Below are 140420 nucleotides of genomic sequence, written 5' to 3'. Positions count from 1 at the left end.
GCAATAAAATGAGACGATGATTTTAAACGCGACATGGAATGATTCTTACAAATATTTATTTGGATATTTCGTACTATTTAAACGATTTGGACAAAAGAAGCAACGTCCTTTTTTAAAGCATTAAAACTGTTTAGGCAATTTTGACCCATGAGCATAGGGTAAGGGTTAAGAAATTATAGTTTCTATCTTTTACAAGAAAATTTTCTCTCATAAACGATTTTTGGTATTTGTAGATTTTTTCGGATCAAAATATATGAATAACTCTGTTCGGAATTCCCGATAGAAAATATAAAATTATCCAATCTTTTTGGGATACTTTTTTAATATTTCCCGGGAATGAAAAAAGTCGTTGAAGTATGGATCCCTAGTACTACTGAAAAGTTACGCTCAGTGCAAAAATTTCGGAATTAAATGGTTTTTCAAGGCTTTGACATTTTCACAAATAAATATCGAGTATTTGTAATTCTCAGTCTCTTTAAAGATTTATTTGTATAATATCTTAAGCTTTCCTAATGCCTTTGGGTAAAGGGTTTGCTGATGATCTGGTACTATTTAAAAATAAACAAGTAAGAGAGCTATATTCGCCTGTGGCGACTCTTATATACCCTTCACCAAATTATACTTTAAAATTCAAATTTTAAATATTTTTTTTTCAAAATAATTTTTTAATTTTTTTATAGGTTGTCCTAGTTTTTTCCTTATATCTCAGCCATTTGTAGGTCGATTTTAAATAGCTACCGATCCGGAGCTATAGCGGATATATTGATGTATGAATGATAAGAATCATATATTTCAGTTATTTGGGGGCTACGGAAAGTTGATTTCAACATACAGACGGACATGGTCATATCGATTCCCGCTATCTATAACGATCCAGAATATATACACTTTGTGGAAGCGAAAAGAATTAGGTCAAATTCTATTGATGATGAAACTTATGTACTCGCAGACTGTTCTAAACTTCCCGGTCAATTTTTTTATTTGTATGTTCAAGAATAATACGGGACAAAAAACAAACAAAATTCCTCAAGAAGTTTGACCCCTTTCACACTAGGCAATTTCGTTGCGCAAGTCTCTTGTGTTTGTAGATACCAGAAAAAATGTCGGGTTAAGGAGAAGAAAATTTAGCATGCTGTTTTCTTGTTGGGCAAGAGACTTGCGCAACTAAATTGCCTAGTGTGAAAGGGGTCTTTCTTGTATGGCAAGCCATTTCAAGTTGTGGCAAAAGAAGCCAATCATTTGGACATCAGGCACGATAAACACAGAATATATAAGGCCATCAGCGCAAAAGTGGTGTAACCTCAATTTTTTTTGTTTGCTTTTCTGGTGGCACATACAGTCCTTATATTATCAATAGCAATACAAATGTGGGGTAAGCTACCTTTTGGTATTCAAAAGCAGATGGAACTGAAAAAAATCGTTTTTTTTTTCACAGAGCATATATAAGTAAAGTAAATTGAATATACCACTAAATAAAAATGTTGGGGGTTACACCACTTTCACACTGATAGCCTCATATATATAACGGAGTGTTTCCAAAAACTGCTTTTATCTTTGTTATTTCTGACACGATTTGGCATCATAGCACTGTGGAAAAAACGCCTTTCAGTGGTATTCAAACAATAATGTCAATTTTGAACCACGGGAAGCAAATCCACCTAACTATCCAGATTTTCGACCTAAGGAAAGGTATTGGGCTCTTGTAAAAAATAATTAAAGCACACATGAAAGGTAGCGCAGAACAAGGTAAGCGTAAGTGGACCACGTCGTCCGAAATGTAACGGAAGCAACTAAAACATATTTTCCGAAAACAAATATGCCAATATTTTAAAGTGTAATGAATTTGTACAATACTTGAATAAATTTACATATTTTTGAGAATTTATGTATATATTAAACGATTTAAATTTTATTTCACTTAATACAAGTATAAGTTTTTTTCACTCACTCTTTTTATTAAAAACTAGATGACCGCCCCGGCTTCGCCCGGTAGCTATTTATTAATGTTAGTTCTTAAAGTTTATCCAAAAAAATTCTCTTGTTAAGAAAAATGAGAAGTGAAAGAAATTCAGCCAAATCGCTCCAGCCGTTCTCACGTGATGCCATTACATACATGGAGCATTTAATTTGTATATATATAGATGAGACTGCAACGCTTCGAAATAAGAAAAATTTTAAAAAATATTGTTATGAAATTGTACTTGAATTCAAATATAACGATTTTAAGGGCTGATTTAAAAGTAGCACAATGCTTTCAAATAACAGTGCTGTAATAGCAAACTGTAACATATCTGTGGGCATAATTAAATAAAAGCTTTCAGTTGATTTGATCGTAAGTTGGCAACGCTGTATTCGAATTCGAATATTCAGTTAAAGAACATTGTAGAAAGTACACTACAGATAGCGTATGTATTAGTAAGATCTAGAATATTCGAAATTTGACAGTTAAAAAACAATCTAGAGTGCAGATGGCAGTGTTATAATTAGTGGCAGAGGTTGCAGTCGTGAGTGAGTTTTACCAGAGATGCTTTTCAAATAAACATCAACTGTGTGCCTTAAATTGTGTTGTGTTTTTCAAGTAAATTCGTGTACATTATAAATTGTGTCTGTATTTATGCGAATTTACAAACGTGTATAAAAAACATTGAGTGACTATTTAATTCTGTTGTTGTTCATTTGAATAAATAAAGAGTTGTTACCATTTTCAAACTACTAAACGGTTTTTATTTGCAATCAAAAGTATCCGGTTTATTTAAAGGAAATAAACCAGCGTTTTGAAAAGGTTAAAACGTAACAATATATAAAAAAATGATAATCAAACTTTGTTCGAAAAACAATTATGCTTATAAAAAATTACAAATTCATTAAGATTTCATAGATTTATTTCCATGTTAAAAATAATGTTCCCACTGTGCGCAGCTATCTCACAAATTGTAATTTGTACCGAAAGCTTTAATTTATTCAGTGAAATAATATTTAACTCGTCATATATTTCATTCAACTACTGTTACTGTTAAGCATTTTATTCAAGCCTAAAAGTATGCTAAATATTTTAGGGGTATTATTACAAAAGTATTTTTTCAACGTTATCACAGGGTGTAATAAAAAACGATCAACTTAAAATAAAAAAAATTAATCTGAATTATAAAAAAATCAGCTAGTTTATAATAAATTATTTATGTATATTAATAATTGCAATATTTAATAAGTAGACAATTTTCTTAGATAATAATGCTGTTATCCATTGCAATAATATCATGCAACACCTTACAAATTCATAGATGAAAACTAGAAAGACTTAGCTAATTATTGAAAAGTATGATCAGCAAACAAGTCATAATTAGGCTAATAATTAAAAAATAGGTATGTATTTTGTTTTTTAAATATAAAAAACCACCACAGACAAATCACACAAATTTATATGTTTATTCAAATTTAAATTGATACATAAAACTTTAGTAATTGGTAATAAACGAATTTAAAATACCATACAGAATGGGATGGATTATAATAATTTTAGGATACAAGGAACTAATGAAAAGAAGAATAAGGGAAATTTCGTGGAAATAGCAATCAGTATGGGACTTTCAACAATAAACAAATCTGTATATTCTAACGATTATTTAAACTAATGTAGCACTTAACATCTGCTTATTTCAAAGAAATCATAAAAAAATAAGTTTTTGAAATAAATAAAGTAATTTAAATTTATTTTGAGACTATTATATGAATTTCAAATCTATTTTCAATATACCGGAATTAAGCATTTCAATCGCTTTATTCTATACTCTTCCCAATTAACTGTAGGGCATTAAATACTCGTGTGTACTCAATAAAAATATAATGTTCCACTAATCTATTCCTGTCCATATTTTTGTTTTCTTTTTTTCAAAATTATTCTGGCGTTGTTATGGCATGGAATGGCAAACGTGAGAAATGAGACAAATTTGTTTCACAAAAACAATGTTGATTATAATTTTTTCTTTTTTTTATATATTTATAACTTTTGTATAGAATTTTGTCAACTCATAATGTAAATGAGACGGTATTTTTACTACCCGGCATGGAAAAAACAAAAAATAAAATACCTAAACTGATTAAACAAGTTAATCGCGTGTTAATCACGATTTTTGATTATAATTTTTATTTGAAAACCAAATGTTAGAGTAGCAACAATAATCACAGAATTATGCTACCGAAATAAAAATCAAATGTATTGAGTTTTGGTATTTTTATTAAAACAAATTAACAAATTAGTATGTTATAGATTAGGGATATAATAGATGTTTGTTTCGCAATCACATATGGGAATAATTCTTTATTTTCCTAGTCGTGAATAGGAACTAAAGCAGATTGTAAAAATACAAATTTAATAAATAAAGCCTATTAAGTACTACTTAATCTAGAAAGCCAATCGTTTATTTTAAGTTGAATAACCTGATTTGGATTTAAAAAAAATAAATATTTGTTTTTAATTTAGCTATTTAATATAATTTTTATGATAAGTCTATATATAACCATGCGAATATATGGTAAATTGACACAATATTGTCAAATTGCTTAGACCCTTAAAAACATTTAAAAATTGTCCATACTTTCCCTTCTGTTGGAAATGTCTAACAACTTATTGGTTGAATTTATACACAGAATTTTATCTATCAGCTTCAAAGGAAACCAACCCATAATCAGTCAAATGAGAAACCCAAAATGTCAAAATTTCTTTGGAAAACAAAATCATTAAACTTTCCTTATCTCTGTTATTTTTTTGGAATCGGATATGATGGAGACTCGAAGATCATCATAAATTTCCTATTTTTTGTTATATAAGTAAAATGAGAATTTTGCAACACTATAAATAGATAAGAGACTTGGTGACAACGTTTTGGCATTAAATAATAAAAAATTTTAAAATTCGATAGTGTTTGTCGTAAGTATTTCTTATATGGCAGCTATGACCAATTAAGGACCGATCTTTGTTGGGCGGTTTTATATATACAAGATTTATCAACATTATCTATATGATAACCCGAAGCGTAAGAGAACGGCTAACCAGCAGAATCGATACCAACGCACAGTGCGCAAAGATGAAGTGCTGTTGAGTTCAAATTTTTAATTTTGACCTCATGGGGCCATCAGTGGTATGGCCAGAGGTCCCCAAAGAAAACACTTTTAACATTTTTAACCACCCTACTCCAGTTTTTTGATAACAGCGGGACCAAATATTTTCCGATTTTCTTCATTTTTATTTTATGGGACCAAAAACAAATGTATATGTTAAACCAAAAAATAATTGTTTAAAAATCGTGACTGACTCCAAAGTTATTTGCATTTAAAATTTCAACATTTTGAAAAAAAAAAATTTTTCGCTAAATTTTTTTGGAAAAAAATACTTTTGTTCTTTTAAAGCTATTTAAAAAAATTCTAAGAAGATGTATTAGGAATTTATACGTTTTGAAAATTAAATATTTTAAATAAAAAAAAAATTGAAAATTATTGATACCGAGGGAACTAGGTTCATCCAAAAAAATGCTATTTTTCATGTAAAATTCAAATTTAGGGCGCAAATTCTCAAATCTAATAGTTGATATCAAAATATAGTAACCCATTTTAGATGGCCAACTAAAACGATAACCCCACTCCTGGTATGGGTTTCATAGCTAAAAAAACTAAAAAAATACCCTTTTTTGGATTTTTCAAAATTTTTTGGGAATTTTGGGATTCCTAAAATCAATTTTTTTTTATTTTTCCATTTGCAATAGATAAATCTATATGACTGTAAAATTTCATTAAAAAATCATCATAAATAATAATTTAATTTCAATTTAAAAAATTTTTATCTTTGCAAAAACTCAATAAAATGCATTTTTGTCATATTTTTCAAAAAAGTATTCCATGAATTTTATAATTGTCTAAAGTTATATATATTTTGTAAAAATAGACATAATCCCCTATCCATTGATATATATTATATTCTTTAAGGTGGCAAATCTATTAGGGAAAACTTAACATCTCACAGGGAATTTAGGGTGGGTAAAAATGTTTAAAATTTAGTTTTAAAATGCGAATATCTCCTAAGCTATAAGACTAATCGGAACACAAACGATGAAATAGGATATTTTTAAAAATTTAACATACTCGAGGTTTCCTTCTTTGGGGACCCCTGGCACGCCCCTGGTGGGTTTCCTCTTAAAGCATGTGAAATTTCATTCAAACCGGAGTAACTGTTTACAAGTTACAGATTTATTTCCCTCACCTTCGTGAAAAGGCTATATATAAGTTTGGCATTCCGTTTTAAATTTCCACAATATAATTTTCCGGCCCTTTAAAGTATATATGTATATTCTGGATCCTTATAGACAGAGGAGTCGATTAAGCCATGTCCGTTTGTCTGTCTGTCTGTCCGTCTGTTTGTTGAAATCAATTTTCTGAAGAACCCAGATATCTTCTGGATCCAAATCTTTAATAATTCTGTCAGACATGCTTTCCTATTTAAAATCGGTCCACAAATGGCTGAGATATGAGGAAAAAACCAGGACAACATCGATTTTTGACCTATATCTGGATTACTAAGTCATTAAAATAAACAATATGGGTATCTAATGATAGATAATTCAAAGACTTTTTCAACAACGTATATAAGACCATAGTAAGTTGGACCTACAATGGGTCAAAATCGGAAAAAATATTTTTTAGTCCGAATTTTTTTCTCACCAAAAAAAAAATAAAAAAAAAAAAATTTTTTTTTAAATTTAAAAAATAAATTATTAAATTTAAAAACAAAATTTTTTCTTTTAAAATTTAAAAACAAAAATTTTAAATTCGAAAAAAAAAATTTGCAATCAATTAAAAAAACAACTTTGGAAAAGAAAAATTAACTTTGTTTACCTAAAAATATTTAAAATTTGTATTTTGAAGTATAATTTGGTGAAGGCTATATAAAATTCGGCACAGCCGAATATAGCTCTCTTACTTGTTTTCTATACCAATGTGTGTTGTGCATTATATGGTAGAAAAGTTAATAGTTTTTTTAAGAATGGAAAGAGTTTTGAGTCAAAAAGTCTATGACTTCAGAAACTCTAGCAAATACGTAATAAATCTGACAAATTTCGTTAAAATCGGAGATGACAAATCCGATTGCTGTCCGCTTTGGGATGAATGATCTGGTTTAATCGGTTAATCTGAAATAATCTATTAAACGAATTTTTTTAATTTTAATAAAACTTGATTTAAAAAAATCCCTCACTGATTGTAGATGTTTGAGAAATCGAAAGTAAGGCATCATATAGAATATTCAATTTCTCAGTGCTTTTTTTTATTTTTTTCTAAGCTTATAAAATCCTCCATCCTACCATTGGAGTCCTTTTTGGATTATTTTGATTTTGAATACTTTAATAGTATCGTTAAAAAATCGTTTAAGTAATGTCTTCAGTTTCGTCTATTACCATGTTGTCCTCCGACTCATTTGGACAAAGTCCATTGTACAACATTCTCGAAAAATGGTAATTTCCAAATTCCTTAGTTTCAGTTTTCGTACTATACTTCAAAAAAAACATTGCTAGAAGTAAATGTTCACTACTTAAGTAATAAAATGTGTGTGTTTAAAACTATATTTCTATATAAAGTGCAAAAAAGAAATTTTGGTTAATTGATAAAAATTAATCGGTTTATTTGTTACTTGAGTTTTAAATTATTTCATTGAATACCCTACTGACAAAACATTATTGGTGAAACTATTTTCAAAATCAATAATTTTAATTGGTCTCAGAAATATCACGCTTCATTTAAGACAATGTGCCGAATGGGACGACATGTAGTTCACTAAATAAATTAGAGGTTTCTACGTTGCATAACAATTGCAATTGTTGTTTCGTTAATTTTCAGCATTGTTAGCCTCTTTCACTTAAGAAATTGGAGTTAAAATAGACACCTGCTCACACATAGGTAAACATTTAATTAAAATTAATTGACAATATTTTTAATATTTCCGGAACGTAAAATAAAGCTTATCGTTAAAACTAACATTTTTAAAAAAGTCTTTTTCAAAAAGGACCAAGTTCAAAGTTTATTATGTTTTATTAGACGTTTGTGCAAAATTATTTAAATCTCTTATTAAACGATTTTGATTTTTATTTTATATCACTGAACGTGGACTCTATTCGAGATAAATAATGGAAACGCACTACGTCTTTATGGTACGGATATTTTGATACGACTAGGGAATTTTCATTACATTCATATTTCTCATTATTACTTTCATCAAGGACATCCTACAAATGTTTCATTTCCATTATAGCAAATGCTCTAACTATTCTAGTTAATAAAACAAAATGACAACTACAATAAACAAAAATGTAAATGCAAAACTAAATAATTTATTATCCAACGAACTACCAAGTTAATTAAACAAATCTGCAGTATAATATAAACACAGACAAAGATGATGTCTGAGGTGTCAAACTGCTGCAGTTAAAATTAAATATTTAAGAAACTAAACCAAAATTTTTAATTATCTCTCATGTATATTTAATTTAAATTTAATCAACAGAAAATATTTACACACTACACCAAATATGATCTAAAAATACTAAAGCTGTTATTCATAAAGAAAGTTTTGTTTTAACTTTATGTATCGGATATATAAAAGTCAAAATGGAATTTGATATAGAGGAGAGTGAGTAATGTAGGAATCTGAATATTTCTTTTAAATTTTGAAAATATTCCAACAATTTTGGGTTTTGTATGCAAGTAATTCTAAAGGGACTTTGCGAACTTAACAAATCCCCATTTAGTAATTTCTTAATCGATTTTATGTTCTGAAAGCTTCTTCAGCTAAACATTTAAATTGAGGTTTATTTATATATGATTTCTTTAAGATTACATGTGTTGAGAAGCTTTATGAAATGGATTATAATTTTAAATGTAGAATTAAAGCAAAATATTATATCGTACATGACTTTCACTATTATTTTGAAATCTCTCAGATATTCTCTCAGTCTCATACCCACTAACTCTCTGTTAAACTCTCTGAACTTTATTAAAATATTATGTATTTTTTTTAAAACCAGAAAACAATCGACGTTTTTATAAACTGATAACCTTTTTTAACTGTGTGAGAGCTTATTGTTTCTTGTTTATAACTAATTAAATTATACAAAAAAATACAATTTATTTCCTTTTGCAAGATTTAAAATAAAAAAAACCTCTCTGAGAGTTTAAATTTTACAAAGAAACAATCAAATAATATAAATGATCTTTGATCACGTTTAATACACGTTCACATGAACAAATTCACGTGATAATCAAGTGGACAAATTTTGAATTGTTGTGGTGTGGTGCGGTTCTTGACAATTTTATTTATTGGGAGGGAGTGTTTCATTAAAATTCGCTCTTGCTAGATGTTTAACTAAATTATTCTCTTTTGAATTGCCTATTTATGCATATTTGTACAAATATATGTTTATATGTATGAGATGTCTATATATAGCAACCAGTTGATAATAAATTCAAATATTTATATTCCGTCTGAGTTTGTCAATATGTTTATAACAGTTGTATACTTTTTTTTTTTGAATTTTTCAGATAATCTGAGGGCCTGTTTTGCTAGACGCAGCACTCTACACTAGGTTAACATTTTACTGCTACTTCAAGTGGATATCATATACTTTTAGCATTAATAAAGAACATTTGTGGTACCGATGCGGATATCTCTTGTGGGGTTCAATAAAACGACTTTCGAATTCGTAATAAAAATGTTTGAAGAGTCGAATATCTCTAAAAAGCCGACTTTTTTGTAATAAAATAGAAAATGTAAATTTTTTAAACATTTTAATCACTAAAAATTTTGTAGAAACTATATAACCCTATTCTTACAGACCAATCTATCTGTAATCGCTTTTATTGAGTCACTTGGCAAAGTGTTTCTTCTCAACCTTAACTGAATCATGGAATGAATTTTGGTCATTAAAAATTTACATTGTATGGGAGGTACCACGCCCACTAATATTATACCCCCCCTATTTTCATCCAAACTATGTAAAATAATAATGGTGATATTCGTGCAAAATGTTAAAACTTCTACAATTATATTGGGTGTATACTTAAAAATGCGGGATTCACAACATATGTCGTATCTTTTGAGGTTCATGCTTATCTGTCATTTATTCTCGCTTAGTTATTGATCATTATAGTGTAAAAACAAAGTTTTTGAGTGCTTCGAAAATGTTGAATTCTGTTACAACAAAGTTATAAGTTATTATAAAAATTATACTTTAAAATAAAAATTTTAAATATTTTTAGGTAAACAAAATTAAAATTTGTTTTCCAGTTGTTTTTTCGAAATTGTTTTTTTTTTAAATTTTAAATTTTTTTTATTTTTTTTTTAGTTTTTAATTTTTGTTTTAATATTTAGTGAAAACAAATTTTGGTCAAAAAAAAAAAAATTCGGTTTAAAAAATATTTTTTCCGATTTTGACCCATTGTAGGTCCAACTTACTATGGTCTTATATACGTCGTTGCACAGGTCTTTGAAATATCTATCATTAGATATCCATATTGTTTATATTAATGATTTAGTAATCCAGATATGGGTCAAAAATCGAGGTTGTCCTGGTTTTTTCCTTATATCTCAGCCATTTGTGGACCGATTTTCTCGATTTTAAATAGCATCCGAGCCGGAAGAATTTCGGAGATATTGATGTATCATTCGTGTATGTAAGTTATTTGGGGGCTTCAGAAAGTTGATTTCAACACACAGACGGACATGGCTATATCGACTCCGCTATCTATAACGATTCAGAATATATATACTTTGTGGGGTCGCAAATGAAAAATGTAGAAATTACAAACGGAATGACAAACTTATATATACCCTTGCCACTCATGGTGAAGGGTATAAAAATTTATGACCAAAAAATATTGGTTGGTGAAAAAAATATTCGGGTTAAAAAATAATTTTTCCTTATATCTCAGTCGTTTGTGGGTCGATGTCCTTGATTTTAAATAGCAACCGTACCGAGTCTATAGCGGATATATTAATGTATGAATCATCTATGTATGTAAGTTATTTGGCGGCTACGGAAAGTTGATTTCAACATACAGACGAACAGGACTATATCGACTCTGCTATCTATAATGATCCAGAATATCTATAAGTACTTTATGGGGTCGCAAATGAAATTAAAAAGGGAATGACAAACTTATATATGCCCTTGCCACACATTTTGAAGAGTATAAAAAAGTGCTGCTGAAGCTCACCGAAGCTTATGATGAATGTATTCCATCGGCCAAAAAATTTCGAAGACTAATAACACTGTGCTAGTTGAAAAAACTGTCAAGCGGGGCACCCGGTGGGTTGAACTAATTCGGGTACGCTGAATTCAGTAGGTCTAACCGTTTTTTCGAAAATGGAGGAGGTTGCACAACATATATTCGCATAACTCAAAAACGGTTTAGTTTATTGAAAAAAATGGAAAAAGCGAAATTCCGCAATACCCTTCTTAACAGAAAAAAGTGTCAATTTCGAGAACAGTGTAATTGGAGGCATCACTTCATGAATATTGTTGTAAAACTCAACAAGAACTTGCAAAATCTTTGAGAGCTACTCAGCGGCCATTTCTAAGCACTTGCGAGCAGCAAGATTTATTCAAAAGCAAGGAAATTGGGTACCATACGAATTCAAGCCGAGAGACTTTGAAAGACGATGAGACAATATCAGAAATGCTGCTTGAACGCTATAAAAGAAAATTAGTTTTGCACCGAATTATTACTTGCTATGAATAATGAATCCAGTACGATAACCGAAAGCGTAAGAGATCGTACGTGAAGCCCGGCCAACCAGCCGAATCGACATCAAAGCCAAATATATATGGCGCTAAGGTAATGCACTGTGTGGAAGCAAAAGAGTCCTATCTATTATGAACTGCTGAAATGCAGCCAGACCATCACATGGAACCTGTACCGATCGCAAATGATTCGTTTGAAGGGAGCATTTGCCGAAATGCGGCCGGACATGAAACCGTAATATTCCATCATGACAACGCTCGGCCAGATGTTGCATTACCTGTTAAAAAGTATTTAGAATGAAGTGGTTGAGAAGTTCTGCCTCACCCGCTATATAGGCCAGATCGTGCACCGTCCGACTAATATTAGTTTCGATCGATGGAGAACGCTCTTTTTGGGATGCGCTTAACTTTGTAACAGAGAATCCGAAATTGATTTGATTCGTTCTTGGCCTCAACAGATGAGCAGTTCTTTTGGCGCTGAATCCATAGGTTGCCAGAAACAATTTCAACTTTGGTTGATCTTAATAATCTTTCAAAACATATTTTAATTAATTTTTAACAAATTATAGAAGGAGGCTATACGATTTTTAACCATCGACATGAGTGGCAAGTTTGTCATTCCGTTTGTAGTTTCTGCATTTTTCATTTGCGACCCCACAAAGTATATATATTCTGGATCGTTATAGATAAGTAAGTTGATATATCCATGTCCGTCTGTATGTTGAAATCAACTTTCCGAAACCCCCAAATAATTTACATACATAATTCGGGAATGCTTCCGGCTCGGTTTGAGATATTAGGAAAAAACTGGGAAAATCTCGATTTTTGGCCTATTTTTAATGTATCTGGATAACTAAGTCATTAATATAGACAATGTGGATATCTAATGATAGATATTTCAAAGTCCATTGCAACGATGTATATAAGGCTATAGTAAATTGGACCTACAATGGGTCAAAATCGGGAAACATTTTTTTAACCCGAATTTTTTTTCATACAATTTTTTTTTTTGTCATAATTACTTTTTTAAAAAATTTTTTTTTTTAAATTTAAAAAATTTTAAAAAAATTGGAAAAAACTTTTTAAAAAAAAATTTTAATAAAAAAAAACTTAATTTTCTTTAAATAAAAATATTTAAATATAAATATTTTTAAGTATAATTTGGTGAAGGGTATATAAGATTCGGCACAGCTTGTTTTTAATTTGTATTGTTGATTTTTTAGAAAAGTTTTAACTTTTTTAAAATTGGTGATTTTTTTAAAAAAAATTTAGATTTCCTTCATGACGATCTAGCTTTATCCATCTGTCTGTCTGTTTAAAACATGATAAGGCCCAAACGAAAGGAGCTAGCTGGCTGAAATGTTCCACAAACATTAAGTTTTGTTTGGTATTATAAATGAGCAATATCGGTTTCCCTACACACAGAAAACAGATTCGTGTTCACAACCGAATTTGGAGCCAATCGAATTTTGTCGGTTACGTGTACTATTGTTCTATTCGGTTGGAATTACTGAATATATTACTTGATTTCATTTCTGTTTATCTCAGCTACTAACCTAAAATGTTCTCTTATATATCAATCTCTCAGTAATATACAAACAAAAATCGATTTTTAGATAGTTAAGACTGTGTATTTGCAATTGAAATACAAGTGAATCCGTAATATTCGGCCCCTGATCTAAACAAATATATGAAGTTTTTTGGTTATTCATAGAAATATTTGGATATTCGAATTTTTACTAATGTTTATTACCTCGAAATCCCATGTCTGGTCCCATTCTGAATTTTTATGAGTTGTAGTAGATGTAGAAAGGGGGTGCGACTACGATGAAAACGAATGGGGATTCGACTACGATGAAAATGATAAGGGATTCGACTACGATAAAAATTAATGGGGATTTGACTACGATGAAAATGATAAGGGATTCGACTACGATAAAATTAAAAGAGGATTCAGTCTTTGGACAAACTAAATGTTTTTCAAGAGCTCTTGAAAGCTGTTCAACAGATCTCGAAATCTATTCAACAGCTCATGAAAGCTGTTCAACAACTCTTGGAAGCTCTTCAACAGCTCTTGAAAACTGTTCTACAGCTCTTGAAAACTATCTTGTTTGTTCAAAAACTGAATCCCCTTTTAATTTCATCGTATTCGACTCCCCATTCATTTTCATCGTAGTCGAATCCACATTCGTTTTCATCGTAGTCGCACCCCCTTTCTACATCTACTAGTTAGTTGTTAACAACACAATGGCTTATATATAAAATTTTAATTTTGAACCTCAATAAAAGACAAACTTAAGCAAATTTAAAATGTATTATGTCCATACAGGAAAACCTGTTGACAAAGTTTAAAAAAATTTAAAGGATAAGGTCCGATGCCTTGACGAATTGACTTTTATATAAGATTTTATTGCTAAGAGATTCATTAACATATTTGTATTTTGCAACAGACCAAATCATATGGGAAAATCATTTAAATTGATTAATAAAGTCCTCAAATAAACTCAAATTTAGATAAATTGTCATACATGCTAATCGATTTCAAATGATCATAATTTTGCAAACTACCATATAATTAAAGTATTCTGGTATTAAACGTCATTATTTAACATAGTTTATTAAATTGTTTGTCAATTATTATTATTAAAGTACGAATAAATGCCAGCTGATTAGGACAATAATTCGGTTCAATAATAATAGTATAAAAATTCCATTCACTTTAATCGAAAACAAAATCATGACTGTGGAAATGTAAGCTAACAGGTGGCTGAGGCACAAGATGTTGGTTTAACTAATTTAATATGATTTAATACAAAATGTCTGCTAATGATATCAAAAGTATTTTTGGTGAAGCAAATAAAATCGATAAAGATGTCTATATTAGGTATACAGATAAATAATTGAATTGATTTTATTGATTTAAACTTGGTAATGTCACCAGCTGCCACCGATCTTATAGATTATGAGTGTGAGAGAATTTCTATTAATGCAGCATAAATTTTAGATCGTGATCATTCACAAATTTGCTAATGAATTTTCTGTATTTGCTGTAGTTTTTGCGTTTTAATTAACACTGGAAAATAATTGAGTGTGAATGAATAGAATGAAGTTGGAAATGCTGTCATCTAATTGTCTATGCAGAAATTTAATAGTTCGTTTTGGGTACATCCGTGCTGTCTATCCGGGTGTTTAACTATAGTTTTCACATTAATGTGTTAATTAGATCAAAGGAAAATTATTGTGACGACGACTTAAATTGCGCAGGAATTAATGGTCATTGATTGATCTTTCTAATACAACTAATGATACGTATTTCAATTGTTATCCTTGAGTTTATATGAAATTCTTTCCATTTCCAGAAAGAAATATGGAAATTAGCTCCTGAAATTGACTAGTTTCCTTACTGAATTTCTTTAAGCTAGATATTGCGACAAGTATGACTTTATTCTCATAAGTATTTTGTTTGTTTGCAACTGTCCATCTCATATAATCGAATTATGCTTTCACTTCATGATGTACACTAGAAGATATCAGATAAGGGAGGTAAAATATCCAATTTCATAGCATCCTGGGTCAGGCTAACACCAAGCCTGGTAAGTTCCTCTGCTCTCTCGTTACCTAGAATATTGTTACGGTCAGGGACCCAGCAAAGATTAATATTATGCTGTTCACGAAAAGCTACATGTTCTTTATGAAAGCGGCTGACTACCTGGGACATTGATATTAGTCTTGCTGCCATAGCAATAGCATAGAATTCTGCCTGTAAGATACTGCAGTCGGTGTTCTAGCAATAGGATTTCTCCAATTTGAATTCATAGAAAAATACATCACATCCTGTGTATTCAAGCATTTGATAGATATTTCAATTGTTATCCTTGAGTTTATATGAAATTCTTTCCATTTCCAGGAGGACGTATTTGTGAATGTGAAGTGAATTTCTTTAAGCTAGATATTGCGACAAGTATGACTTTATTCTCATAAGTATTTTGTTTGTTTGCAACTGTCCATCTCATATCAACGAATTATGCTTTCACTTCATGATGCACACTAGAAGATATCGGACAAGGGAGGGAAAATATCCAATTTTGTAGCATCCAGGGTCAGGCTAACATCAAGCCTTGCAAGTTCATCTGCTCTCCCGTTACCTAGAATATTGTTACAGGCAGGGACCCAGCAAAGTTTAATATTATGCTGTTCACGAAAAGCTACATGTTCTTTATGAAAGCGGCTGACTACCTGGGACATTGATATTAGTCTTGCTGCCATAGCAATAGCATATAATTCTGCCTGTAAGATACTGCAGTCGGTGTTCTAGCAATAGGATTTCTCCAATTTGAATTCATAGAAAAAGACAGAATTTGCCAACCACTTTGATATTAATTTATCAAAGTAGACTGACATAAATCGGTCAACCCATTTTTTCCTTTTCGGGACACGAACATAGTTCGAATACCGATAATACATTTTACCAGCGACTTCGGCCCACTGTTCAATACAGTGACTTCGGTCGACTGTTCCATACAGAGGCTTGGGCAACTGTTCAATACAGAGACTCCGGTCGACTGTTCAATACAGAGACTTCGGTCGACTGTTCCATACAGAGGCTTGGGCAACTGTTCAATACAGAGACTTCGGCCAACTGTTCAATACAGAGACTTCGGTCGACTGTTCCATACAGAGGCTTGGGCAACTGTTCAATACAGAGACTTCGGTCGACTGTTCAATACAGAGACTTCGGTCGACTGTTCAATACAGTGACTTCGGTCAACTGTTCAATACAGAGGCTTCGGCCAACTGTTCAATACAGAGACTTCGGTCGACTGTTCCATACAGAGGCTTCGGCCAACTGTTCAATACAGAGACTTCGGTCGACTGTTCAATACAGAGACTTCGGTCGACTGTTCAATACAGGGGCTTCGGCCCACTGTTCAAAACAGAGGCTTCGGCCAACTGTTCAATACAGAGACTTCGGTCGACTATTCCATACAGAGACTTCGGTCGACTGTTCAATAAAGGGGCTTCGGCCCACTGTTCAAAACAGAGGCTTCGGCCAACTGTTCAATACAGAGACTTCGGTCGACTGTTCCGTACAGAGGCTTCGGCAAACTGTTCAATACAGAGACTTCGGTCGACTGTTCCATACAGGGGCTTCGGCAAACTGTTCAAGACAGAGGCTACGGCCATCTGTTCAATACAGAGACTATGGTCGACTGTTCCATACAGAGGCTTCGGCCAACTGTTCAATACAGAGACATCGGTCGACTGTTCCATACAGAGGCTTCGGCCAACTGTTCAATACAGAGACTTCGGTCGACTGTTCCAAACAGAGACTTCGGTCGACTGTTCCAAACAGGGGCTTCGACCAACTGTTCAATACAGAGACTATGGTCGACTGTTCAATACAGGAGCTTTGGCTAACTGTCCACCCTAGTTAAGTGCATTTACGTGTATTATAGACGAGGTATCTAAATAAACCGTCTACATCCGAAAGTAGAATCATCACCAGAAACCCGTAGTTACCGCTTGTGACAAACTGCCCAGGTAATGAGTCGTATCAATACATCGTACCGCCGACGATTACTGCAATCCCGAAGAATCCGAAATACACATTACCAGAACCGTCTACCAGAAATCCAACAACATCCGAATGTATTATCGAAGCTGTTCATAATTCGTTATATATAAACATTTATTATATATTAACTGTATTAAATATTAAACAATAAAGAAAGATATTATCGACCCCAGAAAGGGTAATTCAATTGTGTTATCACTTAAGGTTTGTGGATCCGTAAGTCTACCCTGGACTCGACTACCCCAGCCGACGACAAAACCACGTAATAGGCTTTACATTGATTCAGTTTGCCTTAATCTGCCTTGCGAATTGTTTGACATATATGTCTAGTGGAGATTAGCATATCAACAACTGCTATGTAATCGAACCCTCGGTTAAAACATATCCGTGGCTACCATGGAATTAAATTAATTTATTTCTTAGAAGCAGAAATTTCTACAGCAAAAAACAACTTCAGAAATATTTCTTAAAAAGCACAATTTTATCAACTGTCAAATTATCATATCACAGTTCTCTTTAAAATATATATTCTGTCTGGACATATTTATCAGAAAGTTTTCCACTTAAGCATCATTGCGCGTCATATGATTACAGAATGGATTGTATCTTTGCGCCTATCAAAACACGTAGATGCTGTGACAAGATGAAAGATAAATAAACCGATTATAAACTTTCCCTGAAATGACGTTTACAATCTTGCATACTAGTAGTCTCGAACTTCTTAACGTATGTTTGTTTAGCTGTCAGTTCAACTACGTTCTTACAAAAAAAAAAAGGAAAATATTTCTCTAAATACATATTTGCGTAATAAAATGTATAATAATAGAAATTTATGAAAAATCAAACACTGTTAAATAATGATAATTTATTAAAAGTTAGTTTTTTTCAGTTAATAAACAAAAATTATAAAACATTACGTATATAAACTACAGCAAATTCAAAACAAGTAAGAGTGTTATATTAGGCTGTGACGAATCCTGTATACCCATCATCATTATTTGACAATAATATATATTTTGGAAGTATTTTGGAACCTCACCAAAGTTAAAGGAAATATTTAGGTTCATATAAAACTTGTTTATGTCAATGTCATCACGATATTAATTAATATAAAACACTTATGAATGTTCAGATCATTTTCTGAGGTGGACCTTGTATGGGGACTAGAAAAAAATATTGGACGATTTACGCCATACTTTGCAGTAGATATCATTTCTGAGTAATTAGAACTAATTTTTGGAAAATTTTATTAGGATTGCCGCATAATCAACATATTAATGACTACTCCGACTGTATTCCGGGGGACCTTTGCATGGGGTCCAATATTAGTAATTTTCAAGACCAAACAAGCCTTATCAACAGAGAATATTTGTGGAATATTTCAGCCAGCTAACTCCCCTACGCCCTATCATCAACGGTCATACAGACGGACGTACATTATTAGATCGTCTTAGGATATTATGAGGACCCAGAATATATATAATAATGTGGGACTGCAACAAATATTGTGTTACAAACGGAATAACAAAATCATTCTAGTTTGATGATGGTTGGTATAAAAAAGAGAATGTTTATCTGTGATAATTTAAAATTTTAGTCAAAGATTGTAAAACTAAATAAATAAGTAAAATTGTCGTTATAAAAAGAAGAATCAGCGCGCGTGTTTTTATATTTCTTAATTTATTTTATTTACAAGTATTAAACCATAAATGTTGGCGAAAGAAACTGCAATACATACTTTAGTTTAAGTACATCGTAAAATAGTTGGCATATAAATGATAGATAAGCGTGTTCTAAACGTTTTAGTTACATGGCTGAAATAAAATGAGCAAATAAATAGTACTTAAATGGGTGAATCAACAATTGTGGTGTTGTATGAAAAGGTATTATCAACAGAACTTATAGTTGTTTTCCATTTATCCTCTAAAAACCTAGTTTATATAAAAATCTAAAAATTCACTTTTCTATGTAACCAAAACTTGAGCTGTATTGTTTCACAGCTGTATTGAATCCACCTTCCTAACATTTACTTTCGATAGATCCACTTGGAACTACATGAAAGGACTACCCATTGTCGTAGTCCGTGTCCCCGATAAATCAAGAAAATGACAGAGGAGATATTCAGTCGTTTCCTCCTCGTCATCATCATGACAACTTCTACAGAAGTTATTATAAGGAGTGTTCAGTCTACTAGAATGAGCACCAATTTGGCTATGACCTGTAAGCATGGCTATGAAAAATCGTAACCAAGACCGCGATAGCACCGGACATTGACCTATGATGGTCATAAATGGGCCAAGTAAGCCTCATAATCCAGCATTTTGTCAAACTAGACCATCTGAGATGAGCAGGCTCAAACAATTTAAGCTGTATGAGTGATTTACTGCAGGAGAGCGATAAACCGACCAAAAGATCGATCTCGTCCAGGTTAGAATGTCTCGCCATCGCGTTAAAAGATACCCGGCATTCATGTACCTATCTGGATGTCAAAGAAACACCAGAGATGGATTTGGTTTTCACACCAAATTTGGAATTCACACCAAATAACCTGTAGTACTTAATGCAGTGTACTGCCTATTTGACGGCTGAAATCTCAGATTGAATTACACTACATTGATCATGTAGCCTAAAACACATATCCTTATAAAAAAGGGGAATATAGAAGCCCCACATATCACATATCCTGGACCAATCTGTATAGATGAAAAACACGTCCTTAGAAGAAGGTAATCCGCCATCGAGTAATGGAGCGTAGAAGTCAATGTTTGAGAGATATTAGATAAATATCCCAGAACAGAAGCAAGGCCGGTATAACCAGACCTTCATGCTCCCACAGTGCTTAGTCTAACCGAATTTAGGGCCAATTGTTTGATTATGAGATTAGCCGGTATCCAGTGCAGAAAGAATAAAGCGCGAGATGGAGCGCTACGCTGCGCATCCATAATCATTTGTGCAGAAATTCGCAGGATTCTCTCAATCATCCAGCAGTAGGTGTATTTACTGAGATCCCTCAACCATACTAGTACTCCATACATTAGTATGGGCTTTACCACCATGCAAAATAGACATTCCTTGGGCTTATTCACCAGGTTTTCCCAATGCCCTTTTACAGATTTAAATAGCAATAGTTGCCTTAGACACTCTAGCTTGGATATTCAGGCTCCAGGATAGCTTGGAGTGTAGAATGATACCCAGGTACTTCACACTATCCGATAGCTTAAGATCCACCCCATTAATGGGAAGGCGCGGTAATGGGAAGGACAGTTTTGCACTTCATTTCATGCGCAGTAGATTAATGGCAAGATTCCGCACCGGGGGACACCCCAGAGAGGGGTTTCATCGCTCAGGTACGCTAATCTGAAAATAGTGGCCATAGAGTCCCCATGGAAGAAATAATGAATCTATTGGTCAGAAGTCTACATATGCAGCAGATAATCTATATCCAATCTGCCCGAAGCCTAAACATTGTTAAAGGCCCCTTCAATATCCAGAAAGGTCCTTGCAATATCCAGATTTTTCTTCAAATCCCACAAGCGAGTGTTAATCCGTCTCATAAGATATGCCCTTCATGTAAGAATGCTGAGACAAAGAAAGTCAGGTTGCATCAATCGATGAGTTAAGCCCTTGCTTAACTCCTGGCATTTTTTAAAGAATATTCTTTATTTGTAATACAAATTTGGTTCATAAGTCCTTTTACACCTCTATAGAATAACCTAAAGTATAATTTACATACTACTTACGTCAAAACTTGTCATTACATACTTACTCATGTACTTACAGTGTTAGTTTTTCCTATCACTTCCTTCAAATAGTTTACTGAAAAGAAACAAATTTTAACGAATAAGGTAAACATCATTATTATTATTTCTTTGTCACTTGTCGCTTTGACAGGAGTTTGTCAGATAAAACTGGATTTTTTACAATTTAGACAGAAATTTATTATCACAGATATGATAACAACACAATTATTTGCCAATTACATACCAAATATTAGCATTTCTTTTGAATATTTCTTCTCGCTTAAAGATTAAAAATTATGTTGGCATTAAATAGACTCTAACCGATTTTTGTGTTAAAAGGCGGGCAGCTGGCAAAAATAAAATTAAATTGAAAAAACATTGTACGAGGAATGTGTCGCAGTTTTGAGGGGAATAATTATACTTTTATAAATTTTTGTCATAGATAACTTCCATTGATTACAGATAAAGGTATTTATAGACGGCAATACTGAGTATTAACACTTTTCAAATTTAAAATATTATTGAAATCAGTCGGTATTTCAAAAAATCGTTTCGAAAAAACATTTATTGTTTACACGATAGTATTACAAATATTTTATTTCTTTGTTTATTGATATTTTTCTGAAAATTTTATTTTTATTTTATATTTTCTTGACATTTTTATTTGCCTTATTTGTTTTTATAAATACATACCCGATGTATATGAAAATAAAAAGTTTTTGAATTGTTTTAAACAAATTTTGAATACCGACCGTAAATCAAAAAAATTATTTGTATTTTTTGAAAATCTAATACAAATTTTGTTTAGACGATGAAATTGTATTATGATACTTGAGTTTTTGACAAATATTAATACTCAGTATTGCCGTCTATAAATACCTTAAGCAAACATTTTAATATGTATATTTTGTTAAACAATAGTAAGAACTACTCATGAGGATTTTATTAAGGGTCTTTCATTAAGCGTTTCTATATTTACAGTTTTTGTTCGATGTCATTATGTATGGAATATAACATCATTAAAATGTCCGCCGCGGCATCGCTGGGTGACGTGCATTCGAAATTTCCAATATTTCGTAACTCTGACCCATAAATCTGTCTGAATTTTACCAATAGCATGGGTTATGTTGTATTTATGGGCCGCTGTATTTTGTGGCTTATTCACGTAGACCTGCGACTTAAGAAACCCCCACAAGAAAAAGTGTAATTGGATCACATTCACACGATCTGAGCATGCCCTAAAATCGCTCGAGCAGAATGTCCAGTATGATATGAGCTGTCCTGTTGAAACCACATATCGTTGATATTCATATCATCCAATTCAGGTCAATTGGTAATCATAGACCTATAGCGCCTATGACGGCGTGTTCAAAGAAAAATGGACAAATGACACCGCTAGCCGAAAATCCACATCAAACATTGAATTTTTCGGGATGTATTGGAGACTCTTGGAACTCATGCGCATCAGAATCGTCCCAAATTCGATAATTTTGTTTGTTGACGTTCTCATTCTTTCAGAAATGAACCTCTCCGTAAAATGGGCGAAACGAACATAATACCCATTTAGATAAAACAATTTGATCCTTGTTCATGGTGATTTGTCAAAACAAACTGAATAAATGACAGTTAATTCGACAGATGTTGCATCAACAGTATGACAGTATCTAGAGTCAAAGTTTGGAAGTCTCTATTGGACGACTCTTTAATTAAATAATGTTGCTCAGTTGTTTTATTGGGTGTATGGCTTAAAAATACTTCTTCAATTTGAAAAAAGGTGTCGAATGGTGAATGTGTTTCATCGGTTTCAACGTACACGAGATGGTTTGTTCGGTTCATAATTTGTGAATTTGATACGGAAGACAAATATCGCTCAGGTCAGCCAAAAAATTTGAAGACCATGAATTGGAGGCATTACTCCATGAAGATTTTTGTCAAATTCAACAAGGGTTTGCAAAATCATTGGGAGCTACACAAGCAGCAATTTCAAAACGTTTGCTAGCAGCAGGATTTATCCAAAAGCAGGGAAATTGGGTGCATTCAAATTGAAGCTGAGCGACCTTGAAAAACGATTTTGCTTGTCCGAAAAATTTATCCATCCAAAGCGTAAGAGATCGCATGTGAAGTGGTTGGATGGGTTCGCCTCACCCACCTTATAGTCCAGATCATGACCCGTCCGACTACTATTTGTTTCGATCGATGCAGAACGCTCTCTCGGGCTACTCTTCTCTTTAGAACAGGCTATCCTGGTTTGATTCGTTCTTGGCCTCAAAAGATGAGCAGTTCTTTTGGCTCGGAAGACATATATTGTCAGAAAGATGGGAAAATGTCATAGCTAACAATGGCCAATACTTTGAATAAATTTATATTGTACAAAATAAAATCTAAAAATTCCGAAGGGCGTAGCACAGTGCTTTGTTCAATGGACAAAAATCAACAATAAGAACATGCCATTGATGTTAATGAAATTAATATTTTTGAATAGATAACTAAATAACTCAATCGTATAATAAAGATTTTTTTTATAAATATCTCTTTTTGTCGTCAGTAGAGGTCGCTAAAGTTGGTACATTTTTAAAATAAATTTTATTGAGAAAAATATATTTTTTTTTAAGGTTAACTAAAATAATTGTTAAAAGTTCGTTTTAATAGATATCAACTTACTATTGGCTGCAAATGAAAGAATATGAATGTGAAATTAAGGGACATTACCGCTCTTATCAAAAAAGGGATAACTGTTTAATCTAGACTTGCCAACCGTCCCGTTTTCGACGGGACTGACCAGTTTTAGAGTCGAATGTCCCGTGTGCCGGCGATACTCTGAACGGGACGCCATTTGTCCCGTTTTGAAAAAAAAAACATAACTTTTTCATTAATTACCACAAAAAATATAAAGAAATCAAAAATTGGAAATACCAATAGACAAGAATGCTTTAATTTCTGAAATATAGTATTTTCTCAAAAAATCACTATTTAACAACATATTCTTACTCCATATTCATATTTTAAATTTATAAAAGCTTTATAAAATAAAATTTTCATACAAAATATTTTTTTTTATAAACCTTTAGTGCATTAACTTCTATGAGTTCCGAAAAAACTCATTCAATTATATATTAAACTAGCTGTCCCGGCAAACGTTGTTCTGCCATAGCTCCCACAAAGTTTGAAGACTCCCACTATAATAGTACTCCAGATATGCATTAATAAATTTTTACTTTGTATCGGAGGTGCCATGCCCATTGTTACTATATAGGTCAATTGTGAATCTAAACCATCCAGGGACTTACTCAAACACACACAACAAATTTCATCGAAATCGGCCCAGCCTTTAAGGAGGAGTTCAGTAACTAACAGACGTACAGAAGAATTATATAAATAAAGAAGAAAATAATGTTTACAGTATACATTCATGAAACATAAATGGCACGATACTCGTTCTAGGATGCTTGTACCTTTAGTTAAAGCTGAGTTGTTGGTCCATTCCAATTTCAGAGCTAAGATGTGCTAAATTTGTTGAATTTATTACTTCAAATAAAGATTTAATAAAAGCTGATAAAATTTATTAAAAATATAAATTCAAAATTATAGACTGAAATAATTAAACTTTATCGTAGTAAAATAAAAAATGTGAAAGATTTTATAAACAATTTTTTGAAAAAAATTAGATAAAATTATAAAAAAATAAATTTTCAGACAAAGTTTGAAAATCTCGCAGTCTTAATTATCCAGATATTTAAAATTGACTATGAACTTTGTATGGAAAGTGCCACACCCACTGTTCCGATCCAGACCATTTTTAGCTAAACTCCGTTCAGTAATTAGAATTTGATTCATACTTAGTTTAAATACATTACAATTATAGTACTCCAGATATTCGAAGTAAATTCTGCGAAGTTTTGCGGCTTTCACAGTTATAGTTCATCAGATATTCCATAATAACTATTTACTTTGTATGGGAAGTGCGACGAACACTTGAATTTTTAAAATAGCCTATTGGTCCATTCAGGTATAGGAGAACATACATAACAAATTTCAAGACCATCGGTCCAGTGGTTTATTCTGCTATAAGTCACAAACAAATAAACATATTCCTATTTTATTTACGTTTATGTTTTTTTAAAGTCTAAAGTCTAGATTGCAGATCATTTAGTGGTGTCCCGTTTTGGAAATTTCAAAAGGTGGCAAGTCTAGTTTAATCTGCACAATTTTTAATAATTAACATTTTTTTATTGTAAGCCTGAAATTCCAAAACTTTGTTGGAATGTTAGTAAAATACGTGTTAATCGATTTTTATTATGTTTTACCTTAGAATAGCTTCAGGTATTATCTTTAAGAAAATCTAATCATTGGTTGTCCTTTCGTATGAAAACTATTAAAATTTAGTTTTTCTTTAAATGTCTAAATTCACATTTCCGAAATTTTCAATTTGATGGTTTGGGAAAATAGCTCCAGATTTTTTGTTTTTTATGAAATAATACCGTTTTTTCTTTTAAATAACTAAAAAATATTGCATTATTTGATAATAGTAGTTTTATGACATAAAGTGTATTAATAGTTCTTTATTTGGTTCTTGAAGTTGTACATTTTTTTAGGTGAAATCCAAAAAAATACAAAAGTTTGATTTAATTTTGCAAAAAAACGTGTTAATTAATTTTAATTTTTCATTAATTTTATCTAATGCCTATCTCTTATTTATTATAATGTGAAATCATTATTTGTCCGTTTTGACTAGAACTTTTAAAAAAAAATGGTTTTTGGTGGCACCCATAAATAATACATTTTTATAGTAAATGTAAGTAACTCAATAATTTTATATAACCTACACATCCTTAGGTTGAGATAGTAATATGAGCTTCTGCTGATATTATGAGCACATAAAGTATAATCCAGCATCCAGCTTCTAATATTACACCTGAACTATCATCTATGAACATTTCAAAATGTCCGTCCATCCGTCCTTCCGAATTTAGAAAATCGATACAATATTTCACTATTATATTATATTAGACACACACACTAGAAAAAACTCAAGAAAAAATAATAACCAGGACTTAATGAACTGTTTGCTATTATCGTCAGATCCAATTTTGTCATCAAGTAGACAAATAATCAGAAATAAAAATGCAAGAGCCTGTGAAGATATCGCAAAATATGTTCATATTTTTGATTCTGAAACCGAATATGATGGAGGTTTTCGTTCTGAAGTGACTGATGAATAAATTTATTTATTTATTCTTTGTGTTGTAATAATAATAATAATAATAATATTATTAATATTTGCTTATGTAAAGATTTTGCTATTTATAATTATAAACTTTTAATTTTTACACCTGAAACAATGGTAAAAACAAAATACTTACTATAATAAATAAGACAAAATTGTAATAAAAATCTTAATTAACATTGGTGGGTGTGTTTTAAAGGGTTTGTGGGATGCAATGCAAAAATTTATATGAAAGTTTCATTACTTCAAATGAAAAAGGGGGCATATTTCAATAGCCTAATTTTAAATAAATTGTGTAATTATTTATACAACTTTGTAGGGTATGATGTTAATTTGTTTAACTTGGTACAAATTTTGAAACAATTAGATGATTTTAAAAGCATTTATAGATTTTTTTAAAAAAAGGACATAAGCAGCTATGTAAATCCTTGCTAGAATTGAAATGATAATAACAAAATTAAAGCTTGGTTCCAAAATAGTAAACGATTTTTACGAATTTGTAAAAAAAAAATAGATGTTATACAGGATATTGAGATCTTGATGTATCGGAATTATGAATATCCTTCCGATGAAATTTTCATAATTTTACATCTAATATTATAAGAGAACAATAATTTCTGAAAATTAATGATTTTATTCAGGTTTCTAGGTTTTTTAAGGAAAACGATGTATGACAGCCACCCGAATCCTTGCTGCGATTATAATAAAAATTTTCAAAAACATCAATAACTTTATTAAAATGTGTATAACCAAATTTTGAAATGTTAGGAGTATAACTGTAAATTTTATTCAAAATTATATGTTCAGGATATATGGGAGGTACCCGTATCCTTGCACGGATTATTTTAAAAATTATATTTTTTCTTAATCTTATCAATAGGTAATATCCTACTAATTTTTATTCGTCTGCGTCTTTTTGTCCATTGTTTATATGAAAACAAAGCACTGTGCGTAGGGGCGATATAATCGAAAATTAGGACATGTTTTTTATATCAAAATGTCCTCCTTAAAGATACCTTACAGAAAAATATAAAATTGTTATATGTTTTTAAAGAAAGTTTATTTTTAATAAAAAAAGAGTTAAGTCACCTTTTCGCCTAAAAAACATCAAAAATCCACTATTTTTTTAATATTTAAATTGAAAATCGTTTATTTTTGGATCCGTAATTGATATTGCTCTGAAATGTCTTGCATTTATTTATAATTTTGTTGTCTAGCTACCAAAAGAAATTCGAGTCCATTCGGTCCAAAAGTACGACCTATAAATTAAAATTTAAATTTTGAAATGGCTATAACTCGGAAATTATAAGAGATAAATAGCACACGTAATCGGATGAGAAACAAAAAAATTCCACATGTTAAAAAATTTTAAATGTCGAAGGTACCCTACTTTGAGCCCTAATAGCGCCGCCCCTGCATCATTTGTAGGGCCCATTTTAATTACTTAAACTTATATAGTCCTTAGCCTGCGACAAATTTTATCACGATTTTATTTCCAAACATTTTAATTCTGCCCCACTGTGCAACAGGAAATGAATGCCGAAGATTTTACTGAAATCAGAAAACGTTGGGACTTTTGTTCGGTTATTTTAACCAAATAAAAAATTTATTTAATAAAGGAAAATTAATATTTCCTTTCCAAATTTAGATCTACTGAATATAAATAAAAATTTTAAGTTCTTAAAGGAATTGTTAATACATTTAGAGAAAATTATCATTTTAATTTCAAAAAGTTCTCCTTCGAAACGAATTAGGAATTTGTTCTAGATTTAAATTAGTCAAACCTCGTCAATCCTTTAATAAAATTATAAACATTATTGAATTTTGGACGATTATTTAAAACATTTTTTTTGGTTTTGGTTTAATATTGTATTACAAAATTCTCGGGAATCAACGGATCTTTATATCATTTCCAGGGAATAGAAAAAGTCCTGACAATTAGGAACTCTAGGATTGACTCAAATTATCAACGTTGCACACTAATCCAGTGCAAACTGTTCATAATTCGGAATAAAGTGTATAAAATCTAACCTTGTTCTCCAAATATTTATGTATCTTCATTACTGGCCCAACACCACAACCCTCGCATCCTACTTAGCACCATGATATGTCACATAATAAGATATTTAACAGTAACAACGCAATTAATCAACCAGATGTCTAAAATATTCAAAGATTAATGAATTAAACAAACCCCCCTACTCAAATATAAGTAAATATTTTTTCCATAAATATTTGTCAAATTCATTACAAAGCCAAAAATATTTTATTTGACCAAACACTTACGTGTGACTAAATTATCACAATCATTTTGAAGGTACCACCAACAATTGAAAAATTTCCATTCGCACGATTTAAGACTTTGATTAGTAATAATCAATAAACTTTATTTTTATTCAAATTATAATAATAAGTTCATAAATACATAAATAATCATTGGTTTATTTAAATAAATTAATTTCAATTATGATTAACATGCGCAGCTACGAAATTATTTAAATGTCACTAAAAATAAGAGACACAAAGAACAGCGAACAATGCAAATGTTATTTTGAACGATGACAATCAATGGGTTTGGGATGAATTGAAATGGAATGACTGATTAAATGGATCATGAATTGTATTGGAATAGAAACAATTCTAATTTTTTAAGTCAATAGAAAATAAAGAAAACATAATAATAATAATATTATCATTATTTGTGTTAAAGGAAATTATTTGGATCAATAATAAACAAACTGAACTTTATTTAATCTATTAGGATTAGTGTTTAAATTAATGTAGACACAATTTCAATAAAAACATGCATATTTTTAAATCAATTTCGGAGAATTGTAAATATTTCCATTGAATTGGCATAATTTGTTAAATGTTGCTGAAAAAAAAAATTGTGAAAATTTTCATTATATTTTGACAAATAAATGTTGAGGACTTTGAGACCTCAACCCATGATGGATTGTGCTAGATTAAGTGATGGGACCATTTTGAAATATGGAAATTTTTTTAATTTTGTTTTAAATATTTCTCGTAATAGTTTGACTAGGATGCTAATGAAGTAATCATTTTTCCAGCTGAACTGGCTACCAGTTGGTGCTAAACACCTGCTTCTTTTCACGAATGTGAAAGTTTTGCCAAACCTCTACGAGACTAATGATAATAATCATAAGCAACTTTGATCTTGACAACCCAAGACATGATTGGGCCGTCTCCCTTACCAGAGTTAATATTTCCCTCAGCTTATCAATTATCAGCCTGATCATGAATTGTTAGGCTATTAAAATGGTGGAATTATTATTATCTGGCACGGATATTTGGATTTATGTCGATAGTCAGGCTTCTACACGCAGAGAAAAAATATAGTTGGGTATGGTTACTGTAACCATTTCAATATTGTTACAAGTTTTTTAACTATATTATAGTCACAGTAACCATTTACATGATTGTGGTAACCATAATATGGCTAATTTACGATTCACATGATTGTAGCAACCATATATATGGTTACAGTAAACAAATATGTGTTTGTGACAACCATTTATATGATGAAGGACTTATCATATTATGATGCTCTCGGCTTAAGGCTTATCATAATCTGAGAACAACATATTATGATAAAATTATTCATCATAAACATGGTTGCCACAAACATATATTTGTTTACTGTAACCATATATATGGTTGATACAATCATGTGAATCATAAATTAACCATAGTATGGTTACCACAATCATGCAAATAGTTACTGTGACTATAATATTGTTAACAATCTTGTAACACTATTTAAATGGTTACAGTAACCATGCCCAATTATATTTTTTCTCTGCGTGTAGCTATCAAATCCCTAATTGGTGTATAGTTCGGAGATTATTGAATAAAATGAAAGTCACTCACATGCGTGCGTGAATACGGAAATATATATGATATCTTTAGGAAAGATGGCTGTATTTGCTCTTTAATGAAAGCAGTATATCCAATGCTGTACTAAGAGTGTATCACGTACCAAAATATTGTGCCAAAAATTATAGGTTCGCCTGGCATTCGGCGAAGGAAGCCTAAGGTCGGTTGCCATGATCGGTATGAAACGAAGTAATTAAATTATTAGGGAATAAAAGTGGTTAATTCCGGGATGTGATATGGCCTATTAATGACAGAATTCTTCTACGTATATACTTCTACTTTAGATTTGTTTGGTCATCTGTTCTCTTCACTAAATTCCGCTATAAATTATATTTTATTAGTTATACAAACTTTCCTATCCTCTAACACATTTGACCCACTCTTTACATTTAAGGAAGTGTGTACTTAGCACTAGATGATGCACAGTGTTTTAGAAACATTTTATTTTGAAAAATTAATCCGCAGTAGTATTAGGTAATGCGGGTTTTGCGATAAATCTTTTGAAAGCGGTTTTTTTGCGAAAAAAATGTTATGGCAAAAATTTATTTTTATTTGTGGAAAAAATTTTATAATAAACAACTTTAAATGTGAAAAAAAATCGGAGTAAAAAATATTTTTCTCGATTTTGACCCTAGTAGGTCCGATTTACTTTGGCCTTATGTAGGTCTTTGGCCGTTGCAAAGGTCTTTGAAATATCTATTATTGGATATGCGTATTGTCCCTATTAATGAATTAGTAATCCAGATATAGATCAAAAATAGGCCAAAAATCGAGGATGTCCAGGGTTTTTCCTTATATCTAAGCCAATTGTTGGCCGATTGTCCCAATAAAGAGCCAACTAGCCGGGAGAATTCCCGATATATTGATGTACGAATCATATATGAAAGTTATTTGGGGGCTACGGAAAGTTGATTTCAACATACAGACGGTCAGGCGGACATGGATACATCGACTCCGCTATCTATTGCGCTTCCGAATATATATACTTTGTGGGGTCGCAAATGAAAAATGTAGAAAATACAAACAGAATGACGGAATTATATATACCCTTGCTACTCATGGTGAAGGGTATAAAAAGTGCCGCTGAAGCACACCGATTGCCAACCAAAACTTATTGAGAATGTCTTCTTTCGGTGTCAACGTGTAGCGTTCGGAATTGGTGATTTTGAAACTAAGACAAAGACGCCCAGGAAAACCAAAAAAGTTTGAAGACCAAGAAATGGAGGCATTACTCCATGAAGATTGTTGTAAAACTCAACAAGAGCTTGCAAAATCATTGGGAGCAACTCAAGCAGCAATTTCAAAAGCAGGGAAATTGGGTACCATACGAATTGAAGCCGAGATACCTTGAAAGACGATTTTGTATGTTGTACATTACAAAAGAAAATAATTTTTTTCACCAGAGCATTACTTGCGATGACAAATGGATCTATTACAATAACCCAAGCTCTTAGGCTTGTATGTGAAGCCCAGTCAATTAGCCGAATCGACACGAAAGTCAAATATCCATGGAGCTAAGGTAATTCTCTGTATTTGGTGCGAAAAAAGGGTCCTATCTATTATGAGCCGCTGAAATCTGATCAGCCTATCAGAGGGCACCTGTATCGAATGCAACGTTTGAAGTGAACATTGACCAAGAATATGCGTCCAGTCATGAAAATAAAAGTTAAAAATGTGAAAAATTCCCGAGCAGCGAGCATTGACGAAAAACCGCCCAGAATATGCGGCCAGACATGAAACCGTAATATTTCATCAGGACAACGCTCAGTAACATACATTAGGGTGGGTCGATTTTTTTCACGAAAAATCATATAGCAGAAACGCATTATACGGAAAATTTTCAGAAATTTTCCCCAAAAAACCATAGGTCTAAAATCAAATCCTATCTTGCACATTTCGTCTGTTATTCAATGATATTTCAGTATATATTTATATCCTACACCACCATAGTGTGGAGGGTACAATGCATTTTTGCAGATGTTTGTAACGCCCAAAAATATTGGTCTAACACCAACCTTAAAGTATACCAATCGACTTAGAATCACTTTCTGAGTCGATTAAACGATGTCCGCCTGTCTGGCTGGTTGGCTGGCTGTCCATGTAAGCCTTGTGCGCAAAGTACAGGTCGCAATTTTGAAGATATTTCGATCAAATTTGGTACAAAGACCAAGCTTATTGAAACTGGCTGAAATCGGTCCATTATTTCACCTAGCTCCCATAAAAATGTCCTCTCGAAATTGGACTTTATCGGTAAATGTTTAATTTGTTTAATTGTATCTCCACAAATTTCGCTCCAAATAAGTTTTATATAAACGAAATTCATGTCATCAAATTTTGTTACGATCGCTCCATAATTAGTCATAGCTCCCATATAGACCCGCTTCCAAAAATCACTTTAACGTACATAAATTTCTTACAAATGTTGGTCTACACACAAAATTCACCATAAATAACATTCATATAGACAAAAATCACACGACCTAATTTTATGGTGATCGGTCCATAATTGGCCATAGCTCGCATATAAGGCCCACTTCCGAAAATCACTTACGAATATAAATTATTGATATTATAAAAGGTCGGGCTAGACTGACCATACTTTCTTACTTGTTTTTTTCTTAATAGTTTTTTATTGGATAAAAGTCTAAATGCGCAAGATAGGATTTGATTTTAGACCTATGATGTCTTGAGGAAAATTTCTTAGAATTTTCCGTAGATTGCGTTTCTGCTATACGATTTTTCACATTTTGATCGTCCATACAAATCAACTCAGCCTAATATCCATACATACCTATTAAAAAGTATTTGGAATTAAGTGGTTTGGTATGTTTTGCCTCACTCTCTTTATAGTCGTGACTGTGTCCCGTCCGACTGCTATTTGTTTCGATCGATGCTGAACATTCTATCTCGGTCTTGGCCTCAAAGGATGAGTAGTTCCTTTTGCTCGGAGTACATAAGTTGCCAGAAAGATTTGAAAAGGTCATAGCTTACAATGGACGATTCTGATCTCTAATTAAGGTTAAGTGACATCTATCCTAAAAAAAAAAAATTGATTGATGTTTGCTGGGTACTACTTTTTGAGAGAGTGGGTCCCACACATATTTCCAATTACAGGTGTATTTTTGACTTCAACCTAAATATAATCACGTATTTTAACAAATTCCTATTCAAATATTTTCCATTTAAACATATCTTTTAGAAATGCGTGTAAGAAAATCTTCTTTATTATCATTTTCTTTCGAGTGTATGGTATATTTACATTTCATTGTGTGGGTGTAAAAGTCACACACTATTTTTTTGCACTTTAAAATAAACAAAAACACAGATACTCCGACACACAGGCACACTCGCTCAAACACATACAAATAATATTTAAAACAAAAATGATGAAAATTTTCATTTTATTAAATTAGAAATAAAATCAACAAAACTTGTTATTTATTTAACATATAAAAATAAACAAAAGACAAAATCTTATGTGTGTTTTTATTTTCAGTTCTTTGTATTTAATAGGGGCTCTTAGAAAATATTAAGAAGATTTCAGATTTCTTAATCAAAATTCTGTAGTTTTTAAATGACACTTGTTTATTGTGGGGGAAAAAAATATTCAATTCCGTAATTTACTCAACACTTTGTAGCCAAAGTTTATTTAGTTGGAAGGAAATTATTGCAATAAATTAAGTGCTCATTAGATCTTTTGAATATCATCTGTTTATATGGAAAATAAATTCTAATACTTATAAATACTTGGCAAAACTAATTTTAAACCAAAATTGTTAGCTATTGTTCTAATTGTGTAGGGTATATAAAGACATTACAATAAATTTACTCTGCATTTATTTTTTATACAGCGATTAAATTCTTTACTGACGTAACTTAATACATATTTTCAAACTGATAACAGTCCAGTTAAAGCAACAAAAAAAATCTAAACAAAATGTCATAAAGACTAAATAAAAATGTGATTCTTTCCCGTCATTTGAATTTCTCTGAATTTCATATGTTTTTTTGCTCAATTTAAGAGAAAGCCAATATTTTGTTAAAGTATTTTCTTTTTCTTTTTTTTTAATACGAAAATTTTTAAATATAAAATAAAAAAACAACACAAAACATTAAAACAATGTATAAAATAATGTTTTTATTAAAACACCGCGTGTGACTTTGGTGACATTTTAAAATTATAAATACCTGTCAATTGAAACGTCATAATATGCAGACATACTTTTCTTGTCCGTACCCAGTAGTTTTACTAGTAGTCAATGTATCCCTTATAGATAGTAATTTTCACAAATATTCCCGGGACATTTTTCTCGGGAATATTTTTTTCTTCTTAAAATTAAAATATTCAGATTCGTTATGATGAACAAATATGTTGTTGAACGAATGAATTCGTTATTTTTAAATTAAAATTTGTTCTATACTTTTCTTTTTTTTTGAATTTTTTAATATGAAAACTTTTTTTTTGGGGGGGGGCTAATCCCTCTGGATCCGCGCCTTTTCTAAGGACATTCATATTTAATAATACATATAATAATGACAATATTAATAACAGGACTTCTTAAATATTTCAATAAAACAATCAATTACATTGATGAAAACTACGACCAATATAGGACGACCAAAAATATGTTATACTTCATTGAACCGTAGACAAATGTTTATGAATACTTTCGAAAAAACTTCCATAGTTTTTGGTTTAAATTGTTGTTACAAATTTCCCCTTAATGAAACAATTTTTTTATTACTTCCCGGAAATGAAAAAAGTCTTGGAAATTAGGAACCATTTCTGATATTTATGTACCCATTGCAGTGCGAATGGAAGATAATTAGATACATTATGCATGCCTAGTAATCAAGCGTGAACACAATTGTCACTTTAGAGTCTCTAAGTAATCTAGGGTGAAGCCACTTTAAAGTTTTATTTTGTACTGAACTTTAGAAAATAGTTATTTGTATGGAAATACCGAAAAAGCCAAAAAACATGTTATAACAAAAATTAGCATAATTCATTAATTATACCACCATTCTCCATGCAAGGGTATACTCTAATAAATTTTCATGTAACTTTACTCCATTTATAGTAGGTAACTTTTCTCCTACTATATTTAGAGTAAAAATACATGTTATGTCTAAACTCCAATATTTACACACATTGTATGTAAAATAATAGATACAAAAACTGTAAATTTACCTACATATATGTGTATAAATGTTTAGCAACATACCAATTTCATGTAAATTTAAATTTTTTGTATGTAAAAAACATTGATAATATGTAAAGTTACAGTTAAACTGCTTAAAGCTACATATAATACATGTATATATAATGTCAATATTCCCACCCCTTTCTATTCAAAAGACATAAAATTAATAAACTTATTTTTGAAGGATATTTTATTAAAAAGATTTTTATTATTAAGATTTAACACTGAATAAATATAAAAAAATTAAAAGAATATAGACAGAATACATTTAACACAAGTTTTTGGATTACGGAAAACATCAGCCAGACCAGATATTTGAAAAATATTGAACTCTTTTACGATGGCAGAATGTATCCGAATCTGCTTGATCTTACCACTATCGTTGGAAATCTCTTCAATTATTAATGCCATCATCTTGAAACAAATTCAAACCATAATTTCCTTTGGACACGGTACTTTTATACTTTTTGCTGCGATAACTGTAATTTTCGATTTGCATTTGTCCAATTTAAATTCACAACTTCAGCATAAATATTGCAGTAATTACTTGTTCTTTGTTATGGTATTTGCTTCCGATATATAGACACTCTCAGCAATATTTAAATAAATTTCTTAACAACTGAAAATTTTTCTTTGAAGAAATTTTTTAATAATAAATGTTTGACAATAAACGTTTTCAAACTTTTTATTATTTCAGGAAAATTTTTTTGACAATTCATATTTGTATATTACTCGTTTTGTGTTTAAGATACATATACATTTTACGCACAATATATGTAATTTCAAAGTAAATATGTTTATTTATTAAAAACATGTTTATCAACATTCAATATACTTAATTTTGAATGTATTTTTGCAGGTAAAAGTATGTAATTAATTTCAATAAACATATTATGTCTAAATTTACGCATTTTCTGTAATTTTACATTAAAAATTACTTACTTTACAGGAGTAATTTTACATGCATTTTTTAGAGTGTATATATAAGTTTGTCATTCCATTTGTAAATTCTACATTTTTCATTTGCGACCCCACAAAGTATTTATATTCTGGATCGTTCTAGATAGCGGAGTCGATATACTCATGTCCGTCTGTATGTTGAAATCAACTTTCCGTAGCCCCCAAATAATTTTCATGTAAATTTCCTACATTAACAGTAGGAAACTTTTCTCCTTCTATAATTAGGTTTTTTTTGATAAAAAATGGTTTTTGTTTTTTTTAGAAATAAAATGTTGACAATTTCTATATTAAACATTTAAATTAGTTTAGACACTTTATGTGTAAAACTTCAAATTTACGCATAATGTGTAATTTTACATGAAAACTTACTTTATAGTAGTAGATTTACATGCATTTTTTAGAGTGTACAAACATGATTGATACATCAATATATCAATATTACTATAAGGCTACAGTAATTTGAATCTAGAAAGGGTTAAAATCGGTTTAACTCGATTTTTTTATTTACCAAAAAATTTGTTTGTCATATCTTTTTTTGACTAGTAAATAAAAAAAACAATTTCGAAACAAAATTTTTTTTTTTAATTTTCAAAAACAATTTTGAAAAAAAAATTTTAATTTTGTTTACCTAAAAGTATTTAAAATTTTTATTTTAAAGTATAATTTGGTGAAGGTATATAATATTTGGTACAGCCGAATATAGGTCTTTTACTTGTTTTTAAATTGCGGACTTTAGTAAGCTTTTTCACTAAAATCAACTTAGAGCGTAAATAAACTGTATGAAATATTTGCGTTTTTGAATATATATTCGATTTTCAAATAGTATCTTCTATTTGAAAGGTAGTACATGTATTTTTGATTGTGTATGAGTTAGGGTACCCCGTAGACCAGTCGATAGTGTGGTGAACAATTAATCTGAGGATTGCAAGTTCGATTCCCGCCAGAGACTCTGGGAACATATAAACTAATAGAGGTTATGTCACATGTAATTACATATGTACGTTTGAAAGTGGAAATTATGGATCGTATGTATAACGTGAATTTTGACATATTAGACTAAAATTATTGAAATTTTATTAATTCGAATAATTCAAAAATTAAGTATAAAGCAATAACCACAGTAAGTAGTACCCAAAATAATATATCAAATCACTAGTTCTGGACAGTCACCCAGAACTACTGGGTCTTTATACACAAACATTTTAATAAGTAAGATTGAATTTAGTATCTCAGCAATTTTATGCGTACAGTGTGTTTCAACAGCGATGAAAAATTAAAACTGCAAATAGTACCAACAAAATACTAAATTGTGCTTTTTTTGTTGTGTGGTTTATTTTTAGTAGATCAGTCCAAATTCATTGCATTTCGATATGATCACTGAAGAAATCTTAAAACATTTTTATGCACCGATTTTGATGAAATATACACGTGATAGTTAGGGTTTTTAATTTCCCGACCTTTTTTGATTCCCGGGAATTTTTTCTACATTTTTTTCTACATTCCCGGGTACCTGGCTATTCCCGAAATATATAATGATCTAAATTAGGAATATTAAAGCCAAATTTCATATAAAAACTTAGTGTTATAATTATTAAATATCAGATCTTCGAATTAATTAATAAAAATTGAGCTTAATTTACTAAAATCTTAATCCGTAATTAAAGAATATCTGCCTTTCATTCCATAAATCCATTCCTAGTATTAAATTTTTTAGATTCATTCCAAAGTCTTTGTTTAAACGGAAAAAACTTTTCACTGTTTTTTGGTGAAAAAAAATAGAGTTCTAACTTGTTTTCTATGTATTTTCGTCAGTTTTTAATTCCCGGGATTCCCTACTAAAAATCCCGGGAATCGGGTAGTGAAATATTGGCAAAATTTCCGGGAAATTTGTACCGGGAATTCCCGGGATAAAAACCCTAGTGATAGTAGCAATTGCAGTAGCAAATTTGAAATGTTCCTAAACATTAGTTGTTAGAGTATCTTTGTACTTTTCATTTCCTAATTATACCAAAACAAGTGTACAAATTTCATCCCTGACATTTTGCAACTTTTTTTACTCTCACACATCGACTGAAAATGTAAAAATCTTTGTATCACTGCCAGACACATTATAACGGAGAAGTTCTTTATTTTAAAAATTAATTTTCTATTCAATTTTCAATAACAATAGAAAACACAAGAAGGCGTCTATAGTTTTTAAGTAAATTATGATTATATTCTGGCATTTAAAGAGCGACCACATGTTGCTGTGAGAGTCTGTCCGACCGACCGACTGTGTGTCTGTCTCTTTGTCCCTCTGTCAACAAGTTGTTTACAACATCACTTATACTCGTGTAAACGATAAGAAGAATTCTTTGTAAGAATAAAGGGAAAGTGAAATGTAATTTTATGTTAATCTTGCCAGGATTAAGAAAATTTTCCATTTCACACACTCACACACAATCTAATGGTGTGAGATTTGTGTGTATTTTAGCTAATTTGTGTTTTTAAAATTTAGCCCTGTTTATTTATGTCAATTATGAATTTATGTAAAACCCAACACATACATATACACAACTTTTGATAGTAAATAGGAAAATGTGTCATTTTCAACAGTATATAAATACAAACATTTAAAGTTTTATTTATGACATTTAGTGCCTAAAAATCACAGGTGTCAACAGGATTAAATTGCTGGCAAGAAAGTATACTACATATCTATTTATTAACATTGCAAAGCAAAAATGGATATAAAGATATTCTTGTATGTATCCATAGTTCAGAATGTTCCAATGAATCCTCTACTGCTTTGTATAAACAAATATTCAGTTACAAAGCATTGTGAGATCCAGAGGAGAGAGATTCATCTTTAATATTGCATTCAGATTATCTTGCACTTTTGCTCATATTCAAAACTCTGTTCAAATTTTATTTCTGGCTTATTTTAATATTAAGAGAATAGTACATAGTAGTATTAATGTAGGGCATTAATGCCAATAATGAAACTTCAATATAATAAAGAATTAACTAAAGTTTATTTAATCAAATATTCATAAATATGTATGTATGTAGGTACATACATATATAAATGCATCAACAAAATTAACAAATAATGAGATATTTATATATCGTATTAATTTGTATGGAAATTAATGTACATACTTACATTAGGATGGTACAACCAAATATTCTATGTGGTTTTTTAACAATTAGAAAGTTATCGTTTGTCTCCTTTTGATCCAGCTGGAAACAAAAATGTTGTGATAAAATATCTTAATTTGGATCGGGAAGAAAACGATCTATTTTAGCTCCATACAAAAGGGCCACCCTAGCGTTAGAGTGGATATTTATACCCTACACCAACATAATGGAAAGGGTATATTGGGTTAGTTGTAACGTGCAAAAATATTGTCACAACACTCACCTTAAAGTGTACCAATATGTATCACTTTCTGTCCGTGTCCATCTATGTAAACTTTGTAATCAAACTACAGATCGCAATTTCAAAGATAATGCGACAAAATTTGGCAAAAATTATTTATTGACGACGTCTATTGAATTTATTTAGAATCACTCCTAGCCCCCATACAACTGCCCTATCTGAAAATAGTTAAGCTCTCATAAATATCTTAGTTATATAGATACTCAAACAAAATTCAGAAGGAATAAGTTTTATGTAAGCAGAACTCGCAATACCAAATTGTGTGAATATCGGTCCATAATTAATCATTAGCTCCCATATAAGACCCACTGCCGAAATTCATTTTAACAGATATAGATTTCTTAAAAAGTATCCAAATAAAATTTAATACAAATACAATAGGTTTCATATATATAGAAGACATGTCATTTAAGGTACCGTGAAATAGCTCCCAAATGAAATATCTCCCAATGAAATAATTCCCATCAAAAATTAAATAATTCCCAAACTTGAAAAATTAAATAACTACCAAAGGGTAAAATGAAATTACTCCCAATAATCGGCGGTTTCATAATTTTAAAAATATTGGTCCCAAAAAAGCGAAATAACTCCCAATGAAATAAATCCCAATATAAATGAAATAATTCCCAATCTGCAAAAGTGAAATTATTCTTCGCTTACCAAACATTTTTTGCACTGCGGGCCTATAGCGTAGCGCAAAGTTTTAATCCTCTGGATGTGTCAAAAACTGGCATCTCTCACAAAATTTGTTTTGCCGCTAAGGTTTTCTCCTCTGGGGTGTAACAAAAACTGGCTTCGCTCAGAAAAGTTTTCTTTCATTCAGAAAGATTTTACAATATTTCAGAAAGCCGATTTTCATTTCGCACCAGATTAAGAAATCGTTACAACCTGACAAAGGCTGACGATGTAAAAAGAATCTTTTGTGAGCGAAGCCGGTTTTTGATAGACCTCAGAGGAGAAAACCTTTGCGCCCGGCCGAAAGCCGGCAATGCAAAAAAACTTTTATGAGTGAAGCCAGTTTTTGATATTTAGGGGTTCTGATTTTGCAAAGTAGAACCCAACAAAAATGAAATAACTCCTAATTCCCAAAATAAAATGAAATAAAACCCAACAAAAATTTCATTGGGAGTTGTTTCATTGGGCGTTATTGCATTATGAAATAACTCCCAACAAAAAATTATGAAATAACTCCTTATGCGTTAGGAGTAGTTTCATAATGAAATAAGTCCTAAGTTGTATGAAAAACGGTACCGTCATTTAATTTTATGGCGACCGGTCCATAATTAGTCATAGCTCTCATGTAAATTTTAAAAGAGAACTGTTTAGAATCATCTTCTCGGTGCATGGTATCGATCGGGCTTGACCGATGTTAGCTCTAAATCATTTTTTGCATTCCCGGGAAATATTAAACAAATCTGTTCATTCCCTTGATTTTTATACCCTTCTCCATGAGTGGCAAGTTTGTTATTCAGTTTGTAATTTTCATTCCTTCCCAAAAATAAGATTTTGTCGATGTCATTAAAATACTTATTTGTTTGTGAGATGAGTTCATCGTTGTTGTAAAATCAGTTTCCGCCGAGACATTTTCGTAGCCTAATTTCATGGATTTTTGTCATAGAAACTGCACATGTGTGAAACGGCAGCCATCTTGCGGTAAGCTTTCTCATACCCAAGTGATCATTCAAAAATTGACACAACAGTGCCATGTGTGATTCCCATGGCTTCCACAATCTCTTACACTATCAATCTCCGATCTGCCAACAACATATCGTTATTATACCCTTCACCATAATTTTGGGTATGTATAAGTTCGTATATTTATACCCTACACTGGTAGGGTGCAGATGTTTGTAACGCCCAAAAATATTGGTCTAACACCCACCTTAAAGTATACCGATCGACTTAGAATCACTTTCTGAGTCGATTAAGCGATGTCCGTCCATCTGGCAGGCCATGTAAACCTTGTACAGGTCGCAATTTTGAAGATGTTTCGATAACATTTGGTACATATAATTTGTTCGGTACAAGAATCATCCCCATTGAAACTGGCTGAAATCGGTCCATTACTTCACCTAGCCCCCATACAAATGTCCTCTCGAAATTGGACTTTATCGGTCATAAATGTTTAGTTTATTTTTATCTACTCAAATTTCGCTACAAATAAGTTTTATATATACAAAATTCATGTCACCAAATTTTGTTACGATCGGTCCATAATTAGTCATAGCTTCCATATAGACCCGCTTCCGAAAATCACTTTAACGTGCACAAATCTCTTAAAAATGTCGGTATATACACCAAATTCAACATAAATAACTTTCATACAGACATAAATCACACGACCTAATTTCATGGTGATCGGTCCATAATTGGTCATAGCTCCCATATAAGGCCCATTTCGAAAATCACTCACGAATATAAATTATTGATATTTTTAAAAAAATATCTTTGCTCATTTACTTGGTGTAGGGTAAAATTCAGTCGGGCTTGACCGACCATACTATCTTACTTGTTTTCATTTGCAACCCCTTGTGGATCATTATAGATAGCGAAGTCGATATAGCCATGACCATCTGTCTGTCTGTGTGTTGAAATCAACTTTCCGTAGCCCTCAAATAACATACAAACATCATTGATACATCAATATCTCGGGAATTCTCCCGGCTTGGTTGCTATTTAAAATCAAGAAAATCGGCCCACGGCTGAGATATAAGAAAAAAAACCTGGACAACCTCGTTTTTTGGCCTATTTTTGATCTATATCTGGATTACTAAATTTTCTAAATTTAGTAATTCAAAATTTTCTAAATTTTTACTTTTGAAACCGATGTTAAAATGGCATTTACTGATTTTATTATATTTTTTCTACATATATTTCAAACAAAAATTAAAAGACACCCTAAGGCATTTATATCAACTACATGTGTAATCATCCAGACCGCCAATGATCTGATCAACAACAAAATCAATACAACTTTCAGCCACACATAATGCATGGATGAGACATTATCAGTAACTAATAAAACCAAATAACAACAAATTATTACAATAATAAACAAATTATTTACATATATCGTATTTATAAACAAATCAACAATTAATGGGCGAATAAATCAAAACAAGTCAGCATATGCAAAATAAAAAGAAAACAAAAGTAAAAACTAAGAACGAAATACAATTTAATCAAATCAATTAAATATATTGCTTATAAGAATAAAGGATAATTTAAAGCAATAAATAAAAATTAAATAAAATTAAAATATTACATTTTTTAAGATTAAGTTTATATACAATGTATGTATAAATATTTCCACCAAAATAATATAATTCAATTTCGCTCTACCCGAGAGTTAAATGAAACGAAATATTCTCCATAAATTTTTCTTTTAAATAATATTGTATATTTTTTGGTTCAGAAATGAGTTTCTTTTGCCGGCATTTGTTGGAATCGAAGAGTCAATTGAATATCAGTGAGATGTAAATAATCCATTAATAATATTATGCTCTTTCAGAGCAGACTCTACTGATACTCTTTGTTTGTAAGTGAGAATTGGGTTGGCCAACCTGTGGTTCAGTAAATATTTTTGAGAAATTTGGAACACATACTATAATAAATACTCTTAGGTGGCTAACATAGAAAACCATAATGAATAATAGCACACATGTGAAAGTTTTCAATCAAAATATAATACAAACTTTGTTTGGAATTACAACTATGTCTACAAATTTTGTTCCCAATAACATTTAAATGCATGAATCTAGCAAGACGAAATTTACCACTAATAATTTCTAGTAATAGAAAATAGAAAAGACCAAAAATATAAAAATCTTTGAAATCGGATGGGAAATAAAAAAATCGCACCTGTTTAAAAATTGTATATATCGAAGGTACCCTACTTTGAGCCCCCAAAGCGCCGCCCCTGGAGTATTTGTAGCCCATTTTAATAACATAAATTCGAACATTCCTTGTCTATGCCAACGTCAATTTTAATCCCGATCGGACCAGCGGTTTAAAAATGACAGATTTATATCCAAAAAATGTTGGTTCTGTCTCACTGTGCCGCGACCATGCCCACAAATCGATCGTGCAAAATTTCCAATGTGATATGAGCTGTATAAATTGTTTCCAATTTAGGACAAATGTATATAACTTTTGACAATTAAAAAATACTTTTCTGAAAAATATGACAAAAATTGCTTGTTATTGAGTTTTTGCAAAGATACAAATTTTTCAAATGAATATTTTTTAATGAAATTTTACACTTATATAGACTTTTCCATTGGTAATTGAAAAATAAAAACAAATTTTGAAATTTACTTTTAAGAATCCGGCAATACCCAAAAAAGTGTTGAAAAATCCCAAAAAAATTTATTTTGTTTTTTAGCTTAATATCCATGCCAGTGGTAGGGTTATCGGAACCCTTTACAAGATAATTAAGAACATATTTGGCCATCTAGAATGGGTTACTATATTTTGACATCGACTATGCGATTTGAGAATTTTTGACGTAAATTTAAATTTTACATAAAAAATATGTGTTTTTCGGAGGGACCTGTTCCCATCGGTATCAAAAATTTAAAATTTTTTTTCATTGTAAATATTTTATGTAAAGTTAGCTTTTCAAAAAGTATAAATTCATAATACATCTTCTTATAAATTTTTTTAGATAAATTAAAAAGAAGAAAAGTACAAAATCTAGCAAAAAATAGCATTTTTAAAATTATTAAATTCAAATGCATATAACTTTGGAGTCAGTCACGATTTTTAAACAATTATTTTATTGTTAGATTATTGTTGTATTATGAAAATGAAAGAAAACTGGAGAAAATCGGAAAATATTTGGTCCCGCTGTTATAAAAAACTGGTGTGGGTAAAAATTTTTAAAATTTAGAAGTAAAATGCAAATATCTCCTAAGTTATAAGATATAATTGATAGCATTTTGTTGTGCTCGAGATTCTATATATGTAATTTTTCTGAAATCAGAACACAGACGGAGAAATAGAACCGTTTAAAAAATTCAACATACCCGAGGTGTTTTACTTTGGGGACCCCTGACCGTACCCCTGTTGGGCCCATGCTGTCAAAATACATAACTTAACACGAAAACACTTCTTCTTGGCGCATGGCGAATTTCATTGAAACTGGGCTAAGCGGCCAGAAGTTACAGATTTATTTCCTCTATTTTTTTTCTCAATACCACTGTACCTGGTTCTCAAAGAAATATTGACCGATCAAAATCCAAAATCCACACCAAACTGTAAATTTTTCGGGATGCATTGGATGCTCTTTGATCACAAGTGAATTATTATCTTCCCATTCATCGCTGGTGATGATTTTTTTGTGAAAATTAGGGACAGTTTCTAACTGTTCGGGGCCCCATTCAGCGAACACAGGTCGTGGTCTATGATCGTTTACCTTCAGCTTCTGGGTCAGCAAAATTCGCAATATTGCGTTCTGCGAAACGCCGAGTTCTTGTGAGAGATGCGAAATCATCATCCTCGGAATATCCAGCACACTCTCATGGACACCGGCGATGTTTTCGGCAGATCTTGCGTTTCGTCATCGTGAAACATTTGCTGAAAAACATTTGAGTTTGTTGATGAAAGGGGAAAGAGGAATGGAAAAGGGTACTCTGTTTCATGTATATGAAGTTTTTGTTGAGTATGTCATCCTCATTTCTTCGTTTATATTTGTTTTGTACAGAAATGTAAAAAAACTGAAAAGCAAAAACTTCACTGTGTGGACACGAATGCAATTTCAAAAGAGAATTTAAAAATGTTTTGCAGCTAATGTTTCACAGTGTGGACCGGAACTTACTGAACCTTTATACTCAAATTTTGCGTTTATTCATCGTATTCATTGATGATCATGTGGACTCAAATTTATCTGATCACTTCGAATAGACCTCTCGGTTGAATGACTTGGGAATATTAAATATCACAAAAGTACAAAATAAACCCCACAATAGTCTGCATATTATGGGTTAGGGTTGTGACCGATTTGAAATTTAATAATTTCGAGGAAACTTTTTTTGGTTACACATTTTTTAAAACTATTTCATAAAAGTCAATTTTCTAATATTTAATTTCAGATATGATATGGTCGTTCTTGCCTGTTTTACTTTCGTACTCGTTTCTCGTTTAATATTGAAATTTACGAACCAGTTCTCTTTGAAATTGTTTTCGTTTCACTTATTTCTAAAATACTAACTTCAATGGCCCGCTTTCGAGTTATGATTGCCCACTAATGCTTTAGAGTAAACGTAAATTTACTGATACCAATTCACGCGATAATTTCGTGTGTGAAAATACCAACAAATTGTTGAATAAAAAACGCACCAAAGACAGCACCAGAAGTATAAAGAAGAAAAAAGTCACTTGTTCACTCACTGACTCGCTCGCTCGCCAACCAACTCTTTTAAGCAGTGGCAGTAAAAACAACAATAACAACAGCATAAGGAGAATTTGTGTGAGTGTAGAGCGTGTGACAGCCATCCAGCTATCGAGTGCGAGTAGTAAACAGCAAGAAAACCGGTGGGAAACCCGTCAGTGGTGCGACGTAAACGGATCACAGATCAACGTTTATAAAAGCATTGTAGCCGCCTTCAGTACAAATCAGTCGGTCTAAGAACGTTTCTGCAACGAGAACTGTTGTAACGCATAGAGCAACTCAGTCATCGTCGTCTTCATTTTGTGTCTGTCTCTTGTTATTGTTGTTCTTTTGTTGCTTTTTTTTTTCTTATATTATTTACAATATAATTTGTTGTTGTTGTCATTGTCGTATCTGACGAAAAGTTGAAGGAAAAATAAAGTATTTTGTAGATGAAAATTTCATACAGTGCGTTCGTCGTGTTGATGTGTGTGAAAACAAAGTGTATTTTTATAATAAAAAAGAAAAACAAAAAATAAATATTGTATACTTTAGTTACAATTTATAAGTGTAGTCGATTGTTAGTTAGGATTGTTGTTATTTAGTAGATAAGCCTACCCAGAGATAGTTGGTTGCATCTTACTACCTCTCTACAAAAAAAAATAATACAAAATCATTAAAACAAAATCCAAAAACATTTTGTCGCTCTGGAATATAAAAATATAAATAAATATAAAAAAGAAACAAAATTTCTTGCAGTATAAAAAAAAGATTAAACAAAATAAGTCCAACTGTTGATATAGCTTGACGTGCGTGAATTTTTTTAACAAAATTTTATATTTGTTAAAGAAAAAATACAACAACAATTCACTTAATTTTATAAATAAATTACAAAAAAAAAATATAAAAAAGTATACACAAAAATATTGTATAAAGTGAATGTTTAAATTTATAAAAAAAACGAAATAAATTTCAAATATATTACAAATCTATACAAACTCATAAGAAACGTTGACAAAGTGCTGTGGGAGTTTAACACCTTTTTTTTAAAAAAGGAAAATTCCAAAAAGTATTGAAATCATAAATACTTCATAAAAGTACTTTAAAGTACTAGAAATTAATTAACTAAACTGGCTCAACCAAAGTCCACTATGGTGAAAAATCGCAGATATGATGAGGGTAAGTTGTATATAATATCTAGTTGTTATATATTATTAGTAATGTAAGATTTTCCAATTGGAGTTTTTAGTTTTTTTTTTGTTTCAAAACACGTGTTTTTTGTGTTTTTCTTGTTTAACATTTCTCGGTCTTTGTTATCGTTTGGAGTAGTAGTGCGTTTTATTAAAAAAACGAAAAAAGAAAACAAAATATAAATATTAAAAAATTCATATCAACATGTGGTTGTTAAATACTTGTTCATACACACAACAAGTACACATGTCTTTTTATTTTAAATAATATTAACATTTGCTTTGATACCCTACATTTTAGTATAGTTATGTTAATTGTTAAATAGTGTTTGGTCATTTTCTTTCTGTCTAATCAGAAGTTTTCCATTTAGTAAATGTCTCCCTTAATTTTTCAATCATATCTCATTATTTTATATTTTGGATCATTTGATATTAATGTGCTCTTTGTAGTGCAGAGAAGAGTCAATTGCTTACTTTAAACATTCCAAAGTAATCTAGAATGAAGACATTAGTCACCTAAGTATCTGTAAGTAACCTATTTTCTACTGTACTTTGGCAACGAATCAAGCCAATATCAGATACTCTGTTCCAATGTGAAGCATATCCCAGAGAAATCGTTCTGCATCGATCGAGGCAAATATTAGTCGGACGGGACAGAGTCTGGACTATAAGTCGAGTGAGGCAAAACTTGCCAACCATTTTTTTCTAAATAGTTTTTAACTAGACTTGCCAACCGTCCAGTTTTCGTCGGAACAGACCAGTTTTAGAGTCGAATGTACCGTGCCACGGCGATACTTTGAACGGGACGCCATTTGTCCCGTTTTGAAAAAAAAGCATAAGTTTTTCATTAATTACCACAAAAAATATAAAAAAAAATCAAAAATTGGAAATACCTATATACAAGGATGCTTTATTTTCTAAAAATTGAATATAACTATTTAACAATATATTTAGTGCATTAACTTCTGTGGGTTCCGAAAAAACTCATCAGTAGGGGGCGGATTTATATGCAAATGCATGTATTTTCTCGAACGTCCAAATACAATGTAGACTAATTATATATCCGAATCGCACATTTTGCTGCAAAATGGCATCGATTTGTTAGTGCATATTTTTGCATATTTTATTGATAATGCATATTTTGTTATATTTTACTTCAAAATGTATATTTATAGGCATATTATGCCAATTTTTAATAAAAATATAATTTTTTGTCGTTAATGGGCAATACATTGTTTCGACCAAAAATTTTTTGTCGAATTTGTTATAGAAATAGCAGTAAATGTTATCGACTAACTTCTTTCGACATCGAGAAACTGGCATTAAGTTCTTCATTTCTCTATCAGTAATTGAAAATTATCATTTCAAAACATTATTCTTCAAAAAAGTTTAGTTTTTTTTAAGTATCAAAAATTCATTAAATGTATCGAAAAACATTCATTGCAAATTCGATTTATTATAGATTTCGTTATCGAAAGATTTTGTAACTTCACATACACAGTTACCGCTCCTGACAGTCATTTCCAAGCAGTTCTACGAGACTGTCGTAAACAAGTGATTTTGGATAACTTAGAGACAAATGCGCTACACAATTAACCTTCGCTTTACCAATACCCACCCGGGTTTTTGTTTCGATTTAAATGAAATTTATATTCACTGAACAAATTTTAGAGTTCTATAGAATATAATAGAAACATTTTAAACTTTTTATAAGGTTTTTTTAATTTTTAAAAATTTTGTTCGTCGCATATATGTATAGAAGTGCAGGACCACCCGGGTGGGTATTGGTAAACCATGTACATAAAAAAACCTTTGGTAAAGCAAAGGTTAAAGTCCCTATACTATAGATTACATAGAGACACTTAAGTGGCAATCGTTTTTATGCTAGATTACATGAGATGTATACAGTAACCAATTGACTTCTCTCTGCATTACAAATAGCTCGCCAAATGACCCAAAATATATAAATTGGAATCAGCCAAGTGATCAGATATTATTAACATTTTCCGTCTATAAGGGATATATTTACTAATTGCTTAATTGCTGGGTTATTACGAGATAAAAATTAAGGTTGGATGCTACTTTACAGCACAATCAAAATATTGATGATTTTAAAAGGAAAGTTACAATATAGAAGCTCTAAAGATTATGGCTTTAAGCAAGTATTAATACCAAGATATTACAATTAATATATCCATCGTTTTTTCAGTAGAAAAATTATTTTAAAAATAGTTTTGGAACTTTAATTGTTTAATTCCTGGTATAATTTAAAGATTTCTAACTGTTGGAAACAGTGTTATGCATTTTTTGGACATTTCGAAATCCATACTTAATTATTTTATGTTTCTGCATAAAAATATAAGTGCATATTTTTTAAATTTTTAGGTCATATTTTGATTTTTTTGAAGCATATTTTAGGCGCATATTTTCCAATAATAAATGCATGAAAATCCGCCCCCTACTCATCAGTAAACATTTTTGAACATTCATGATAAATAAATGGCACGATACTCGCTCTAGCCTTTAGTTAAAGCTGAGTTGTTGGGCCATTGAAATGGACTGAGAGTTTGTTGAATTTATAACTTCAAACAATAATAAAAAAAGCTGATAAAAGCGATTAAAAAATAATTTTTAAATTAAGAACTGAAATAATTAAACTTTATTAATTACTAGCTTAACCCGTGCGTTTCGTAGTAAAATAAAATAATGTCAAAAAAAATTTATAAACTATTTTTTAAATGAGGTGAAACAAATTAGTTAAAATTATAAAAAATAAATTTTCAGACAATGTTTGAAAAATCTCTCAATTTTAGTTATCCAGATATTCAAAATTTACTATGTACTTTGTATGGAAGGTTCCACACCCACTGTTCTGATCCAGACAATTTGATTCATACAATGTTTAAATACATTACAATTATAGTACTCCAGATATTCGAAATGAACTATTTACTATGTATGGGAGGTGCCACGCCCACTAATCCAATCCCGACCATTTTCAGCCAAACTATGTAATGAGCTATTCGGACAAAGTTGTCCCATTTTGGAAATTTCAAAAGGTGGCAAGTCTATTTTTAACAGATATTATAACATGTAGGAGAGTTGTCATGATGGAATATTACGGTTTTATGTCCAGCGGCATATTCTGGGCATTTTTCGGCCAAGGCTGGCTTCAACCGAATCAGTTACGATCGGTATAGGCTTCCTGTGATGGTCTGGTCAGATTTGAGTATTTCACCCTTTTGCTCCCACCAAATACAGAGCATTACCTTAGTGCCATGGATATTTGGCTTTGGTGTCGATTCGACTGGTTGGCGATCTCTTATACTTCGGGTTATCGTAGTGGATATATTTTTCATCGCAAGTATTCATTCGGTACAAAATTGATTTTCTTTTATAGCGTTCAAGCATCATTATGGACATGGAAAATCGTGTTTCAATGTCTCTCGGCTTCAATTCGGATGGTACCCAATTTTTCAGCTTTTTAATGAATCCTACTGCTCGCATTTGTTTTGAAATTGCAGTTTGAGTAGCTCCCAATGATTTTGAAAGCTCTGGTTGAGTATTACAAAAATCTTCATGGAGTAATGCCTCCAATTCTCTGTGTTCAAACTTTTTTTTGCAGGCCTGTTTAAATTTTGTATTTTCATTCCATAATTCTACTTTCCCTTTTACACTAAAATTTTTATATTTCATATTATTTGACACGTATGTGCTCCCTGTAGTGCAGAGAGAAGTTAATTTCTTTATACATCCCAGATAATCTAGCGTGAAGACAATTGTCACTTAAGTGTCTCTAAGTAATCTAGAGTGTAGTCACTTTAAACTTATTTTTTTACTAAACTTTAGAAAATACACAGAGAAAACAGATTCGTGATAGTAATCAAATTTGTAGCCAATCGAATGATTCTATCTTAGTGACCGAATTTTACAGTTGTGGCTACACAATTTTAAAAGGTGTAACAAAAGTTTGGTTACTTTAACCGAAATTCTTCTTTGTCAACTGAGTTTCTGTTAATAGAACAGAAAAATTCTATGTGTGCAACCGAATCATTCGATTGCTATCACGAATCTGTTTTTTCTGTGTAGTCATTTGATCCACCAGAAGTGATCTATTGGAGAATCAGATGTCACTGAGTGTTCCATTATAATCTGAAGTGTAGTATGTTAAAATTTTATATATTCATTCCAGTTTAGGGATAAGTCATTTTACTCACTATAAAGTATATAATACTGGGTGTATTATCATTTTACTTGTTAGACCAATCAGTAGTAATTTCAATATTAATAGATATATTTGTATTAAACAAAGTCAATTTACATATTACTGTTCCTTAAAAGTGGCTTTGAAAATCATTTTATATTATACTTTTACTTAAGCCAAGTAATCTTACCTTAGTAGACAAAAGCGAAGTCGATTTTAAATCATTATATCGAACCCTTAGTGGCAAATTATCGTAAGCGATATTTTCTATTTTTTTTTTTTAATTCTGAAATTTAAATTTTATGGACCGACTGATATTGTAGAGTTCTCAGAATATCAAAATTATTAAAAACATTTTACAGTAAATGAATTTTATCGTAGGCGACACACAGTGGCTTAAAAAGGTAAAGAGAGAAATAAATCTGTAACTTCTAAACGGTTTGTCCGGAATGCGCAAAGAGTAAGTGTTGCCGAGTTTATGTTTTGAATATGGACCTCATCGGTCCACCAGGGTCGTGGACAGGGGTACCCAAAGTAGCATACCTCGGGTATGTTAAATTTTTAAAACGTTCCTATTTCTCCGGTTGTTCCGATTTTAAAATCTCTAATAGCTTATGAGATATTCGCATTTGAAAATAAAATTTTCAATATTTTTATCTAACCTACTCCAGTTTTTTTTAATAACAACGGGTCCTAATATTTCCAGATTTTCTCTAAATGCATGTGTCAAATAAAAAATAATTGTTTAAAAATACTCACCGAGTTCAAAGTTACATGCATTTTAATTTAAAAAATTAAAAAAATCGATTTTTCGCCAGTTTTTTGGAAAAATACTTTTTTTTAAGTTATCTAAAAAATTTCTAAGATGATTTATAAAGAGATTATACTTTTTGAGAAGCCATCTTTACATAAAATATTTAAATTTTAATGAAATTGGAATACTTTTGATACCGATTGGACCAGGTCTAACCAAATAATGCCAAAATTCTCGACTAGGATAGACAATATAAAACAAGTAAGAAAGTATGGTCGGTCAAGCCCGCCCATATAATACCCTACACAAAGTAAAAGAGAAAAACATTTTTCTTTTAAAATTTCAATAGTTTATATTTTTGAGTGATTTTCGGAAGTGGGCCTTATATGGGAGCTATGACCAATTGTGGACCGATCACCATGAAATTAGGTCGTGTGATTTATGTCTATATTAAAGTTAACTATGTTGAATTTTGTGCGTATACCAACATTTTTAAGCGATTTTCGGAAGCGGGTCTATATGGGAGCTATGACTAATTATGGACCGATCGTAACAAAATTTGGTGACATGAATTTTGTATATATAAAACTTATTCGGAGCGGAATTTGTGGAGATACATAGATAAATTAAACATTTATGACCGAAAAGTCCAATTTCGGAAGGACATTTGTATGGGGGCTAGGTGAAATAATGGACCGATTTCAGCCAGTTTCAATAGGCTTCGTTCTTGCGCCGAAAAAGTAATATGTACCAAATTTGATCGAAATAATTGTGACCTGTACTCTGCGCACAAAGTTTACATGGACAGCCAGACGGACGGACGGACGGACATCGCTTAATCGACTCAGAAAGTGATTCTAAGTCGATCGGTATACTTTAAGGTGGGTGTTAGACTAATATTTTTGGGCGTTACAAATATCTGCACAAACGCATTACACCCTCCTCACTATGGTGGTGTAGGGTATAAATATAGTAACCCATTTTAGATGACTCAATATGTTCTTAATTATTTCGTAAAGGGTTCCGATAAGCCCGACTCTGATATGGATATTAAGCCAAAAACTAAAAAAATCTCATTTTTGGGTTTTTTTTGGGAATTATGGGATTCCTGATTTGTTTACATTTTTCCATTTTCAAAAGAAAAATCTATATAACAGTAAAATTTCATTAAAAGCTATTCATAAATAAAAATTTAATTTCAATTTGAAAAATTTGTATCTTTGCAAAAACACAATAAGAAGCATTTTTTGTCATATTTTTAAAAAAAGGATTCCATGAATTTTTTAACTGACAAAATTTATAAATATTAGAAACTTATAAAGAAATTCACGAAATTTCCCGACTAAAATTTTTCGGGGACATTTTTCTCTATTAGAAACCATAATGTAAATAAAAATTCATATGAAAATTGTTTCTTACATTGTATAAATCTCATTTGTTCTGAATTTTATTTTTATAATGATATTTATGAGTTTGTTTAATAGAATTTCAGTATTTTTTACCGAGTGGGCCCTATATGAGAAAATTATGTACCGATCTTCTTGTTTGCCATACATACAGTTCCCGACTGGAATGCATTTTCTAGCACGCTACAGATTTGATTATTCTCTGTGTACAAAATTGGAACGATTAGTTAACAAATTATAACTCAATACTTTTCCAATAAACAAATTAATTTACATAATTCAAATATTTGGCATATGTAAGCGCATTTGATGATAAATTCATTGCCAATGATGTCATTTTTTTCACAACTTCCGAGTACTATTATTTTTACTTCTGTGGAAGTTCTTATTTCTCTGGGTTTTTCTAATTACATTTTTTAATTACAATTTTCAAAATATAGAAATAAAACTTTGAATAAATCTACATACTAAATGATTTCTAACACGTTTTTTGGCAACATTTATTTTTTATATAAAATTTCATTCAAATATTTCATTTGAATTTAAAATACATATAAGCAAAAATTATATTTGTTTATAAATATTGTATAAGTCGTATACATATATTAGTATATATCCAAATATTAGCAGACTAAATATTGTCATATGATTTGGAGACATTTATAACAAATGAAAATTTCCACAAAACAACTTGTGCTAGCAATGAAAATGCTTTCTCATAAATAAAATTGAAAATTATTTTTTAGATAAAAAGGAAATATTATTTGTTAAAACTAAATATTATTTTATTTCCAACCTGTTACCAACACCATCTGTAACATAAAGTTTCTAATTTGTCTACGATTTATCAACTATTATTTCACATATCATTATGCAAACTATTTAATCTTTTCTAAAGTTTTCCCTCAACTTTTATAGTTTATACATATATTGTATATATAAAGCGGAAATAAAATTTATATTTGGCCATAAAAAAAATAGTCGGTATAAAATAAAAACAAACAAATATTAGTTTGAAAATAGTCAATTTAATTTGTGTCTCTCAAATGTGCAAACATTTAAACAAATATTGTTGGCTGCAAACAAAATAATTTATCATAACTATTTAAGGCAATAGCGCAACAATTGTTTTGATATTAAAACAATTGTTGTGAATTTATATTTATAAGGAAAAGAAATGTTATAAAATACAATCGTAAGAATGATTTCAAATAAAATAAGTTTAGAAAGTATTCTTATGCACTTGAAAACAAAGTAATATTGGTATTTGCTTTAACACCCTTTACTCAATTTGGGAATTAAATGCTTATGAGGGATTTTAGTGGTGCCCTACGCCACCAATCGAGGTGAATATTTTTCATTTTGTGTACAACATTTAGAAATATTCATTAAAGTGAACAAAATCATATTTCTTGTTAAATTTTAAGCCAATTTGGCTAAATACATAAATCTGTGTGTGTAAATCACACTTACATCCAAACTACAAAACCGATGTTAATGAGATTAATACAGAATGTTCCTCATTGTCCTAGGTAATTCGGTATTGAAAACCAGCCAAATCTGTTGAATAGAAAAAATGTTATAAAACTGCGAACAAATTTTATATTGGTGTATGACTTAAAAAAGCGGGATTTACAAAAGATGGCGTATCTTTCGAACGCGGTTTTTGTTTGTAATAATTCATATGTCATTTTGAAGGGTACATATCTGTCATTTATACCCACTTAGTTATAGAACATTATAGTCTAAACAACAAGGTTTTTTATTGCTTCAAAAATATCGATTTTAGTCATATTTGGGAAGTTTTGCTTTACTTCTTTAATTTGAAATAAAGTGCCACTGAAGCACACTAATTGCTCTCAAAATTTTATAGTGACTGTGGTCCATTGGTTTCAACGTGAGAGATAAGGTTTGTTCGGTGCAGAAGTTGTGATTTTGACACGAACGACAAAGGTCGCCCAGACCAAGAATTGAAGGCATTACTTCATGAAAATTGTTATTATACTCAACATGAATTCGCAAAATCATTGGGAGTTACTCAAGCAGCAATTTCAAAACAAATGTGAGCAGCTGGATTCATCAAAAAACAGAGAAATTGTCTACCAAACGAATTGAATCTGAGAGAACTTGAAAAACGATTTTGCATGTCCGAAATGATGTTTGAACGCTATAAATAAAAGAAAATCTTTTTTGCACTAAATCATTACTTGCGATGAAAATTGGATATAGTACGATAAGCCGAAGCGTAAGAGATCGTATATGAAGCCCGACCAACCAGTCGCATCGACAATAAAGCCAAATATCCAGAGCAAAAGAGTCCTTGCTATTATGAGCTGCTGAACGGGGAACTTGTAGCGAACACAACTGATTCGTTTGTTTATTATTTTAATTTTTAATTTTTGTCACCCACTGTTAGAATTTAGATTTCTATCTTTACTACGTGACATTTGGACAGCTTTTTTTCTTTAATGTTGGAATATTTTTTATAAATAAAAAGACTTATTTAAAAAAAAAAATTCTTTAATATAAATTTTTATTTAAACTATAGGTAAAAATTCTGATTACAAAATTAGTTTACAAAAAAACTAAACTACACCAACGACCTTCTCTTGAATTAAATACTTGAATGAAATTTGTTTTCTTTTATAAAAGTATTTATTTATATTTTTTTTCTATTTCAATTGTCATTGTATAAACAAAATTATATGTAGTGTTTTTTTTATCTACTATTTGTTTAAAAGCAAAATAAAATAAATTTATACTATTTAAAAATAAAACACTGTCTTTATTTATAATAGCTCTTTTTTGATTTTTATAAGAAGGAAAGACAAAAATTATTATGTGTGAAACAAATTTAAGTTTTTTTTTTTTTTTGGAAAGAGAGCGATTTTTTGTATATATTTTGTTTTAAAGAAAAAAGCACGTGCATGCGTCATGTCCGCCTGCCTCATCGTCATGCACTGTTCAATATACTGTAGTAATAAATAAAGCTTAATGCTGTTTTGTTTCACAAAAAGTAACAAAAATTTAAAAAAATATATATATAATTTTTAAAATAAAATATTAGGGATAATCATGGCAAAGTGTTTTCATAACATATAAATATTTAAATTAAACAAATATTAATTTAAATAAAAATATTTTCCAGTCAAATTTGAAAATTTGTTCTAAAAATTTTAAAACTTTTAGTTAAAATACTCTGCTACAAACTGTGATTACCCTTATTGCGTATTAATAATTGTTTAAAATTAATTTATGAGAGCAAATTTGTATTTGTGAATTTATTTGATTTTGCCATTCAAAATTTGTGAAATGAAAAACATTAGTCACAAAAGAATAACTAAAAAAAAATTCAATAAATTACTTAATAAATACTATTAAAAATAAAAAAAAATTATAAAGAAAACTGCAGTAAATCGAAGTCATAGTAAAGAAAACTAATTATTTTTTAATATAAATTAAGAAAATTCACTACAACTTTTCTAAGAGTGTATGTAATGCCTGTAAGAGCTTTTAAGAAATGTGTGATATTTAAGAGAGAAATATATGCAGCTTGATAAGAGCAATAAAATCGAGTAATGGCAAACTCTTTTTCATGTTTGTATATAATTTGCGACTGCATAAACATTAGAGAATTATATATAGAGACGAGACATTCGTTTTGTCAAACAAAATAATATAAATTATCCCAGCAGTTAATATTTTGGATCATTTGACACGTATGTGCTCAATTGTCACTTAAGTGTCTCTATGTAATCTAGAGTGTAGTTACTTTAAATATTTATTTGGTATTGAACTATTTTGTGAGTAATTCGTATAAAATGGTTTAGTACAAATTGTGTTGATATAATTCTCATACAGTTTATATTCCTTTTACTTATGTAAACTGACATCCCATGTAAGAAGCGAGAAGTCAATTGTCACTTTAGTGTCTTTAAGTAACCTAGAGTGTAGTCACTTTGAATGTTTATTTTGTACTGCACTTTAAAAAGTAGTAATCTATTGGAGAGTTGTCGGAGGAAGGTTTGTTTAAAATTTTTTTAAGACATGTGAGGTGACGTGTTAAAATGACTAGTCACGTAGCTAGTTGTTACCATAAATGATAGGTAAAATCACTAGTTCGGGAAATCAGAGATATTTTTAATATAAATCCAATTAGATTTATTATTGGGTGTATGACTCAAAAATTTTTAGCTTTTATTTTGAAACATTTGTCCATGAGCCATGACCTTTTTCCATTTTTGTGGCAACATATGGATTCCGAGCCGAAAGAACTGCTCATATTTTGAGGCCAAGAACTAATCATGCCAATATCGGATATTCTGAGGATTCCAGAGAGAGCGTTCTGCATCGATTGAAACAAATAGTAGTCTGAATATAAGACGGGTGAGGCAAAACTTCTCCACCACTTCTTTCTAAATAGTTTTTAACAGATATTGCAACATGTGCCCGAGCGTTAACATGATGGAATATTATGGTTTCATGTCTGGTCGCATATTCTGGGCGTTTTTTGGTCAATGCTCTCTTCAAACAAATCAGTTGCTTTCAATAAAGGTTCTCTGTAATGGTCTGGTCAGATATTGGCATGATTAGTTCTTGGCCTCAAAATATGAGCAGTTGTCGATACAGCTGTCGATACAGCTGGTTGGTCGGGCTTCACAAATCGCTTCGGCATATTATAATGGATCCATTTTTCAACGCAGGTAATGATAATTCGGTATAAACATGATCTTCTTTTAAATCGTTCGAGCATAATTCCGTTCACCCAATTTTCTTGCTTTTGGATGAATCCTGCTGCTCGCAAACGTTTTGAAATTTCTGCTTGAGTAGCTCCTATTGATTTTGCAAGATCTTGTTGAGTTTTACACCAATCTTCGTGAAGTAATGCCTACAATTCTGTGTCTTCAAACTTTTTTGGCTGGCCTGGGCAATCTTTGTCTTCCGTATCAAAATTACCACTTTTAAACCTCACAAACCATCTCTCGCATGTTGAAAACCGATGGAACACGATCACCATAAGCTTCGATGAGCAATCGGTGTGCTTTGCGGCACTTGTTTTTTCAAATAAAAGATGTCAAGCAAAACTTCACGCATATGACGCTTTGTTAGCACAAAATTCGAAATTTTCTAAGCAAAATAAAAATGTTCTTTGCACTATAATGTTCAATAGCTGTGTGAGAATAAATGGCAGATACGTACCCATCAAAATGACATATATATTATTAAAAACATAAACCGCGTTCAAAAGAATGATTCTGCCTTAGTGGAATGGTTAACAAATGTTTGGTTGTTTCAATCGAAATTCGTCTTTATCAACTGACTTTCTGTTGACAGTACCAAAGAAGTCTATTTGTGCAATCGAATCATTCGATTGGCAACAAATTCGGTTGCTGCTATGAATTTATTTTCTCTGTGTATATTTTTAAGAATTTCAATACCGATAAGGAAATAAAAAGTTTGGGGATATTTTAAATAATTTTAGAAATAAGTCCTCCAAAATATAAACAGTTTCTACTGGTACATCTGTTTTTATAAATTCATTTAATAATTTTTAAAAATATATATTTGCAATTCATTCAATTTTAAAATCTTTGCATTCTTAGTGTTAAGTCCTAAAATAAGAAAATTTCACTGTCATTGCTAAAGATAAAAAAAAAATAAATAAACAAGCAAACAACTTTATCACGTGCCCATATTGCACTCAAAATTGTTCTTATTTAACCACAAAAAATATGTTAAAACCCACCCATAAAAGTTCATTCGCATTTATGACTAAAGCTTGTAAAAGAAATCGTTTCTTTTGCCAAAATAAACATAAATATTATACAAGTATAAGAAGTAAATAACGAAAACAGAGATATACAAAAGTAACAAAAAAAATCTAAAAACAAAAAAAAATAAATGATCATTAAAATGATTTAAATTATTTGGAATTGCTGCTATTATTGGAACCAAATTGGCGAATAAATTGAAACACATGTAGGGATAAAAAATTAAAAAAAAAAATTATCACAACTCAATTAATATTAATTAAAGATATTTTAGTTGAATTCATTTAGTGTGAAAACAAATAATTTAGCTTAATTTTGCAAATGTTTTCAGAGAATTTTTGTTTTTAATACAAAAAGAAAAAAATTTACATAATTCAATTTCAATTCTAACTAACAGGTTAATAAACTACCTTGTAAAATCTTAACTGCAGTGTTTTTTCTCTTGCAGTTTTTATAACTTGACCGTATTTATTTTTTTGTGGAGTTTTTCTTATTGTGTTGTTAAATTAAGATTGATTTTACTTAAAGCAATAACGATTATTAATCACGGGTTTTGTTTTCACATGTTTTGAAAAAAAATAAATCTAAAGAAATATTGCTTTAACAAAAACTGACCATTAAGCTTCAATGGCAAATTTGTTTTCCATTTGTTAATATAATTCTGAATGAAACTTATTTTGTGAATGAAATAATTTTTTTTTTAGAAATCTGATTAATTTTCTGTGCTTTAAAATGAATTTGAAGATTATACCCTTCAACGTGAAGGGCAAGGTTATATTTAAGTTTGTCATTGCGTTTGTAATTTCTAAATTTTTCATTTGCGAACCCATATAAATATATATTCTGGATCATTATATATAGCAGAGTCGATATAGCCATGTCCGTCTGTATGTTGAAATAAACATTCCGTAGCCCCCAAATAACTTTTATACATGATTCACACATCAATATATCCGCTATAAACCCGGTTCAGCTCCCGGTTCAGAAATAAACCACGACGACCTCGAATTTTTACCTATTTTTGATCTATAGCTGGATTACTAAGTCACTAATATAGACAATATGGATATGAAATGATAGCTATTTTGATATACAATCAGGAAAAAACCAAAAAAAACATTATGAATTTTTTTTCAATAAGAATTAAAAATAAGTAAGAAAGTATGGTCGGTCAAGCCCGACCATATAATACCCTAAACTAAGTAAAAGAGCAAAAACATTTTTCTTTTAAAATTTCAATAATTTATATTTTTGAGTGATTTTCGGAAGTGGGCCTTATATGGGGGCTATGACCAATTATGGACCGATCACCATGAAATTAGGTCGTGTGATTTATGTCTATATGGGAGTTTACTATGTTGAATTTTGTGAGTATACCAAAATTTTTAAGCGATTTATGCACTTTAAAGTGATTTTCGGAAGCGGGTCTATATGGGAGCTATGACTAATTATTTACCGATCGTAACAAAATTTGGTGACATGAATTTTGTATATATAAAACTTATTTGGAGCGCAATTTGTGGAGATACATTTATAAATTAAACATTTATGACCGATAAAGTCCAATTTCGGAAGGACATTTGTATGGGGACTAGGGGAAATAATGGACCGATTTCAGCCAGTTTCAATAGGCTTAGTCCTTGGGCCGAAAAAATAATATTTACCACATTTTATCGAAATATCTTCAAAATTGCGACCAGTACTTTGCGCACAAGGTTTATATGGACAGCCAGCCAACCAGACCTACAGACGACATCGTTTAATCGACTCTGAAAGTGATTCTAAGTCGATCGGTATACTTTAAGGTGGGTGTTTGGTTAGGGGTTTACAAACATCTGCATATACGCATAATACCCTCCCCACTATGGTGATGTAGGGTATAAAAATGGCTGAGTTATAAGAAAGAAACCACGACGACCTCAATTTTTTACCTATTTTTGATCTATAGCTGAATTACTAATATAGACAATATGGATATGAAATTATAGCTACAATGGGTCAAAATCGGGAGAAATATTTTTTAACCGAAATGTTTTTTCAATAAAAATTAAAAAACAAATTTTCCATCAAATTTGTTTTACTAATAAAATACAAAATTTTTAAAAAATTTTGAAGAAAAATAATTTAAAAAAAAGTAGAAAAAAAATTCGGGAATTTTATGTAATTTTCAATAATTATTTCCTCTTATTAAAAACGGTACATGAAACTTATGAATGACTTGTTTTTTATTAAATTATTCTTACAAAACAATTAATCAATTGCTTTTTTTATTAATGGATGTCAAAAATTAAGATGAATTTTGATGTTTCTTTGTTAAATTGCATTAAAAAGAAAAAGATCTTTGTTAATTTTAATTAACACAAAAAAAAATTATTTTAAATTCCAGCACATGTCAATTTTTTTCCAAAAAAAATATTTTTCCAGATTTTTATCATTTTTTGTCAGCGTTATATTGAAAACAACTTTTGTTGAAATTTCAGCAAAAATTTTTTTTGGTGAAATTTTTTTTTCCCAAAAAAATATTTTTCCCGATTTTTACCAATTATTGGCCCAAGTTTGTTTAGCGTTATATACGACATTGGAAAGGCCTTTGAAATATCTATCATTAGATACCCATATTGTCTATGTTAATTACTTACGAGTCGTTATCAACATATAGTTTAAAAATAGGTAAAAAACTTGAGGTACTCGTGGTTTTTTGCTTATATCTTAGCCATTTGGGGGCCGATTTGATCGATTTTTAAAATCCACCTATGTTAGACTATGGCGAATATACTGGTGTATCAATTATATCTATAAGTTATTTGAGGGCTTAGGAAAGTAGATTTCAACATACAGACGGGCAAATTTCGCAAATGAAAAATGTAGAAATTACCAGTCATGATGAAGAGCATAGGGTAGATCTAGAGCCGCAACTGAGAGTAAAAATAATTACTCTCTCCAAAATTTTATGGCTGACACAACAACAAAATTCATTGTTTTTGACAACAGACTTAGGTGATTTGTCTCTTAGTATCTCTTTTATGAATATTGTATTATATGGTGAAGGGTTAAAACAAAAACTTCATTCAAAATTTGTAAAATTTATAAATATTTAATATTGATAAGTTGAATAAATTCAATAAATTACTTAGTAAAAACCTCCTAAATATTATATATCTTTATGACTTTCTAAAAGTAACCAACAAATATTTCGATTTTAATATCGATCGATATCAATTCATAATTTATATCACAAATATTCTTATTAGATTATTTAAGCGGCTAAAAAATTAAGTTATGGAACAACATTTACTTATTGTTGGGATTTAATCTTATCTTTGGCAATTAAAATCAATAATTTTTTAATTGAGAATTATAAAAAATAAATGAAATAATCATAATTGGCAATCGTCTAATGATATGGCGAAAAAAAAATACATTGATTACAATAAAAACTCTACAAGTCTTCATCAATTATAATTATTATAATGAAGTGTTTTGGGGAAAATAAAAAAAAAAATAAAGACAAATAAAGAACAGGGACGGCTGCAAGGGGAAGAAATTTATAGAAATATGGAAAATCAGAAAACGCCGAAAATTATTTTAGAAAAAGTTGTTGAAATTGTAACTAACTCAAACTAATTAAATGTTAATTTCTTTGGCAAAATCATGTACTTTTAAGCCATATCTATACAATGTATCTTTATGCTTTCAAACAAATTCTAAGGCAACACCTGTTGCGTTTCCTTAAAATTATTGCAAACTGTAGTACACATTGTTTGTTATAAAAATATAAAATTTTCTTTGTTTTTTTTTTCTACTCAAAGAAAATTCCTTAATAATTGTTTAGCACCTTTTAAAAGAAAAATTCTAAAATAATAGTTTGTAATCACAATATCTATACACTATCGGTCTTCGTCTTCCAACTACCAAAACATAAAGCACATAATTGGCGCCTCAAGCAAAAATGGCAAGAAAATAACAATTCAGCCAGTTAAAAATAGACTCAATTGTCAATTTTTAGAAGTCATACATAAACAATGTGCAAAATAAATAACAATTTATGTATAAACAAAGCAAAAAAAAGACAGAGAATTATATTTGAGAATGTCTACGAATGAAGAAAAAAATCTCCACACGTGCATAGGAGCTAAACAAATTGTTGTTGGATGGATGGATAAATGGCTGGGCTGGTGGGTTTTTTTTGTTTAAATGCATTAAGACGCACACGACTTAACAGAAATAACAAATAAGTGCAGCAGAAGAGAAAAATAACAGGTAGAACAGGTAGTTAAAGTGACTGACAGACAGACATTTCGACATTTAAACAAAACGCCAGCAAGAAGAACGGACGGAGTCTGAGCGACTAGCATGTGATATACTTTGATGACACACCTTTAACAATTGGCAAAACAAGCCAGCAGTTAAGCAAGTACACAATCTACTAATTGATTATTAACGTCTGATCACTTGACTAACTCCAATTTATATATTTTGGATCATTTGACACTTATGTGCTTTGTAGTGCAGAGAAAAGTCAATTGATTACTTTATACATCCCAGGTAATCCAGCCTGAAGATAATTGTCACTTAAGTGTCTCTAAGTAATCTTAATCAGGACTACTTTTGCCCAAATTTGTAGAAATTTTGTTCAGTTTAGGTTCTTTAATTTTAATTTTTTTGAAAATTGTATACAAATCCATAAATATGGTGGCCACTAAGGCGATGCGTTACCAAATTAATGTTGAAATTAATATACCTCAAACTCTTGTTTAATGGGTGGTTAGAAAAATATAAAATCCTACATTTTTGCGGTGGGCTGGCTGGTTCTTTTTGCTTTAACTCTTTCAGAGAGAGTAAAATTCTTAACGAAAATTACATGTATGTATAAAATGTAAACAACAAATGAAAAATGTAGGGTTGTAGGTAGGGTGCTAAGACTAAGTAATACAAAATTTCGAATAACGAGAACCCGTGCCGTTAAAAAATATGTATCTGCACGCAGAGAAAAAATATAGTTGGACATGTTTACCATAACCATTTCAACATTTTTATAAGCTTTTTAACTATATTATTGTCACTGTAATTATGTATATGATTGTAGTAATCATAACATGATTGTAGAAAATAAATATATATTTTTATGCTGTAATACTTCACCATATTGTGTTGTTTTCGAATTATGGGTGTCATACTCTAAGAACAACATATGATTGCCATAAACATATATTTATTTACTACAATCATATATATGATTGCTACAATCATGTGAGTGGTAACTTAAACATATTAGTGTTTACCCGATGTTAAAACTTTTGATTTAACAAGAGTTCTAAAAACAGTAAATCTATTTTTTAAGGGCAGATCTAAGGAATATATATACATACTTTTTTTACATGTTATCAAATACATATACCTTTATTTATTAGTATTTGTTTGTGTATATGGATGTATTTGACACACTATGAGTTTAAAAATAGTTTATATATTATAGTCTGTCCTACAAGGCTGGTAATATTTACTTGGTTATTATCAGTGAAAAACAAATAACCAACAACTACAACAATAACAACAATAAAGTCAACATTCAACCAAAAACCATAAAGCCAAGAAAAATCAACATTAAACATGTTCAACATGGTTGTTTACAAACTCAGAGCTGCCAACTTTAATTACATATTATGTGTTAACAATACCCAGAAAATCCAATAAATCATGAACAAATTTACATTTCCTATGATTTAACATAAAACAAGTTAGAACGGTATTTTCGGCTTTGCCGAATCTTAAATACCCTCCACCTGCATACATATTTTTTAGGTTGATATATATGGTAGCTATAATCAATTATAGGCCGATCATCATAGAATTAGGTATAGCGATTTTGGTATATATGGGGATTATTTATGACGACTTTCAACTTAATAGCGATATTTATAAGTTATTTATGCTAATTTAAGTGATTTTCGGAAGTGAACTTTATGTGGTCAAATATGGGCCGATACACAAAAAAAATTAGTGTTGTGATTTCTTTTAGCTCGAAACTTATTTTTGCTGAATTTTGTATGGTACTGCACTTTTGTAGACACTTATAGACCATAGAACCCTATTTCGGGAAGAAATTTGTATGGGGGCTAGGAGAAATCATGAACCAATTCTTATAATTTTCACCAGAGGTAGTCCTTTTATTATAAAAATAACGTGTGTAAAGTTTTATGGTATTATCTGCAATATATTTACACAAATAACCAAAAATATGTGAAAATTGTAATTTTTTTTTTAGGTTGTCTCACATTTTGGTTCATAGCTCTGGTTCTACTGAACCGATTTTGCTTAATTTCAATACCAAACTGCTTAGCACAACAATAAACATATTTTTTGCAAGTCTACCAATTTTGTTTGCGTATTTTGGACGTGAGCGTGTTTTACACAGACGGACAGACATACGGACAGACAGACGGACATGGCTCAATCGACTTAGAATTTCATAAGGATCAAGAAAATATATACTTTGTTGGGTTTCAGATGAACATTTCTCAATGTTACACACGGAATGACAAACTTATATATATCCTCATTCACCACTTGTGGTGGTGGAGGGTATAAAAATTGGACTTTAATATGTATAAACACTAGGGTGGCCCTGATTTTGCACTGGAATTTCGATGCTAACAAGGTCTCCGTTACCTAAAAATCAAATTTTGAAAATTGTAGCTATGGTTTAAATATAAAATTTTCTGAAATCGATAAAAAAAATCGTAAAATTTTACCCATATTTTAAATACCAATTTTACATTTTCAAAATTTTTTTTAAACGAAATTTCAAAAAATTGGAAAAAAAAAATTTATTTTTTTTTAAAATTTTTTTGGTGAAAAAAAAAATTTGGGTTAAAAACTATTTTTACCTATTTTGACCCATTGTAGGTCCAACTTACCTTTTGAAATATCTATCATTAGATATCCATATTGTCTATATTAATGATATAGATAAAAAATAGGCCAAAAATCTTTTCGAATTTATTCACAATTAAGCGAATTCGTTCATTTTCACAAAGTTGTATGTGCTTACAAGCCTATACTTTGAGTGTAAATTTTACATGGTTTTTGTTATTGTAACAAAAAAATACATGTAAAATTTACACTCAAATTATACACCTATAAGCACATACAATTTTCTGAAAATAAGCGAATTCACTTAATTGTGAATAAATTCGAAAAAAATCAATCGATTTTTATGATCGATATTTCATTTTGTTGCTATTATATGTGGCTTTGCGAAAAAGTAATAAACATGAAAAATTTCTGGCGTTTTCTATTTTTCATGATTTTTTTAAAAGAAAAAAGTTTTATATTTTTATGTAAAAAATTAATTTTTTGCTTTAATTTGTTATTATAAATCCGAGACTACTAAGCCGATTCAAACGCAATATATATGTGAAAATTTGTAAATAGTATGGGGAAAATTTTTTCAAAATTCATTCATTCATAGGAAGAATATTAACTACACAATTTTATGTATATCAAACAAAAATAGTAAAATTTTGTGAAAATGAGCTAATTCACTTAATTGTGAATAAATTCGACCGATATCTCGTTTTGTTCCTATTACATGTGGCTTTGCGATGAAGTAATAAATCTGAACATTTTCTGCCGTTTTCGATTTTTTATGATTTTTTTAAAACAAAAAAACTTGCTATTTTCATGTAAAAAATATATTTTTTGCCTTAATTTGTTATTATAACTCCGAAACTACTGAGCCGATTGAAGCGCAATATATATGGGGAAATTTAAGCAAAATATGGGGAAAATGTTTTCAAAATTCACTCAATCGAAAGAAGAACATTAACTACTCAATTTTATGTAGATCAAACAAAAAACTAAAATTTTGTGAAAATGAGCGAATTCACTTAATTGTGAATAAATTTGAAAATAATCAATGGATTTTTATGTTAGGTACATATTTCATGTTGTTGTTATTATATGTGGCTTTGCGTTTAAGCAATAAATCTAAACAATTTCTGGAGTTTTCGATTTTTCATGATTTTTTTAAAACAAAAAAATTTAATATTTTCATGTAAAAAATATATTTTTTTTACTTCAACTTGTTATTATAATTCCGAAACTACTGAGCCGATCAAAATTAAATATATCTGTGAAAATTTGTACATAGTATGAGGAAAATGTTTTTAAAATTCAATCTTTCAAAAGAAGAACATTAACTACTTAATATTATGTATTTGAAACAAAATAGAAAAATTTTGTTAAAATGAGAGAATTCTCTTAATTGTGAATAAATTCGAAAAGAATAAATCGATATTTATGATCGTTATTTCATTTTGTTCCTACTACATGTGGCTTTGCGATAAAGCTATAAATCTTAACAATTTCTGCCGTTTTCGATTTTTCATGATTTTTTTTAAACAAAAAAGTTTATTGCTCCAATTTGTTATTATAACTCCGAAACTACTAAGACGATTAAAACGCAATATATAAGTGGATTAAAGGCTATGTAAATCTCAACTTTTCTATTTTTATTTTGATAACATTGGACTAACCGTTTTTGATTTATAATTAATTATGTGGAGTAACGTCTAAAAAAAATCAAAATTTTACTTAATTTTTTTTAAAAAACCACTCCATAGAATTTCAAATTTTGACCATATTTGTACCACTGGAACCAAAATAAATCAAAATTTTGTAGTGATTTAAAAAGCCTCTAAAATTGTTATGATTTTGTTGCCCTGTGTAATGTAAATTTTGGACTTTTGGATATTTTTAAAATTGTCAGCGTTTGGTTTGTAGATGACGAAGAAATATGTTTGAACGAAAAGTGCAAAATAAATGTAAATACACCCATTAGTGTGGCCGATTTTTGCAGCTGATATATCACAAAATTATTTGAATGTTTAAACTAATTTAGTAAAAAGAATAATTCCGTTCAACTGATTTATTATGAAGACTAATTCTTACTTTATCATTCCAGTATTCGGTTTATTAGTTTACTACAATACCACCAAGATATCTTTTAAGAAAATTAGTTTTCTGTCACATCCAAGAAAGGATATTTCAGATTTGTAAAACGCTTTCAGTTTTTGGATATCATTTGCAAAATAAACCTGGCAACCCTTCTGGCCCCACTTTATGCGTTTTTTGCTTTCCTTTTTTTTGTATTTTTGAAATTCATAAAATAAACGATAAAGTGGCATGCAGTGCACACGTTTTTGTTGTTCAAAAAAATAAATAAACGCGAGCCCCATCATGATTGTGGAGGTCTGAACAAAAAAATATAGAGAGCTTTATGTTCACAAATTAAGAGAGAGCTGAGAGAGCTTATAAAATAACACAAAGAAAAATGGGTGATCAAATAAATACACACATAGATACATACATATAAAAGTGTAAATGTTGTAGATACTCACACTCTAACAATGTGAATACGAACTGGTAGGTATTTGTAACATTTTAAACTCGCGCGATAAACTCGTGCAGTGATATCGAATACGATTTTGTTTGGTTGTTGTTGTTTGTGGTTGCAGCATACACATGATCTTGGTATGGGGAATTTTATGTATGATAAATGTATTACAGATACATTTAGACTGAAAGAAATAGAAATCACATGGTCATTTGGTTGGTTTAAAATGCATTTAAAAGTTTTATAGTTTTTTGGGTTTTATTAAATTTAGTTAGGGATTGTTTTTGTGAAAACACTAAATGAAATACAACTGAGTAATTTTGTTTAAATTTTACAAAAAACAGGCCTTCAAAGAAGGTGAAACTTTATACTAAAAGTTCAATAAACTTTTGGTTTGTTATTTTGAAAATTTCGAAAGTAGGTTTAAACAGATGTATGTAGGAAGGTATAAATATTTCACTGATTATTTGTTGGTAATTTTAAATTCTTTATGCTTGTTTGTATATAAACGAAATTTTCGTTTTTTCTCCCAAAAATTCTTTGTTTTCGCTAAACGCATTTATTGTGTTTCCAGCTACATATTAAATTTTAGCAAATATTAGTTTTATTAAAAGATAAAACAGTTTAATGTGTGTGTGTTTTTTTAGATAATTCGTGGTAATTGCTTATGGAATATTTCCCAAGTGAATATTTATTTGACAAAATTCTTGCGCCTTTGATAATAAATGAGCAAACATAGACCTAATACTCTTTTCTTAAAACTTATAATTACATTTTATTATCTCTGCATAATAAATATAAATAATTTTTGAAGAAATAAAACAAAATTATTATGTGTTCAGAACAAACAGTTGTCATCCTCACTTACGTGTGATACAAGTACGAATAAATAAATAAACAAACAAATAACGTTAATGTACTGCAGCAGAATAACTGTTAGACTGTTATAAATTATCGAGTGTTTGTTATACACTCGAATATTAAGCAATCATTACAATAACTGTAGTAGAAAATAAAGTACTTGCTGCATAACTACTGTAAATTGTGTGCACAAACAATGCAGTGTGATTAACAATGAAATACAAATAATGCTACGGGTAACAAATTTAAGGATTCTTTAAATTCTTAATATAAGTACTAAATATGTATGTAAACATAAAGTACCAAGAATTTTATTTTCTTGTCACGTTCTAAATATGTTACTTTTAGTTTTCTTTCATATATAAACTTCTCATGCACTGTGGTTCAAGTCTCAATAATAGGTAGACAAAATTATAAAAAAATGTGTTCGCAGAATAAAGTGAAATATGTTTTTTATTATAGCAAACAACTTGCTCTCTTACAATGTATTAAACATAAAGTACCAGGAATTAATTTGTCTAGTTACGTACTAAATATGTAACTTTAAATTGTCTTTCAAGCATAAGGAGTTATTAGGCACTGTGATTCAAATCCCAAATCTAGGTAGACAAAATTATAAAAAATTGTGATTAAATTTTTATATTAGCTAACAACTTGCTCTCTTATGCATTAAACACATTCACGGCAGCAGCCTGTCAAAAATATAATACACACATGTGTATATATGAAAATTGTTATTTTCACGACAACACGGCTACAAGGCTACACGACCACCATTAATGCTGCACAGTGGTATGAGAATAAAAAAAGAGGGAAATAAATCTGTAACTTCTAAACCCTTTTTGAATGAAATTTCACATGCCCAAAGAGGAAGTGTAGTCGAGTTTAAGTTTTGAATTTGGACCTCATGAGCCCACCAGGAGCGGGACCAGTGGTTCCCAAAGTAGGATTCCTCGGGTATGTTCAATTTTTAAAATGATCCTATTTCTTCGTTTGTGTTACGATTTAAAAAAAAGTACACATATAGAATCTCTACATAAAAGCACTACATAAAACTTCCTCGCAGCTATCAATTATCTCTTATAGCTTAGGAGATATTCGCATTTGAAAATTTAATTTTCAACATTTTTACCCACCCTACTCCAGTTTTTTTGGTGACCGCGGTTCCAAATATTCCCCGATTTTATCCGTTTTTCTTTTATAGGATTAACAAAAGATCTATATATCAAATAAAGAAAGAAATGTTTAAAAATCATGGCTGAGTCCAAAGTTATATTCATTTTAATTTAAAAAAATTAAAAAAGGCGATTTTTCGCAATTTTTTTGGGAAAAAATTACTTTTATTCTTTTTAAGTTATCTAAAAAATTTCTAACAGGATGTATAATGAATTTGTACTTTTTGAAAATCTAACTTTACGCCAATTATTCTAAATGAAAAAAACATTTATAATTTTTGATACCGACGGGAGCAGGTCCATTCAAAAAATGCCTACTTTTTATGTAAAATTCAACATTAAGGCAAAAATTCTCAAATGGCATATTCGATATAAAAATATAGTAACCTATTTTAGATGGCCCAATAAGTTCTTAATTATTTTGTAAAGGGTTCCGATAACCCCGCCCCTGGTATGGATATTATAGCCAAAAAACGAAAAAATCCCATTTTTGGGATTTTTCAAGATTTTTTAGGAATTGCGGGATACTTGATAACAAATTTCAAAATTTGTTTTTATTTTTCCATTTTAAATAGAAAAATCTACATAACTGTGAAATTTCATTAAAAAATATTCATAAATAAAAATTTTATTTCAATTTGAAAAATTTGTATCAATGCAAAATTCAATAAAAAGCTTTTTTTGTCATATTTTTCAAAAAAGTATTCCATGAATTTTTTAATTGTCAAAAGTTATATACATTTTTGAAAAATAGACAAAATCCTCTATCCATTGATATATAACATGTCTACCTTATGTTTTTTACGTGTCAAATAAATTAGGGAAAACTAAACAACTCGCTGAGAATTTACCTAGAACTGTTATTTACATTCATAAAAATGTTATGTAGGCAACATGCTTTTTTATGAATTTCTATGTTAGATGTTACGATAGGTCAAAATCGCGAAAAATATTTTTTAACCCGAGTTTTTTTTCATCAAAAAATTTTTTTGTCATAAATTTTTTAAAAAAAATTTAAAAACTAAAAAAAAAAATTTAAAAATTTTGAAAAACAATTAAATTTTGTTTACCTAAAACTATTTAAAAAAATGTATTTCAAAGTATAATTTGGTGAAGGGTATATAAGATTCGGCACAGCCGAATATAGATCTCTTACTTGTTTTCCTTTAAAATATTTGATATAAAGTTAGCATTTAGAAAAGATTTTAGATAACCTAAAATGAAAAAAAGTATTTTTCTTCCAAAAAACTAGCCTTTTTAAATTTTTTAAATTCAAATACATATAACTTTGGAGTCGGTCATGATTTTTAAACAATTTTTTTTTTGACATTTACATTTGTTAATCCAGCAAAAGAAAAATGGAAAAAATCGGGTAAACATTTTGATAATTTAATTTTCAAATGCGAATATCTCCTAAGTACTTTTTAACCCCATGCTTAAGCATGCCTCAAGCCACTCATCGCAAAATGCCAATAAATGCAAATATAACTGATATTTGATTTCAAAAACATTGAAAGCTTATTAAAATAATTTAAGTATGTTTTTTAGCAACTATTATATGAGTTTTTCAAATGCAAAATCAGTTATACATATTTGCATTTTTGCATATTGGCAATTTTGCGATGAGTGCCTAGGGTATGCTTGGGCATTAAAGGGTTAAGCCATGTCCGTCTGTCTGTTGAAATCAACTTTCCGAAGCCCCCAAATAACTTACATACACGATTCATACATCAATATCTCCGGAATTCTTCCGGCTCGGTTTCTAAAAATCGGTCCAAAAATGTCTGAGATATAAGGAAAATACCAGGACATCCTGACCTACATATATCTGGATTACTAAGTCATTAATATAGACAATATGGATATCTAATGATAGATATTTCAAAAACCTTTGCAACGACGTATACAAGATCATAGTAAGATGGTCATACAATGCACCAAAATCGGAAAAAATATTTTTTAACCCGAATTTTTTTTTACCAAAAAGTTTTTTTTTGCGAAATATTAAAAAATTATAGAAAATAAAAAAAAACTAAAAAAAAAAAAATTTTTAAATTTAAAAAAAAATTTTAAATTTTTAAATTTAAAAATTTTTTTAAAACTTTTCAAAAAATTTTTTTTTTCCTAAAAATTTAAAAAAAACTGGGAAAAAAAATAAATTGTGTTTACCTAAAAATGTTTAAAATTTTTATTTTGAAGTATAATTTGGAATTGAAAAATATTCCCATAAGACTCTTCTTTCCATCCATGTAGGGTTTTAGAGCTTGTAAATCTTTTATTTTTTTTTTACAATTTTGTTACTTGACTGGTTTTTGAAATAAACGTTTCAATTATGATTGAATTTTGAAAATTACGATTGAATTTTGGAACTCATCATATCATGAGTTCGTCATAGCCATATGATGAGTTCGAAAATCTAATCTAAGTTTCAAACTTGTGTATTATTGTAAAATAAATTCAACTATTTTCAATATTTTTAAATATTTGTTCGTACATAATATCGAAATTCTACTTTAGATATTACTGAATAAAAAAACATAGTATTTATTTAATGCATTTACGATTATCATAAAAGAAAAATATTGGAAAATTTGTGAATAAAAACATTTTAAAAAAGCGTAGAAAAGTATTGCAAATTATCATGGAAAAAAACAGGTTTAGAAACCCTTAAATAAATATTGTTTCGATTTTTCGAACATGAATATTTTATTTAAAAGAATATATAAAAATTACAAATACAAACTTCTCACTGAATCAGTAAAACTAAGAAATTTCAGAAAACCAGAATCAGTGAAATTTTTGTATGTTTTAAACAAATATTTGAATGAAATTGTGTGTAAATTCAAACAAAATTTTTATTCAATATCATATTTTTTTAATTGAAAAAATATTGTTTTTTTTCAATTAAATTTTTGCAAAATTTTGTGTTTGAATTTACAAATTTTATGATAGGTCTTAATTCAAACAATATTTTGTCTGATTGGGTGAATTTCTTGATTGAATCAGAAATTTAATTCTTTCTGTGTAAGGAGTTACTTTGACTCTATTAGTTGGCATTCAATTCAATTGTTATCGCTAACAGCCTCCATATGCAACATCACAAGGAAGTCTGGCAAAATATATAAAGTCTGCATTGTCGTCTAAATTCATGCATATAGAGTAATGAAATAAAAAAAAAAACAGAAAATTAAATTACATTCAACTCAAAACTGATAAGGCATATAAATACAAAAATATATGAAGCCCATAAATAAAATAGGTTCCACTTAAACGTTTTTGTACTGTACTTCAATGTTATCTCTAGGATTTTTTTAAATATTTGTATTGTTTTATTTCAACTGCAACTGCATCTTTACTGATAAGATTATATTGTTTTTTAATAAATTATTAATTTTATTTATTTTTTTCTTTAATATCATTTTAGGTCCACTTATTGGTACCCGTCATATTCAATGTTTTCTATGTTTCTGCTGTCTCTCTTTGGCGTACGCCATGAGAGTAAACTTGAGTGTGGCCATTGTAGCGATGACTGATAAAAATGCTACACAAAGTGATTTTGAGGTAAGGTTTTTCAAAATCAATATCTATTCAGTTTCTAATTATGTTTTTTTTCGTTTACAGGAATTCCAGTGGGATGAGAGCACAAAATCCTATTTGTTAAGTAGTTTCTTTTGGGGCTACATTACCACCCAAATACCTGGTGGCCATATTGCCCAAAAGTATGGTGCTAAAATTATTCTATTGGTTGGTATAACCCTATGTTCTCTGCTTACCCTAATCACCCCCGTTGCTGCTCATTATGGTGGCTGGCAATTGTTATTTGCTGTGCGCGTAATACAAGGCTTACTGCAAGGTGCTGTTCATCCTGCTACTCATGCCATGTTAGCTAAATGGGCTCCCGTTGAGGAGAGAGGTGCTCTGGGTACCTTCTGTTATTCTGGCTCCCAATTTGGCACTGTAATTACGTTGGCTGCCAGTGGTTACATAGCTGATTCTTCAGCTGGTTGGCCGGGTATTTTTTATATTTCCGGTTCCATAGGTTTCATATGGTCCATCTGCTGGTATTTGTTTGCTGCTAGTACTCCTGCAGAGCACAAGAGCATTACACCGGAAGAGAAAAAAATGATTGAGAACTCTTTGGGTCAAGTAGATAATACTCCCAAAGTTAATGGTCCTACGCCTTGGATTAAAATGTTCACCTCACCACCCTTCATATCCCTGATCATTGTGCACTGTACTCACATGTGGGGCTTCTGGACTTTGCTGACTCAAATCCCCAACTATATGAAGAACATTTTGGGTGTTGATATTAAAAATAGTGCTTTACTCTCCTCGCTTCCCTATGCTGTGATGTGCATACTATCATTCTGCTTTATCTATTTGTCAAAATTACTGGCAAGAAAAGAGAATTTGTCATTGGCGTTTAGTCGCAAATTTTTCAATTCTATTGGTCATTGGATTCCTATGATTTCGTTGATTGCATTGGGTTATGTCACCGAGGAACATTCGACATTGGCAGTGGTTTTGCTAACGCTGACGGTGGGCATAAGTGCTGCTACATATTTGGGCTTCCAGGTGAATCATATTGATTTGTCACCCAATTATGCGGGCACCTTGATGGGCATTACGAATGGTGCCGCTAATGTGATGAGTGCTTTGGCGCCTTTGGCTGTGGGCGTGGTAGTGAATGATGTGGTAAGTTGACAATATACATACACTATATAGATTTGAATTATCATGGCTACCTAGTACAAATATGGTCCAAATTTTAAAATTAAAATAAAATTTTGTGAAAATGAGCGAACTCACTTAATTGTAAATAAATTCAAAAATACTCCTTTGATTATTATTATCGGTATCTCATTTTATTGCTATTATATGTGGCTTTGCGATAAAGCAACAAATCTAAACAATTTCTGCGGTTTTCGATTTTTCATGATTTTTTTAAAGCAAACAAATTTGCTATTTTCACGTAAAAAATATATTTTTTGTTTCAATTTATTATTATAACTCCGAAACTACTGAGCCGATTGAAACGCAATATATATAAGAAAATTTGTACATATCATGAGGAAAATGTTTTCGAAATTCCAGTAATCGAAAGAAGAACACTGACCACCCAATTGTATGTATATCAAGCAAAAAACTAAAATTTTGTGAAAATAAGCGAATTCACTTAATTGTAAATAAATTCGAAAATAATCCTTTGATTTTTATTACCGGTATCTCATTTTGTTGCTATTAGATGTGGGTTTGCGATAAAGCAATAAATCTAAACAATTTCTGCCGTTTTTGATTTTTCATGATTTTTTTAAAACAAAAAAATTTGCTATTTTCACGTAAAAAATATATTTTTTGTTTCAATTTATTATTATAAATCCGAAACTACTGAGCCGATTGAAACGCAATATATATAAGAAAATTTGTACGTATCATGAGCAAAATGTTTTCGAAATTCCAGCAATCGAAAGAAGAACACTGACCACCCAATTGTATGTATATCAAGCAAAAAACTAAAATTTTGTGAAAATGAGCGAATTCACTTAAATATAAATAAATTCGAAAACAATCCAGCGATTTTTATGGTCTATATCTCATTTTGTTCACATTATATGTGGTTTTGCGATAAAGTAATAAAACTGAAAAATTTCTGCCGTTTTTGATTTTTCATGATTTTTTTTAAAACAAAAAAATTTGCTATTTTCACATAAAAAATATTTTTTTTGCTTTAATTTATTATTATAACTCCGAAACTAATGGGCCGATTGAAACGCAACATATACGTGAAAATTTGTACATAGCATCGGAAAAATGTTTTCAAAATTCATTTAATTGAAAGGGGAATATTAACTATTAAATTGTATGTATATCACACAAAAAACTAAAATTTTGTGAAAATGAGCGAATTCACTTAATTGTGAATAAATTCGAAAACAGTCACTCTATTTTTATGATTGGCATCTCATTTTATTGCTATTATATGTGGCTTTGCGATAGAGCAATAATTCTGAAAAATTTTTGCCGTTTTCAATTTTTCATTATTTTTTTAAATCAAAAAAAATTTGCTTTTTTCACGTAAAAAATATATTTTTTGCTTCAATTTGTTATTATAACTCCGAAACTAGTGAGCCGATTAAAATGCATTATATAATCGGATTAAAGGCTGTAGAAACCTAAATTTTTCTAAGTTTATTTTATTAATATTGGACTAACCGTTTTTGATTTATGATTAATTATGTGAAGAAATCTCTAAAAAAATTCACAATTTTACAATTTTATCATAGAATATAAAATTTGGACAATATTAAAACTACTGGCAGCACAATACTTCAAAATTGTCTTGTGGTTTAAAAAGCCTCTAATTTTTTTCGATTTTGTTGCCCTGTGTTATGTAGATATATTTTTAACATAAAAATTATAAATTTTTAACCCTATTAATTTGTTTCTTGCAGAAAAATGTTGTCGAATGGCGTATGGTTTTCTTCATCGCTGCCGGCTTCTACTTTGTGGGTAATCTGCTGTTCGTGTTAATGGGTAAAACAGAAGTCCAAAGTTGGAACTCTCCTGAAGATGCATTAGCCAAACGTCTGAGTGTTATTGATCCCGAAACACCAGCTCTCATAACAAACGGTGATATTGTCAAGCCCCAAATCAAAGAAAATGGCAACAAATAATAAAGTGATCGTCAACATAATTTAAAATTTTACAAAATATTTACAAACATAAAACAAGCGTACTGAAGACCTCTTTAATTATTAAGCTTTAGTTAAAAAAGTTAAAAAATTAGTGATTTAAATATAAACTAGATTTAAGCATTAAATAGTTTTAATTGCAAAATATCAAAAAAAAATAAAAATAAAAGAAATGCGTATTAATTTTATTAAAAAAAACAAGCATTTATAAAAAAAAAAATTAAAGAAAATTATATATAAAAACGTTCCTAAAAAGACCTTAATTTTTATTTTGAAAAAGGACATAACAAAAGAAATTTCATATATTTTGTATTTGAAAAAAATAAATCTTTCCTTTCTTATTTAAATATATATTATTTGAGCTTCCATTAGTTTTAAATGAACAAATTTGTTTTCTTTAGTAAAATTATTTTCTATTTCATATTTAACAGTATTTAAAAACTTTAACACACAAATTGTAAATAATTTAGAAAATTTTCTTTGAAATTTAGGCCCTAATTCAGAAACACGGTTTGAACATTTATTTTAAAAATTTTGTATAAAAATCACTTTGTTTTCAAATAATTTTTGAGTGGTTTTCATATAAAAATTTGAAAATTGTTTTCCGTTCATGTTTCTGAATTAGGGGTTTAGATTTCATTTGAACAATTTTTTGTTTGTCCGTTTATTTTTTTCTATTTTAAAGCGTTTGTACTTTAATTATTATAAAAGATTTGTGTACATAATTACATTTTAAGTAAATTATTTAATTTAGCCTAAATAACTATAAATATAAAATAAAATAATAAAAATGAAAAACAAAAAAAAAACTAATTGCAATATCTAAATGTGCCTTAATAATTATAAATTTATTTAGTTTAAGTTAAATTAAGTTAAATTTTATTCAAATTAAAATTTTGAAAATAAATTTACAAAACAACAACGGTGCCAATATACAATTAAACATTTTAAAATAAATAAACTATTCGATATAAAGAAAAAAAAATAATATATAAAAAAATGTGGTCTTTTATTTTGAATTTTTAGTGAAGTTAACTTGATATATTTGGCTATACCCAGTCTTGTATACCCCCATCAATATGTAGCTTTGGCCTTCTATGTTCCGAAAATAATTAATTTGTTAAAACTTTAAATGACTTTCATTATATACGAGTACAAATTATTTATTGAAAATAAAATATTTTTCTGATTATATAGTACAGGCAAATCTCGGTATAACGAATCTCACTTTAACGAAAATCCGATTTAACGCACGGTCGAATTCGTAACATTGACCACCTTATATAACGAACGTTTCAAAAATTGTATGCTCGATATAACGAATGATGAGAAAAAACAAACAAAATCAAACAAACGACCAAATGTAACCCGATTTTTACCATATTTTACAGTATAATTTCAGATAACTTAGAACTAGTTTGTGCATTATTTGATCGAATTGATGCATAGCCAACATATTTATGACTGCTCAAACAGTATTCCGGGGGGACATTTGTATGGGGGCTAGGTGAAATCATGGACCGAAGTTGCCCATTTTCAATACCTTATAAACATAGAGTATTTTAGCTAGCTAGCTCCTTTCGTTTGGACTCTATCGTGTTTTCAACTGACAGACAGACGGACATATTTAGATCGTCTTGAAATCGTATGAGGACCCAGGATATATATACTATTTCTATACGTTACATATGGAATGACAACATCAATATAACCCCATATTTTTCGATGGTGCACCACGGTGGTAATAAAATGGATTGTTATTTCAAATAACATTTTTTTTTTAATTTTTTTTTTTAATTTTTATTTTGAAATTTATTAGTGTAAATTGATGGCAATATATTTTTTTTTTGGTGAAAAAAAAATGAATATCATATAAATATTTTTCCCGATTTTGACCCATTGTAGGTCCGATTTACTATGGGCTTATATAACGCCGTTGAAATGGTTTTTGAATAGCGGATATATTGAAGTATGAATCATTGTTATACGGGAGCCATGGAAAGTTAATTTCAATATAAAGATGGTCAGACGGAAATGGATATATCGACTACGGATATATCGATCTGGAACCTGTACCGAACGCGACTGATTCGTACACAGAGAAAACAGATTCGTGATAGCAACCGAATTTGTTGCCAATCGAAGGATTCGGTTGCACATATAGAATTTTTCAGTTCTAACAACAGAAAGTCAGTTGATAAAGAAGAATTTCAGTTGAGGCAACCAAACTTTAGTTACCCCTTCCAAAATATTGTAGCCACAACTGTAAAATTCGGTCACTAAGATAGAATCATTCGAATGGCAACAAATTCGGTTGCTATCACGAATCTGTTTTCTCTGTGTATGAAGTGAGCATTTGCCGAAAGAATATGCAGCCAGACACGAAGCAATAATATTCCATAATGACAACGCTCGGCCACATTATGCAATACCTGTTAAAAACTATTTTGAATGATGAGGTTGGGATAGTGTTCCTACGTGGGAAAAATTTCCCGGGAATATTTTTTTTGTTAATTTTCGGGAAATGTTTGTCGGGAATTTCTTCATAAGTTTTCTTCTAAAAGTTACAATTTCAGATACGTTTCGATGGCCAAATTTTTTGCTAATTAAATCATTCTATTATATCCATCGTTTTTCTCGCTTCTAGCAACAGATAGGCAGTTGGCAAAGAAGTATTACTATTGAGATAATCGAATTTATTCACTCAACTCAAGCCACGGCAGCAAAATTTGGTTATTAATTATGAATCAAATTTAAAGTTTATGCTCTTAAATGAATTAAGTATTAAGATGCCTAACATCATCTTTTAGGGATATTCAATGATCATTATTCATATTTAGAGAAAATAATAACAATAATAGTGGTTCAAATTTGTTTATTTACCATCAGATTTGAAAAATTTCTCTAACTACGCATGTTTTGTAGATTTAACATGGTCGAAATTATTTTTAATTAAACAATTAATATATTGATTGCATACTGATTAAAACTATGACTGTGCCAATACCGATCGAATGCAAGCATTAAATCAGAAACCCTTATAAAGGTTGGACCAACAACCAAATACAGTTATTTTATACTTTTTTTTGTTAAAATTATAAGTCAATTTATTCGAAAAACAATTTTGTGGTTTTTGGTTTAATTTAGTGTTAAAAAATTCCTGGGAATGAAACGATTTTTTAAATTCCTCCCGGGAAAGAAAAAAGTCCGGGAAATTAGGAACCTTAGGTTGGGAAGTTTTGCCTTACCCGCTTTATAGACCAGTCCTTGCCCCGTCCGAATACTGTTTATGTCGCTCGATGCAGTATGCTCTCTCTGGAATATCCTTAGCGCCATGGATATTTGGCTTCTGTTTCGATTCGGCTGGTTGACCGGGCTTCACATACGATCTCGTACTCTTCGCGTTATCGTAATGAATCCATTTCTCATTCAAGATCTCTCTCAAATTGGTACCCAATTTGTTTAATGAATACTGCTGCTTGCAGACGTTTTGAAATTGCTGATTTTAAAGATTTTGCAAAACTCCTGTTGAGTTTCACAACAATTTTGATTAAAATGTGTTTGGCTGGCCTGGGCGATCTTTGTCTTCCGTGTCGAAATCGTCACTTCTGAAACGCACAAACAATCTCTCGAACGTTAAAACCGGTGAAACACATTCACCATAAGCTTGGGTGAGCAATCAGTGTGATTTAGCGGCAGTTTTTTTTTCAAATTAAAGAAGTAAAGTAAAACTTCCCGCAAATGACGCGGCACAAAATTCGACATTCTCGAGGCACTAGCCGTGTTCAAATGATACGCCATCTATTGTAAATCCCGCATTTTTAATTCATACACACAATATTTTGTAATGGATTTGAATTAAAGAAAACTTGAAGGATTTAATAAGAAATTCATTCTATAAAAAATGAATTCTTAAAGGAATGGAGTACTGAGGAATAAAGCCTATGAATTAATTCGTATTGAATTGTTCAAAATTGTTTAATTTTGAAAATAGAATTTAGAAGTATTTCTTTCGAAACTTTCCTGGATATACAGTACGAGACACAAATGTGTAAATAAATTTGGAAATATCTATAATTTGAATTTTTATGCTCAACATTTACCAATCTGACAATGTTTTTTACACAATATGAAGATCATGATTAGTGAAATATAGCAATACAAAAAAATTAATTTCAAGTAATGGCATTTAAATACCAGGATATCAAAAAGTTAAAAACTGAATTACACAATTTTGTCGCATTTTCTTTAAAGTTAAATAAACTTGTTATTATTATTTAGAAAAAGAACAATTTTAATCAATTTCATTAATGACAGTTAGTTAAAACATGTTACTAGTTAACAATTTACAATTCTTTAAGGAATATTGAATATGAAGAAGATTATCACCGAAGTTGCAAATTCTGTTACCGAGCAGCTGAAAATGATATCTCCCATCGAAAAATATCCACCAAATTCAATATTTCTTTTAATCTGTTGAGAACATAGCGAATATATGTGGTTTGGCTTTTCCAGCACCAATTTGTGGACGGAATTCAATTCTATTGTTAAAAGATGGTCTCACTGTATAACGTCTAGTTGCATCAGGAGAAGAAAATAGTCCCCGTGAGGTACAACCAAAACTATCTTCATGCTACCAAATTAAGATTTCAAAACGTGCATCTCTTAGAGAAATCAAAAGATGTGGTTTTTATGCAATAAAGATTGTTAAAAAACCTCGTTTAACTGAAAGACACAAGTCTCTTCGACTAACATTTGTAAATTTTTTTAAGAAATGGACCTTTGATGATTGGATGAATCGAAAATTAACCATTTTAGAACTGATGGACCAAAATATGACTACCAAAAACGAAATGCGCCATTAAAAGACCGTGATTTTATGACGACTATGAAATATGGTGGTGGAATATTGCCATTTTGTGGTTGTTTTTCTGCGAAAGGTGTAGGAAAACTCCATAAAATTGGTAGTAATATGAATGCAGAAATGTATATAGACATTATCAAGACAACAGATGTGGATAGTCTGAATGATTGGCGTGGACAAATCTGCGCCAAAAGTGTGTAAATGGGTTGCAGTTATTTTTTTTAGATTACTGGAGTATAATTAAGGAAATATTTTATTTATTTTGTCCTAAAATATCCTTAATAAATATTGTTTAAAAAAAACACAAAACGTTTCTTTATAAACATTGCACTTTAAAAATGGTGTCACAAAGTGTAAATATATGACCATCATTTACACATTTTTGTCTTACACTGTATGTAAGCATACTATAACTCCTTATAAAGTTTTTTAATTTTAAATTTAGTTTTATCTTTTTATAACCGTTAAGCATTACCAGACTGTCATTCGTTGCTTAAATACAACCCTAATTCATTAGATGACCACTGCACAAAGCTACCATACTGCTGGAAGTAAACAAAGAAATTCAAACAAAAACAAAACACGACAAAGTGAGACATGAAAGAGCATGAAAACAGCTGGTTTATTGTTGATAGATTCTATTGTTGTTATTGCTTTTACCCAACAAACACTTGTTACCCACATACAACGACAATAAACTACCACTTCTACACATATTTGTTGTATTTTGTTGTTTATTATTTAAACAATTTGCTTCAACTTCATCGTTTATATATACGAGTGAATGTATCCAGTCTGTTTGAATATCTATAGAGTTTTGTTTGTTATTGTGTTTCTCATAGATTTTCAACTTCGTCATCAAAAGTTTGACGGCTTGAAAAAGAAAATCAATTAAAATAATAATATAAAATACCTAATAGCAGTAAAAATGTGTTAATTGTGAGATTTAAAATTATAATTTCTTCATTATTTAAAGTTTTATTTTAATTTGTGTTTGAATTAATACAAAAATAATGGTATTTTGGTGTGATTGTTTGCAACGCAATGGTTATCAACAGATTTCTGCTACAGCTGGGGGTGGACAAGGTATTTTATATTTTTATTATCTTTTTTTGTTGTTAATAACACTAACAGATGGAATATTATTATGGAAATTTTATTCTTTTATTCTAGGTCCTCGTTTCGGTGTGCGTCATGTACAGTGCTTGCTAGTGTTTTGCGGTTTAGCCGTGGCTTATGCTCTTCGGGTGAATCTTTCGGTGGCTATAGTTGCCATGACGGATCGTAATGCTACAAATCCAAATTTTGAGGTATGTGAGGAGATTTTTAAGTACTTTATCTGAATATACATATACAAATATATTAGAGTGTTCCAAAAAAACTACTTTAACTACCCCTTTCTACAGAATTGTTAAAAAGCCGCAACGGCTCTAAAGTTTGAAAAATTTGGCCATTAAATAATATTTTCGACAAGATATCGTATCTCACATCTTCCAAATATGTTGATATTACCTGCACGAGTTCTCTATTAAATACAAAATTGGATGTTTCCTCCAAATTTGCTATAGTTTGTATTGTATCGATGTTCAATGTTAAAATTCTATATAAGATTGGCGTAAAATTGTGCAGTTTTAATTGTGTATAACTTGAGTTTTCCCCTTCATTTCACGACTGGCTAGGGGCTTGTTGGCATAGAACATTGACTTCAAATATCTCCATTCAAAGAGATTCAATGGTTTTCTAAGATGCCAACTCAGATCATTGAAAGACCATGAAATGTTTGATGCAGTAATTTAATTGTTAATCGTCCAATTTAGGCAGAAAGAACTCACAAACCAAAAAGTCTTCATTGCTGTATACTGCAATGTAACCTTTCAGACAAAAGACAATTTGAATTCATTCCCTGATTGCTAGATTGTATCAATATACATATAATCGAGCTAAACTTAAACAAAGAAAACATTTCTGCACTTGGTACTATTTAATTAAAATGTAAACAAATAATAAAAATACTGATAATGCTATTATTTAATAAGCCATATTGCATACACTTTGTGACGTCATGAATTATGTTTTGATTTCTGTGTCATTTAATATATTTTTTCATTAACTAAATAAAACAAATAATGAAGTGTTTGTTATCTATTTCACATACAAATGTGAAACTAATTAAACAGTTTTACGAAATACACTGAACAGAAATACAATTGGTCAATTCATAAGGTCTCCTATCATGTCATATTGTCATAATCTATATATATAACAAGTAAGAAAGTATGGTCGGTCAAGCCCGACCATATAATACCCTACACCAAGTAAATGAGTAAAAATTTTTTCTTTTAAAATATCAATAATTTATATTCATGAGTGATTTTCGGAAGTGGGCCTTATATGGGAGCTATGACCAATTATGGACCGATCACCTTGAAATTAGGTCGTGTGATTTATGTCTATATTAAATTTAACTATGTTGAATTTTGTGTGTATACCAACATTTTTAAGCGATTTATGCACGTTAAAGTGATTTTCGGAAGCGGGTCTATATGGGAGCTATGACTAATTATGGACCGATCGTAACAAAATTTGGTGACATGAATTTTGTATATATAAAACTTATTTGGAGCGAAATTCGTGTAGATACATGGATAAATTAATCATTTATGACCGATAAAGTCCAATTTCGAGGGGACTTTGTATGGGGGCTAGGTGAAATAATTGACCGATTTCATCCAGTTTCAATAGGCTTGGTCCTTAGGCCGAAAAAGTAACATGTACCAAATTTGATCGAAATATCTTCAAAATTGCGACCTGTACTCTGCGCACAAGGTTTAAATGGACAGCCAGCCAGCCAACCAGACGGACGGACGGACGGACATCGTTTAATCGACTCAGAAAGTGATTCTAAGTCGATCGGTATACTTTAAGGTGGGTGTTAGACTAATATTTTTGGGCGTTACAAACATCTGCACAAACGCATAATACCCTCCCCACTATGGTGGTGTAGGGTATAAAAATGCATGTTTTTATGTGGGTATGTATGTGTGTATGTATGTTCCGAATGACCTAAAAAACGGCTCCACCGATTTTGATGAAATTTTCAGGGAATCTTCAGAATAGCCTGGCTGGTAAAACTGTAAAGTCAGATTTTTGATATTCGGTCTGTGGGCGGAGAGGTGTGTAAAAATCTAATTTTTACATTATACCGTTAATGCCATTATATATAAAATCAGATGTGTGTATGTATGTTCCATATGGACTCAAAAACGGCTGGACCGATTTTGATAAAATTTTCACGGAATCTTCAGAAAAGCATAGCGAGTAACACTGTAAAGTCATATACATAAATACTTTTTTTTATTTCCAACGTTCAAACAATGACAGTTTTCATTTTGTTGCTTAATATCATTCTAAAAATTGATGATTTGGTGTAAGCGAAGAAAGGAATAGAATAGAAGTTATTTTATATTATCAATCGGTTATAATCAATTTTGTTTACTCTTGCAAATTAGGTGCATGATTAAAAAATTTCCATATGAAATCTATTAAAAAAATAATATTTTGAATAACTCTCCGCATATCACTTTTAATACAAAATAACGGTTTTATTCAAATAAAATTTGTTTTCGAAAGGGCATCTACGTCAAGAGTCGCAGAAACGGGAAGAGAACGAGAATCGCGGCTTCAGCAAGTGCGTCGCAGTGCATCTTCACCGAGTGCTGCAGAAACACCTCAACAGCATATAGTTGTTTGCTCCCGAATGGCTCGTTCAAGAGAAAGAATCGATTTAAAGTTGCCCGGATTTTATTACAATAAGTATGATGACTACAGGAATAACAAGGATGTACTAATTGGCGCAATGAACAAACATTACTTACATTGCATCATTTTGAAGTTCCCTAAGGAAGCCCCGGGAATGTGCTGTTCGAACGGTAAAGTTATTCTGCCACCAGTTATTGAGCCGTCTGAGCTGCTACTAAGTTACATTTCCGGCGCAAATCCTATTTCCAAACACTTCCTTCAAAATATCCCAATGACGATACGAAAAATTTCAATTGATCCCTCCACAAATGAGATTTCATTTCCGGACTTCTGCCAAATGCAAATGAATATTCAAGATGTTGTCGACAAAGTATTCCAAAGTCTTACAACGAACTACAACAATTCGGATTGTCTGTGGGACAATGTTAACAATATCAATAAGCAAATACAATTGAAACTGCCTGGCAAAACAATAAAATACACATAGATTGACACAGTAATGAACGATGAGCAAGCCGACGATTATCCTACTGAATTTTTGAATTCATTGGATCACCGACTTTGTCCGAAACTGTATATTAAAATCGAGATGCAATATAAAACAGATGTTTTCTAAGGGTCAGCAACGCGGACCGGGTTCAGCTAGTGTCCTAATATTTCACAATGGTTTCAAGCAAAAAATTTCCAAAAATAAATCTACTTAGAGACCTGCGCCGAACGCCTAAGAGCCGGTTAAGCCGATCCGCCGAATCGTGAAATAATAGGACATTATGACATGCATGACCTTGTGCATTGACCAATTGTATGTTTTTGAAATTGTATGTTTAGAAAATAAGGGAAAATACTTTTATTTTGAAATTTGTAATCAAGTATCCCGCAATTCCCAAAAAAAATCTTGATAAGTCCCAAAAATGGGATTTTTTTGTTTTTTGGCTATAATATCCATAATAGGGGCGGGGTTATCGGAACCCTTTACAAAATAATTAAGAACTTATTGGGCCATCTAAAATAGGTCACTATATTTTGCTATCGATTATGCGATTTGAGAATTTTTGCCCTAAATTTGAATTTTACATAAAAAATAGGCATTGCTTGAATGGACCTGATCCCGTCGGTATCAAAAATTATAAATGTTTTTTTCATTTAAAATATTTGGCATAAACTTAGCTTTTCAAAAAGTACAAATTCATTATCATGCTCTTAGAAAATTTTTAGATCACTTAAAAAGAATAAAAGTACTTTTTTCCCAAAAAAATTGGGAAAAATCGCCTTTTTTAATTTTTTTTATATTCAAATGTATGTAACTTTGGACTCAGTCATGATTTTTAAACACTTCGTTCTTTATTTGATATATAGAAACTGGTGTAGGGTGGGTAAAAATGTTGAAAATTAAATTTTCAAATGCGAATATCTCCTAAGCTATAAGAGATAATTGACAGCTACGCAGAGGTTTTATGTAGTGCTCGACGAGGAGTTTCTGTATGTGTAAGAAGAAATAGGATCATTTTAAAAATTGAACATACCCGAGGTGTCCTACTTTGGGAACCCCTGGTCCCGCTCCTGGTGGGGTCATGAGGTCCAAATTCAAAACTTAAACTCGACTACTCTTCCTCCTTGCGCATGTGAAATTTCATTCAAATCGACGTAAGGGTTTAGAAGTTACAGATTTATTACCCTCTTTTTTATTCTCATACCACAGCACAGTGGATTATATAAGGGGAATGCATATCATAATTGATTTTTGCAAATGATTGAAATTAACCACACAAAATGTTCTATCGTAAAGCTGAGATGTCAGGCAATAATTATTTGTAGAAATTATAGTTATTATGTCAACAGAAGTATTCGAAAATGGCGACAGAACACACTACTTTCGACTTTAAAAATTTGGGTGTTAAAATTATACTATATTCAAGGGTATATTTTTAATATTAACAATAATTTTTTTAGGATTATTATACCTTATTGGAAAGGGTATGTTATCCAAATTCTATCTTTGAAATGAGTTTTGTATATATTTTTAGCAGATTTGTAATTTATTCATTTAAAATATATAATGTTTTTAGGCTTACCTACGCTACTTTGACTATGATTTTAACTATTGGCGCCGTTTGCCGCCGATCTAGTTTTAACAGTGAATTATAGCTTAACTTATTATCTAAAAGATATAGCAAAATTAGCTGCCTTTTGGTGCCTATAAACAAATGGCATGCTAAAATGTTGAGCAACTCAGAAATTAAAAAAAAAAATGATCAACTTTTTTTGATTTTAGTGGCTTTTCATTGCTTATTTGGCTATTAAAGCTTATACAAATTTATAACCGTATACAAAGCAAATTAGTTCTTAACAAAATAGTGTTTTAATTTTTTTAACCGGATGAAAATTGTAAAAGTTATTCAACTTTTCATTAACACCTTTTATTGTATTTTCTCCCTCAGCGCATATGAATAAAAGAAACAAAAAATTAAGAATAACAAAAATTTGTTTGTACAATTTTAAATTTACAATGTAATTTTTTTTCGAAAAAGTTTAATAACTTTTGCAAATATAAACCGATTTTAACAAGTAATGTCTCATTTTTGACTATATAAAATTGTCTTTAAAACACGGTGCGAAAAAAATAGGTTTTCATATAAAAAAATTAAAATAACTATTGTTGAATTTGAAAAATTATGAAAAAAAATAAAAAAAAAAAACTTTTTATAAAAAATAACATAATTTCATGAAGTATGCAAACATTTGTGAAAGATTAATTCGATGTCTATCCATAATTGTTTAAAATTTTGAAATCGGTCTAAAAATATGTGAGTTAGAGGTACTGTAGTACTATTACTTTTATACAAAACCGTTTAAACCGTTCGTAACTTTTTTTTTAACAATTCGATTTTTATGATTAAAAATACATATTAAGGCTTAAAGTCCCACCTATTCAACAAAAAAAAATCTTTCAAAAATCTTCATCCATTCAAAAGTTACAGATTTTTGATCCGAAAATGACCAAAATTTTCCACTGTGCACTTAGACTTGCCAACCGTCCCGTTTTCGACGGGACAGACCAGTTTTAGAGTCGAATGTCCCGTGTCCCGGCGATACTCTGAACGGGACGCCATTTGTCCCGTTTAAAAAAAAACAACTTTTTCATTAATTACCAAAAAAAAATATAAAAAAATCAAAAATTGGAAATACCGATAAACAAGGATGCTTTATTTTCTGAAATATAGTATTTTCTAAAAACTGAATATCACTATTTAACAATATACATAGGTACTTAGTGCATTAACTTCTATGAGTTTCAATAAACTCATTAGTAAAGATTATTTAACTTTCATGAAAAATAAATGGCACGATACTCGCTATAGGATGCTTGTACCTTTAGTTAAAGGTGAGTTGTTGGTCCATTGAAATGGACTGAGTTTGTCGAATTTATTACTTCAAATAATAATAAAAAAGCTGATAAAAGCGATTAAAAATATAAATTTTAAATTATGGACTGAAATAGGTAAACTTTATTAAATAACCCGCTGCGCTTCGTTACTCCTACGTAGTAAAATAAAAAATTTTTAAAGATTTTATAAACTATTTTTTTAATGAGGTGAAACAAATTAGGTAAAATTATAAAGAATAAAATTTCAGACAAAGTTTGAAGAATCTCCCAATTTTAATTATCCAGATATTCAAAATTTACTATGTACTTTGAATGGAAAGTTTCACACCCACTGTTCCGATCTAGACCATTTTAGCTAAACTCTGTACAGTGATAAGAATTTGATTCATACAAAGTTTAAATACATTACAATTACTCCAGATATTCGAAATTAACTATATACTTTGTATAGGAGGTGTCACTCCCACTAATCCAATCCCGACCATTTTACAGCCAAACTATGTAAAATGATAATTGAGCTTTGTGTGGTAGGTGACTTAAACCTTGTTCCGATTCTTCCCAATTTGGTTAAACTTCATGTCGTGATATGAAATTGATTCATGTAAAGTTTGAAGAATTTCACAATTATAGTACTCCAGATATTTGAAAATAACTATTTACTTTAAAAAATTCAGTCTCGCCCATTTTCAGCCAATCTCCGTATAGAAGAGAATTTGACAAGAATTTGATTCATACAAAGTTTAAATACTTTACAATTATAGTACTCGAGATATTCGAAATTAACTACTTACTTTGTATGAGAGATGTCACGCCCACTAACACAATAACATTTTCACCCAAAAAATGTAGAATAGTAAGGGTGATATTATGGCAAAATTTTAAGACTTCCACAATTATAGTTCTCCAGATATTCGAAAATAACTATTTACTCCTGTATAAAGTTCGAAGACTTTCACAGTAATAGTTCTCCAGATTTTACACAATTAAAATTAATGTGTTATTGTTGATTTTAATAAATAAAATAGGATATACTCAAAAAGGTATTAATGAAAATTTGAATAACTTTTACAGTTTTCATCCGATTTGAAAAATTAAAACCATGTTTTATTAAGAACTTTTCTTTATACATTGATATAAATTTGTATAAGCTTTCATATTAAAATAAGCAATGAAAAGCGACTCAAATCAAAAAAGATCGTAACAAAAACAATACTTATAACTTACAAATGTATCAATAAATGCATGTCACTTTGAAGCGTAATAAGTTTTATTTCCCAACACGTTAAAAAAAATAAAAATTGAACAAAAAATTAATGAGTTACAGATCGATAAGTTGAAAAACATCATTGTAAACGGTTTTTTCAGAATAACTTCTGAATTTGAAGGTGTTTCTGAAATTTTTTGACACAATTTGTAATGTACTCAGCAAGTCCTATAACCCACGCTAGGTCATTTTCCATGTTTTTTTCCATCGTTCTCTGATCTGATTTAGTGGTGTCCCGTTTTGGAAATTTCAAAAGGTGGCAAGTCTATGTGCACTGTGCCGCGTTCATAAGATACGTTATCTATTATAAATCCCTATCATTATATAGTTGTGGATCCTATGGCCCTTTATGGATTGATCATAATTTTCTTTCTTCTTATATGTGAGCTATGTCCAATTATAGACACTCATATTATCTACAATATATTTGAAGAAAATAGCAAAATATTTTTGAAAATTATGAAATTTTTGAAACAAACGGAATGACAAAATCTATATACCACTAATATTGTTGATGGTGGGCATAAAAATATGATCAATAATCGAGGAGTTGCGTTGATTGACGATTGAATAGGGGGCATTATACATTTTTGTAAAAAAATTTTATTTGTTTATTGAATATGCCTTTACTTCCTAGGCCTGACAATAAGTAATTCAATCTTATAACTAAATATTAAACGAAATAAAGTTGTAATTATTGGAGAAAATTTTTATTTCAAATTACTGATCATAGTTAAGTTTATAACTAACATCATGATTTCAATAACTTGAAGTTATGTAAATCTAATATTTAAAAATTAAAGTCTCAAATATTTAACATTATTGAAGAATTTAAAGTAAATAACTAGAAACTAAATATAATGAACATTTACAAAATCGCATAAAAAAGCGATCGTTAAATTTGTCTAACACATTAAGGCACCTCAAATTTAATATCATGGACTGGTATTTCTGAAGCAGCATTCCTTGTGGGTGACATAGATGGACTGGAACTATTATATGCTATAGATGATTCCCTAACCGTCTCAAAGTTAAAGTATTCTTGTTCAGCATAACGAAATGAGCTATTTGAATCCCTGGGCGACTGGGACTGCAAATTTGATTGTGTAGCAGTGTTCGAATTTCTCAGTAATATATCTTGTATATCAATAGTATGAGACATATTCAGCGTTCCCATACAGCCATGAAATAGAATATCAGATATTATTTTTCTTGCAATTAATTTTTGATTTCCTTGCATTTCTTTATATTGTACTGCCCATGATTTGGCCAAAATATCGGCATCAATTTGAGCTTGTTTTTGTTCCTCATAAGTCAGTTTAATGGGTTGTTGGGTTTTACGGAGGACAATTTTCTTTCTTCGTTTTGATGTAGTAGGTAAATTCTAAAAAACAGACATTTATTTTTGCTTTAATAAAATGTTAAAAATAATTAAAATAAATATTTACCACTTCCTCATCACTGTGCTTATGTTCAATATAACGTTTTGTAGGCAACTGCTGGTGTTTTGTTGGACTCGAAATAATAGTTTGGTTGGTTGTATGTTTTTTCTTTAAAAATTAAAATGGAAATGAATGATTTATTATTTTAATATAGGTACTAATTTAATAAAAACAAATTTTGAGTTTACCTCTTCTATACTATCTTCTTCGTAAACCAATCTGCCTGCCACACTTTCATCTTGATCGTCCAAAAATGATAAACAATCAAAATACCATAATGTGGGCTTATAAACTCTACCAACTTCTTGGCTGTCTTTCAATCTCCTCAATTCTTTTCTATATGAGGTACGAAAGTTATTAATTTTTCTCACTACCATTTCCCTGTCTGCATCCGGGTAAACTTCTCTTAGTTTTCTTATAAGTTGTAAATAGCAATTGGACTTTAAGGCACGATCAGAATATTCGGTACTCTTGACACGCCACAAAGCAGGCAGTTCTTTATAAAGTTGAAAAAATTCTTGCCAAAATTTAGCATGTTCCATTTTTTTGTTTAAATTATTTACACATGCTGAAGAAAATTAACACAAATCATAAAAACTTAGGAATTTACTTGTGTACAGTCAGTCACAAGTACAGCAATTCATTCAATTTGACCCCAATAAAAAAACACACAATATTACTGCGCAAATAAAAAACCAACACAATTTTTTTAAAACCTTTTTTCACTTAAGTAATAACAGCAAACTCGTTGTTGTTTTGAATAAACTTTACTGCACAAATAATAAATAAGGGTGTGTTTGATTTTGTCTTTAAATATTTTAATAAATAAATACTAAATTCATTAAATTTACACAAGCCATAAAAATATATCAAGCGAACACATGTTTCCACTCCAACATTCACTTACAACTGAACAAACCCATCATTTGTGCAGTTTTAGCGTGTGAGTGTTTGCTGTCGCATGACCAGTTTGAACAAATTTGTGTAGTTTGTCTCATTCATTCTTTAGGTTTATACAGCTTTCAAACTATAAATGAGAATGGAAGAACTAAATAGGAACCAAATAAATATACACACAAATATTCTCTGCGCAAATTGATGTGTATTTGAGCCGAACATCACCATACATACCATAAAATGAAAGACAACTTGTTTGTGTTTAGTGTATGATGTGGATAAATCTGTTGCATGCTAAAGTTGTATTAAGTGTTGCCTGAAATCTTGTGTTGTCATATGGTAAATTAAAAAAAAACAATTAAGAGTAAGTTCGGCTTTGCCAAATCTTATAAATATTCACAACACTAAATTAAAATGGGCCCTGATTTTTGTGCATTTTGTATAAATAACATGTCTCTGCTTCCAAAAATTAAAACAATTGTTTGAATGTTATATGAATTATACGATATTTTTCAACAATAACAATTGGTCAGTTCACAAGGTCTCTATGTCATATTGTCATAATGTCCTAATATTTTTTATTGTTTTCAAGCATAAAATTTCCTAAAATAATACTACTTTGTATGCTATGTTAATTGTGTTATCGTAACGAACAAGCAGAGACCTGTGCCGAATGCCTAAGAGTCGGTTAAGCCGAGCCGCCGAGTCGTGATATATTAGGACATTATGACAATATGACTGATAAGAGACCTTGTGAATTGGCCAAATGTGTATTTGTCTACCTATACAGACAGATGGATCGTCGCACAGTGGCGCCCGTAGAACAAGTGAGATTCCAAAAATTAAAAATTTCATGTGCCCCTAAAGAAGATTTTTTTTAACAGATTTTCAGTTTTCAAAAAAAAACAGACCATTTTTAGGTAATCATTATTGTTTATTCTATTGATAGATCTATTTATTAAGAAATTAATACAAAAAATTGTACTGTTTGCTTTGTATTTGTCCAGGTAAATCGATATTTACCAACTATCCATTTCTTCAATATTTCTCAACTTTGATGAAAAAATACTATCAATTTCTAAATTTGCCATATTTTCAAACTAAGTACTTTGATTATTCCTTTACCTAATGAAAAAATGTTCAGCTGCCCGTCCTTGCCCCATTTTTTGCTAGAGGTAAAATTTTGGAAAAATACATGGTTCCAAAAGATATTTACCAACTATCCATTTTTTCAATATTTCTCAACTTTGATGGAAAATAAAAAAAAACTATTAATTTCTATATTTGCCATATTTTCAAAATAAGTACTTTGATTATTCCTTTACCTAGCAAAAACTTTCAATCTGCACGTTATTGACCCATTTCTTACTAGAGATAATATGTTTAAAAAAGATATGATACCAAAAATAACATATAACCGTGAAAAATCCACCAAAAAAAATATTTTCCTAAAAATTTGTTTTAATTTTTTTGCAATAATTTTAAATCATAAAAGCATAATTTTAAATCATAAAAGAAACATAAAAAATCAAAAATTTTAAAAAATATTTTATTTTACTTCCCATAAAATATCCACAAATTTAACTTTAGCTAACCCATAAGTAGACACCTGAACCATTTTCAAACACTCATTTCATAGGCTGATCAATAATATATCATATGCTTTTTAAATTTTTTGATTATCTCATTTGGTTCAAAAGTTATGATTTTTGCAACAAAAAAACTCAAATGGCGTACTGACGATTAACAGCCCCAAATCATTATGGAACCTCCACAATGTTTGATGGTCTTTTTTGTGCACCTGGAGTCAAATTCTATATTTTTTACCATCAGACCCAAAGAAAATAATTTTGGTTTCATCCGATCACAGTACATTTTTCCAATTTTCCCGACGGAGGTGTTGATTGGCGAATAATAACCTTTTTATATTTTGTTTACTTAAAGTACTTTTCTTGGAATTCTTCCCTTTAATCCAGCTTCTATAAGTGTTTTATATATTGTACGCCTTGTAACTGATGCACATAAATCGATTTTGATTTCACTCGATGACTTAAATGGATTTTTTTTGGAAGTTCTTACTTTAAGTTGGTACAAGCGTGCTGAGATTATTTTCTTTCTTCCTCGAGTATTATGTTTTTTTTAGTGCATTGAAAACAGAAAACTGAAGTGCATTGAAAACTTCATTTTTGGAACACTTTAATATTTCTGCAATTATACGAATATATTTTCCGTATATTTTAAGCTCAGAATAAAATCTTTTTCAGCTTGAGTAGTGTGAACACCTCGACCAATTTTTAAACAATAATTAAGGTTTTTATCCCGGGAATTCCCGGTACAAATTTCCCGGGAATTTTGCCAATTTTTCACCACCCGATTCCCGGGATTTTTAGTCGGGAATCCCGGGAATTAAAAACTGACGAAAATACATAGAAAACAAGTTAGAACTCTATTTTTTTCACCAAAAATCAGTGAAAAGTTTTTTACAGTTTTTTGCTAATATCTTGGCAATAATAGACCGCTTATTATTATTATTATTTATTTGGGGTTTTTCGTATGAAAATTTAAAAAGAGAATTCATTATTTATAGAATTTATTTCTTATTGAATCATTCTAATTTCTTTAAATTTCTTCTTCAAATCCATAATAAAATAGCTTCAAAAATTAATTAAATGATTAAATTTTTCTTCAACTAAAATCTAGTACAAAAAGGTTTAAGACAATTTTTTCAATTAATGTTGTAAATGATTTAACAAAAATTTAATCATTCAAGGTTTGAATAAATTCTGTTATTAATTAACTTTAAATTTAATTCAGTTTAAACAAAGGCTTTGGAATGAATATGAAAAATTAAATATTAGGAATGGATTTATGGAATGAAAGGCTGACATTTTTTAATTACGGATTAAGATTTTAGTGAATTAAGCTCAAATTTTATTAATTAATTTGAAGCTCTGATAATTATAACACTAAGTTTTTATATGAAATTTGGCTATAATATTCCTAATTTACTGTATCATTATATATTTCGGGAATAGCCGGGTACCCGGGAATGTAGAAAAAAATTTCCCAATTCCCGGGAATCAAAAAACGTCGGGAAATTAAAAACCCTAACAATAATTCAAATAATTTGATTTCAAAACTAAAATCGAATTAATTTTTTACCGTTATATTTCATAATTTCTTTTCATTTAGAGTACAAATTTAAAATTCAGCTTTTTTGTTTAAAAAAAATTTAGTATTATGTCCGTATTGCTTACTTTCTCATACTCTTTTGTAGATCTAGTTTAATTTGCGAGAACAAATATCAAAAGAAGAACTGACAACAAAAAGATCTACGTCCCTATTATTATACCCTTCACCATAAGTGTAATGTCTACATTTTTCATTTACGACCCAACTTACGTTTGTTGAAATCAACTCAACATGATTGATACATCAATATGACGGGAATTCTACCGGCTCGTTTGAGAAAATCGGCCCACAAATGGCTGAGATATAGTGTAACCCCGTTTGTATGGAGGAAATATAAAGTGTCTATGTTCCCAGCTAAATTGAAAGTTTAGTTTGTTTGAGGAGACCATTTCACAAAATCATGGTCCTCATCATGGTTCATAATTTTGTTGGAGCAAAGGCATTTCTCGCAAAGGAAACATATGAAATATTCTTATCAAGTGAAAAATATTTGAAAGTGGTTTACAATGCGGTATTTTTGGTATATTTGGCTTTCCATGTAAATTTCTGCGCAAAGTACAGGTCGCAATTTTGAAGATGTTTTGACAAATTTGAACATATTGAAACTGGTTAAAATCGGTTTGTTATTTCACCTATACCGAAGTAGGACATTTTTATAATCGTCTGTTTAACAACACAAATTCGTCCACAAATAAGTTTTATATAAAAGGAAATCACATTTTAACATTTTTGCAGATCAATTCACAATTGAGCTTCATTATAAGGCCCACTTCCGAAAATAACTCTAAAGACCATAAATCACTTAAACATCTTGGTATCCACATAAAATTCAACACGACTTAATTTCATGGCGATCGGTAAATAATTGGTCGTAGTTTCCACACAAGGCCTTCATCCGAAAATTTCTTATAACAGTAATGAATTTCATATATGTATTTCGATATACATATTCGTAAAGTAGAGACCATATACAGTAACACTGCGTAATCAGTTTTTCTTGATCGGGTCGGCTGTCCTTTTAAATGGACTTTAACATTTCCAAGGATAAATATTTGTGACGGCAAAGCATTGCAGGTCCTTTGACCTTTATGATTCAATAAAAAATCTAAATAAAATAAACAAAGTTTTCTATTTAATTCATATCTTGGAACGCCCTTTACATTCGCTATATAGAAAAAATATTACAATTGAAAGTGTTAATACGATTTATAACATACATAAGTACATTTCATAAATAAAATTATTTTTTTTTTCCTTTCAGGAATTCGACTGGGATGAAAGTGTTAAATCCTATTTGCTCAGCAGTTTCTTTTGGGGTTATGTAATCACACAAGTTCCTGGTGGCTATTTATCACATAAATACGGAGCTAAATTTACATTCTTTTTTGGTGTGCTAATTTGCTCTGTACTGGCCCTACTAACGCCACTATTTGCCGAAATTGGTGATTGGCCTTTGCTTTTAATACTGCGCGCCGTACAAGGACTCTGCCAAGGCATGATATTTCCTTCGACACATACATTTCTCTCGAAATGGGCTCCCGCAGAGGAAAGAGGACGTCTGGTGAGTTATTGTTATTCGGGAGCACAATTTGGCACTGTGATAATGTTGTCGATAAGTGGATTTATTGCCTCTTCGTGGATGGGTTGGCCCAGTATATTCTATGTATCTGGTTTAGCCGGCTTAGTGTGGGCTATATTTTGGTTTTTGTACTGTGCCAGTACACCGGCTGAACATCCCACTATTACGGCTAATGAGCGACGTTTTATTGAGACTTCAGGTCCGGGACGTAGACCTTCCGATGCGGGACGCGTTGAGGCCTCAGAAATGAAAACACCCTGGTTGAAAATATTTACCTCCATGCCATTTTTAACACTACTCGTTGTGCATTGTGCCAATAATTGGGGTTTCTGGACCTTGCTTACCGAAATTCCCACCTATATGAAGAATATTTTAGGCATGGATATACGCAGTAATGGACCCCTTTCAGCTTTACCTTATTTGGCCATGACTTTGCTGTCATATGGTTTCATATTTGTGGCCGACATAATCAATCATAACAGTGTAATGCCTTTGTTTTTCTCACGAAAACTATTTAACACTCTGGGCATGTGGATACCCATGATGGCTTTAATTGGTTTGGGCTACATCACCACTGGAGAAAGTACGAAATTGGCCATAGCTTTACTGACAATAGCAGTGGGTGCAAATGCTGCCACATATTTGGGCTTTCAGGTAAATCATATAGATTTATCACCAAATTTTGCGGGTACTCTGATGGGTATTACAAATTGTGCGGCCAATATAATGAGCATTATAGCACCTTTGACAGTGGGCTTAATTGTAACAGATGAGGTAATTTTTCCTTTAGATATAATTTTGTTTAATGTTTCCTTAATTATATTTAATATTTTTTCTTTGCAGACAAATCCCTTACAATGGCGTATTGTATTTTACATAACAGCTGGTTTTTATTTCTTTGGCAATTTACTGTTTTTAATTTTTGGTCGCACCAGTCCACGTGAATGGAATATGCCTACATCTCGAAATCCTTCCTCTACATCATCATCGCCTGTGCATGCCGCCAATGTAGAAGATGCTTCTCAGGCTTCTGAAACAGATCGTTTGCAGCCAAATTCTACTTGATTTAATGGAATTATTTTCCAAAAACGGTGCTTTTTATTATTGTATGTGATCACTTTATAAACTTACATATATAAATATAAAATAATATTTTGCTACTTTATTATTTACAATTTTTATCTCTCTATATATTTGTATGAATTATTTAAACTAGTTGCTATTTATTTAATTTCGCTTAAATTAATTAATTAATTACATAATCCTACATATATATGTATACGTCTATTAATAAGATTAAGACAATTATTTACCTATAATTACATAAATATGATTTATATTTTTAAGCGCAAAATGATTATATATTTAGCCTTTAAGGATATATAAGTATATTGTACAATAAATTATTTAATAATGTTGTTAAATTGATCAAAATGTTATGTGAATATTTATTATGAATTTTAAACAAATATATAAATGTTTTAAGATATCTTAATTCCTTTGATGAATTTGACTACAGTTCATAATTTTTCAGTAAGTATTTATGTACACTAGGATATCCCGTTTATTTTGAGACAAGAAAGATTCTGAAATCCTCGAATAGGATTATATTTTAGCTCTTAGACAATGTGACGAAAAAAATCTGGAACAATTTTTATACCCACCATCAAGAAGATTCTAAGACGATCTAGCTTTGTCGGTCTGTCTGTCTGTCTGTTGAAAATATTGCCTAAACGAAAAGAGCTTGGTATTGAAAATGAGCAATATCGGTCCATAATTATAAAAAGCCCTCATACAAATGCCCCCCGGGAATAATATTTGAGCCATAAATATGTTAATTATGCGGCAATTCTTACAAATTTTGGCACAAATTAGTTCTATGTGCTGTGACATTATACTGTAAAGTGTGGCGAAAATTGTGCAAAATTTGTCTTATACAATGTCTCCCTCAGAAAAGGAACTAACTTATAATAATACTGTCCAACAACTTGAGACTTTTTGATTGGAACAGAATAGCGACCCTTTAATTCTGAAAGGGCATGTTGAGTATGTCATTTTTGTAGAATAAACTTATAGTCCAGCTGGTCTTTATTTACTACATTTCTATCTTTGTGGACCACCATTGGAATTTTCCGGAAAAAATTTTCGTCGCATATGGGCAATTCCACGAGAATCCCTACCACGACTGAAAACACAAAAACCCTTGAAACTTTTTTTTAAGATGATTTGAATAGAAGAAAATAATAAAATGTTACTATGTGAAAGTATTTAGATCATATTACAACATTTTAAAGACAAAAATAATAGTTTAAACTGATTTTTTTTTTAATTTTTTAATGTTTTAGGCTAAAATTGAGGCGAAAACTAGGCTCCCAATTAGATTGTAGTATGAAATGAATTTGACTCTGATTGATTTTTTGCTATTGTCAAATTGTTTATTGAAACCGAATGTATATTTTCTATTAACTTTTTTAGTTTTTGTGTACATATGTATATTTACAGAATATATATTGTTTTATTATAAGAGAAAAATCTGTCACGTACGGTATGTCACGTACGATATTAAATTTTATTTATTATAAAATCATCCAAAGATTGTTTTTATTTAAATATGACGGATTGTAAAGGAAAAATATTATTTCGCTCAATATTTTGGACAAGAATATTTCGAAAGAACTTTTTATTATTTTAAAATATAGTACACTCTGAATGCAACATAAAGACCAAATTATTTTTCAGATACTCTTATTTTTGAAAAATCTATTCCACTCTATAGGAGTACAAATGTCATGTGCGATGATATGTCACTGTGCAACAAATGAAGACTGTTGAAAAAGCACACCGTCATGACAGTATAGGATGGACTCTACTACCAAAGGTAGAGTCAGTTTTGTGATTTTGGTGACCAATTTATTTTTATGAGCCTCCAAAGATTATGAAAATCAGTGGGTCCTCAAAAAGGTGTCATCAGTTTTTGGCCAACAGCTAATTCAGACTTGGTGATACCGCATAACTATATATGGCAATAATATAATAATAGTCCACCAAACAAATTTTGTATACTTCTTTTGCCAAAACAATAACTTTTTGTGGTCTTTTTTTAAAAAAAATTGAGGAAGGAAATTTTTTTCACTTTTTTTAGAATAACTTGCAGGGACTCCTAATTTTTCACTAACAATATTTGGCAAAGTTGTAGCTATCGTAAAGCTGAATAACCCTTGTGAATATATCAATGCAATCTGAATTTATATAGGCACCCTAAATAGCTCACAAAGATCACTTTGCACCATAAATAATTTTTTCCTATTTTTTGACGCGAAAACAAAGATTTTTTGTTAAAAATTTTGCTGCAATAGCAAAGAATAGAAAATCATTATCAGTAGTATCCGGTGCCATCTCGTTACCCAATCTTGATGAGCAAGGCCGACTTGATGCAATATGTAAAAAAACGGTAAAATTTGTGAAAGATGGTAAGATTTGTGGAGCTTCTGAAGAATAAATATAAACTTTTTATATAAAAGTATTTAGTATTGGTAAAAACCTTGAAGATTAATATTTTAGTAAAATGAAACAATTTTATAATTTTTTCGGACATCATTACTTTAAAAACCAAAAAAATTATTATATGGTGATTTTCCATCAACCAAAGTATAAAATTTGAATTGATGTAAAATTTTAATGGTTAAAGATATCATAACAAAAATTGGAACTAATATACATAGATCTAAATGTCGTTAAGTCAATGATTTTACAATTGTTGCCATTTTTTTCAAATACCGAAATTCCTAAAACGAAGAAACTGTGTTCCAAAATGAGTTTTTTAGATAAGTGCCTACTATGAAGGACTTTACCATATGATAGTAACACAACTTTATATGCATTTAAACTACATATGGGGCTATACAAATATGGTGCTTTTTCGAGGATCGGTGCTTTTAGTTTTTACAATTTTTTAGTCAAACTTAAAACTTTATTTTTTTAAATTGTCCAAGTTTGGATAGGTCTGGGGGGGATTTCGTCACCTTAAGTGAGCCAAATTACATGCTTACATGCTTTTGCATGGAGTTCTCTTTCCTGATCGTATACAAATTATATATAGACCCGAAGAAATTTTTTTTCTATAAAAGAAAAAATATTGGGACTTTTTGGGAAAAAACTTAAAAAATACGGGCTTTTTTCATGTTCCAAATTTGGTTTCGTCTAACTTTTTATAGGGACTAGCTAGCTGTTGGCAAGTTGTTTCTATTTTATTCAGAAATTTATGGTAAATATATCTAAAAAGCAAACAAAAAGATGGAGCAAAATTTTTTTAAATTAAATAAATAAATAGACCTAAATATCTATTGACCTAAATATCTATTAAAGAAAATCATCTGTATAACAGTTTTTTAAAGAAAATAATATGTATAGAAGTTTTTTGTAAAGAAACTGTTCTGTATAACTGTTATTTCTAAAGAAAATGATATGTATAACAGTTTTTTCTAAAAAAAAATTTCTGTATAACAGTTTTTTTCCAACCAAAATTGTTCTATATAACAGTATTTTTCTAAAGAAAATTATCTGTGTGACAGTGTTTTCAAAAGAAAATGTTCTGTATAACAGTTTTTTTTTAAAGAAAATTATCTGTATAGAAGTTTTTTCTAAAGAAAGCGATCTGTTTTTTCTAAAGAAAATGTTCTGTTTAACAGTTTTTTCTAACCAAATGTTCTGTATAACGTTTTTTTTCAAAAAAAATTTTGTATAACAGTTTTTTTTAAGAAAATTATTTGTATAACTGTAGAAAATGTTCCGTAGAAAAGAAAATTATCTTTATAACAGTTTTTTTCAAAAGAAAATGTTCTGTATAACAGTTTTTTGTCTAGTAAATTTTTGGTACAACAGTTTTTTTCTAAAAAAGAGAACAATGTTTTTTTCTATGGAAAATTGTCTGTATAAGAGTTTGATCTATAGACAATTATGAGTATTAGGGTTTGTTTTATAGAAAATTTTCTGAGAAAATGTTTTTCTATTGAAATTTTTCTGTATAACAATTTTGTTATAGAAAATTATCTGCGTAACATGTTTTTCTTAGAAAAGTTTAAGTATTAAAGCATTTTTATAGAAAATTTAGTTTATAAACAGTTTTTATACCCTACACCAACATAGTGGGAGGGTATTATGCGTTTGTGCAGATGTTTGTAACGCCCTAAAATATTAGTCTAACACCCACCTTAAAGTATACCGATCGACTTAGAATCACTTTCTGAGTCGATTAAACGATGTCCGTCCGTCCGTCTGGTTGGCTGGCTGTCCATGTAAACCTTGTGCGCAGAGTACAGGTCGCAATTTTGAAGATATTTCGATCAAATTTGATACATATTACTTTTTCGGCCCAAGGACCAAGCCTATTGAAACTGGCTGAAATCGGTCCATTATTTCACCTAGCCCCCATACAAATGTCCCCTCGAAATTGGATTTTATCGGTCATAAATGTTTAATTTATCTATGTATCTAGACAAATTTCGCTCCAAATAAGTTTTATATATACAAAATTCATGTCACCAAATTTTGTTACGATCGGTCCATAATTAGTCATAGCTCCCATATAGAGCCGCTTCCGAAAATCACTTTAACGTGCATAAATCGTTTAAAAATGTTGGTATACACACAAAATTCAACATAGTTTACTTTAATATAGACATAAATCACACGACCTAATTTTATGGTGATCGGTCCATAATTGGTCATAGCCCCCATATAAGGCCCACTTCCGAAAATCACTCACGTATATAAATTATTGATATTTTAAAAGAAAAATATTTTTACTCATTTACTTGGTGTAGGGTATTATATGGTCGGGCTTGACCGACCATACTTTCTTACTTGTTTCTATATGTCATTTTAAGTAATACAGAAATTGGAAAATTTATTTTTATTTATGTTTTTATTGATTTTTTTTTTGTTTATATCGTACAATTTATTATTATTTAATGTTTTTTTTTGTTGGTTTAAAGAATTATATTACAAAACTTAAAATTACATAATACTAAACTTAAATAATGAAATGTTCAATATTTTAATAAAAAAAATTTTACTAACTTCATATATGGATCGCTGAAGTAAAATTCAATGATTTGGAAAATATAAGACAGAGACAAATAAATGGTTTCATAGAAATAATGAAATTAACAGAGATGAAATAAAGAAAGAGACACATATAACTTAATTAAATTAAAAGCAAAATGATAATTAATTACAATAAAACAAAACATATGTATGCTCAGCTTTAACTAACTGAATGTGTTTAGAATTAAACCTACATAATTATAATTATTTTTGTAAGAAATAAATGAAGAAAATTCTATAAAAAGCTAAGCAGGTTTTATAATAATAGATACGAGTAGATATGACTTTTTTTCTCTTCGAAAAAGAATGACACACAACGCCACTAGGGAAAGCTGAGAGATAGATAGAGACAGAGAGATAGAATTAAGAAGATATAAATAATTTTGAGTTTATCACAATCTCTATACGAAAAGTTACTCTTCTACGGCTCTCTTAAAAAAGAAACTCTACTACACTCTATGCTTAAGCGCCAGCTGTAGAAGAGTTTTATAATAAGTGACGAAAATGAGGGGGGAAACAATGCGGGAGGGAAATTTAAATGTTTACAATGTTTTAATTTAATTTGTGATTAGATGGTAAATCCTCGGATTTTATACAGCGCCCTCTATAGCATATTTCAGCCTCAGATGTTTCTTCTTCTTGGACCGGTGATGAGGTAGCATAGACTACATGTTTCATTAGCTCTCGATGGAAGGCTTTCTTATCTTCCACGGACATGGGTTCGGTTATGGAAACAAGATCTATCGCTGATGTAGTTGTTTCGACTTTTGGTCTCTTAATGTTGGTGTACTCTTGACGACGTCTACCCACTGCTGCCAAAGCAGCTGTCACTGCTGTATCATCACTTTCTTCTATTGAGAAAAGTTCATGCAATTGTTTTTTAACTTCGGAAAAGAGACTGGGCTGGATTTCCAAATCATCTTCCATGGCCATATCTTCATCCATTCGTCGGGTTGCACTTTCTTCTTGGTTGCTCATTGGAGGCAGTGTTTTTTCAGTAACAATTTTGGATTCTTCCATGTTCATGGGCAAAGTTGTGGCTAAAGTTTCACGGGGGCTGGCAGTAGACATGCTATATTCTTCCATAGAACTCATAGGCATGGCGGTGGTGGTGATGGCATTGTACATGGAATTTATTTCCGCCGCTGTAGTCATGGGTGTAGTAGTTCTCCAATCTTTGCCAACATCCATGGGATCATTGGGTTTGTTAGTCTTGTGCAAAGAGTTGTACAGTTGGGAGCCTAGATTTTGCGATTCAGCTGTTTCAAAACTTTCACCATTACCATTGCTGGAGCTTGAGCTAGAGCTGGATGAACTGACAGATGAGGAGACGCGAGTTTTCTTCCATTTGCCTCGGCGCAATATACGATTGGCAATTGTAGTTTTTTGTGCTTCAAAACCAGTACCATCTGTCGAGGCTTCTGGATTCATGGTTGTTTCCTCAGGAGCTTTTCCCATGACTTCTTCTAGAAGTTCAGCAAAGGATTTTTCTGGTCTGCTTAAAAATCAGAAAACAAATATTTTAATTTGCAAAATTGGAGATATATCATATTTAACTTACTTCAAATTGGGTTGCTTCATGCTATTAGATGATGGACCATAATTGGCCGATACCTTAATTTCATAATTCTCCTTGTTGTCGGATTCAGGTCCAGCTGTCACGATCTCGGGTTCATTTTCAAATTTATGCTGATTTCTGTTTTCCTTGGGATTGATGGGTTTAAAGTTATTTGTAGGTCCTGCTTTAGCCGAAGGAGACCACTGGGACTCTTGTCCTTCCAATTGGAACTTTTGCTTATAACGACGTCTGGGGGTCTATATTTGGGGTTGAGGAAATAAGTATTTGATATTTGCCTTAAGTTTCATAGATACTTACCTCATTATCGTATAAATCTTGATTGAAACGATTCAATTTGCGATAGTTTTGTTTGGGCTGTTCAGTAGGTTCATTTTCCTCTTCGGGGGCTGGTGTGGAAGAGGCTGTAAGCAAAGGACGACGTGTACGGGCACGTACCTTGATAACCTTGCGGGGAGTCAGACGATTGCGAGTCTTGAAGTACCGAAAATATTTAGAGTGAGTATTTGTTTAGCTTTAAATATTTTTAACTTACCGCTGGTTTATCATCCTCAGCTGGTGTTGTAGTGGTTGGCGTCTCAGTCGTTGTGGTCCTCAGTCTTGGATAATTTCTTCTAATGAAAGGAGAACGTCTGGTTGTTATCTCTGGCGGAGCTTCTGTTGTTGTTGTTGTGGTTGTAGTAGTGGTGGTTGTGGTTGGAGGAGCTGAACTAGGGACTGTACTATAGACGGGATTGATTTCATTTCTTAACACAGCTTCAGTGGGTAAGACATCTTCTTGATTGGGGAAATAGCCGGGGCCATAGTTATTTTTGTATTCATTGTATTGCTGAGCAATTTGCATGGGTTCCAATAGTCCGGCCGGGAAGTTTTGATCATTATCTATGCTATTACTGGGAGTTACAGTGTATACCTGCTGAGTTTCCGCGGTAGGAGCTTCAGTAGTTCCCACATCATATGTGGTGGGTATGGCCGTGGGACTACTGCTGGGTCTGCGTGAACTGGTTGGCTTGAAAACCGGATAATTTTGTTTCAATACATCACGTTGGTAGTCCAAGTCTTCGCTCTCCTTCACCACTTTACCCGAGCCATTGTACTTTCTTTTGGGTTTAATTCTCAAGGTTTGTCTCTCTTCGGGAGTAGGCTGATAACGTATGCGATTGGGATTGCGTATTAATGGATTACGAACTGAAGAAGGACGTCTTGTTGTAGTGGTGGTGGTTTCATCATAATCCACATTTACTGAACTTGGAGTAGAGGCAGTATTGCGTGATCCAAATGGACGTCTGACACGATTAATTGGCCTTCTGGTGAAAGTTTCGGATTCCGAATAGGACACGGATGATGTTACTCTGGTGGAGGAAGGTTTGCGTACACGATTAATGGGTCTTCTTGTTGGTCTGGTGGATGATTCCGGCTCTTGATAAGTTTGTGGTGTTACAGTTGTTTGTTCTTGTGTGGAAGTAGTTTGTTCTTGGATATTTGGCTGTTGTTCTTTCATCTCCTTGAGGTTATTAACTAGACCAGGGAAATTGGGTGTCAATTGAGGTAATTCCGAGGGCAATTGATAAGGATTGGGTTCATATTCTACCGGGCTATCGGTAATTTCATTTTGAATGTAAGAAGGACGATGATTGACAGGCAATTGGTTATTAGTGGTTTGTTGTTCTGGCTTTTGAGTTTGATATTGTTCTGGCTGTTGAGTTTGATGTTGCTGTGGTTGATATTGCTGTGGTTGATGCTGCTGTGTTTGATGTTGCTGTGGTTGTGGTTGCTGCTGCTGACGGGGAGGCACCGTGTTATAGTCATCATCTTGTGCTGGTGAACCTGTAGGACTAAAGAATGTTATTCTTGGTTTTTTGGTTGTGGTTTTGGAAATTTCATATTCCACGTCAACGGGTGTATAATGCACTTCCTCGTAGGGCGAGCTAGTTTGGGCTACCACCTGGGGACGATGACGATTAGCCTCTTGTTTTCTATAGTATTGCTTCATACGGTATTCCTCCTCAGCTGTTGTTGTAGCCACGGGTGGTCTGGTAGTTAATCTAGGTCTTTCTTCCTGTTGTGCCGGCACATGTTGTTGTTGAGAAATTTGGTTTATTTCTGGATAGAGAGGACCATTAGCACTAGGATATTCAGCTTGTTGATGTGTATTGTAGGCAAAATAGTGCTGAGGTGCAGCCGTGGTCGAGGTAGTACTAGATGTTGTTGAGGTTGTGGAAGTAGTTGATGTTGAGGAAGTAGATGATGGTTTGGTTTGTAGTTTATAGAAGTCATCGGTTGATATTTGATTTGGTATGGGATTGAATTGAGCATATGGATTGCTTAGCTGGTGTGTGAATGCAGGCTGTTCAGTTTTCACCGATTGAGGTCTCTTCTTTTTGGGACGTTCCTTTTGCACAACTTGAGGTGAAGGCACTTCTTGTATGGGATCTTGATCATAGTAATAACTAAATTTATTACCTCTGTTGCCATTGCTGTTTTGATGATGAGATTTAACTCTTTGTGTGGAAGTGCGAGGTCTGTGGGTGGTCGTAGTTGTTTGCTCTATCACTTGTTGTGGTTGGGGTTGATAGTATTGTGGAGGAGCTTGTTGCAAACCCGATTTCGATAGATTAACCACAATGGAACCCACATGAGGCTCTGGTAATAGAATTTTATTGAAACCTCCAGGAGTGCGATAACTTAAAGGAGCCACAAAGAACGAGACATCATTAATATCCTGAGCACCTTGCAATTGCGAGAGATAGGGCAAATCAAATTTAGTGTAACCATTTGGTATGGGCATACCAGAAGGACCAACAAAGATTTTCGGAGGATTTTGTGTGGGAGCATCTATGACAGCAATGCTTTTGGAGCTGCCCAAAGTATCAACAATATCAGATTCTGTGGGTCTACCAGAAGATCTTAACAAAAACATGGCCAATGGAGGTTGATGAGCTTTTGGTTTTGGTTTGGGTGTGGTATTGTACTGAGGACTGACAAAGTTCTGGAAGATATTAGCAGGTTTTAGGGAAGTAGTTTGAGGTCTGCTAGTGGTGCTGGTAGTGCTAGTGGAGTAGTATTTAAGTTGTGGTTGCTGTCCTAGGGAGTCAGGTGTATAAAATTGGTTTATTTGGTAGGGATTTACGGTGGGTAAATTATTGCTGTATTTAGGAGCTGTCTCGAAGGGATTTTGTAGTTGGGCCTGAGGTTGTGCTTGCTGTTGTGGTTGTGGTTGGGCCTGTGGTTGTTGTTGCTGCTGTACTGAAGGCTGAGCCTGTGGTGCTTGACTGAAGATGTCATTGTAGGGTACATACAAATATTGCTGATCTTGTTGTGGAGAAGCCGCTGAGGGAGCGGGACCTGAAGGTAAAGTGTTGAAAGGAGATCTCAAGGAGAAGTGGGAGTTGCCCTGTGTATCAACTTGTGGAAATACTTGTGGTGATACAGCCTGTAGCGGGGAAGCAGGAGTAGGTTTGTTGTCTTTAAAGAAGTTTTTCAGGGAAATAGGTTCATTTGAAATAAAATTTGAATGTAATAAGGGTTTCTGCTGTAATTGTTGAGTTTGAGGTTTGGGTGGTACAGGATGGAATTCTGGTGGAAACACAGGTTGTTGATTGAACAAGGGTGAGTTGAACAAAGTAGCTTGGGCGCCATTTCCAAAAGCATGCGAAATTTGATAGCCAGTATTAACTCCCGAACCGCCATTCAATTGCGCTGAGTTTAGACGTGTGTTTTGTTGATTCAAAGGCATTTCAAATTTGAAAAATGACTGCGATGTAGGATCCTGACCTTGGAAGGCATTGGTTTTAAGGCCTGATCCAGGTTGTTTTAACGATTGAGCCTGGGGTACATTGCCGAAACTTTGGAATTGATAGGGGAAATCAAAAGGTGAAGGCTTCTGCGATACCGGTGAACCAAAACCTTTGGACAAATCACTGAAGTGGCCGTTTGAAGGAAATGCCTGGGAGTAAGTCAAAACACGACCATTGCCGGAACGATCTTTTGTTTGTGTCGAACTATCAGCGGGCTGGGCCAAAGGTATCCAATCAAAACTGTCCGATACTCCTGGATCGGTTGCCTCCAATTGACGTGACCATTTCTCTAAAGCTAAAGCATTGTGAGATGAAGCCAAAAGCCATATACAAGTACAGGCACATAAATACTGCAGGTGTCTCGTCATTGTTTAGCCTGCAAAGAGTTTAAGAAATTTAAGAAACCGGATTGATTATATAACTCAAATAAATTATAATGTTATAGATTTAATAAATGAAAATGCCATATGTAAAGTTACAGTCACGTTTTTTCTTTACAACGTGACTGTTTGTAATAATGTTTTTATTTTTATGTTATTTTTTAAGGGGTTTAATTAAATATTGTTTCAGTTTTATAACTCAAATTCAAGACAAGTGCCTGAAAACATTGAAGTGTGTTTGAAATTTTGTAATCATTGCATTTTTCAACTTAAAACTTTAAAATTTCATTTTGGTAAAGGTAAAAGTAACTGCAGTCATAATGATATAAGCTTTCACGATATTGACATAGTTCAGGGCTAAATATTTGAGGATTATTAATTTGTTTTTCTTTGTTTTAAATCAGGTGTTTTTAAAGAAATTCATTAAAACAAATTAAAGATATCCATATGTAAGTTTTGATTGTAAGTTTGTTTATTTGATAAACCATTTTTTTTAAAACTCGGAACGTTTTGTTCCTTCCCTATTTATTATAATAACTTTTGGAATATATCTAATTTTGCCTCATTTTGTTGACTTTGACTTTTTCTCACACAATATTCATTTTTAATGTTTCAAATTAAACTTCATATCCGCATTCATATCTGTCAGAGTTGATATCATCATACCTCCTTTAATAACATTAAATTTAAAGCACTTTTGAATTAAAATTTTCAAAAATAATTTAACTGCCAAACAAACTTAAACATAAATTACTTTCACTATTAAAACTTGTTAAAAGTCAACATAAAAAATAATAAAAAAACAATAAATTAATTATGGCCATAATAAATGATGATGATGATGGTCATCATATACAGATGTCTGATTTTAAGATAATTATATTGTAATTTTTTTCTTTTATCTTTAAAGTTAAGGGCACCATTACAGTGATGAAAATCAAATTCAAGAGCAGCTAAACAATAATAAAACCATTGTTTTGCTTATAAGAAATTTTAATAATCTTTTTCAAATCCTATTGTGTTTTTTTATTGTCCAACAAATGATTGTAATTGGGGATTAAAGCCCTTATAAATGTGTCAGTACTTATGTGGTTTGAGTATGTTAAGGTAGGTAGAGGTGCCTTTTCTTTTGAATTTCAAGTGCATAAAGAGTAAAAGTGAAATAATTTGTAATGAAAACTACTTGAGTTGAACTAAAAAAATAATATTGTTATAGGCAGCTAGCTACACTAAAAATAAAGAGATTTAAGTTTTTCGTTATGTTTATGCTTAAAATGGGCAAAGCTTTTAATTCTGACTTAATAAAATTTAAAAATTCCTAAGAAACTTATTTTCGAATTTCCGATTTCAATAAAAACTACCATTAATATGAAGTATTCATCAAATCATTAACTTTTTAGGACCTTTTTCTGGTCCTAAGGCTTGAATATTGAAAAAACAAACTACTTCAAAATTTGTACCAATATCTGCTTATAACTTGTAAATCATTTTTATTTCAGTTAAAAGAAAAAAATATTGCCTTTGACTTTGTATAAATATTAATAATTTTTTCTTAATTCCTTTACTGGAGGGTAACAGTTCAAATCCATATACAGTGACTTTGTGTATTTTGATAATGGCAACTAGTTACCACTTACATTATTTGGTAATGAGTGGTCGTTTTCCAGCACATTATTTTATTTAGTAGTGTGGGTACTTATTTTTATACAGGTTGGTAATGAAGTGTTGCATTTACCACAGCTGTCTAGTGTGTTTGTCAGAAAAACGAGACGTTAGTTCGTTCATATTATATTTAATTTATATTTATATGTGTTAAATTATGATAAAAAAACTTTATGTAATAAAGACTCACTTAATAAATCAGCAGCTTAAAAAGTTATTAAAACAATATCATGAGACAGGTACATGTAAAAACTTAACATTTAAAAGGAAGTCCTCGCGAAACTACTCCAAGACAAGATTGTTTAAGAACAAAGGAGTTATGAAATTCTCCGGGAGGCTACCAATAATGTAGAATTAGATATTAGTTCTCGAACTGTTAGACGCAGGCCAAAGGAGATTGGATTGGTTATTATCACCCAGCGAAAAAATATAAAATATCTAAAAATCTATGGCAAATTGTATGCAAGCAGCATACAATTTGCCATAGACCACTTAAACTGAACGAGACAGAAATGTAATATTGCTCTATTTTTTGATGAATTCAAATACAACATTTTTAAGACGGCCGAAGGTCAAGTTTATTATTTATATTATGGTATGAAGCTGGTTTTCAGGGAAAAGTACGGGTCCAAGTCATACCAAAAAACATACTATGATATATTTGAAAAGATGCCGATTAGGAAAATATGCCCCATAGTTTGGAGATATGTAACCAACTGAGTTCGTATAATCCGATGAGGTATGTGTTTTGAATTGGCCTGCCCAAACGCCAGACCTCAATACCATAGAAAAGCTAAGGGGGAATTGTAGAGTGCAGAATACGGACTCAAAATTATACCACAAAGAATACTGAGTCTCTAAAACGGTCAGAAAATGTTTGTAAAAATTAAACCTAAGTTTCCATTCTTTTGTTAATACCATAATAATGAATAATTTGGAGTTTGTTTTCCATTATCAGATTTTTTTTCTTCTTGGACCAGCTCTCAAGGTTTGACCCTATTCATGCAAAGCACTGTGTTGGAACTAGGAAAATAGGTTATGTGATGGTGGAAAGCGGGAGTAGTGTTTGTGGGCATTCGATTTTAACTTTCCTACATTGAAAATGACAGGAAATACTACAGCGGGAAGTTTGTTCCACATACGTGCAGTTCGGCTAATGAACGAAGTTTCCCTGTAGTGTGTTATGCGGTCCACTGGCCAATTGAAACAAATTCCTTAATTTAATCAGAACACATTTCATTGTAGTACCGATAGAACAGTGAAACGCAGTCCACATTGCCATGGTGCTCCAGCGAATCAATAGAATTGGATAACCTACTGTCACCAATAATCACTTTCGCACTCTCCAGTACGCGGTCGAGCAGCTCCGAAATAGACTTTGAAGCACTGACCCATACATAGGAGTTATATTGCATTTTCGGTCGGTTATAGGTGGTGTAAATAGTAAGGAAATCAGTTGGAGTGAAGCAATTTCTACACCGTTTCAAAAAACCGAGACACCTGAATGCTTCTTTTGACACTTGAAAACTGTGTTTAAACTAGCGGACATCACATTGTTTTTTCATGCCCAGAACATCAAGAGTGTCTGATTCTACAATATTTACACCATTTATAAATACAGTTGAAGCAACATAGTCTATCGTTCGTTTTTGTATCAGCATGCAACACTGAATCTTGCGAGCGTTGCGTATTCACACGACCCCATTCAGAGATTATCACAAGGTCCCGAGTCATTCATGTTTTGCCTCATTGCCCTAATCTCCGACAGGAGACGAAGGTCTATAACTTAATGAACATGAATGGCAAAAGTTGCTGTCATCTGCAAAAGAATAGATAGGGTTGGAAGTTTGACGTAGAAGGTAGTTTAGAAAATTAAGGAATGGAGTAGCAGAAAGAATGAAGCGATCGAATGAGATCCCATCTATAACAACTCGTATTTGGCATAGTCATACTCTTTCGAGTTCGGGCAGTGGTTGATCACTTTCCGGAAAGTGAGAATTACTTGCGAATAATTCAGCAAAAAGGTTAGCGTATTTTTTGAATGCGGTTTTGGTTCATTGTGAAGGGAACATATCTGTCATTTATTAATTGTGTTCTATCGGTTTCAACGTGCTACAGATGGTTTTTTCGGTTCAGAAGTGGTGATTTTAACACACAAGATAAGGATCGCCAATGTCAGCCAAAAATTTTTGAAGACCAAAATTGGGGGCTCCACTCCATGAAGATTATTGTAAAACAGAACAAGTGTTTGCAAAATCCTTGGGAGCTACTCAGTCATCAGTTTGAAAACGTTTGCAAGCAGCTGGATTCTTCCAAAATCAGGGAAATAAGGTAACATACGAATTGAAACTGAGATACCTTGAAAATCGATTTTGTGTGTCTGAAATTCTGCATGAACGCTCTAAAAGATAATTTTTACACCGAATCATTACTTCCGATGAAAATTGGATCCATTACGATAACCCGAAGCGTAAGAGATCATATGTGTAGCCCGTCCAACCAGCCGAATCGACACCAAAGCCAAATATCCTAGGTAATCCTCTGTATTTGGTGGGAGCAAAGGGTCCTATCTATTATGGGCTGCTGAAATCTAACCAGAATATCACAGAAAAACCTCTACCGAACGCAATTCATTCATTTCATGTGAGCATTGGCCGAAAACGCTCAGAATATGCGGCCAGACATTAAACCGTAACCTTCCATCATGACAATGCTCCTGTAAAAAAGTATTTAGAATGAAGTGGTTGGGAAGTTTTGCCTCTCCCGCTTTATAATCCAGACCATGCCCCTTCCGTCTTCTATTTGTTATGAACGATGTTGAACACTCTCTGTGGGGTACGCTTCACTTTGGAACAAAGTATCCAAAATTGGCTTGATTCGTTCTTGGTCTCAAAACAAGAGTATTTATTAGGGTTCGGAATCCATATGTTGCCAGAAAGATGAGAAAAGGTCATAGCTACCAATAGTCAATACCTTGAGTTAATTTATATTTTTCAAATGTTTCAAAATAAAAGCTAAAAATTTTAAAAAATCTTGCATTTTTAATTCATTCACCCATAATGTTTTCTTATTTTTGAGGAAAATCTTGCCAAAGTGAAAAAATGTTTTTGGCTTTTTATTTTAAATTGACTTTTATATGTTCATAATTTTTAAACTGAACGTCTGTCCTCTTTGCACGATTGTAAAAGAGAGTTATTATGGATTTCTTAAGTAGTAAGTGAATCTACTGGGCCTGGCGAGGTCCTTACTCGTTTGTTCGCCTTTTAAGCTTTTAATTGATAATTTCAGTGGATAATTTGTCTTGGCATCGCATATCCACCATACCTTTATACCCTATCTCGCCGGCTTAGATGGGATGTACTGGGTAAAACACGTGCGTCCTCGGTATGGAACAATTGCTCATCAATAGTGAGATTCGCTGAAAGCACATAAGCACGCTGTAAATTAGCATTTAGCATTATCCAGAGATCGTCGATAGCTGCAGATTTGCTCAATGCAGCACGATCTGGTCGCGTGTTTCCATTGTCGAATCGAATATACCGTAAGAGGAGCTTGAAGCGGTTGAGAAACATCTTGGCCTTGTAGATGTCATGATGATGACATACCTGTAAACAATAGCAATCCGAAATACGTTTACATTTCATTCTCATTTGTTGCTGTCCAACTCTTGTGGTCGAATCCGGATAAGTTATATTCCAATCCCGTGTTTCTCGAACAATTACACTCATCATTTCCGGAGTAATGAATTTCTTGAATATGTTTATTGGACTGGCAGTGCATTACTGAGGAAGGCCCACTTTTTCCAACAACTGGTACATTGTGTGCATGTGGACGGTATTTTACCGATGGATTTTTCTCCCACATCTTTGGATGCGTAAAATTCGCCAGCTGGCAAATTGGAAGTTACTTCACACACTTCTTCTTCAACAACTGCTTTCTCTTCTTTACAGTCGCTGTACATTTCATCATTGTTATTAATGTTTAAATGTTCTTCAGCGTCCGAAGTTGCTTCATCAGATGGGATATAATCTACATCATCACCATCTTCACATTCAAAAGGAACGTCTTCTTCATCCTCGATGTTCTCACTTGCAAGAAATGCGGCCAGTCGGCTCTCAGTGAGCTGTTGTTGGTATGTTGTAAGTCTGGAAAATCGCTGCCTCCGATTTAGAACCATGTCGAGGTCTTCCATATGGGCTTCATGAGGCCCAGTAGGTACACTAACCACATTTTTACATAAACAGACAAGGTTGTTCTACGAAATCAATAGTAACAATATTTTACTGAATTCATTATGTTCAGAAGGCATTAGCGGTAGTTGACATAAAATATTTCTTCATCCAGAGCAAAGGTAAAAACTTGGCGACTACTCAAAATCAAAATGGGCCTCGAAAAGCCCAGTTGAACATCCTAGGGTTAAAGAATTTTAAAAGGATAGTTTTTTTAGATATTGGTTGTTAATAATATGTTTAAAACGTTATTTAATTTATCGAATTTCGATGAGTTCGGGTGGGATTATTATGATACATGATATAAAACAGAAGCAAGGCTCTGGTAGGGTTGGTTACCGATTGGATTATATTGTCATAAGGTGCAGAATACGGGGGATAATTTAGGAAAATAAGTATTTGTTAAGGAAAATTCCTGAAAATTCTTCATGATATTTCCAATGATAAAAGCCAGATAGCATTCAACTAATATTTAAAACACCTTTTTATGTTTTCCAAATTGTTTGAGGGTGATTTTTCAAACACTTAATTGTCTCTTTTTACCATTTCATAATTTTATTTTTCTTTATCTAAATTAAATTTTCATCTTGCTTATGCAGAAACGCCTTAAGGCAGTCATTGAAGATTTTCGAATTTCAACGTTCATTTAGTTTTTTTTACTCTACAGACATTAAACGAATATGAAGTATATACGAAAAAATGTACATTGTATTGTACATATGTATGTACGTATAATAAATCACTTTTGCTTTCATTTCCATATTATTGCATTCGCGGGCCTTATGGCAGATTCCCGAGGAGAGCGACAGAGAGACAATAGCATTCAGTGCACAATATTTTTTTTAGGAAAAATTTTTTTTCTAAATCAAGTTTACGTAAATTTTATTCGTACATGTAAAATATGTACGTAAAGTTACTACGTAAAGTCATGTGCCTGACATCCGTTTGTAGTTTTAAGTCATGTAATTTTAGTGGATACTTTTTGTTTCTTTCTTTTTCCATTTCTTCTTAATGGTCATTTATGGTGTTTTTTTTGTAATATTTTTTTATTTAACTCTTTTTTCGTATATTTGTTGACCATACAGTTGGTTTTTTTATGCTGTTCATTTTGTTAGTTTTTTTTTCGGTTTCTTACACCCCAAATATTGAAAATGAAAGTGATCATAAGTGTAGTAACCGGTGATCAAGATTGTTTTGAATGCACTTTTAAAGTGCATTTTTTTTTTGCTCAGACAAGATTGTTACTTTTCTGCTTTGTTTTCAGCCATATAAAGCTGTAATTTGTAGCTACTTGAAGGCATTTTTGTATGAATATTTATACAAGTATGTAGATGTTGCGTTTATGTATGCTAGAAAACAATGCTGACTTGGCTGTACAATGACCAATGTAAAATTTAATAGTTTTTTTTATTATAATCAAGTGCAGTTAATGATTCAGCTGAAAACTATTTAAATTGTACAGTGTTTTTTTTTTCGTATAGCAATAGAAAATGGGCATGAGTTAAATTCATTTGGACTAGTATTTCTAAGAGTTGTATTTGCAAATAATAACAAAATTGTTTACCAAGAATTAAAAGCAAACATATCTTAACAGGTCAAATTGGTTGAGGTACTCATACATGAGGTATTTATTTACAACGACCCAAAGTGGATCACTTAATAACTTATATGCCATTTTGAAGAGTATATATTTTGAAGAGTAATATTTGTCGACTTTTCATTTCCTACAACTTCTAAGCGTTTGTATTATTCTGTATGTTGTTTATGTCTATCAACTGAAATCTATAAAGAATCTCATTCATCGTACCAAAAATAATAAAGAAAACTTAAATTTTCATATAAATTTTTAAAATTTCAGGAAATATTTCACTAAATAACAAAGTTTATAAGTTAAACATAAAAAATATGGACTAAAACCTATAATGATTTTCATTCGTTTTACCTAAAATAATAAAAAGTAAAATTTTCATATAAATTTGTAAAATTTAAGGAAATATTTCACAAAATAATAAAATTTATTATTAAATTTGTAAAATTTAAGGAAATATTTAAAAAAAATAAAATTTATTATTTAGAAATATTGTGAAATTTTAATAGAAAATCTATTTAGATGTCCATATTAGTTCATATTGTATGCAATTTCTTAAAAAAATTATCAAAATCGATTAATTCCATTTTTAGTTTTCTTACCTTTGCAATTTAGGGAAATAGAAATTTTGATTTTATATAATTAAAAAAAAAAATTGAAAAATTTTAAACTAATATTTTCCAAAAAATAGTAATAAGGCGTAAGATTAATAATCGAAAAGAAAAAATTAAAAAAAATGCTTGGAACTCATAATATGGATTTTTAAAGTTTAGGAAAACAAAACTGGCGGGGAAGTTGTATGTAATTATCCCTAAATACTCTAGACATAAAATGCTGAAAGTATAAAAATTCATACAAAATATCAAAAATACTACTAAACGCTGTGTAAATATTGATTTAATATTGATTGATTGTGTAAATATTGATTCGAGAATGATTATAGTGTAAACAATAAACTTTGTTTTGCTTCGAAAATATCGTATTTTGTGCCAAGAAAGCGTCATATATTGTGGGTATTTTCAAAAGATGAGCAGTTCTTTTCCATATGTTGCCAGAAAGATGGGAAAAGGTCATACCTAACAATGGCCAATACTTTGAATAAATTTAAGTTGTACAAATGTTTCAAATTGCCGCATTCTTATGTCATACATCCAATACAATTTTTTTTTTACTAATAAGTAGAGCTTAAAAATTACCAACAAATGTCCGTTTGCGACTCTTAAATCCAATCAATCAAAATAACGTTTAATTGTTAACAACTAACACTTTCAAGGTTAATAGGATTAAATGTAGAAAGAGTGACTTGAAATATTTTTGTAATTAAAACATAATTTTAAACCGATCAAAATAGAAAAAAGTAAGTTTTTTTAATTATAAATTTCAATTAAATTGTATGATATAGGGGATTATGTAGTGAATGATAAAATAATTCAAATCAAAAGAAAATAAGATTATGTAATTCAAATTTGTGTGTAGGCTAGTATTTTCATTAATAATTATTTTTTTTTAATAAATATTGTTGTTACTGTACGATGACATTGAAATTTAAAGTAATTGTGTGTATGCAAAATATGTAAAATAAATAAATACGAAAATAAAGAAACTTACCATAAAATAATGGAAACAATGCAAACAATAAAAATAATTCGCTATTTATAAAATCTGCAAAAGAAAAGAAAAAAAAAATAAATTAAATACTTATTTTAGGCATTTGAGTTAAATAAACATATTATTTGTAACAGACTTTAGTAAAGGGTGTTTTTTAAGCCCAACAGAACTTGCGAAAGGGTTAACTGTAAAACGAGCTAAATAACATACTGGACTTGACATTTTAATTATTAGTATTTTTGGCTTAACGATTTTGTTAATAAACAAAATTACCGCATATGGAGTGAGAGTAAATCCACAGCAGAGCCTACAGATTCCATTACATCCAGAAAAATGCATACAATGCAGAGCCATCATCGGGCACCACCATGATCACTGACTTTTTGTTTGATAATATGGATGAAATTGATCCGGGCAAAATATGGTTTCAAGTTTAGCGATAACTTGATTTCGAGAAAAGTCGTCCGATTAGACCCCTCTGGATTATGTTATGCGGGGATACTGGTTTATGCTGATAAGCCAGCAAAAATTTGTGCCATAGAGGCCGACATTGCTCTAAAAATCATTTTCAAATGTTAGTTCCATGTTATTGATCTTTCGAATAAAACACAAGTAAGAGAGATATGTTAGGATGTGCCAAATCTTATATAGCTTTACCAAATTATACTGTAAAATACTAATTTTAAATATTTTTAGGTAAACAAAATTTGAATTTTTTTTTCAAAAAAATAGTTTTTTAATTTTTTTTTTAAAAAATTTTATCCAATTTTTTTTAAAATTGTTTCCAAATTTTTTAAAGAAATTTTTAACATACAAATTTTTTGGTGAAAAAAATTCGGGTTAAAAAACATTTTTCTCGATTTTGACCCATTGTAGGTCCAACTTACTTATATACATCATTGCAATGGGCTTTGAAATATCTATCATTAGATATCCATATTGTCTATATTAATGACTTAGTAATCCAAATATAGATAAAAATAGGCCAAAAATCGAGACTGTCCGGGTTTTTCCTTATATCTCACCCATTTGGGGGCCGATTCGATTTCGATTTTAAATAGCAACCATGCCGGGAGAATTCCCGATACATTGAAGTCTCAATCATGATTGTAAGTTTTTTGTGGGCTACTGAAGGTACATACTGGCGGACATGGCTATATCGAACCGCTATCTATAACGATCCAGAATGTATTTACTTTGTGGTATCGCATATAAAAAATGTAGAAATTACAAACGGAATGACAAACTTATATATACCCTTGCCACTCATGGTGAAGGGTATAATAAGGCCGAAGCTCGCGTTGCAGGTAATAGAGTTCCCTACCGCACCATGATCAGTGATCTTTTGTTTGAAAATATGGTTAACATTGATCCGGGCGAGGGATGTTGTTTCAACACGATGGCGCTACATGCAACCGTCAACAGCTAAAATCGATTCATTTAAACAAAAGTTGTTGATTTCGAGAAATGGGTCTGTCAATTGGGCTCCAAGGTCTTGCGATTTGAAACCCCTGAATTATTTGCTGTGGGATCATGTGAAGTCACTGGTTTATGCTGATATAGCAGCAAAAATTGACGAATTGGAGGCCAATATTGTTCATGTTGTTCGTAGCATACGTCCATCAATACTCGAAAGAGTGGACCAAAATTTAACAGACTGTGCGTTTCGTCAATTACAGCCATGGTGTCTGTTATTATTGATATATCGAATAAAAGAAATTTGTTTATTTAAATTTACTTTTTCGAATTATATCGGGCTTAAAAAAACACCCTTTATAAACAAAATATTGTATTAAAAATTCATATTTTATAACTAATTACCATAAGTATGTATTGATTTGAAATTGTAATTTCAATAACTTTCATTGATAAATGGGTTAATTAATTCATATAGATATTTGTAATGAAGTTTTATTTATTGTAAAATGTATTAAGTTTACCTTAAACAAAAGAAATATAAAATATTTTTACAATATATAGTAGGCTTTTGAGATTTTAAATATCGCTCAGTAGGCCTTGATAATGAATTATTATTTTTATTATAATTTAATATAGTTTTCTGAAAGGCATAATGCATTTAACTGCCAAAAATAGTAAGGAATTAAATCGATTATCTTTACAACTTTACTAAAATTCCTTCTTCATTATTACAAACATAGAATAATAAATATTTCCCTCCCGAATAATTGATAGTTGAATATTTCGCACATCAAATTTATTGATGTTCTCCATTTATTTAAGTCTGCGTTCCAGATTCAATAGTTTAGTTAATTTTCCTCCCCCTTATTAGTATGCTAATTAATGTTTGAAACTATAATTTAAGCAATAGTTTTTTTTTGTTAAATTTCCAAACTCTTTCAAATGTTTATGTCTTTTGCAAAACTAATGCAATATTATTTATACATTAATGTGTTTTTGTTTTGGTTTTTCTTGCTTCTTTTTTATTTTTTGCCTAGACCCTATAGAAACATTGAAAATTTCTGCTCTACTTAATTACAATTCATCACCATGTCAGACCCCACAAAAACATCATTAACAACAAATAACAACAAGCAACTAATAAATAATTACCAGCAACACACAACAAACATAAACAAATCTTTAACAAATCAACGTCTCAATGATACAACAATTTAATGGTGAAAAAAACTAGCAAACTTTTTTCAAAATTTAAATTCAAATTGCAACAGCTTTTGCCTCACTTCCAGACACACTCAACCCATTGCAATGTAAGATTACAAATGCGAAGTGATGGCAGAGTCCTCTAAAACTAACACCCACTAACCGAATAAATAATCATGATGTACAACTGACTCTGCCACTAAGAAAAAAACAAAATATTCAACAAAGACGTGTTACAAGAAATTGTAAATAATAAACCACAAATTAAGGTGCAACTAAGCGTTGCAATCATCAGAAATTAAATCATTTTTATGATGATAATGATTTCAAAAATTTTTAACAAAAAAAAAAATAATTTTAAATATTTTGCCAAGGCAAAAAATATTGGTCATTTGTGTTTAATAGATGAATTACAATTGTTTTTAAACAAAATAATTGTTTTGACGGCATACAAATTATGTTTAATCTAATTTTAAACAAGTAAGGAAGTATGGTCGGTCAAGCCCGACCATATAATACCCTACACTAAGTAAAAGAGCAAAAACATTTTTCTTTTAAAATTTCAATAATTTATATTTTTGAGTGATTTTCGGAAGTGGGCCTTATATGGGAGCTATGACCAATTTTAGACCGATCACCATAAAATTAGGTCCTGTGATTTATGTCTATATGAAAGTTATTTATGGTGAATTGTGTATGTATACCAACATTTTTAAGAGATTTATGTACGTTAAAGTGATTTTTGGAAGCGGATCTATATGGGAGCTATGACTAATTATGGACCGATCGTAACAAAATTTGGTGACATGAATATTTTATATATAAAACTTATTTGGAGCGAAATTTGTGGAGAAACTTATATAAATTAAACATTTATGACCGATAAAGACCAATTTCGGGAGGACATTTGTATGGGGGCTAGGTGAAATAATGGACCGATTTCAGCCAGTTTCAATAGGCTTGGTTCTTGGGCCGAAAAAATTATATGTACCAAATTTTATCGAAATACTTTCAAAATTGCGACCTGTACTTTGCGCACAAGGTTTACATGGACAGCCAGCCAGCCGACCAGACGGACGGACGGACGGACATCGTTTAATCGACTCAGAAAGTGATTCTAAGTCGACCAGTATACTTTATGGTGGGTGTTAGACTAATATTTTTGGGCGTTACAAACATCTGCACAAACGCATTAGGTGTAGGGTATAAATAGAGGATGTCCTGATTTTTTCCTTATACCTCAGTCATTTGTAGGCAAATAACAAATGTATGTTAGTTATTTGTAATTTATTTCGGGAAAGTTGATTTAAACATACAGACGGACAGAATGGGCATGGCTATATCGACTTCGTTAACTATAACGATCCAGAATATATATACTTATCAAAAGAAAAATGTGGAAATTACAAACATGATACTCATGGTGAAGGGTATAACAAGAGCATAAAGAATATATTTGGCATTGGATGAAACACATTAAATGGCTTTATTTTGTTATCGTGATCCTAAGGACACCATCGTCAAAACCTTCACATGAATACTCCTCTGTGAAATTTCATGACTTTCAGAATAGACAGCTAGAAATGGCGATTTATTGCCAAAATATGCAGTGTTGCAAATTTATAGTTTTACTTTGCAATGTCTAGCTTGTATCAAAAAGAAATTGTAAGATAATTTGATGAATTACAAATTAAAATCAAATTTATTATAATTTAGTAATAACTTAATCCCAACTATTTCATTATATTAAAAGCCTTAAGTAGTAATAAATAAAAAGGACTATAATTTATTAATAATTTATGAAATTTATTTCGATCTAAGTGGCTATTTAACTGCATAGATAATCCTTTACTAAAAATATTACTTCATTTTACTGCTCGATTCATTTTAAATGAGAATTAAGCTAGCAGGATATATAAAAAGGATATATTTCCTTAAGGCTTAACAGTTTTCCATAAACAATGAAGGTATTAACATTTCCTGTTGTTCTAATAAGCTTGAAGCCTTTTCTACTAATGCTTAACTTCGCAAGAATACAGTCGGAAATGTACTCAGCTAAGGAAGCTCTGCTGCTGTTTAATCGAGACTATAAATTTAACTTAAATATTTTCATAAAAATTAATTCAAAGAAATACGAACAAGAATATCTGGAAATGCTGCATGTTACTGAAACATCCAAGATAGTGATAAACGATTTGAAAACCGATATCAAGGCAATTCGTGAATTTACAAATGGTTACTCTCTAACAGTGGTTTATTTATTCAACGGTAACTTTAAAGAATCATTTGAATTAATGGATAAATTATTATGGAAACTACATTTGTCACATATATTGATAATATGGAATTTTAAGTCCGACAACTTAAGTTTTTTGGAAGCAATTTTTCAACAGTGCTGGCAAAAAGGTTTTGTTAATGTCATACTGTGGCATCAAAACAAATTATTCACCTACAAACCTTTTCCTCACATTAAGACTTTAGAATTACAGAATTTCTCCATGTTTGCTGAGAGATCATATTTGAGAAATTTCCATCACTATGCCTGGATTTTACCTTTCACAGAATTTGCTCCTCGACTTTTTAGCTACACAGATGGTTGGGGCAAATTATTGCGCAGCGGTTCATTCTTTAAAATCGTCGAATTATTTATACTTCATCATAATGGCACCATGAATATCTATGAATTTGATATGTGGTCAGAAAATATGACCTTAACGAAAGTTAAGAATATTTTAATAAATCATGGTTTTCATTTCATAGCCAATATCATATTTGAAGATGATTTCTATATGGCCAGTGATTCATTGTGGATATCGTATCGTAATTTAATCGTACCCGCTTCCCAGGAAATATCCAAAAGTCTATATTTGACGAAATCCTTTAAAATAGAGGTATGGCTTATTATGATTATTATAGCTTTAGTTATATTTTGTTTAAATTACTGTAACAACAGCAGGAATCGTAAAGGATGTCAGCAAAGTGATTTATTCAATAAGCTACAGATTGTTAAAGATTTACTATACAGTGATGTACGAAATGGCAGCAACTTATTTTATGTTCTGGTGGTGCTTTTAAATCTGTTGGCAACTTTGCTGCTGGACAATTTTTACAACTGCAGTTTATCCAGTTTGTTAGTAACCAGGCTCTTTGAACCTGAACTAAGAACTCTAGAAGATGTCGGCAAAACAAATCTCTTTATCCATGAATTTACCTTGGATGTCGAGTTTTACAAACAAACGGATTTGCCAGCCATTATTTATCCACGATTTTACACAGGCAATAACTCCAACATGTACTACAATCGCAAGCATTTAAATGTTCATTTGAATATGTTCACTGCATTTGACGACGTTTGCCAATACTATTTGCTACAGCAGCGATTTTTAAAGAATCCCTTAGCCAAGATATTGGACGAAGGTTTGTATGGTCATACATTTTACATTACTGTGGCCCATCGTTTGCCGGTTTTAGATCATTTCAATCGCTACTTGCTGTATATCAAGGAGAGTGGTATAGTGAATAAATTGATATTTGATAGTCTGTGGGATGGCATTGTTAGTGGCGATATACAGTTTTTCAGGGATGAAGAAATAAGTCCTTCTCTTACCTTGGAACATTTTCAGTATGGTTTTGTTATATGGCTAATTGGTTTGATGATGGGATTTGTGTGTTTTGTGGTGGAACGTTTGATAAAATAAGAAAATGCTTAATAAAGAAAATAAATAAAACTTTATTGTGTTTTAGTGGTTATTTTTAAGAAGATGTTGTGAAAAATGTAATGAAAAACAGTGTTATTTTATCAACTATTTCTAGATGGCATTTATAAACGGCTGTTCCGATCGATATAAAATTCTAAAATATGCCACTTTAAATCTCCGTTCTTCAAAAATATTGCACTTTTTCATATTTAATATAAGATGTCAGAATCATTGACTTGTTGTTGAATAAAATATTAAGAAAATTTATTCCAAAAATTGTATTTTTTATAATTTTGCCTATATGGTTTACTTTTCCTTCGCGGCTGGGAAAATTCGTAGGGGCTAAATAGGGAACACATCAAGATTTCCAATGCTGCTTTCGGTTTTCTGATTCCTACTTTAAGATTTTAGAACATGTGGCCCAAGTTTAAAATTTTGATTAAAACAAAATAGGTAAAATTCTGAAGGGCATATGAACGACATATTCGAAAAATAGGATATGTTTTTTTTATACCAAAATGTTCTCCGTAAAGATACCTTACAGAAAAACATAAAATTGTTATATGTTCTTAAAGAAAGTTTAGAATAAAAAAACAGTTAAATCATATTTTCTCCCAAAAACAGCAAAAATCTACTATTTTTGGAATTTTTAAATTGAAAATCGTTTATTTTTGGATCCATAATTGATATTTCTCTGATCTTTTGTATATTATTGGTAATTTAGTTGTCTAACTATGATAAAAAATTCGACTCCATTCGGTCCAAAATTACGCCCTAAATTTTTGTAAAAAAACGGACCACGGTATGAAAACATTTTAAAATTTCAATTTTGAAATGCATACAACTCAGAAATTATAAAAGATAAATAGTATATGCAAGCATGTTTTTTCAAGACCTACCCACGCCCTTTCCAACCATATAAAAATCTTTGAAATCGGATTGCAAACAAATGACAGGTGTTTAAAAATTTTACATGTGGAAGGTACTCTTTGTAACACTGAGAGTAATCCTTTTTAGGTTGTGATAACGTAAGGGCACTGCTACACGTTCAATAAATATCGCGATACTGGATAGCGGTCTATATATATTGAACGTGTAGCAGTGCCCTAAGAATTAATTAGCACCAGATCCATCAATATGTGACAATAAAATATTTTTCTAATACAGTATAATTTCAGAGTACTCAGAACTAATTTGTGCATAATTTTATCAGGGTTGCTTCCTAATCAACATATTTATGAATACTCAAACAATATTCCGGGGGACATTCGTATGGGGTCGATTTTCAATGCCAAACAGATCTTATCAAAAGAGAGTATTTGTGAAAGATTTCAGCCAGCTCCTTTAGTTTGAGTGCTATCTTTTTTTCAACAGACGGACGGACATAACTAGATCGTCGTAATATTTTACAAGGACCCAGAGTTTATATACGTTTCTCGATATGTTACAAAATTCCTAATGCTGTTGTCCATGATTTGGAGTTTTAGAAAACTTAGACTTAATTAAAAAATGTTTTAAAAAATACGTTAAATTTGATAGGTCCCAAAGAAGTCCTTATTAATAAATTTTAATCTTTAAAGTTTCAGCAATATATCTAGTTTATCTGCTGAGAAAATGTGAAAATTCAAATCTCTTTAAATTTTAAAATTGCCTTGAAACTTCTTTTGTCCAAATAATAACTATATTGTTTAATCAACATAAATTTTTACAAACTCAGTCGTTAAAACTGTTCAATATTCTCAAAAAAACAGTCCAAGTTATGTTAAGATTATTATTTTCAAATAACTATAACTCGCTAACTATAAAAACCAAGCTTTGCCGAATCTTATAATCCATTTACTAAATTAATAAAATTTAAAAAAAAAAATTTTTTCAAACACTTCTTTTTTTTATTTTTTAGTTAAAAAAATTGTAAGGCAAACATATTTTTTATTTTTTTTTTTAATAAAAAAAAAATTGGAAAATTTATTTTTTAAACAAATTTTATGACAAAAAAAATTTTTTACTAAAAAAATCGGGTTAAAAAACATTTTTACCGATTTTTACTTATTGTAGTTCCGACTTACTATGGCTTTATATACGACGCACAGTGGCACTATTTGAGTTTTTCGTTGCAAAAATCATAACTTTTGAACCAAATGAGATAATCAAAACAATTAAAAAAAAAAAAATAATAGATAATTGATCAGCCTATGAAATGAGTGTTTGGCGCCTTTCAGGTGCCTACTTATGGGTTAGCAAAGTTGAAATTTGTGGAAAAAATCAATTTTATGGGAAGTAAAATAAAATATTTTTTAAAAATTTTTAATTTTTTATGATTTAAAATTATTCCAGAAAAGATTAAAAAAAAATTTTTTTGAAAAAAAAAAAATGTTGGTTGGTTTTTTACGGTCATATGTCATTTTTGAAACCATGTCATTTTTAAAAATTTTACCTCTAGCAAAAAATCGGGCAGCTGGAAATTTTTGCATTATGTAAAGGAATAATCAAAGTACTTATTTTGAAAATATGGCAAATATAGAAATTAATAGTTTTTTGATTTTCCATCAAAGTTGAGAAATATTGAACAAATTTATAGTTGGTAAATATCGTTTGGGACCATGTCTTTTTTCAAAATTTTACCTCTAGCAAAAAATGGGGCAAGAACGGGCAGCTGGGAATTTTTGCTTAGGTGAAGGAGTAATCAAAGAACTTATTTTGAAAATATGGCAAATATAGAAATTGATAGTTTTTTTATTTTCCTACAAAGTTGAGAAATATTGAAAAAATGGATAGTTGGTAAATATCGATTTACCTGGACAAATACAAAGCAAACAGTACAATTTTTGTTTATTCTTTTCTTAATAAATATATCTATCAAAAGAATCAAAAGTTATGACGATCAGTTACATAGTTTTCGATATATTGTATCTGAAAGCGGACCAAAATACCTAAAAATTTTCTGTTTTTTTGAAAACTGAAAATCAGTCAACTTTGAAGGGCTTATCTTCTGAACCAAAAATCTGATTGTAATAAAGAGTAGCATTTTTGAAATCGTTGAACAATTTACTGTAAAAGTGGTTTATTCAATATTTTTTTAGGGACACATGAAATTTTGATTTTTGCAATCTCACTTGTTTTACGGGCGCCACTGTGCGACGTTACTATCTATCATTAAATATTCATATTGTCTATATTAATGACATAAAATCCAGATATAGATACAAATAGATTAAAAATAGAGGTTGTCCTGGTTTATTTCCTCATATCTCAGCCATTTGTCAGCCGACTTTTTCGATTTTAATACTCACTTTTGAGGTTCAGTGTAACAAGAATATAAAAAATATATTTGGAATTGGACGAATCATATTAAATTGGTTTAAGTTTAAAACAAGTAAGAGAGCTATATTCGGCTGTGCCGAATCTTATATACACTTCACCAAGTTATACTTTAAAATACAAAATTAAAAAAAAAAATTAAAAATAGTTTTTGAAAATTTCAAAATTTGTTTATTTTTTTTCAATTTATTGGTGAAAAAAAAAATTTATGACAAAAAATTTTTTTTTATTGAAAAAAAATTCGGTTAAAAAATATTTTTTCCCAAAATTAAAAAAAAAAAATTCAAAATTGTTTTTGAAAATTTAAAACAAAAAAAATTTCAAAATCTGTTTAATTTTTTTTTCAAAACTGTTTTTCTAAACTTTGTTTTTATTTTTTTAAATTTATATTGAAAATTTTTTTTTATTGAAAACAAATTTGGGTTAAAAAATATTTTCCTCGATATCCCAATTACTATAGCCTTATTATATACATCGTTGGAATGGACTATGAAATATCTGTTATTGGATATCCATATTGTCTATATTAATGACTAGGGGGCGGATTTTCATGCATTTATTATTGGAAAATATGCGCCTAAAATATGCTTAAAAAAAATCAAAATATGACCTAAAAATTTAAAAAATATGCACTTATGTTTTTGTGGCAGCAGTTAGAACTCTTTAAATTATACCAGGAATTAAACAATTAAAGTTCTAAAACTATTTTTAACATAACTTTTCTTCTGAAAAAACGATGTAATATCTTGGTATGAATACTTGTTTAAAGCCATAGAGGTTCTATATTGTGACTTTCCTTTTAAAATCATCAATATTTTGATCGTGCTGTAAAGTAGCATCCAACCTTAATTTTTATCTCGTAATAACCCAGAAATTAAGCAATTAGTAAATGTATCCCTTATAGACGGAAATTGTTAATAATGTCTGATCACTTGGCTGACTACAATTTATATATTTTGGGTCATTTGACGATCTATTTGTAATGCAGATAGAAGTCAATTGGTTACTTTATACATCGCATGTAATCTAGCATAAAGACAACTGTCACTTAAGTGTCTATGTAATCTATAGTGTAGGGACTTTAAACGTTAATTGTGTAGTGCATTTGTCTCTAAGTTATCCAAAATCACTAGTTTACGAAAGTCTCGTAGAACGGCTTGCAAATGACTGTCAGGTAACCGCTCCTAACTTTTTTGAAGAAACATTTTTTGAAATGATAATTTTCAATTACTGGTAGAGAAATGAAGAACTTAATGCTAGTTTTTCGATGTCGAACGAAGTTAGTCGATAACAAATTCGACAAAAAAATGTTTGTCGAAACAATGTATTGCCCATTAACAACAAAAAATTATATTTTTATTAAAAATTGGTATAATATGCATAAAAATATGCATTTTGAAGTAAAATATAACAAAATATGCATTATCAATAAAATATGCAAAAATATGCACTAACAAATCGATGCCATTTTGCAGCAAAATGTGAGATTCGGATAGATAATTAGTCTACATTGTATTTGGAAGTTCGAGAAAAAACATGCATTTGCATATGAATCCGCCCCCTATTAATGACTTATTAATCCAAATATAGATCAAAAATATGCCAAAAATCGAGGTTGTCCCAGTTTTTTCTTTATATCTCAGTCAAGTTTCTCGATTTTAAATAGCAAACGAGCCGAATCTATAGCGAATATATTGAAGTTGATTTCAACACACAGACACACATGGCTATATCGACTCCGCTATTTACAGCAAATGAAAAATGTTGAAATTACAAACGGAATGACTCATGGTGAAGGGTAAAACAAGAGCATAAAGAATAAATGTATTTGGAATTGGAGGAAGCACATTAAATTGGTTTAAACTTAATCAAAAGTATTTAACCCTCTAACCGGCAAGGCTTCCTTTAGGCGGGGTATGTTAAATGTATGTAATGCTGCTTTATTTGCTTATTCCTCCCGTTATAACGGTAAATATGTGTAAAGAGGCAAACAATTTACTTATTGTGATGAATATGAACGTGCACTTGTATTTTGTTTTTTTCAATGTATTATTTTTTTTATTCAAACAATAACCTGGTATATTTGTTTACCTCAAAATAAAATTGGCCGGTTATAGGGTTAAAAATATTACTTGTTTGTGATGTCCCGATCCTAAGTAGTCTATCGTCAAAACCTACTCTTGAATACTCCTCTGTAAAATTTCATGACTACCGGAATAAACAGCTAGAATTGGCGATTTATTGCCAAAATATGCAACTTTTTACCTTTTCTTTTCAATAAGTATAGCTGTATTGCAAAGAAATTTTATAGAAAATAATTTGATGAATTACAAATTAAATGAAAATGAAATTTATTATTTTTATTTAATAAAGACTTGAACCAAACTGTTTCATTATATTAAAAGCTTTCATTCAATATATCAATAAACAACGTGTTGATTCACGTTATTAACTGGTAATAAATAAAAAGTACTATAATTTATTATTAATTTATGAAATTTATGTCGACCTAAAAGGCTATTTACCTGCATAAATAATCCTTTACAAAAAATATTACTTCATTTTACTGCTCGCTTCAACATAAATGAAAATGAGGCTAGCAGCATATATAAAATGGATATATTTTCATAATGATTGACAGTTTTCCATAAACAATGAAGGTATTAACATTTCCTGTTGTTTTAATGCTTAACTTGGTAAGCATACAGGCGGAAATGTACTCAGCTAAGGAAGCTCTGCTGCTGTTTAATCGAGACTATAAATTTAACTTAAATATTTTCCTAAAAATGAATTCAAAGGAATACGAACAAGAATATCTGGAAATGCTGCATGTTACTGAAACACCCAAGATAGTGATAAACGATTTGAAATCCGATTTCAAGACAATTCGTGAATTTACAAATGGTTACTCTCTAACAGTGGTTTATTTATATAACAGTAACTTTAAAGAATCATTCGAATTAATGGATAAATTATTATGGAAACTACATTTGTCACATATATTGATAATATGGAATTCTAAGGCAGACAAATTATGGTCTATGGAAGCAATTTTTCAACAGTGCTGGCAAAAAGGTTTTGTTAATGTAATACTGTGGCATCAAAACAAATTATTCACCTACAAACCTTTTCCTCATATTAAGACTTTAGAATTACAGAATTTCTCCATGTTTGCTGAGAGATCATATTTGAGAAATTTCCATCACTATGCCTGGATTTTACCTTTCACTGAATTTTCTCCTCGAGTTTTCAGCTACACTGATCGTTGGGGCAAATTGATGCGCAGCGGTTCATTCTATAAAATCGTTGAATTATTTGTACTTCATCATAATGGCACTTTGAATGTTTATGACATTGATATGTGGTCAGCTAATATAACCGAAATGGATATTGTGCAGATACTAATGAAAAATGGTTTTCATTTCATGGCCAATATCATGTTTGGAGATGTTTTTTATACCGCCAGTGATGCCTTGTGGATATTTTATCGTAATTTAATCGTTCCCACTGCCCAGGGGATACATAATAGTCTTTATTTAACGAAATCCTTTAGTACAGGAGTATGGCTTATTGTGGTTTTTATAGCTTTAGTTATATTTTGTTTAATTTACTATAGCAATAACAGGCAGAGTAACTTATGCCAACAAAGTTCTTTATTAAAGACTTTGGCTATTGTTATTGGTTTATCTGACAGTGATTATCGTTATGGCAGCAAATTATTTAATATGTTACTGCTAATCTTAAGCCTGCTAGCAGCTGTGCTGCTGGTCAGCTTTTACAACTGCAATTTATCCAGTTTATTAATAACTAAACTCTATGAACCTGAACTGACAACTCTAGAGGATATTAGCAAAACTAATCTCTTTATTTATGAATATACCGTGGATGAACAGTATTACAAAAACTCCGATCTGCCAGCCATTATATATCGACGTTTAATGGCAGGCAATAACACTTATATGTTATACAATCGCAAGAATTTAAATGTTCATTTGAATATATTTGCCGCTTTTGATGATGTTTCCAACTACTACTTGCTGCAGCAGAGATATTTAAAGAAACCTCGAGCCAAAATATTGGACGAAGGTTTATATGGTCATACATTTCACATTCCTGTGGTCCATCGTTTGCCGGTTTTAGATCATTTCAATCGCTACTTGCTGTATATCAAGGAGAGTGGTATAGTGAATAAATTGATATTTGATAGTCAGTGGGATGGCATTGTTAGTGGCGACATACAGTTTTTCAGGGATGAAGAAATAAGTCCCGCTCTCACCTTGCAACATTTTCAGTTTGGTTTTATTATATGGCTAATTGGTTTGATGATGGCTAGTTTGTGTTTTGTGGTGGAACGTTTGAGAAAATAAAAAAGTGCTTAATTAAGAAAATAAATAAATGTTTCTAGTGTTTTAGTGGTTATTTTTAAGAAGGTGCTTTGAGAAAGGTAATGAAAAACAGTGTTCTTTCATCAAATAGTTCTAGAGCGCATGCATTTATCCAGTACCAGTTCTAGTTCGTCAAACCTTTCCCGCTTTAAAAAATTTGACTGAACAGAAAATTAAGTGTAACAAGTTTTGCTTGCAATATATGAAAAAATAAGGCAAGGTTTGTGGAACTTCTGAGGTGTAAATAAAGGCTTTTCATACAATCATTTGATATTGTTGAAAATCTTGGAACTTGAAGATTGATATTTTAGTAAAATTAAATAATTTTATAATTTTTTGGGATGTCATTTATCTTAAAAAATTATAATATGGTGATTTTTAATGAAGAAAAATTTAAAATTTGAATTAATGTAAAATTTTAACGGTTAAATTTATCATAGCAAAATTTGGAACTATTATAGACTCAAATGTTCTTAAATCAATGACATTATTCCTAAAGTGGGCAAAATGTGTTCCTAAAACTGAGTTGTTTTTAAACAAATAAGAGAGCTGTGCCGAATCTTGTATACCCTTCACCAAATTATACTTCAAAATACAAATTTTAAATATTTTTAGGTAAACAAAAATTTGTTTGTTGTTTTTTTCATTTTTTGTTAAAAATGTTTTTTTGAATTGTTATTTAAAATTTTTTTTTTAAATTTAAAAAAAAAATTTTTTGTGTTTTAAATTTTTTTCGGGTTAAAAAATATTTTTTTCCGATTTTGACCCATTGTAGGTCAAACTTACTATAGTGTTATATACGTCGTTGCAAAGGTCTTTGAAATATCTATCATTAGATATCCATATTGTCTATATTAATGACTTAGTAGTCCAGATATAGGTAAAATATAGGTCAAAAATCTAGGTTGTCCTGGTGTTTTCCTCATATCTCAGCCATTTGTGGACCGATTTTGCTGATTTTAAATAGCAAACTTCTCGAAAGCATGTCAAAAATTGTATATCTTGAGTTACAAAACATTTATTTTGCTACATATCCCACTCGCATCCAATTAAGCAACCAAATAGGTCTTAAAGGTGTAGACCCAAGCTTTCTTTTGAGAAAAAAAAAAAATTAAAACAAGAGAGCTATATTCGGCTGTGCCGAATCTTATATACCCTTCACCAAATTATACTTTAAAATACATTTTTTTAATTATTTTTAGGTAAACAAAATTTAATTTTTTTTTAATTGTTTTTCAAAATTTTTTTTTGGAAATTGTTTTTTAATTTTTTTTTAAAAAAGTTTTTTTTTAAATTTTTTTTTTTTGGAAAAAAATTTATGCCAAAAAAAAATTTTTTGATGAAAAAAAATTCGGGTCAAAAAATATTTTTCCCGATTGTGACCCATTGTAGGTCCAACTTACTATAGCCTTATCTACATCGTTGCAATGGACTTCCAAATATCTATCATTACATATCCATATTGTCTATATTAATGACTTAGTAATCCATATATAGATCAAAAATTGGTCAAAAATCGAGGTTGTCCCGGTTTTTTGCTCATATCTCCGTTATTTATGGACGGATTTTGCTGATTTTAAATAGCAAGCTTCTCGAAAGCATGTCTGACAGAATTATTGAAGATTTGGATCCCAAAGATATCTGGGGTCTTCAGAAAATTGATTTCAACTAACAGACGGACAGACAGACTATATATATATACTTTGTATATATACTTTGTAGGGTCGGAAATTAAAAAATGTAGAAATTACAAATGGAATGACAAACTTATATATACCCTTCTCACGAAGTTGAAGGGTATAAAAAGGGCCCATTTAAAAAAAAAGTTCGATTTTGCAAAAAAAGTTAAAAATTGCATATTTTGAATTACAAAACATTTATTTTGATAGATATCCCACTCGCATCCCACTAACCGACTAAATAGGTCTTCAAGGAAAATATCTAAGCTTTATTTTGAGAAAAAAAGGGCCCATTTTGAAAAAAAAGTCAAAAAGTTTTTGATTTCGAAAAAAAAAATATTAACATTTTTTTATTTATTTTTTAATATTGATTTGAAGAAATAGCTATCTAAACTATTTGGGACACATTTTGATAAGAACAATAGGTAATAAGCAGGGAAACCAAAATATGCAAATGGATGTTTTTTCTGGTGAGTCTAATGGGCACATGGATAAGATATTTACATGTTTCAGAACTATTTAAGAATTTTGGCATCGATTTGTTAGGCATATTTTTGCATATTTTATCCTTAAATGTATATTTTTGCACATATTGGCACTATTTTAATAATAGCGCCATCTAAATATCAAAATTTATTTCTAATTCAAACTTAACCGTTCTAAGTGTTAAAGAAATATTGTCTTTTAAATTTGCTCCTATAACAGCAGTTGATGTCGAAAGAACATTTTCTATGTATAAAAATGTTTTCAGATCCAATAGACAACGATTTTTATTTGAAAATTTAAGTCAATATTTTGTAATTTATTTCAATAATAACCTTAATTGAAGAAGTGCTTTATATTTATATAAAATATCATCAGAAAATACCTTTTCATAGCTTAAGTTCCTATAGTTTTTATGTTGTATTTATTTTTTGTTATACTTGTTTTAGTTCATGTTATTTTTGTTTATTTTATGTTACTTTACCTTTTTAGAAATGAAATGTATTGATTTTTGTAAATAAAAGTATATTTTTTGGTTAAAAATTATGTAAAAGTTTGTTTTTTTAAGAGCATATTTTTTAAATTTTAAGAGTATATTTTAAAGTTTTTTCTGCATATTTAACTCCGAGAGTTCTTGACCGATCTTGTTGAAAAATTGTGTCTGGATTACTATTGAACATTTATACCGATATTTATTGAGTTTCTAAAACTAAAATTTGTATCAAAATGTTAATATGATATGAAATATTAGGAACAATTTGATTCACATTTATACCGAATTAATTTTATTGTTTAGATAAGTTAATTTTTGGTCTAACAATAAAAATTTCATGTCAATATCTCAATTAGGTTGAAAGATATGCCACTTTAAAACTCCGCCCTTCAAAAATATTGCTAGACCCGAGTCAAATTTTATACCGATCGGACAAGCCGTTTAGAAATGCCAGATTTATTTCCAAAAAATTGTGATTATGCCCCACGATTTTCGAAACAAGGTTTTGGAGACATAAATCATTTATTCCTTCGAACTGTTTCGATGCCAGTTATTTCATCAATGGAATTAGCTTGAAATGTTCACCCTACAATCTAGTTCTAAAAAACTTACCCGTGGTTTCAGTATCATAATTGTCTTATAATAATTAATATCGTGATGAAATTGAACATAAATAAGATTCATATCAACCTAAAACTTTCTACCAACTTTTGTGAGGATCGGTCCATAATTAAGCCTACCCCCCATATATCTGAATTATATTTTATTGTCACATTCTGATGGTGGGTATACAAGCCGAATATTAGACCTGGAGCTTTGATTATAATTACGTACTTATTATCAATTAGTTTTGCATATTCTATGAAAAATTATTGGAAAAATGTTTAACACAATCTTGGCCTCACTTGTACAATAATTTTCCTTGCTCCTAAATCATGAATTTGTCAGTTCGTAGCTCTGTGGGAGCCAAATTGAGAAAAAATTCAAATGAAAAGAAAAACACCGACACTGACAATGTCGCCATAAATCAAGTTTGCTATTTTTCCATATAAAAATTAAAACAATGATAATTGCGGTAAATTCAATGACATTTGTTTTTATTTATTTCTAAAAACAAAACTTTTAAAACAATACAAATCAAAGTCAAAACAATTTAGCAGCAATAAAAGAAAATTTAGTTAAAAAAAAAATATGTGACACATTCATATATTAAAAAGGCAATGAACTTCTTAAAACAGGGTAATAAATAATGATTATTTTCTTTTGAAAATTAAATTTTCTTAAAAGCTGTCCATCAAAGTTTAATTAAAAATTATGGTTAAAAAAATAACTTATGAACAATATTTATGTTTAGTTTTAGCATTTGAGTAAAATTTTTACATTATCTAACTAACAAAAAGTAAAATCATAATAAAGTTCACCATTTGCTGTAGTTGTTGGCTGCCACTTAAATGGTGAACGCCTTTCACCAAAAATTTTCTTTGCTTTGTTTTTATTCATGTCGGTTTATAGAGATTTTTGTCTTAAATGAAGTTTAACAAATTAAGCTTTAAATTCAACTACATAGCTGTCCGAAAGAGTGAAGTACAAATATATATTTTAATTAAAAATTGTTTAGTTAATTAAAATGTTTGGACAAAGTTTTTGGTGGTAATAAAAGAGTTTACATCAAAATGTTTTAAAATTAAATTTTAATTATGAATTTTTAACTCCCACGGCTCGAAATATGGGTTGAGATTTAATATTTAGACTTACTTTCTAGCTGAAGGAACATCTTACCAAAAAACTTGGACAAAATTATTACAAGTGTTTTGTGAGTTAAAGGCTGGATTTTTTGATAGCCGCAAGGAAGAATCCAACTGATTTTGGTTGAAACCAGTTACCATTAATAAAAAATTGTGTCAAAAAATTTCAGAAACACCCTCAAATTTAGAGGTTATTTTAAAAAAACCGTTTTCAGAGATGTTCTAAATTTTTTAACGCTTTAAAATGACATGCATTTATTCAATAATAATTTTTTTTGATAGATTTTTAAGTTACAAGTATTGTTTTTGTTATGAATATCTAAAAAAAAAACAAATTTATCAACTCCTTTGATTTTAGTTGCTTTTCATTGCTTATTTTGATATGAAAGCTTATAAAAATTTATATCGATGTATAAAGAAAATTTATTTCTTAATAAAACATGGGTTTAATTTTTCAAATCGAATGAAAACTGTAAAAGTTATTCAACTTTTCATTAATACCTTTTGGAGTATTTTCTCCCCCAGCGCATATGAATAAAAACAAGTAAGAGTGCTATATTCGGCTGTGCCGAATCTTATATACCCTTCACCAAATTATACTTCAAAATTTTAAATATTTTTAGGTAAACAAAATTTAATTTTTTTTCCAGTTGTTTTTTTAATTTTTTGGCAAAATTTTTTTTTCGATTGTTATTTTAAATTTAATTTTTTTTTTTTAAATTTTTAAATTTTTTTTTTTAAATTTTAAAAAGTTTTTTTTTGTTTTTCAATTTTTTTTGTGAAAAAAAAAATTCGGGTTAAAATTTTGTTTTCCGATTTTGACCCATTGTAGGTCTAACTGTAGGTCTTATATACGTCGTTGCAAATGTCTTTGAAATATCTATCATTAGATATCCATATTGTCTATATTAATGTCTTAGTAATCCATATATAGGTCAAAAATAGGTCAAAAATCGAGGTTGTGTTGGTTTTTTCCTCATATCTCAGCCATTTGTGGATCGATTTTGCTGATTTTAAATAGAAACATTTTCGAAAGCATGTCTGACAGAATTATTGAAGATTTGGATCCCGAAGATATCTGGAGTCTTCAGAAAATTGATTTCAACAGCCAGACAGACAGACAGACGGACGGACATGGCCTAATTGACTCCGCTATCTATAAGGATCCAGAATATATATAAAATGAAAGCTTGTCTTTTTGCCTATCTATAATTGTTTAAAAGTTTGAAATCGGTCTAAACATGTGTGACTTAGAGGTACTAAAGTAATATGACCTACCCTAAAACAGTTTTTTTCAAAATAACTCAAAATTTTGAGGGTGTTTCAAAATCTTTGAAAACAGTTTTAGTATCACCTCACCTAGGCCTATAACCCCCATTATGTCGCTTTTCAAGTTCTGACAAAAAGTGTCATTTTGTAGCAGAATGTAATTTTCAATATTCTCAGTATGAAAAATACATTGAAAAAATCTGTGTTCAATTTTTGTCTCAACAAAAATTAAAAACATTTTTCAATAAAAAAACGCTTTTTTGAAAATTAAATAATAAAAATTATTTAGTAAACTTGTTGCTGTTCACTTTCTATAACACTTGTAATAGCGCTTCCAAACATATGTTAAGACAAGAGTGTGAAAGATGTTGGAATTTTAAAGTGTTTGATGTGGTTTCGCTTTTGTTTCACATTCCAGTTAAACCGCCGAAATTGTCTATGAAATATTTGTATCTTTTTTAAAGATAAAAATCTTTAAATTTTTTTATAGACATTTTACATATAAATATAAATTTAATAAACTTAGTAAAAGTTTTTTGTTACTCTCAAGTTAACATATACAAGTGTTTTACTTGCTTTGGGTGGAAAACCATGACTATAAATAGTTTACATGTGAGTGATCAAAAATCATAAAAGTGTAAACTTGTAAACAGGTGTAAATTATTTTAAATATTATTCATACAAATATAAACAACATAAATACCAATTTAAAAATGTATATTTACATAATTATCACATATTAAACAGAATAATATGCTTAAAACAAAAGAAAAAATAACAAAACAAAAATAAAAACTTTCTTTAAGAATCATCCATCAGTGGATATTTTTTATAGTAATCAACTGAAAGCGAAAGTTTTAACACGTTTTTTTTTTTGGGTGTCAAGTATGCCTTGTTATGGCTCATATATTGTCAAGTGTAAGTTGATAGAGTTCGCTGCACAGTAGCTAATACATACAAGTATGAATCTGATTATTAGGTAATAATTTGTGGTTTTAGCTTTTAACCAATTTGGGGCAAAAAAGAACATAAATTGATTAAAACATTGTTGGAGAAGGGCGTTGTAAAAAATGTTAGGTATTAAAAAATATACTAAAAAGTAACTAGTTATATAAGAGTAACTAATTGAGCATGAAAAAGAGTATTGATTTTTGGGAAAGTACTGGTTAGTAAATAATTGTTTCAAAGTAATATGTAAACTACATTTTACATTTTTTGTACAAATATGTATGTCCAGTTCACAATCGGTGTTGAATCGTAATTTTTTTATTGATATTTTGTTTTTGAAAAATATGTATGAGATACAATTATACACCGATTGTGACCCGATGCGTATTGGGATTATTTGAAAATTCTGACATTGTGATTAGAGTGTCCAAAAAACCGGCAAATTTAAAAAACCGGTTTCCGGTTTAACCGAAAAAATGTGTTTTTGAAAAAACCGGTTTCGATTATTGTCTTTTAAAATACCCGGTTAAGCGGTTTCGGTTTTTGTCTTCAAAAAAACCGGTTAACAGGTTTATAGTAACTTTTTATTTAATGGAAATTTAGCATTTTTGAATTCTTTATGCAATTATTTTAAATCTTTTACGAAATGTTGTCAAATGCTAAAATTTTCTATAAAATAAATCAATATTTTTAAAAATGGTATCAATGTTTTTCATAAATATGTTTGAATGAGCTTTAGAAAATATATTTCATTAAAACCGGTTAACCGTCTTACAAAAACCGGTTTGTCAAAAAACCGAAAAGTTAAAAAAAACCGAAACCGGTGGAGTTA

At 30.4% G+C, this 140420-nt stretch overlaps 6 protein-coding genes across 6 annotated transcripts; 4 read left to right on the top strand and 2 right to left on the bottom strand.

The window, feature by feature from the left end:
* The first annotated feature begins 46342 nt into the window (after positions 1 to 46342).
* Positions 46343 to 77748, top strand: LOC135961038 (putative inorganic phosphate cotransporter). Its single transcript, XM_065512503.1, has 4 exons — positions 46343 to 47350; positions 74354 to 74490; positions 74551 to 75624; positions 77382 to 77748. Exons 1-4 carry the CDS (start codon positions 47323 to 47325, stop codon positions 77601 to 77603), a joined length of 1461 nt encoding a protein of 486 aa, XP_065368575.1. The 5' UTR covers positions 46343 to 47322; the 3' UTR covers positions 77604 to 77748.
* Positions 77749 to 83317: 5569 nt separating this feature from the next.
* Positions 83318 to 99498, top strand: MFS15 (Major Facilitator Superfamily Transporter 15). The gene is made up of 4 exons (XM_065512522.1): positions 83318 to 83571; positions 83659 to 83795; positions 97686 to 98777; positions 98847 to 99498. Exons 1-4 carry the CDS (start codon positions 83499 to 83501, stop codon positions 99066 to 99068), a joined length of 1524 nt encoding a protein of 507 aa, XP_065368594.1. The 5' UTR covers positions 83318 to 83498; the 3' UTR covers positions 99069 to 99498.
* Positions 91598 to 92877, bottom strand: LOC135959746 (uncharacterized). Its single transcript, XM_065510779.1, has 3 exons — positions 92524 to 92877; positions 92342 to 92443; positions 91598 to 92277 (listed from the first exon to the last, which is right to left on the bottom strand). Exons 1-3 carry the CDS (start codon positions 92875 to 92877, stop codon positions 91807 to 91809), a joined length of 927 nt encoding a protein of 308 aa, XP_065366851.1. The 3' UTR covers positions 91598 to 91806.
* A 4826-nt stretch (positions 99499 to 104324) lies between the features above and the next one.
* LOC135961087 (mucin-5AC) lies at positions 104325 to 119004 on the bottom strand. Its single transcript, XM_065512567.1, has 6 exons — positions 118949 to 119004; positions 107470 to 109857; positions 106220 to 107352; positions 105985 to 106158; positions 105670 to 105923; positions 104325 to 105603 (listed from the first exon to the last, which is right to left on the bottom strand). Exons 2-6 carry the CDS (start codon positions 109847 to 109849, stop codon positions 104661 to 104663), a joined length of 4884 nt encoding a protein of 1627 aa, XP_065368639.1. The 5' UTR covers positions 109850 to 109857; positions 118949 to 119004; the 3' UTR covers positions 104325 to 104660.
* A 4611-nt stretch (positions 119005 to 123615) lies between these two features.
* On the top strand, positions 123616 to 125268 carry LOC135961468 (uncharacterized). The gene has a single exon (XM_065512969.1). The coding sequence runs from the start codon at positions 123616 to 123618 to the stop codon at positions 125266 to 125268; it is 1653 nt and encodes a 550-aa protein (XP_065369041.1).
* A 5972-nt stretch (positions 125269 to 131240) lies between these two features.
* Positions 131241 to 132953, top strand: LOC135961467 (uncharacterized). The gene has a single exon (XM_065512968.1). The coding sequence runs from the start codon at positions 131241 to 131243 to the stop codon at positions 132951 to 132953; it is 1713 nt and encodes a 570-aa protein (XP_065369040.1).
* The last annotated feature ends 7467 nt before the right edge of the window (positions 132954 to 140420 follow it).

Source organism: Calliphora vicina, chromosome 5 (assembly GCF_958450345.1).
Source record: "Calliphora vicina chromosome 5, idCalVici1.1, whole genome shotgun sequence".
NCBI lineage: Eukaryota > Metazoa > Arthropoda > Insecta > Diptera > Calliphoridae > Calliphora > Calliphora vicina.
The sequence above is the reverse complement of the archived record's forward strand: the minus strand, read 5'-3'. Positions and strand labels throughout refer to the sequence as shown.

Bases quoted from the DNA above. Each gene is read 5' to 3' on its own strand.
- LOC135961038 (XM_065512503.1), top strand. From the start codon at position 47,323: ATGGTGAAAAATCGCAGATATGATGAGG. The intron at 47,351-74,353 runs GTAAGTTGTATA...ATATCATTTTAG, and splicing joins AAATCGCAGATATGATGAGG to GTCCACTTATTGGTACCCGT. The intron at 75,625-77,381 runs GTAAGTTGACAA...TGTTTCTTGCAG, and splicing joins GCGTGGTAGTGAATGATGTG to AAAAATGTTGTCGAATGGCG.
- MFS15 (XM_065512522.1), top strand. From the start codon at position 83,499: ATGGTATTTTGGTGTGATTGTTTGCAACGCAATGGTTATCAACAGATT. The intron at 83,572-83,658 runs GTATTTTATATT...CTTTTATTCTAG, and splicing joins TACAGCTGGGGGTGGACAAG to GTCCTCGTTTCGGTGTGCGT. The intron at 83,796-97,685 runs GTATGTGAGGAG...TTTTCCTTTCAG, and splicing joins CTACAAATCCAAATTTTGAG to GAATTCGACTGGGATGAAAG.
- LOC135959746 (XM_065510779.1), bottom strand. From the start codon at position 92,877: ATGGAACATGCTAAATTTTGGCAAGAATTTTTTCAACTTTATAAAGAA. The intron at 92,444-92,523 runs GTAAACTCAAAA...TAATTTTTAAAG, and splicing joins AAGAAGATAGTATAGAAGAG to AAAAAACATACAACCAACCA. The intron at 92,278-92,341 runs GTAAATATTTAT...TCTGTTTTTTAG, and splicing joins AGCACAGTGATGAGGAAGTG to AATTTACCTACTACATCAAA.
- LOC135961087 (XM_065512567.1), bottom strand. From the start codon at position 109,849: ATGACGAGACACCTGCAGTATTTATGTGCCTGTACTTGTATATGGCTT. The intron at 107,353-107,469 runs GTCAGCAGCAGC...CTCAAAAGCCAG, and splicing joins CTATAACACGGTGCCTCCCC to AACAACAAACCACTAATAAC. The intron at 105,604-105,669 runs GTAAGTTAAATA...ATTTTTAAGCAG, and splicing joins ATGAAGCAACCCAATTTGAA to ACCAGAAAAATCCTTTGCTG.
- LOC135961468 (XM_065512969.1), top strand. From the start codon at position 123,616: ATGTACTCAGCTAAGGAAGCTCTGCTGCTGTTTAATCGAGACTATAAA.
- LOC135961467 (XM_065512968.1), top strand. From the start codon at position 131,241: ATGAAGGTATTAACATTTCCTGTTGTTTTAATGCTTAACTTGGTAAGC.